We start from the raw sequence: 144,179 nt of genomic DNA on the forward strand, positions 1-144,179 counted from the left end.
ATGAGTTCGTAGGCTTTCTGGGGGTAGCATTGTTGTTGAATTCTAAATTTAATCCATAGTGATCCAATAAGACACAGGTGGTTACTAATACTTTTTTGTAACTGTGTAAGTTTGCTTTGTTACCGGTTATGTGGTCAATTTTTGAGAAGGTTCCATGAGCTGCAGAGAAGAAAGTATATTCTTTCCTATTTGGGTGGAATGATCTATAGATGTCTGTTAAGTCCATTTGATTCATTACCTCCCTTAATCCTCTTATTTCTCTGTTAGGTTTCTGTCTGATTGACTTGTCCATTGGTGAGAGAGGAGTGTTGAAGTCTCCTACTATTAGTGTGTGTGGTTTGATGTCTGCCTTGAATTTTAGCAATGTTTCTTTTACATACGTGGATGCTTTTATATTAGGGGCATATTCAGGACTGAGACTTTGTCCTGATGAATTGTTCCTGTTATGAGTAAAAAATGTCCCTCTCCATCTCTTCTGATTGATTTTAGTTTCAAGTCAACTTTGTTAGAAATTAGTATGGCCACACTTGTTTCTTAGGTCCATTTGCTTGATAAACCTTTTCCCATCCCTTTACTCTGAGTAGGTGCCTGTCTTTCTGGTTGAGGTGTGTTTCTTGTAAACAGCAGAATGTTGCATCCTGTTTTCGTATTTAATCTCTTAGCCTATGCCTCTTTATAGGTGAGTTGAGTACATTGATATTAAGTGATATTAATGACCAGTGGTTGTTAACTCCGGTCATTTTTTTCTTTTTGGTAGTAGAGTTTGTTTGTTTCCCTTATTCGAGTTGTGCTGGTAAATGGCCGATTGATGTCTGAGTTATTGTGGTCATTGTTGGACTCCTTGGGTTGTGATTTTCTTCTACTACTTTCTGTAAGGCTGGATTTGTGGCTACGTATTGTTTAAATTTGTTTTTATCCTGGAAAATTTTGTTTTCTCCATTTATAGTGAACAAATGCTTGGCTGGGTATAGTAGTCTGGACTTGCATCCATGGTCTCTTAGTTTCTGCAGTACATCTATCCAGGACCTTCTGGCTTTCATGGTTTCCAGAGAGAAGTCAGGTGTAAGTCTGATAGGTTTACCTTTATAAGTAACTTGGCCTTTTTCCTTGCAGCTCTTAATATTCTTTCTTTATTCTGTATGTTTTGTGTTTTGATTATTATATGGCGAGATTTTTTTTTTTGGTCCAGTCTATTCGCTTTTCTGTATGCTTCTTGAACCTTCAAAGGAATATCTTTCTTTAGGTTGGTAAAGTTTTCTTTTATAATTTTATTAAATATATTTTCTGGACCGTTGAGCTGTACTTCTTCTCTTTCTTCTACCCCTATAATTCTTAGGTTTGGTCTTTTTATTGTGTCCCAGATCTCCTGAATGTTTTGTGATGAGAATTTGTTTGTTTTGCTGTTTTCTTTGATCAGTTTGTTTATTTTCTCTATGGTATCTTCAGTATCTGACATTCTTTCTTCTATCTCTTTTAATCTGTTGGTAGTACTTGTCTCTGTAGTTCCTGTTCATTTACCCAGATTTTCCATCTCCATCCTTCCCTCGGTTTGTGTTTTCTTCATTACTTCCATTTCATTCTTCAAGTCTTGAACCGCTTCCCTTACCTGTTTGATTGCTTTTTCTTGTTTCTCTTGGTTTTCTTGGGTATCTTTGAGCGATTTATTCATTTCCTCTACCTTTTTATTTGTAATCTCTAATTGTTTATGGCAGTTTTTCACCTCCTGTTTAAGGTCCTTTATAATTTTCATATAATTCACTTTTGAGTTGATTCTTCTAATTCTTCTGGAGTAGGGTGTACAATTCTTATTTCGGGATCCCTGGATTCTGGTGATGTCATGTTGCCTTTCAGGTTGTTGGAGGAATTCTTGCATTGGCGCCTTCCCATTTCTTCCTTCAAATGGAGCCAGGAGAAGCCTGGTGTCTTGGTCCAGACTTTGCTGTGACTGACTCTCTGGGTGTATCTCCTCAGTGTAGAAGCAGGAACCGTCCAGATGAAACTCCTCAGCACCAAAACATGGACGCCCGTCCAGATGGAGCTCCTCAGCACCTACACAGGGATGCCTGGTAGCCCAATGAGCCGGGGACAAAAGGAAGAACGTGGCAGGCAGGGCGGGGTCCAGTAGAGCACAGGAGACCCTGCAGCACAGGCTGAAGGTGCCCGGGCTCCCTTGCTGGGGACCTAGAGGCCTGCCCAGTAGTCAGGTACTCACCGCTCTGTGTGGGTAGCCTTAGTGTAGGAGCTTGAAACTGTTCTTGAGCACAGGTCCTAGCAGACAGCAGGGCAGGCTTGGGGGAGGAGACAGGGTTTTTTTTGGTGTGTGTGTAGCCCTGGCTTGAACTTACTCTGTAGAATAGGCTGGCTTTGAGCTCACAGATATCTGCCTCCTAATTGCTGGGATTAAAGGAATATGCCACCACTGTCCAGCTTTAACTTTTTTTTTTTTTTAACATCCACAGAAAAAACACTGTATCATTGAATTACAATGCCAGATCCAACCTTTCCACTTTTTGAAGTCCAACAGGTATTTTGTAATGAAAAGAAGATTCAGACACACTTAATTACCCCTTTAAGGATCAGAAACACATTTAATTTTCACAAATTACTGATTCTTAATACTTAGAATACAAGTCTATATGAAATAAACAGGAGGGTGGTAGAGGGATGGGGGAGGGTAACTGACAGACACACAGAGACAGGCTGACTGGCTATAAAAGTCGTTCTGTAGGAACAAAGTCAAACATCTACTGTTTGGATACTTAAACTTGATGAGCTGACTTCTTATGATCCTTTAAAAGAATTATGGTCGTTGAACACTTCCAAGTACAACTGGATACATGCAGCCACAGAGGAAAGCGCAGGTAGTGCTCCAGGGTTGTACTGAATACCGCTTTAAAAACCAAAGCAGACCTGAGCAAGGAGTATGTTAATATGAAATTGAGAGCTTCACAAAACTAGTTACCCTAACCTACCAAAAGTCCAGAGCCAAGGGTCTTAGGGAGAAAGTTCTCTGACTCTTTCCCAAGGTAATCAGCAAAAGGAGGCTGGAACAATACATGAGCTGACCTCAACAAAAACAAAAACAAAACAAAACAAAACAAAAGATTCCCTGACCCACTCCCACAGCTCTAGATAAGAGTCTATGGGAACCTACATGGGAAGTTGCACTGCTTAGACTTCTATCCCTGAAAGAGGACCTGCAGACCCACAGAGGTGCCAAACAGGAGAATTCCAAACCTAGACACTCAGAGTAGGGTAAAGGCAATGTGGTAAAGAAGCCTGCAACAGGGATTCTCAGCATCCTGCATCCTGGAAGCAGGAAGACCAGCATGATGTGTGGGGAAAGTACTGTGTGCTGATGGGCAGATTAGGGTAAACACACAGGCAGGATCTCCCTAACCACAAAGAGAAACTGAGAACATAACGACCATTTCAGTCTACTGTTTGAATTTATATACTCGTAATCTTTAATTTATATACATACATATATACATACACACACACACATATATATATATCTTTAAAGTTAATTTTTTCCTTAAATTGTTTTTTCTCTTAAAAGAAACAATTTTGCATTTTTAAATGTTCAACTGATAGGTTGTGACTTGTGTCTTGGGAAAGAGTCTCTTCTGCCCATCTTTCTTCTCTCCAAACCTAACAAACAGCATTATCTTTGCTTTTTATACCTCTATCTTAAACACTTTCCCTTATTCATACTCTTATCTCCACTCATCCCACATGCTACACTGCATTGCATAAGCATTTTCCCCAATCCTAGTACTCCTATCTACAAACTTCAAGTCAAAAGTGTAGCACCTTCCCTGGTAGCTAACACTGGAACTGCTGTAAAGTCATCAGAGTTGAGTGTTTAGTCAGCTTTACCTAAGTGAAGGCAGCCCACAAAGATTCATCAAAAACAAAAAACAAAACAAAAAACAAACATTGTGTTGCTCCAAGGACACGAAAAGGCTTTGTTGGGCTTATACCTTTTCTGAGTCCTGACATTAAAAAGCATAAAACACTGCAGAGATCTGGAAACAACACCTCACTTTCACACTATATGCTTCCACCAAATAAAGAAGAAAGCTCAGAGCTAAAACATACCATAGAACAACTCTACTTAGCAAGCAGGGCTACAAAACCTTGTGCCCAACAGATAAAGAATATTGTCTTATCCGTGACACATAATATTTTCTGTAAAACTGAACACATTTTAAGCACACACTGGAGCGAAGTTGTTTTCTAGCCTGGAGACTTTGGTGCAAATTGTTTAGCTTGAGGGACCTTCTAAGACATTTTTATAAGTTTGTTTTTCTTAGTCAAACTACAGAACTTATCTTTACAGAAGATGTCATATACACTTTACAATTTTGTTGTAGTCATGACTAACCTGTATCAAAGAGATTTAGACAGATACAAACCCATATGCTTTGTTGTATGTGTGGGATTGAATTAATTAGTAGAATAGTTTTCACCAGATTTTGCTGTGTTTAAATATGCCTAAAATAAACCACTCAGGGTTAGACTCCCTAAGTTTGAACCACCAGCAGCTGCTAAGTCATGTTGCACTGAACTGTCTTCTTGCCTCGGATGGCTGATCTCTCTTCTGATCTCTCCTCTCAGTGAAGTTCATGGAGGCCCCAGCAATTAAACGTAAAAGAGAGATTAAAATTTCCCATGATAAAACACATTAATCAGTTCTATAGGTGATAACAGAAGGAATAAATACTTCAATCTGAAGAGAGCAATAAATATACCCAAGAGGTCAAAAGGAACAAACAAACTAGCAATACTAGGACAAATAATCTAAAGAGATAAAGACAAAATAAACAATAACAATAACAACACATACATCAACAAAATGACAAAAATTAATACGCATTTCAACTAAACACCAATGGTCTCGATTCCCAAATAAAAAGACAGAATACCAGACTGAATAAGAAAAGGAGCCTTAGTATTGCTGTCTTTAAAAAACACACCTCATCATCAATGATAGACATAACTTAGGATAAAAGAAAGAAAAATGGCATTCCATGAAAATGGAACTAAGAAAAAAGCAAGCAATACTATTATAATATCTGACCAAAACTGAACATGAAATAAGGAAGGGCACTGCATACTCATTAAAGGGAAAAAATCTGCCAACAGGATTACAATCATATATGTACCAAGCATAGTTGCATTTCATTAAAAACAAAAACAAAACCACCATTAGACTTAAAACTACAGGCTGATACCAACACAGTAATAGTAGGTGAACTGAAGGTCATCTAAACAAAAACTAAACAGAGAAACTGTGGAATTAAATACATCATAAATCAAATGGACCAAAAGACATCTATAGAGCATTCAACTCAAACATTATATAGAATTTATATTCTTCTCAGCTGCCCATGAAACTTTCTCCAAAGTCAACTATATATTATGACACAAAACAAGCCTAAAATTACAGCAAACTTCAAATAACATCCTACATCTTATCTTGTCACAACGGAATAAAGAGCTGGGTATCAACAATAGAAACTACGCAGTACACAAACAAATAAAGTCCTACTGAGTGATAACTGGGTCAAGGAAGAAACCAAGAAGAAATTTTAAGAATTCCAAAAACTGAATGACGTTGGGTGTGGTGGCACATGTCTTTAGTCCCAGCAATTGGGAGGCAGAGGCAAATAGATCTCTGTCAAAACAAATTCCAAGACAGCAAAGGCTATTGCAAAGAGAACAACAACAACAACAAAAAAAACCCAAACCAAAACAAAAAAACCCCACCAAAATAAAAAGAAAACCAAAAACCAAAAAAAAACCCCACCAAAATAAAAAGAAAACCAAAAACCAAAAAAAAAAAAACCCCAAAACAACAAATAAACAAAAACATGACTAAAACATAACATTCCAAAATTTATGGGACACAATACAGGCAGTTCTAAGAGGAAAAAGTCCATAGCACTAACTGCCTACATAAAAAAAAGAGGTCTCAAATTAGTAAGTTCTGATACACCTGAAGGCTATAGAGGTGGTTCTTTGAAAAGTTTGACAAGCCTTTAGCTAAATCAACAACAACAACAACAAATCCAGATTAACACCAAGTAGATATTACAACAGACATCAAGAAAATTCAGAGAATCATAAGGATATTTAAAAAAATCTATATTCCACCAAACTGGAAATTCTAAAAGAAACAGATGCATTTCTAGATACACACGGCCAATCAAAGCTAAACCAAAATGAAATAAATTATCTAAATGGAACCATAACATACAACCAGATAGAAGCAATTATTAAAACTTGCCCACCTGAAAATAGCATAACACCAGATGGATAAATTCAGCACAGAATTCTAACGGACCTTCAAAGAACTCATATAAATACTCCTCAAATTATTACACAAAATAAGGAACATTTTTAATTCATTTTTACAAAGCCAGTATCACTCTCATTAAAAAAAAAAGATTTCCCCACAAGGAGAATCATAATCCAAACTCTCTAATGACTAAGAATATGAAAATTCTCAGTAAACCACTTGCAAACTGAATGTGAGAACACATCACATCATCCACCACAATCAAGCGGGCTTCATCACAGGGATGGAGGGATGGTTCAATATACACACGTAAATAAATGCAATCTACCACATAAGACTGAAAAACAGGAATCTAATGATTATCTCTTCTCTTTAGATGGAGAAAAGGCCTTTGACAAAATCTAACACACTTTCACAAGAAAGTCCTAGAGAATCTAGAAATACAGGGGATCTATCACAACCTAAGAAAGGTCATATATATACCAAGACACAGCCAACATCATTCCAAATGGAGAGAGAGAGAAAAAAAAGGAGCATCTATGTCTATTCTCTTCCATCCTATTCAATATAATACTGGCAATCTTAGGGCAATAAAACAAGTGAAGGAGACAGAGGGACTATAAATGTGAAAGGAAAAAGACAAAGTATCCTTATTTATAGATGATGATTCTATACAGAAAGAATCCAAAAGCTTCTACCAGATAGTTCCTATATCTGTTCAAAATAGTAGGATACAGAATTAACACACAAAAACCAGCAGCCTTCCTAAGTAAAAATGACAAACAAACTAAGAAATCAAGCAAACAATTCCATTCACAAAAGCCTCAAAACAAACAAAAAATAACAAAAACAAAAAACCTTGGAATAAAACTAAGTGAAAGAGTTTAAAAAGTACTTTTTAAAAAAAATTAAGACACCGAAAAACAAAACTGAAGAAGATACCAGAAGATGGGAAGACCTACTCCTTCGTGTTCATGTGAAAATGACCATCCTACCAAAAGTAGTCTACCAATACAATATAGTTTCTATCAAAACCCAAACACAATTCTTCACAGAAATAGGAAAATAGTTTTAAATTCTATTTGGAAACTCAAAATACCCAGTATAACTCAAACAGTTTTGAACAATATAAGGAGGTATCAACATCCCAGATTTTGAGTACACTACAGAACTATCACAATAAAAAAACAATATGGCACTGGCATAAAATCAGACAGTAATCAATGGAATGATTACACTACATATACACTACACTACATATAAGCCCACAAATCCGACTGCTATCCAACTTTTGACAAGCCAGAAACATACTGGTGAAAAGACATCTTCAACAATTGCTGCTGCTCAAACTGGATAGTGCATGTAAAGGAAATTAGATCCTTATCTGTCACTCTGTACATGAATCAACTCCAAATGGATCAAGGACCTTGATTGATATAATACCTGATAGATACCCCAAATCTGACAGAGCAGAAAGTAGGGAAGGTGCTTGTGCAGGGATGGGCTTTCTGAATAGGATTCCTATAGCACAGTCATTAACACTAACAAATAAGTGGACATCATGAAGCCAAAAAACTTCTGAAAAACAAAGAACACTACCATTGAGGGAAGAGAGCCTACAGGGGGAAAAACACTTTAACAGCTGTGCTTCTGACAGAGGTTAGAATCTAGAATATAGTTAGAATTCAAAACAGTAAACATCAAGAAAACCAACAAGAGACCTAAACAGAATGCTATGAAAAGATGAGCTACGAATGGTTAAGAAACACTTTTTAAAAAAATGTTCAACATATTTTTAGCCAGAGAAATGCAAATTAAAACTACTTTTGAAATTTCACCTTAGAGTAAAGGCAGAATGGCTAAGACAAGAAAAGCAAGGAAGAAAGAAACAACAAATGCCGATGTAGATATGGGGAAAGAAAACGGTAATTTACTGTTGATGAGAGCACAAACTGGTTTAACCACTATGGAAATCAGTATGAATATTAAAAAAAAAAACTATAAAAGATTGTCTTAGTTTGGTTTTCTATTATTGCAAAGAGACACCATGACCACAACTCTTACAAAGAAAAACATTTAACTGGGGCTGGCTTACAGGTTCAGAGGTTTAGTCCACTATCATTATGAAAGGAATAATGGCAGTGTACAGACAGACATGGTGCTAACAGAGCAAGGAGTTCTGTATCTTGACCTGCAGGTAGCAAAAGTGAAAACTCTGTACCACACAGGGGGTACTTGAGCATATATTACCTCAAAGCCACCTCCACAGTGACACACTTCTTCCAAGGCCACACCTACTCCCACAAGGCCACAACTCCTAACGGTGCCATCCTCTATAGGTCAAGCATTCATACACGTGTCTACGGGGGACCATATTTATTCTAATTACCACATTCCACACTCCTTGGCTCTCATAGGCTTGTTACCATAATGCAGAATTGCATTCAGTTCAACTTCAAAAGTTGCCATAGTCTGTAATTTCTTTTAAGTGTCCATCTTTACTCTAACAGTCTCAACCCTGATTAAATGTTCGAAGTCTCTTCTGAGATTCATACAATCTTTTAATGGCAATCCCCTGTACAATCCAGAATAAAAAAGCACATCATATACTTCAAAAATATAATGGCACAGAGTATATATTACCATTCCAAAATGGAGGAAAGGGAGCACAGTGAGTAAATATTGGACCAAAGCAATGCAGAAAGCCAGCTGGGCAAACACCAAACTCTGCATCTCCATGTCTGATGTCAAAATGTTCTTCGGGTCTCCAAAACCCTTCAGCTTTGTTGACTGTAACACACTTCTTCTCTTGGGCTGGTTCCACTCCCTCTTAGCATCTCTCCTCAGCAGGTATCCCATGACTCTGGCGTCTCTAACATCTTGGGGTCTCCAAAGAAATCCAGGCTTCACACTCACAGCTTCACACAATGGCCTTCATGAAGGCTTCACATGCAGCTTTCTTTGGTCGAGGAGGGTGAACCCATATTTCCTTTCTTTTTGTATCCTTGACTCTAAAGACAGAACCAACTGTCCAAAACTGCTGCGTTCTGCTGCTTTCTGGGGCTGGAACATGGTCCCCCTTATTCAATTACCTCTTCACCAGATTTCTGGTTTTGATGGTTACCTTTACTGCCTGAGCTTGGCTGTCCTGGAACTTGCTGTGTAAACCAGGCTGGCCTTGAACTCAGATACCAGTGTGCCTCTGTCTCCTGGGTGCTGGGATTAAAGGTATGTACCACCATACCTGGGCCTAAATTGTTAATTCCTTTTCACTATTTGGAAGTTTAGCTGGGAAGGATCTTGCCCTGAGGAATCTACTCCCTTTATTCCATTTAACATCAGGCTTTCCTTTAATCTGCTTATTTCCTTGAACACAGGATTTAGCTTTATTCTACTTCTGATGTTTTCTCCTCAAATTGTACATTTTGCATTTTTCTTTGCTCAGCTTGCTTCTTTCCATTATAGATCTTCACAAGAGTGAATGTTAACAACCATACAACAGTCAATACTAGGCTGTTTTGAGATTTCCTCTGCCAGTAGAATATAAAACTCACTTTACCCTCAAGCAGATTTATCAGACAAGGGCAAAAACCATCCACATTCTTTACCAAAACATCACAAGAACAGCCTCTAGGGAACATGCTAACATTCTTCTCTTGAGCCAGGTGCTCTAAGTTCAAATCGTCCTCAGCACCACTGTCTACCATGTTCCTATTGGTATGGCCCATTAAGCCCATATAAAACACTCAGCTGTTTTTCTAATCCAAACTTCAAGTCCACATTCCTCCAAATGAAAGCATGGTTAGGCACTATCACAGCAATACCCCAGTCCCTGGTACCAACTTCTGTCTTAATTTGGGTTTGTATTTGGTAAAGAGATACCATGACCACAGTAAGTCTTATAAAGGAAAACTGGGGCTAGATTACAGTTTCAGAGTTTATTATGATCATGGCAGAAAGCATGACAGTGTACAGGCTGACATCCTAGAGAAGCTGAGAATTCTTCATCTTCATCTGCAGGCAGCAGATACAACTGTGTATTGGGCATAGCTTGAGTCCTCAAAGTGGCAAACTTCTTCCAACAAGGCCACACCTGCTCCAAAGAGGCCAGACCTCTTAATAGTGCCATTCCCTATAAGCCAAGCACTCATATATGAGTCTATGGCGCTATAGCTATTCAAACTACCACACAGGACAAAGCTATTCCATTTTTGAACATAGACCCAAAGGACTCTATATCCTACTACAGAGATGCCTGCTCACCAATGCCCATAGCTGCTCTCCTCACAATAACCAAAAAATGGAAACAAGCCTAGGCGCCCATCAACAGATAAATGGACACTGAAAAGGAAGTATATTTACACAATGGAATTTTAATCACCTGTTACAAAAAATGAAGTTAGGAAATTTACAGGTAAATGAAATGAAGTTGGAAGCAATCAGTGTGTGTGAGGTAACTCCAAATTGAGAAAGACAATCAGTTCATGTTTTGCCTTATTTGTAGATGCTAACTTTGAATCTTCAGATTGTGGATATTTTGTCTGGAATACCCATGGATATTATAAATTAGTAAAGGAGATGGTTTTAAGGAAGATTATATAGAACATGGTTGTATAAAGGGTTGAACTAGAATAATGAAAGATGAAGTAATGAATTCAAGTGGGGGATGGAAGTGCAGGGCAGAGGAGGAAAAAAACAGGATAAATAACACTAAAAGACTTTTGAAAGAGCCATATGGTAACCAAATGTAGGAGCTCCCGTACACGTGTACACACACACACACACGAGAGAGAGACAGAGACAGAGACAGAGACACAGGGGGTATTAATGTGGAGTTACACTATAATGGAGAAGACAATGGACTTATCTATGCTGCATTTGTGAGACAGGTGTCACTAGATCCTGCTGACATAGCAACTACGATCCGTAAGACCTCGAGCAGTAGGCACAACAATTTTTGTCATTCACATTATACAAGTGAGAAACAATGACCTGGACAGTTTTCCAAATTCCCACTTTCCATTCTCAGCTCCCACAGCCATATCTCTTTAGGCTGGACACACCACATTTGTTTCAGCTAATGGACTAGTAAATGGAAGGCATATAACAGATTCTATTCAGTAGCTTATTTCCCAGAACTTCCCATCCTTTCTTACTTGCAGGTGGAAGTGAATTTGTAAACCCACAGCAACACTGCTGTCCTGTGCCTGAGTCTAAGTTAGGAGAGAAACAAATCCCTGTGTTCTTTTACCACTATACGACTGGGTGTCTGGGTGGAAAGAGAAGAGAGGCACATACAATTACTTCACAATATAGGGAAGAGGGGAAGAAATCAGCTTTGGCCATTAGGGTTACTATCTGCTTAATGGAAAGCATTTAAAACTAAAAAAAAAAAAATCTGGGGGGAGGGTGGGTGAAAACTAATGTTTTAAAGATATAAAAATATCTTGATAAATGAAAAGCATAAAGAACTGCTAAATCACTGAATTGTAAGAAAACAAGGACATGGGAAATTCCTTAGCTACTGGTACTTACCAGACATTATTTTATAGCACATAGTAGTAAACAGCAGTATATAAAGCAGGAGTTGTGTAGCCTCTTCAAAAGAAAACATGTTGGTAACTTATTAAGAGCCCAGCATTACAGATATCACCTAATCAAATTGGTAAAAGCTTGTCTATAAAAATAAAGACAAAAGATTAATGACACACTGCAATGTCCAGAGCTGCAGGGACAGTCTTAATGAGATGAACTGGGCAAGGTTTGCTGGAGTAAGTAAATTAGCATAATAGATCACATAAGTACTAATGAGACATAACCAGCTGACTTTCCACCTCACTTTTCCAGGGACATGAACTCCACAGCTTTCCGAACAGCACACATCATAAAACAAAACATAAATCATCTATACATTTCTTGAAACAAAAGGGAAAGAATATGGGTAAGAAAAGATTGGGACTTCCTAAAAAAACAGATTCTGCCTCTCAGTGAGACACCAGGAAAAGGCAGAACTTTAATTTGTGACCTTGAAAAAAAGCTTACGTATTTGCTTTCATACACACAATCTAGAATTAACCATAAATATAACTCACACTTATGCAATATGAAAGCAGAAGGGGGTCTCTTTCGGGTGAGGAAAGAGAAGAAGACAGTAGGGATGAATGTGTGAAACAGGTTTGTTACGTTATCTAAACTTAAAAAAGGCCAGGAAAGGTGGCGCACACTTGTAATCCCAGCTGAGGCAAGAGGATTGCTACCAGTTCAAAATGAGCCTGTGATATGAAGTAAGACCCCACGCTAAAAACAAAATAAAAATCATGATAATAGTTTGTGAGTTTTAATCATAAGTCTCAAAGAATGAGTATCAAAGTAATTTCAATTTCTTCTATTAAAGCTGTCATTCACTGATAGTTCCAGTTCTGATCCTTAGTCTCTGGTGATCCACAAGGACTTGACAGGATCAGTCCCAACACCGCGGACGTCCATGTCAGATATGTGTGTGCAAAGACAGGAGCACGGAGAACTTACCTATGTGTGCATGGACTTTACTCTCAAAACCCAAATCCAAAGTGTTGATTAAAAACAACCAAGGAGGAAGACCACTTACTGGTACTAAAGGCTTTACTGTAATAAACCAAATATATTTACAATTTATACAAATGTTGAACCAACAAAAATACAAAAAAAAAAAATCACAAGATGCAAAATCAAGAAACAAGTTCGTTGGAGACACCACTGCTCTACAGAGGACTCAATGTGAAGTAAACTGCAAGGAACAGAAAAGTAAGCTCACAGTTGGGCAAGGTGTGATTGACAGGCAGCAGCTTGCTCCTCTAGCCCACATTTGTGGCCTCTGTATGGTTGTGGTGTCCAAAGGTAGACAGGTGACTGTCTATTCATAGACTTGTTGCCTTTTCTTTGTAGACTCAAAGCAGTTCTGTGTCAGCGTTTGGAAACAGATTTCTTCGAATGTTTTTGTTTGTTTGTTTGTTCTTTTTAATTATAACTTTTCTATTTCTACAAATTTCAAACATTTGGCCCAATTCAACTGTAAATATGAAGCCATAGTGTTTTCAGTAGATGACTTCATACACGGTAGCCTTTTTGTCCCCTGAGCCAGTGACTATGTATTTATCATCCACAGAGATGTCACAGCTAAGCACTGATGAGGATTCTTTGGACTGTAAGAAAAAACAACAGGCAGAGGATATTTAATGTGTTCCATTTTAAGGTAACCTCATTAGTTGTTTCAAAGGACACAAGGTAGCACACTTCTGTACCTGGAATATGCTGGCTCCGTACGGTGTCCGCCAGGCATTGAGGAGGTTGTCTTTTCCAGTACTCACAAACCACTTGCCTAGGATTAGCAAAGGAACATATAACTCAGGCAATATTAAAATTTCCCCTGTTGGAATTAATTGTAATAGAGCACTGTTTTTAGTGTGTGTGTGTGTGTGTGTGTGTGCACGCATGCACAAACAGGTCAGAAGGCATGTGTGAAGGTGAAGAGGACAGCTGTGGACTTGGCTCTCTTTCCCCCTTTCTGAGGCAGGGTCTCTATTACTGTTTCTATTGCTGCCTTATTAGCTTCTGGCTTCCATTCTCCTGTTTCAGCTCACTCTCAGCTCACTGTAGCAGTTTGGGATTATAGATGTTCCCTAGCTCATCTAGCTTTTTAACATGGATTTCAAAGACTGAACTCAGGTCACGAAGCTTGAATAATAAGTGTTTTTACCCATGGAATGATCTAGTTGGCCCAAAAGAGTTTTGTTTTGTTTTTTTGTTTTTGCTTTTTCTGAGACACAGTTTCTGTGTAACAGCCCTGGCTGCCCTAGACCTCTTTGTAAACCAGGCTGGTCTTGAACTCACAGAGATTCACCTGCCTCTGCCTCCTACGTGCTGGGATTAACGTTGTGGACTACCACGCCTGGCTCAAAAGAGAACATTTTTAACATGTGAAGTACAATGTCCAAAGGGTTGGTCTATAAAATCCAAGTAAGTTCCTTGGTGTGATCCTGTTTGTAACCAAAAAGTTGTCAAAGGGCTGAGGAGATGGCTAAATATCTGCAAGCTTGTCCACGAGTTCAGATTTCTGGCATGTAGCCTTGTGTACTTGAAATCCAACTCCCAGAGATAAGTTGGGGAAGGGCATAGAACAGGTAAGCCTTGCGCACTTGCTGGCCATCTAGCAAGCTCAAAGTTTAGTGAAAAGCCTTCCTCAAAATCAAGTGATGAGAGGCTTTAGGATAAATGATGAAGACCACAGGCTTCTACACCCACCTGAACTTGTTGTGTGTGTGAGCACATGTGTGTGTGAGCACGTGTGTGTGTGTGCTAGTACAATGAGTCATTTAATTCTTTATTCAGAATCACAGCCATTTTCAGTCTTATGGAAATATTAAGAGCAAAAAGAATTAAATACTGAACTTATGTGAAATGTTTGTCATATCAGATACCTATAGAATGTCCAATTTGGGTTAGTTACACATTCATCCATCTATCCTCACCGCTGATGAACAAATATATGACCATTTGAAGCACAAAGACAGTCTCCTCATAGACTTTCCTTTCTGTTCTCATTCAGAGGAAGAGTCTGGGTGCAGCTAACCATACATCTGCCCCTGTATCCTCAGTATAGTCAGCACAATTACCCTCACCCCTACCACAAAACAAGTTGTGCTCAAAGCTTATTTCAGTGCCTGCTGACTTTTCTCAAATTAACAAAGCAGGCTGAGACAGACATTGCTCGCCTCTGAGGGTCAACAGAATTATAAATTAGAATTACTGCATCCAGCTGCACGGAAAGGAACATTTTCCCCCTTAGATACCATCTCTAACCATGCTTTTAAGAAGTATTTTCCATTCAGGCCACTGACAGCCTTGCAGCTAAACTCACCACAATAAGCAAATTTTAGGGACAACACGCAGCTCTCATGGAGGTGCAGCTGGTACTTGTCAGGCTTGTTCACGTGCAGAACTTCCACGTTGCTGCTTTCCATCCCCACAGCAAGCCACTCCCCAGTTGGGCAGTATCCCAAGGAGAAGATCTGTTATAAGTAGGATGAGATCACTGAGGACTTTACTCAATAAATTAAGAAAGTGAAAAGGCAGCAAGGGATGGCAAAATCGAGGTTTAATTAGCCAGCTCCAGTCTGGAAGAGGCATGAGATGCAGCAAAACCTAGGACCCTCTACTGAACAAGCCGAAGACTGAATAGTTTCATCCATGCTGTGAAGTAAGAAATTATCCTGGAGAATGGCATTAAAAGTTATCATAAAGATACACTAACTGACACACTTGTGCAAGAAAAGGTGATGTCTAGAATCTGAAATCCAGTAACAGACTGGCCAGCTGCTGACAACTGCTTAGGAGAGGTAATGCACACACCTAACTCTGTACTTGTTACAGGCTTACATACATTTGACATTTATGGCCATTAAACATTTTCAAAAGTATAAAAATGGTGACCAAAAATAATATCCTGAGTATTCTACAGAAAAGTAGATCAGGAAATATAAAAATAAAATACTGGTAGTCACCAAAAATCAGTATTTAGTGAGCAACTGTTGAACTGGGTTGTCCTATAGGTATGCCTGTGAAGGATTTCTTAGTTTTTGCATTATTTAAGTAGAAAGACCCCAAACATAAGTCACCACTTCATAGGCTGAGCCTTGGACTGTATTTTGGACATAAAGATTGTGCTAGCGTGTGTGCAATACTTTCTTCCTCTCTGCTCCTTGACTATGGATGCCAGGTGACCAGCTATCTCAAGCTCCTGGCACTGGAACTTATGACGAAGGCTGCCTATAATCTGGAATAGTCATCTGACATAAACCCTTTTCCTTTAAGCTGCTTTTGTCATGGTATGTTATCAAAGCAACAGAAATGAGATTTTTACCCTATGTTTTATTTTATTACTAGTAAACAAGCAAGCAAATAAACACTGAGTAGTAACAAAAGAACAACTCTAACCATGATGAAGGCACCAGAAAAGCACAAGCACTGCCTTAGACCAGGAAGTCTAGATCCAGACACATGACATCTTATTACTTCCCAAAAGTTACTATGTCTTTATATTGCTTTAAAACTCCAGTTAGTAATAACAGACATCTTCAAGTCTAGTACTCCGTAGGACTGCCTTGCATTTGAAGCTAGTCTGAAGATAGTCTACAGAATCAGAACCTATCTTAAAACAAAACAAAATACCCCAAGCAAAGATCTAGTTGTTCATATTTTTTTCTATTTAAAACCATTTTTACACTATGTATTCTGATCATTTTCCCCTCCACCATCTCCACAAAGATGCTTTCCACCTCCTTACCCACCCAACCTCCCTACCCACTTTTACATTCTCTTAAACACACATACACAAACACGAAAACACCAATAAGACAAAAATGCCCAAACAAAACAAAAAGCATACCCCTACAAAACCCGGAGTCTGAGGTATGGGGTCTGCCCAGAGTTTGGGAGATCTACCCGGCGATGCTCCACTGGAGAACACTGATTTTCCTTTGCTAATGAATATCAAAATTACAAATAGCATTTTAGTTAGGGATGGGACCCAATGTCCATTTGCCCCCTTAATGCTGGGACTTTGCCGTGATTGTTTTCAAGGTTAAGAAATGAGATGGGTATCCATATGATCTTAAGATTCCTTGAAACAAATCAATATTCATTCCACACTCATTCTGCATTTGATAATGAGAATATAAACACAACAAACTATATCCTGCTGAAGGAAACATGTATATTCTCTACTGCATAAACTCCTTTTACCAAAACTATGTGTACATAAGGCATCTTAATGTTTTGTAACTGTTCCCTCCTTCGGCAGGGGCAGATGAAGGGGGTGCTGTATTCTATGGTTTTAAGCATGTCACTTTAACTTTAATGTAGATCTGTTTATCTGGCTGCCCTGATGCTGGAGCGGGAGAATGACCCATACAAGCCCTCTGACTTCACAGCAGGCTGGAGCCAAGCACTCACCTGTGATGTGAAGTCATGCTGCTGTAGCTGCCGCCCTTCTCTCAGGTCCCAAGACCTCACAGTGTTATCCAAACCGCCTGTCCAGAGCTTGGTGCCATCATTAGAAATGTCAATACAGCTGGCTCCGTCTGTGTGGCCCTGGAATTGCCTGATAAAACAAACCAGACTGAATAATGATTTCCTGCCAGAGCTCAAAGTAAACACTGTTGTGTTGTTGGTTTTGGACTCACTGTGTGTCATCTCAGTGTCTGCTGGTGTGCAATATCAAACTAACCTCCCCCCGAGGAGCACAGGAAACAGCCCCTGCAGGTTCTGTTTCTTTTTTCAAGATCCAAGGCCTAAAGAAATGGAATGGCACTGCAGGCTGCTGCCAGAAGGAAAGTATGCTACTAGGGCCACCTCTGATAAATAGGCCCAGTGAAACTCTTCCAAGGTCTGGAAAAGAGTTTAAGTACTAAAAGGCAATAAAGATAGACAAACAAAACCCAAATCATTTCCTTAAGGAATAAAAACCTGTCCGTCAGTGGCCGAGGTTTGAACCCACAGAAAGGAAAAGGCTTATTCCAAGAACACACGTTCAGAAGAGAACTGACCAGCAGTGCCCTTTCTGCTAGCACAGTGTGAGCTCTCCTGTGTACTCAACCTTGCCATTCTGAATCAGAAAGGGCCTTGCATTAGGAAATGTGGACTTCCAGAGACCAAGGGTCAAGCAGGCCTCTTGACCTCAGAGGTGCTAGGTAGAGACAAAGAAAAGGACTGAGGACAACAGACACTTGCCAGATCCCACCCCCAATGCAAAGCTTTCTTTATAGGGGACACTCATGCAACGTCCAAAGAGCATTCAAATCAACTGGATGGCAGGGATTTTTGACCCCTGAAAGGGCATGAGGCAATAAGACAGGCTGGCAGTGGAGAGAGCAACATGAGCACAGAAGGGTCTGGGGTGGGCAGATGGGGAGGGTACATGCAGTGACTCTCACAAACGTGACTCTACATGCTGAGCATGCACTGGCCAGGGCAGATCAGAGAGGTCAGGACCCACCTTCAGAACCAGGAAAGACCCAGCATAGAACTGCTTAGGAATTTCAATGCCAAGAAGGTCCTTTCTTTCTCTAGGCCCCCCATACCTTATTGCCACAGAGCGCCAAGCTTAGAATTTAAAAGTGTAAGGGAAGGAAGAAAATCACCACTGCTGCCCCGAATTCTCAGCCAAGATATGAGCCAGAAATCGTTCTCTCACAAATTCAATCTCTAGTTCAGGTCCTGTCCCAACTAGTCCCCTCGCCCCACACATGCCCAGTACTCCTGCGGTTGCCCAGAAAGTGAACCTCAACAGCACTAACAGGCCTCTCTATGATCACCACAGGCTGAAGGAGTCCTTGTGGTACCTTTCTTTTCTTCAAACAACTGTCACAACCTTTTTCCTTCATCCTGACTTCTTACCACCTCTTCAGCTGAGTTAATTATTAGTTCTTTACGCCAAACATCTCTCCCTAAGGACTACCAGCACTAGATGGGTGCTGCTCCAGCCTCCCCCTCCTTGCATACTCTACTGTGACTGCCAAATTGTTGACTGTTGAGAATATGCTGTGTCATAGAGCAGCCATCGGACACACATGGTCAGTCCAAATTAAAAGACATACAAAACACACCTGCCCCCACCCCATATATATATATATATATGATTGGTGCTTCTCCAGGCAGCCAGCATACAGAATGCCAGATCTGACTACAGGGCCAATGCAAAGCAACTTCTGTGCCTGGGTTCCTCATCTATAAAGTAGAGGTTAGCAATACAGACAGATGTGATTTAAAATCCTCCTGTTTCCATTTCCCGAAGGCTGGGGTAATTGGCCTTTACCACTACACTTGACTTAAGTGCTTACTCTTAAACATAGTTTTTTGGAACACCTCTGGTTTGAGCACTAAATGGAGCCAGATTAGCTGCTGAGGGAAGAGGGAGGCTCTAGAAGTCTAGCAGAAGCCCATGTGTTCCCAAGAGCAATGGCCCTCTTAGTTAGCTACAGAAATATAGATACTTTAAAGCCATTTTGTGCTTTCAATTCATGGAAGCTCATTTTTAATGTTCTTTTGTTGTCTTGTGTCAGTAGATTTCCGTTCGCACAAACAAGACTCTGGCAAAGTTCAAAACATCTACATTAGAGGCCCTTGTGTTGTCATTTATTCCACATAATATTGTTCCTTGACAAAGCAAGATCTTTCATCTCAATGTGGACCAAAGAATGGGAACGTGATGTGTTGATGACACTCTGGCATATGGAAAGACTGTATTCCTCACCCACAGCTGGCCACAGTTCACCTTTGTATCCACACTCAACAAAAGCAGCCTCTTATTTGAGGCTTCCCCTAGGAAGGACCCTGTACTCACCTCACCAGGGTCTGGTTGTGCAGGTCCCACACTGCGATGTTGCCATCACTGCAGCAAGAGAAGCAGACCTTGGAGTCAGGGCTGATGGCCAGGGCATAGCAGGCAGGGGCTGAGGATGTCAGCTCTGCCTTTATGCGAGGAGTTGGAGCTGCCAAGTCCCAGATGGACAAAGTACTGGCTTCCCCTCCTACTATGAGAGTACAGCCATCAGGTAGCAATTTACAGGAACGGATGTAGTTATCTCTATTCTGTGAAATAAAAGAATGTAATCACTGTAGAACATTGTCAACTGATAATACTGTATATTCCTAAATGCTATTCTGGTTTTTAAACTTCAAAAGAGACGTTTCATGGACATTCTATTTTACAGGAAAGATGAGGGTCCAACTGCCATGGTTTTCTTCCAAAGAGTAAACAAACTCACAGGGCAGCTCAACCGTGTTCGTTCCTGATTTCCAACTGCACAGACAGACCCAAAAGCATACCGATGTAACGTAGGTGTGAGTGTACTTCCTTGTGTGGAACAGGTCTTCTCGCCAACATTTACTGTTAGATAGTGCAGATGCACCAAATACGTTTTTGTTTTCATTTTTCCTGACATTGTCCAATGAGCACTGACTACTTATCTAAGAATTTAGTGTATTGACTGTCTCAATATTACCATGGCTAATACTGGGGTGGGAGAAAGAGATAGACAGACAGACACATGCAGATCTCTAAAAGAATCTGCCCTTCTCATTTGAGACTAACATCTTGTAGATATGCAGGCAGTACAGCCGAGTCCACAGTCTGCTGAAGACTGTACAGGTCTAACAATCTTAAGGAAAATGGATGTCTTTAAACTCTCAATGGAGTGGCTGGGTGCTTTGAGAGACAATAGTTTCTGTTCCTGTCTTACGGAAGCTATGGAAGGAAGGCAAAATCATCTCCCCCACCTCTTCAACAATACCAAACCTGTTTTGAAGGGTTTTCCTGCCATATTAGCAAATGTTGAAGGTTTGGTATTTATCTGGAATTTACAAAGAAATTTAAAGGTAAGCAGATTGCAGGGATCAAAGTCCAAAAGTACTGTCTTTTCTATTGTATGGGACACCATTTTAGAAAGCATGTCTCAAGAGTGAGCTCCAAACCACCACAAAACATCTCCAAAAACAAACTCATCAACACTAGGACTTAACCCACATAGTAGCAGTAATGGAAACCTGCCCAATTTGGGGGAGGGGGAGGGGCTTGAGCAGCCAACAGAAAACAGAGGGGATTCTATTCCCTCCTAATAGAAGTGAAGCTCAGGCCCCTCATGCTCGCTCACCAGACAATCCAGCTGAGAGACGGGGCTCTTGTTGCCAGGGTGGCTGATGTCCCAGACCTTAACGCAGCCCTTGCCACCTGTGTACACGTGCCTTGTGGGGTTGCTGATGGTCACTGCGCACACCACCTCCCCATGGTTGAGGGTATTGATCTGCCGAGCATGTCGGGGGATCCCAGGTCCAATGAGGGCATCAGGGGGAAATGGGACAGGCTGCATCTGGCCATCAGCAGTAACATGGAAGGAGTAAGCTCTGCATGAAAGAAAAAAAGACAGACTTATCACAAAGGGAGCCATAGCCTGGAGATGGGAAAAGGTGGGAACTTCCTTGTCAAGGCTTCTCCTTCTGAAATTAAAATATATTGAAGGATTTCCTACTGGAAAACATTTAAAGTCTATATTCAAGCTACTATTTCTATAATGTTCTAAAACAGAAAACTCTGTTTTAAATATTTTAATACATAAAAATAGTTCTTAAAAATTTTACAAAGCATTCTCTCAAATCTTGCTATAAAAATGTGTGTCTAAAGTGCTTTGGCCTTCCACATACCTTATATATGATTTCTTAGTATAATTTAAAATACTTAAGATAAAGTCTTTAAGAACTCTAATCACAAAGTAAATAATACCTTAACACTAAAGTAAAAATAAACAACAGCTTTTGGGGCTGGAAGAACACTCAGTGGTTAAGAGTACTGACTTCTCTTGCAGTTCTATTCCCAGCACCTACATGATGTCTCAGAAACATCAGTCACTCTAGTTCTAGGGGTTCCAACACCCTTTTAGCCTCTACGAATACCACATATGTGTGGTATAATTAATTATACATAAACATAATTTTCAAAAACCAAAAAGAGCTTTTTAAAACGAAAAAAAAAACATACTACTTTAAGTTTTTGACTCAAACTCCTTTTGTATAACCAAAGAAGGGGGAAAAAAAAAGTGATTCTTATATCAGATGACAGAGATTTCCTGCCAGCAATTTCTCATATTTACCCAAGAACCACCGGTCCCAGTTTTATCCTGAGGCAAGACACCCAGCTAAATGAGCATCTTCCAAGCCTCCCTTTAGTCAGGGCACCACATGCTGGACAATGAGAGGCAGACAGAACTTGTTGAGAGCATGGTCAACCCAATCCTTTACTTGAAAGAAGAGCAGGAAAGGGGAACATCTGAGAACTTTTTAAAATTTAAAAAACACTTCTAAAAATTAAAGTTTTCAAGATTTCAAAAGTGAAGCAAACTGGGGGCAGCTCAGGGCTGGGCCCTTGCTGGGATGTGCAAGGCCTTAGAAGAGATGCCTGTCTTCCCAGGGCCTAACTAAACAAGCTGGCTGAACTCAGGAAGCCCTTCAGACTACAAGGTGACTTTGAAGATGGGAAGTAACTGCGGAAGGAGGTAGAAGATGCTGCCCTCGGTTGCTGACTTTCATGAGAAGTCCATGCTATTTGTCTGCTGTTCACTTCCCAAGTAAGCACAGATGAGCCAGGTACTAGCCATGCAATTTTATCTCTGGCAACAAAATTCAACATGTTTTTATTTTCTTCCAATATATTATTACTTGACCCCCAAGAGGCAGCCCACAATGGGCATCACAAAACACACAGCAAAGGTACTTTAGAGAACGGCAGGCACACAATGTTTCCACTCCCTTCTCAGGCTGAAAAGTACTGTTTCCCTCCTATCTCGGACAGCACAAGATGTAGGAGTTTAAGTCACTGAGCATAAACAAAGCCTGCCAGATTGTTCTATTCCTGTAGCCTACATCTGTAAAAATGTGTCCTTTCTGGATCCTGTCCTTGACATTTTAACACATATAAACATCATTAATACTAACACAGTTCTCAGACTTTTATTTTTCTAATAACTCAATTTGTGCAAAACAAAACTGAAAACTTATACTCAACATCAAGTCTCTATGAGACTGCACTCAAAATGAACATTTATCAGCATGGAAATAAAAAAAAAAAACAGGCTACCATTCCCCTCCACAGAGGCAGAGTATCAAATAAATGAAGACTTTGAAAGTTTCCTCCCCCTTTCAGCCAAAGGAAAGATCTTACATGTCCACTATCTCCCAGAAAACTGGCTCCAGTGGTCAATGGAAAGCAGCTGTTCTCCCAAGCTGTTAACAATGCTGTTTTATAAGGACTCCCACCGTGATAGGCAAAGAATAATGGTTGCTCTGATATTTTAGTTTTTCTTCTTTCCCCTTGCATAATAGAGGATTGAATCCAAAGCCTTATACATGCTGGGCAAGCTCTCTACTGCTGAACTGTTTCTCTAGCTCCTTTTAAAAACGTTTATTTTGAGGCAGAGTCCTACTAAGTCATCCAGGATGGCCTTGAATTTGTCATCTTCCTGTCAAACCTTCCCAATTAGCTAGGGTAGCAGGTGTGTGCCACCAGATAGTTTAATTTAGTTTGAATTACAGAGCCACAGAATGGGAGCCATGCAGAACTTTCTGGGAGAATATATACATACATACATACATACATACACACACACATATATATTCACACCACATGCCTTAGCCCTTGTTTCTTCAATCCTCAAAATCCGTGTTTTTTTTCAACCCAGCAAAACCCTCTGTATTCTTAATACATAAATATATATGCATATTACAGTTATCTGAATAAAGAACCACACTACTTCTTATGGGATATCTGCAGCTTCAATCAAATAGTACTTTGCTGCTCTTGGAGTCAAACCTACCAAAACACAGAGGTTTGAGTATATAACTCCTGTCCTAGAAGATAACTGGCAGGGCAAAATCCAGTAGTAAGTGATGTAACAGTTCTATTTCATTTCTGTTGGATAAAGTATGCTGACAACAATCACCTAAGGGGAGAAGGTGCACCTGGCTTGCAATTCCATGTTACAGCCACTACTATGGGAAAGTCAAGGAGGATCTTAAAGCATCATGTCCAGGCAAGAGCATAGAGAATAAACACATGGGCTTTTGCCTCTTAATATTATTGAGGACATCCTTCCTAAGGAATAGAGCTGCTCATAATGGGATTCATATATCAATTAATAATCAAGATAATCTCCCACAGACATGCCTACAGGACAACTATATCTAGATAATTCCTTATTAAGACTCTCTTTCCAGGTGATTCAAAGTGCATCTAGATCTACTATATAGAGTTGCCTTATTAACACAGTGACCTCAAATACCACGTACCATGACCCATGGCCATGGTCCTAAAGAGACAAATGAGTATTCAATTGGTGCAGAAGAAACACTGCCATAAACGACATAATTAGATTTCACTATTTTTAAAGAATGGTGGTTGCGATGTAGGGAGAAGCTGCCCATCTGAATTTCTGACTAGAAGAGCAATGGCAGAGCACAGGCAGAGGCTGAATTCTCTTTATGCCGTCAATCAAGATGAAAACCTACAGGTGAGAAAAAATTTCATCAGGTGCTCTTTCAGCAATTTCAGATTTTCAGGGGGAGGCTATTTTATCTCCAATTAGATTCCTGCTAATTACAGACTTAAATGTTAAAGATTAATAAAGTATCTGTACCAAGTAAAGATAGGAAATGGTCTGCTAGTCTTTGGGTGACCCATTTCCCAGATGTGTTCTTACAGCACGGGAGCCAGTAAGCATCATACTGTGGCCATTTAAAATGGATTCACAGTGCAATGAGAGCTATGAGCACCCATCTGCCCCATGGGAAGCCCATACGGACGCTAATACATCAGTCCTAGGGACCTGAGAGTAAGCAGGGCAGCCCAATGAGCTAGAGCCTGGGCAAACGAACAACCAGAACACACAGGCAATGAGCTCTCCTAAAGGGATCCATATGGAAAAAAACAAGAAGGAAACAGAGATGGCTGGAATCATTCACCCACAAAAATAACAGAAACTTTCCACAACCCATATTCTGACAATGTTAGAGACCCCAAAGGAGACTTATCTTCTCTATGGGTGAGGAATGAGGCATAACAACACCAATTAGGGTGGAGAATTTGCAAACAGGGAACACAACTGTGGTTCCTTATCCCACGGGGATACATTTCTGGGCCCCAGATGAATGCCTTAAAAACAAACAAACAAACAAAACAAAACAAAACCCACCACACTATAGCTTCCCAAAACAAAATCTATGGTGAATTTTAACTTAAAAATCATTAAGAATAAGACAGTAATAATGAAATAACAAGTATCACACATTCTAATCAAATTATGAGCACCACCCTTACACTCTGAGCCCACTATTACTAAGGACACAAACAACACCACAATGCACAAACCACAACAGATGACCTTGAGTGGGATGGCACCACTCAGGGGGCAGACGTGAGGGAACCCTGAATTTGAGCTTAGGTTGGGTAGTGTAGCAAGATTGTGACCCACTGTGTATACATTCACTGTATATGGAACAGAACCAAGGGACAAGAGAGCAACTGATTTCCCATGTGAAATGAAGCAAATCTACTTACTACTCAGAATGCCAGAATCTAATTTCTAAGTGTCATACACCAAAACATACACACTTACACATATTCCCTCTCTAAATGCATGAATAAAACCTGTTTGTTTATACTGCTAATAATTTGAGACTGCACTTGACCTGAAACTGTAGATAAGTGATGACTATACTGTGAGTATATTTAGACCTCAACTCCAGATGAGGTCAGACAAAAGAATGACCTATGTTTATACAAACTTAGTGATAGGCAAAATGCATAGGTTAGGAATTGGTTCCCCTCATGACTGAAGTGACAAGCAGAGATTTGGAGAGAAGGATTCACATTGCTCCTCAGTCTGAGCAGTGTTCTAAGAGGTAGGTATCGGCAGTGAAAGGCAATTGAGGGGTACACACGACACATGCACTGCTCTGCACCTGCATTACACCTGCACAATTGATGCCTTTGATTTTTCAAGAAAAGGTAGATAGAAGGTCTCCTAACCAACTCACCCACCATATTAAGTCCATGACCAGGTTGAGATCCCAGACTTTTCTGTTAAATGGACCTGACTTGCACCAAGTGTGTATGGTCTAACTCACCAGTTAGTCTGCATCCTATGATGTATCTGTTTCCTGATCCACAGAGCAGATAAACAAACAAAACAATACAACGTAAGCATAGTCTAATTCTAAAAAATTGCTTGAAAGCACAGGGGTCTGTGTGTTATTTCAACGGCCCTTAGAACTTAGGGGCAGAAGAAAATGGGAACAAGAGAAAGTACCCAGCTACGAGACAGAGCCAGGTGTCTAATCCAGATAGGCTCAGTACAAACGTAGTCCTTAATTTTACTTTAGTAATCAAGCAGCGTCTTTCAGGAGAATGTGAGACCCATCAGGATGGTGGCACTACACTAGACATGGATCCCCAGGGCCAGTACAGTTCAAACACAGCAAGCTAGGTCCAAACACTGAAGGCTGGAGTAATTGGCTCCTAAAACAAATAAGAATTATGTAATTTATGATTTTTGGAAGAATACTCATGGCCTGAAACTAATACAGTTAATGAGGTTTGAGGTGGAGGCAGTAGCACAGGAGTGCAAAAAAACTTCAGTCTTACTAATCTAAGAATTTAAGGGGATAAACTAAGTCCTAAGTCTATAATGTATCTACTTATAGGACAGTCTCCTGCCAATGTAATTTATTTCCACAACTATTTAAAGTCTATAGTAGTTCCCTTTTTTGTCAACATGGCAAAATACTAGCAGACACAACTTACTAAGGAGAGATTTTATTGTTGCTCACAGAAACGGCTAAATGGGTAGAGCTGCCTGGTCCATGGGGACAGGAGCATGCTGTGAGAATTATCCATATGCTGGCAAATCAGGAAGCCAAAATGTTATTTAGGTGGAAACCAAAGGTGCCTATAATCTTTAAGGTTCACCCCCAAACCCACTTCTGCAAACCAGGCCCATTTCCCACTACAACCTCCTCACATAGCACCACCATCTTGGGAACAAATGCTTACTCAAGTCATGAGTCCATGCAGGCTAGCCCACATTCAAACCACAGTGGGATTTATATATACCTCTTTTTTAATGTTTATATAAATTAATTAGACTTTTAAAGACAGTTTTAATCTATAGAAAACTCAAGCAGGTGTTAAGGAACCCATGCACCTCTGTTTCCTTTTTTAATAGTTCATGCTATCATCATGACCGACAAGCCAGTATCAATATACTGCTATGACCAACTATGTTATTGTCAACCATTATTATAATTAACTAAAGTCCGTGGTTTATAATGTGGTTCACTGTTGGCACTGTGCATTAAATGATTCTTGAGAAATGTGTGGGGTCATACAGCTACCACATGGAATAATTTCACTGGTCTCAAACGCACCCATCCTTTCTTGACTTTCTTTCCCTATCTAAATCCCTGACAAGCACTGCTCTTTTTATTCTTTATCATTTTTGCCTTTCCAGAATGTTGTGTTATTGAAGTGATATGGTGTGTAGTCAGATTGACTTCTTTCACTTAAGAACACTGCATCTAAAGTTACACCATGTCTTTTTGTGGCTTAGTAGTTTCTTTCTTCTTCATTGATGAATAGCATTCCACTCTCCGAATGAACCACAGTTTATTTATACATTTCCATGTACAAGGGTATCTGGTTTGCTCTCTATATTTCGGCAATTATGAAAAAATTTGCTATAAACATTTGTATGCATGTTTTTGTGTGAATATAAGGTTTGAACTCATTTGGATAAATATGGAGAGAAAAATGTGAACAAGAAATACACAACATATATTTCTACCTCATAAATTCAAAGTCATTTCTGATAAGATAAAGAGGGAGGAATAATCTTAACTACAATCAAAAAGAAGCTCTGCTTCAAGATAACTGGAGAAAGCAAGACACAGGAACTAAAAACACGCTAAACTAAAACTCACACAGCAAAAGCAAAACACCGAACACACACTGATTTTAGCAGGCAACAGACTTCAGAAGCCAAATATCACTGTGATGGTCAAGGTTATGTGTCAATCTGCCCAAGCTAGGAAGTGCCCAGATGGTGTAATGTTCTAGCTGTGTCTGGGAGGTGCTTTTGAGATTAGTATCTCATTGGTAGACAGAATAAAACGAATTACCCTCACCAATGCAGCCAGGCAACACAGCGAGGGCATTATCCAGCCCACTGAGGGACCAAAATAGGACAAAAGAAGTTGAGAAAAGGTTAATTCACTCTCTGCTTAGGCTGTCACGTCATCCATCCCTAGTTCACAGGTCAACAAGCTTGGACTAAAACTGCTACCCCTCCTCATTCCTCCCGTTCCCTGGCTTCAAACTCACAATTGTTCAGTCAGCTTTCTTAGGCTTTCTGATAGGCTACCGGATCTCTCAGTTTTCATCGTCATTCTTCCTAATAAGTTCCCTTCCTCCCTCCATATCATATATTAGTTCTCTTTCTCTGAAGAACCCGAACACAATCATACTAAGTTTGAAAACTAGGTTTTCAAATCCACTAAAAAACAAAAACAAAACAAAACAAAAATAAAACTAGCCATCAAACAAGCTAAGTCATCAAAGAAGGTAGAGAGAGACGGAATGGAAGCTGCTGGCACTGAAACCCCTCCTGGCTAGAAGCTACTATAAAATACAGTTTCTTCCTGAGACGTATTTTCTCTCCAATGGCAAGATTTTCTTTTCCCTTTAGGCACTACATCCAAAAAGAAATTTAAAAGCCCAATTGGAATACTAACCGAGTGGGCAGAAGACTTCACAATTATGAGCCTGGCCTTCAAACAAATGGTGAAAGAACCTAACTACCCTATAATCTAAAGGCAAAATACCATTAGTATGAGCTATGATTACCTAAAGGTACTAGCATTGGGGTGGGGAGCATGGATTTACTCATAGGGAGAAGTGCTACAAGAAAAAACAAGCTGTACTTTTAAACTGATCCTCACAGATCTCCTAAAACTAGGAACAGATTCACATTAAACTGACTTACCAATTACATCCTGTTCTAAGCATTTAGAAATATTTAGGATCTTCTTTTACAAACCAACTAAACAAAGTTAGAATTTCCTCTTATAAACCAACTCTAACAGTGAAATGGAAAAACCATTCATCTCCCTTCAAAAAGGATGGATCAAGGGAATCTTACAACATCATAGGCTCACGTAGACTTATTAAATGCAGTATGTTTACTACATATTTCTGCTCAAGGGACAAGGAAATTTCAGGAACTTTAATTCTACTAGGAAGAGGACAATAGAAACAGGACTTACACACATGAGAATAATCCAACGTCAAGGTATATGTCACAGATCTAACAAAGGGTTATCGGAACAGGAATGCCTATGAGAACACATCTGCAAAGACTCTGAGCATGGCACCTGAGAGGGTATTTGATGGGAGAAAACACTTCAGCAGAGCTATGGTTTGGGTAAGCATCCCACCACTGCCCAGCCTAAGCAATGCCCAGTTTAAATGTGGTCCTGGGAGGTGTTAGGAAAGACAGCTGACCATGCACCTGAGGCGGTAATAGCAGCATCCCTCCATGATTTCTCTTTCCGTTCCCTCTCCAGGTTCCTACCCTGATTCTCCTCAGTGATATGCTGGTAGAGTAAGTCAAGTAATAAGCCATTTCCTCTTTCCTCCCAAGCTTTTTGTTGTTGTAGTCTTTACCACAGCAATGGAAAGCAAACTTGGATACCATCTAAATAATGCTTCTTTGCAATATTAGTGTGAGGGACTCTTTGTATCATCTCCCATAAAATCAAGTCCTAAATCTTCCCACCTTGCAAGTTATCACCGAAGTCTAGGAATCAATGCTGAAATCGATCAAAATAACCCCTTTTTCCATTCATTTCCCAATACCTCACAGCCCACTACAACTGCCTGCCTTGAATCTAAACTCTCTCTCTTACCAACATTCCCTTCTGTGTAAGGTATATGAGTTCTCTGCCTTGATACTTCTGTGTAACTTTCTTTTGAGGAATCTCAGGATTATATAAAACTTAATACAATTTATGTGGTATTCTGTTAGTTTAGCTCTTAAGACAGTTATAACAGTCAGTCACAAAATTACAGTTATGAAGTAGCAACAAAAATAAATTTATGGTTGGGGGTCACCACAACATGAAGAACTGTATTAAAGGGTCGCAGGATTAGGAAGGTTGAGAATCACTGCCCTAAGACCTCAGGGAGAGGACAAATGCCTCGGCCCCATCACACACTTCCTGGGTTGTAAGCTCCTATCTGGGTTCCTACTAACCAGGCAGTAGGTCCCAATGAAAACTGTTTGAGGTGCATAGTAATGAAGTGACAGTGTCTGGAAACTTGAGCAGACGTGGGGACCTCAAACTGCACCCTAACCGAAAAGACTAAAGTAGTGGGTAAAAGGCTGCATGTTACACTAGAGCCTGTGAACATCACGAAGATGACAGATCAGCAGCAGTCTGGCCTCTGGGGGTATGAATGACAAGGCTGAGAGTTAAACTGCAGCTCAAGGACCTGAAGAGGTTCACATTCCCAAGCTTCCTGTCCTTGACGTATCTCTTCAGAGGCGTGCTGATGTATGGAGAGGCTAGCATAATCAACTTGATACAGATCTGTACCACAGATGTGAATGTCTCTCCAGTCCGGTTAAACATGGAGGTCAGTCTCTGAACATCTATGTGCACGAGTCCCTTACCTCCTGTTCTACACATGATCCGACTGTCCTGATCCCTGGATGCTAGGTGACCTATTCCTTCTCACAAATGCCTTAGCTTCACGTCTGTGTCTCATCTCAGTTGTGCTCACATGCATTCATGCATACGTGCATGCCTGCCTGTCATCTACAGCTCTGCCTCTGTATAACTTACCACAGTGCAGTTGTGGTTGGTAGCTTTCTTTTAAGAGTCACATCCTCAGGCCCTCAAGATAGGTAACACAGGGAGAGACCACTTTCTGGAGTCCTTTGTCTGCGCACACAGCACATTGTCAGGCCATGGATCCCTCCTCTAGCAGACCTACGAACTACTCCCTCAGCTGCTCTTTCTCAGACTTATTTGCGTAACCTTTCTACTTTGTTCACCCTACCCAAGCCATGTTGATTTGTCTTTATTTCTTTTAAGTGCCTCAGATCAGCTCTACTCGTGTGGTCTGTAAACATTTGCCACTATCGCTCACAAATGAGCACAGTCACTAAAAGCTTTACACAGCTGACAGTCATTTCATGGACTCTTATAACAAATAGTACTTAGATTTTGTTGTCTTTTCCCCAGACTAATTTTATCCTGTTTTAGAAATACCATTCTTTGGCTAAATCTGTCACCATAAATCTCTAAGAAGCACTGAAGCAAGAATGGTTAAGTAATAACAGATAACACATTCTCTCATGTAAACTAATGGATTAAGATTAGCAATAAGACTATATAGCCAGAACCTAGCAATGGGGATCCTTTTATTAATCCTGTATTCCTTACATAATGACAGTCATGATAGCTCAGATCCAGATACAAATGGACACCTTAAGTCTTAAAAATCTGCTATTATGCCCTTTGTTTCTGTGCGCATTAAAATTATGAATTACAGTTTTGTTTTGTTTTTTATTATTGCGTTGTGGTAGCTGCGGAAGGACTGTATTAGATAGACCAGGCTTTCTTCAAAGTTAATCTGCCAGACTCTGCCTCCTGAGTGCTGGGGCTATAGCATGTACCACTATGCCTGGTATTAGCGCACCTTTGAACATAAAAAAAAATACAAGGTACTCACAAGGCAAGGAAGGATTTAGCAGTTCCAATTAGACTATAATATTTGGAACTGCTAAATCCTATCTTTTTGCTGCAATCCATGCATATATGCATGCTTAGGTGCACAGGCCACCTGTAATCATGTGCACACAAACATATGCATACATAATTTTAAGAAATTAAGTTCTACATTAGGCAGTCCCAGATCACTAGCCCTCTATACTAGTATTACAGATTGTAACTTTTCCTACCAGACAGCTACTTGTCCTCCTTATTACCCCATCATGCACAGATCAAAGGTAAAGGCAAGCTCTAAGGGCAAGAGGTGGGATAAAGACTAAGTGGAGGCCTGAGAGGCATAGCCCTCAGAACATCTTATTTGGAAAGTCAGCATTTCATAATGTCTCCAGCCCATACCCTACACACACACACACAGACACACACACACGCGTGCACACACACAGAGACAGAGAGAGAGACTGGCCTTCACATTTCAATTCTGCTTTGTATAAAATAAAAAAATTAGAGATTACTTGAAATTATGCTTCTAATAACTAACATTGAAAGGGAGCGAGTTTTGTTTGTTTGGTGAGTCAGAATAAACAACGGGGCGTTTCCACATTCTGGGTGCCTTTTAAGTCCCTTGTTTCTCCACAAGGAAATTTTGCTGTTGAGAAGTGTCACATGGCAAAGTAAAGCACCTATCCAAACTGGGACATGGGAGCCCCACCTATAGGACGGACCAAGTAGTAACTTATTTCTACCAAATTAAGGAAAAGGTTACACTATCCTAGGCAAAGAGACGACAGTACAACCCTCTAAGGCTTCGAGGATTCCTGATTGCTGTGCTGTGCAGAGCAGCTGTGAAAATGTGGCAACTGCCTTCCAAGCACACACCAGAGCAGCAGTTTCCTGCAGAAGGGTCAGGCAGGAGCGCCTAACACCTCCAGCTCTTTCTTCCTACCTGTCTTCATATTTGATAGTTTCTCCTCAAAAATAACTAAATGCATGAGCTCAGAGCTCACACACAGGGAGAAGCCAGAGGCATGACACCTACAAGTTGTCTATTTATAGAAAAGTGTTAACACTCCTCAGAAGTCTCCTTGGAAACGTCCAAGCCTATCTTCCCCTGTGAATATTCCAGATTACTGACACTACCACCTCTGAAACAAACCAAAACCAAGGAAAAAAATGTACTTACGGTTTACCCCCAGGTATTCCTGCCAGGTTTGGGGGAATGGAAGGTACTCTCATGTGGGGAGGAGGATCAAAACCAACCTAGAAATAAAAGCGTGGCAGACTCAGCTTATGCAAGGTAGATACTGTGTGGACATTGAGTTTATACAAGAAATTCATTTACCAAGCCAGTCGGTAGTACACGCCTTTAATCCTAGTACTCGAGAGGCAGAGGCAGGTGGATCTCTGTAATTCGAGGTCAACCTGGTCTATAAGAGCTAGTTCCAGGACAGGCCCCAAAGCTACAGAGGAAACCCTGTCTCAAAAAAAAAAAAAAAAAAAATCTTTTACCACGCAATATAAGCGGGCACTGTAACTATGGCTTAGTATTTCTGAAATGAAAAGGCGCAATGTGGCAACTTAACCACCTCTAAACACCACAAAACAGACTTCTCCTTTTTGTGATATGGAGGAGGATTTACACATTCTGGATACCAGTTTCCTAGGATAAACATTTTCCATAGATATTGGATGTCCTACCTCACCAATAAAGTGTGGTAGGATACTGGCCAGCCTAGCACTAACATCGTGGGCTATTTTGTTACTTTCTTCCTTGGAGCAGTTCAGAGCACCTTGGAATGTTGCACAGCAAACAGGCTACTATCCTCAAGTTCTAAGAGCACCACCCCAACTCCCTAGCCTTTGCTGTGTTAACCAAGACTGCTGCGGGCACTTACTCATCAAGGTCAGTATTTACAGATTCACATACCACCTCTGTGTGTACACCAGAAAAACAACCAGCTACTTATCACACTAGATTACAAGGAGCAATCTAGTTAAGGAGATGAAGAAAAAAAATGCTGTCCATGATATATTTCAAATGGCTTACAGGGAAGATTTTCTGTGAGATTTATTTCACTCCCTTTCCTGGTACAATTTTACCCTTCAAACATAGTTTTTTATCTTTTAGGTAAAACACTGAGCCATTTGAGTGACAGGGCAGCATGGAAAGCCTGTATCTATGGTTTTAAAATCTGTCCATGTCATACACAAATAACTTCTTGTACATAAACCAGTGTATTCACTTAAAAAGAACATATAGGCATGGAAAGAAAAAAGCAAGGCTTCTCCATTTTTTTTTAAGACATAGAAAAAGAAAAACACCTCAAAAAAAAAAAGCACTAAAATCATGTCAATACGTTCAGATTAAAATTTTTACTTTGGTGAGAGAAAGCCTTATCTATCCTGAAATCATCCAAGAACCTCTAAACACTGCCTTTTATATCCACAAACACAATGAAACAAAGGGCATTCGCCCTAAGTTAATGAGCCAGCACACAGACCAAGGCTGACAAGAGGAAGGCTTGAACAGCGGGAATCATCTTTACTGTTTGTTCCCAAGCATAGGGCTGGCTGTATCCTTCTCAGGGCAGTCAGGGCATGCATTCTAGACCCAAGTATGCCCATCATCGCAGTCTGCATACCCAGAAGCCTACTACCCCAGCCCCACACTTTGGGCCCTGCACCCTTTGAGCTGCCCATTCCCTGGGGCATGCCCAAGCATATGACGTACCATTGGGGAGCGCCCATAGGCAACCACTGCTGCAGCGGCTGCAGCAGCTGCAGCACTCATCTGTGGAGACATGCTGTGTAGACCTGCATAGGCAGCTCCAGGGCTGGTCAGCTCTCCATTCATGCCTGCATGGGGCACCATGCCAAAGGGGGCAGGGTATGGACCAGGCACTGCCAGGGGTGTCCTCAGGCCAGCTGCTGCAAGAAAACATGGCATGTGTGATATGACTGACCATCAGGTCAAACCTGATCAGTGAATCCAGTCTTAGTTATTGTGGTGAGGGGGATGGAGATCATCAGCCCCAATATATATACCAGGTCCATTCCTTCCCAGAGCTGAGTTCTTCTCCAAGGACAGAAAGCAAAACCCCCACATTTCCTCATTGGCAAAGCAGCTGCACCAGGAAGCCAGGAGGATTAATCAACATCTTTGCACCCAATTCATGAAGGGCAAGCCAAGGAACAGATACTCCATGTTTACCTGACTTAATCTCAGAAGAAGATTTTCTGGATAAAATCCAAGATTTCTCCTTCAGTCCGAACTTTCCACTCCCTGGTACCAATTCCAAATGAAAACCAAATCCTGGATTTATGCAAACCAGAGCAGGGCTTTAGGAGGGACATTCGAGTGCTATTTCTCCCTGGACTTGGGCTGTTACTTTTTAACTTGTCCAGTGAGGAAGAACAAATTCAAAGTTATGAGTGACCTCATGGGCTAGAGTCTCAGCAAAGCCCTCCCAACTTCCAGCAACGTACCACTGATCCCTTGAAGTGAAACAAACAAACAAATACTAGGCAACTATAAGCAGCAAAACGTATACTTACTTTGGCTATAAAATCAGCCGGCCATTTTTGTTAGTATTAGCAACATCAGACACGTAACGGCAGATTTTATAAGATTATGTTTGAAATAATTACCACAAACTTTACAGTAATCCCTAGGACTTGATTTACTTTGAATTAAAAGAAAAGCTGAATGTAAATAGTTGGAGACTAATTGGTGCAGCTGCTGAAACCCCGGACAAATGTGTTTATTACCAGGCCTTTTCAGAGACTGGAGGAGGACAGCTCTAAGTGCTTCACATTCAGGGGCAAACTGTCACAGGATCAGCAAACACCACACAAAGCTGGGGATGGAAGAAACAAAGCACAACAGGAGAAGGGGTGCTGACCTGCTTGGTTGACAAGGGGCTCCATAGCTGGAGGCTTGCCGAGACCTGGACGGAGGCCTGGAGTAGCACTGGTGCCCGGGGTTGGCATATCACTCCGAGGCGTTGGTGTGCTGGATTTTAGAACAGGCGTGTTGGCTTTTTCATGCTGGTATCATTAAACAAATTAAATGAGTATTATTTTTAATCCAAGCCATATTACACTATTTATCACAACAGCAGCTGGGACACTGGGCACCTTCTAGTTACTCCCCAGCCAATTTTCATAAATCCACACAATGTTGACAGCATTAACTTGTGAGAGAGAAATGTTGACCTTTCCTCTTCCTGCCAGATTAAAACTTGAGCAGGAGACACAGAGCATGATCACACTTCTTCCTCCACAAATTTTATTTTGAAAAGAATTTTCCATCAAGCTTGTGAACTTTGGCTCTATGCCATGTTAGAATGACGACCATGCAGATTCTTTCCAAGTAACTTGGAAGGGCATATCTGGCTTCCAAATCTGAAGTGGAGCCCTTTTCTTAACTTCATCTTTTGGGGATTCAGATTGATGGTGGTGGACAGTGAAACTGTCAATTATTTCAAAGTCAAAGCAGCATTTCCAAATTAAGTTCTAGAAGCACCTGTCCCACAAAGCCCTAGGAAGAATTCTCCTTTGGAGAGACATGTAGCCACCCATGAGTTAATGAGGCTTCACTAGTGCAGATAGGAGACATATCACCTGCCAGAGATCTTTATATCTTGAGACAGTAACAGGATATAAAAAGGATATCTTCTCTTATCTCTCAAGATTCCTTGGGTCCCTACAACACAACTCAAGAACTAGCAGGGTGTAGAAAAAGAGCGTGCACCAAATACCCCAGGTCTGGCCTAGGATATGATAGAATGTTTTCAACAAGTCGTTCAGGTTTGACTTTACTCTACTTGGATAAAGGGATAACGCTGAAGCCACCATGAGAATTAACTTCGAGGTAGTTTCATAATGTAGCACAGACTCGACTTCTACCTCAAGAGCTCGCCTTCCTGTTGTATTCTCTCAAGCACTAGTACTGCAGACATGTTCCACCATCCTCAGTTATATGAAGTTCTTCAGTTTAATAAAGGACCACATGAATGGGCTATGATGCATTCGCTACAATAGCATATCCCAAGCCTCCATACCAATTCTGATGTGACATTCCCTGGCACAATGGCTGTTTTCTAATAAACCGCTGCTTAACAAAATCAAGATAGCTTAAGCCCATGGTTCTCAATCCTTCTAATGCTGTGACTTTTTACTACAGTTACTCAAACGATGATGACCCTCCAACCGTAAAATTAAGTTTCATTGTTACTTCCTAACTATAACTTTGCTACCGTTAGGAACCGTAATATAAATATCTAATATGCAGGATATCTGGTAAGTGACCCCTGTGAAAGGGTCATTTGAACCCCCAAAGGGGTAAAGACCCACAGGTTGAGAACCACTGTCTTAAGACAGTTATTCTCTGCTAACTGTTAAGTTTCTAAGGAAGAAAATGACACAAAGAGAAGCCTGCACAGCACAGCCACTCTCGCCATGGCCCAATAGACAAATGACGATACCGACTAGGACAGAAAGGCTTCTTCTCAATACTTCAACTTTTAAGCAGAAAAATTAACAATTTACACACATCAGAGTTCCAAGTTCCACAAAGATGGCAGTGTCACCCAGGGGAAGACCAGCTCCTACCTACCAGGCTCACTTCTTTGGATTTCAGGGAAGAGGAACTTCCAGAGGAGGCTGTGGATGCCGGGCTGCCTGAAGCATCTTTCTTTAGCAGGCGGTTTTTGTCAATGCCGTTTTCTCGGGGTGAGTGTGTGGGACTGGCATGTGGAGAAGAAGGGTCCTCAACACACAATAAGAAGTTGACATATTCAGAATGGACATCCTTTTCCATATTCTCAATTAAAGGGTAATACTGAAAATCTTTTAGAATTGAGACGTATCATACTCACTAAATGAGCAACATGGTATTTATAAACATAGGACCATACCACAAGAAAAACAATCACATTTCTCCCAATATCCAGGTGCGGTGTCTAGCCAGATATCCAACACAGAAATTCAAAATGAATTGGGAAACAGTTTTTCTTTCTGGCAGTGCTGGGCATCACACCCAGGTAGGTCTGTCTGGGCCAATGGTAGACAAACACTCTTCAACTGAGCTATGTCTCCAAACCTCATGTTTTAAAAGGGAAATTATGGTTTCAGTTACCTTATGACTACCCCATTCCCAAATAGCCATTAAATTCTTGATATGTGAACACATAAGACAGAGACACTGTGACTCAGCTTCATTCACTTACAAATGGATTTTTCTCTTTACTATTTGAAAGAAACCTTGATGAAATGCATGGTTACCTCATTAGATACATCCACAACTAAATTGTCATCACTCTTGTCCCCATCACTGTCCTGGAAAAAAAAATTGCTTTTGTTTAGTAAAGGCAAAGAATAAATTTTGAACTGTGCAATTTCTTTCAACAGTTCTTGGTAGCAGACAAGCTAAACACTTAGGACATGCTTGCAGGCTTCCTTCCAGCCTGCAGGCATTTACCATCAGCCTCCCCACCTCTTCCTCTAACCTGGGGTACACAAAGCCCCAGCAGGAATATGCTGCTGCAGTGAAATCTGGTTACCAAAACCAAAATTGCTCATGGAAAGTACAGTCTAAGCGTTCGGTGTCTGCAATGTTAGTATCTTTCTTAGAATCTGAATTTTGTATACCATCATAATTTTTAGTATACTGGATTTCAAAGAGAAGAGCAACACATCATTTCTTTTATACATATCAGTTTGAAGATGCACGGCTAGCCAATATAGGGCTCACAGAAAATTCATGACTATAGAAATAAATTTACTTACATCATCTCCCCATGAGGCCACTAGTTATAACAGAAAACGAAAGATCTAATCTCTTTTGGGGACTGGTGATAAAGCTCAGTTCAGAGTGCCTAGTACTAACAAAGCCTTGGATTTGGTCCCCAGAACTGCACAATTATCAGGTGTGGTGCTGCACACCAGTACTCAAGTCATGTAGGTTTAGGTCAAGGCCATACTTGGCTTCAAAGTGAGTTGAAGCCATCCTGCCTACTATAAGAGATCCTGTCTCAGAGAGAGAGAGAGAGAGAGAGAGAGAGAGAGAGAGAGAGAGAGAGAGAGAGAGAGGAGAGATAGAATGGTGGGTGAAGAGATGTAAATTAGTGGCGAAAGTACTTGCTATGCAAAAGGACTGGCGATCAGATCCCCAGAAGTCACAGAAATGCCACAGGCTGAGGTCACCTGAAATCACATCACACAGCAGGAATAGACAGGTGATCTCTGGGCATTCTATGTAGATCGACTCTGAGAAATTGGTAAGACTCTGACTCAATAAAACAAACAAAAATACTGGAGAGCTTCAAAGATACACAATGGCAACTTCAAGCATGTACATTCAGGCATAGCACATACACATGGGAATTAAAAAAAAAAGATAAGGCTCTTTAGCATGAAATATGGAGAGATGGAACTACAAAGTTGGTTAATAACGGCAAATTCCTAGGTTACATTCAGTCTGGAAAGCATTAAGAAAAGTTGTTCAACTTAAGATGAGTTCACACCCATATCAAAGTTTGAAAATTTCTCTTTTCGTAGCATGGTGGTTCAAATAAGAATGTCCTCCATAGGCTCAGATGTCTGAATAATTGGCCCCAGTTGGTGGCTATGTTTGGTAAGTTTGGCTCTGCTAAATGAGGTATGTTACTAGAGAGGTAGGTCTTTGAGGTTTCAAAGTCAAGTACCACTTCTAGTATAATATAAAAGAGCCATGGAGTTTACCAACAACATAAATTGACAGCCAGTGCTGAAGTCAGAAGCAATTCAAATTAAAATTTTACGGAAATGCTTTCATTGGAAAAAAAAAGTGATAAAGAAAATCTATTTTCTCTTACTATCAGATAAAAGCACAAATGTTCTCAGCTGTCAAGAGTAGAAATGGTGAACAAATACAAACTAGAAAAGTTTTGCTTTTAGAAAAAGAAATATAAAGGTGATCATAGTAGAAACAGGGAATGGAAATCTACAGCAAACAACTTACTGCCACTCCATTCCTTTTTAATTCAGAAAAAAATAACCTTTCTCCTTTCAATGAAAAAGAAATATATAAGGTACACCTATTCAGTATCACAATGATAAAAGTAGAATAATTAGTATTCCCATCTTTTTATCACTTCTGTTTGAGACCTCAAACTCCTGTCTTACACTTCTTCATAAACATATAACAGGGTGTGATAAGCTGAATTTGTCTTACTCTGCAATATAGCACTGTCTTCCTCCTATCTAAGTGCTCATACTGTCTAAGTACTTTGCACCATTATCCAGATCCTCAGTTCCAGCACCCCCTTAGTCCACTAAAGGAGTATTGAGGTGAATCATTCATGTCTTCTGCAAGTGAAACGTAGCCTTGTAATAGACCGTTCTGCAAATATAAGCCAGTATTATACAGTAAACTTTTGTCAAAGAGTCTTAGGCTTTGCCTCCCACATGTTACAATATAATCTCCTTATCTCATTCCAAGCCCATTTTTCTAACCAGACAAGACCTAAGTACCATAAAACCATAAGGGTAAGATATTGATTCCCAGTCCTTCATTGTTGAATTAAATACACAAACCTCATGGAGAGCTAGTAACACAGAACTGGGTATCAGGATATTTTCTACCTTCTCAATATCACAGACTACTTGTTTGATTGTTAACATTTAATGTTAGAAATGAAAGCAAATACAAGCACCTCTAGGCAACAGATAGGGGCAGAAACATATTTAAAGGGCTTGGGTTAAAGTGGAGTGAGCCAATGATGAGTTCTTATAATGTATATTAAACCACAATACAAACTGTAGACTGATCTTGGACCTCTAGGGAAATGCCAATTCTAAGAAAAGGTTGAAAGTTTCAATACAGCATAGTTTTGGCATAAGGTGCTTCCCAAGTTCCACTAACCATGACCTCTGGTGAAACACAAGCTCTGGGTAAGTTTCTTTAGCTATGAAATGGAGAGGATACCCAACTTGGCAGGTTAGAAGAACTAAATAAAATAATCTGTGTCAGTGCACAGGGTTCCTGGCACTAATCCTGGCATGCAAAATGTTACTTGATATTAGCTGAAGCCTTGGGCGAGCCACAGGAAACAGAAGCCTGTGTTTAAACTTTCCCAAGTAGAGTTCTTCCTCCAAGGTCCACATTTTGTTTCGAGATTTTTTTGGTGTGTGTGTGTTACCATGCTGGAAATCAAACCCAAGGACTGATATATGTTAGAGAATTATTCTACCATATAGCTATCTCCATAAACACTGATTTTGACACACACATATACACACACGCATGCACGCGCGCCTCAGTGTGTAGACCAATTAGCTGTGACACTGCAATCCTTGTGCTTCAGCCTCCAGGTACTGGTGCTAAAGCCTTACACAACAGATACTGGCAAAGTGACTAAAGTAATTAAGTTAGAAAAAAACTAAACCCAAATGAAGTGTATAACACACAGCCCTGAAGGGAAACAATATTTCCAATGTAGAAACTTACCTGCTTTGCTATATGAAGTGGTACAGAATTACGAAGAAAGCAGTAAGTAAGCAATTATTATAGGAAGTCCTTTATTCACTTACATAGTTATCCTTATCATCCACCTTCCTTTTTTTGATGTCACTGGAAAACTCTGGACCATTTCTGCGTTTATCTGTGCCTCTTAGACTGTCTGGGACCAAGAGGGAATTACTCTGTAAGACAAAAAAGGACTAATAAAGGTTTCTTCCTAGGCTTCTTTGTATGTATGAAAATGCAACCTGGAAGAACTGCTTAAGAAAACAGCATCCCAACAATCTTGCACCCCTGTTAAATCACGTCTTAAGATTTCCGTGACAAGCATTTAGACAGAGCTTAAAAGGAATCTTATACCAAACTGTTTAAACCCTGGTGGATCCTTGAGGCTCTATTCTCTTCTGTTTAGCATAGGAAAATTAGACACTTGCTTATTACTGTGTGTAGATTTTTTTTCTTTTTCACTGCAGCTTCTTGGTAAGGAATATAAACAGCCTCTGAGCAACTCCTGAGATCGTTCCATTAGGCATACATTATGACCAGAAGTCACCCTGTGCCATTCTAAAAAGGCACCAAATAGGCAGGTGGGAGTAATAGGAGTTCCAAAGCAAGTCACCTTTTCCACACACCAATAAGAGACTTTTAAATTCTTTAATTTACTGTTGAAAGTAAGATCTGGCATTGTTAGCCAATACCACTGAAATTTAATATCCGAAGAGGAAATCTTAGTCAGTTGTGAACCTCTAACATCAAAAGCAGTTCTCACATAAGAGGACTAATCCTTGCCACAAACCACACAGGACACTTTCATCAGCATATGCTGAATATGAATTGTTGACCCAAAGAAAACAGGCATTTTAGATATTTTGGGGTCACATGACATGACCTGGCCAGCCCTTCAATTTCCATCTCCCTTCAGGCTAAAGCAGAATGTGTTACAAAGAGTTCTTTTAAGAACTGGATTAGCATATGCAAGGGGGCAATTTGTTCAGTGATGTGTTACTGCTTTGAACAATGCTGAATGAGCTATGCAAAAAACTGCCTTTCACAAGGCCCAGATAACCCCAATTTCTGCCAAGATGCCCTAGAAGTAAGCATAGGGGTGGGGCCAACGGTCAGCAATTATGCTACCTTTCCTGACACAAATAAGACCACAATACAACAGTATGTACCCAAAACAAATGTTTTATGGCACTCTTTTTAAGGCCCTGGGTTTCCATTCCTTACCAGCTAGCCATAATCAACCAGATGGCTTGCTTGCCAAGTTCCCGGGGATAAAACATGGATCCTACTTCAACAGTATTCCCAGCTTCACCACACACAGAAGAACAAAAAAAAAAAATTAAAAAAAAAGAAAAAAGAAACCTGGGGATCAGAAGGCAGTTTGAAGTCTCTTGTCTCACTTCAGAGCTTATTCTAAAAGCTGAGTTTTTTTATTCATGATTGTTCAAACAAAACAAATGGCCAGGAAGATTGGATAAAGGGAGAGGGACTCACACAATTCAATATGGAGAGGCTCAAAGGCCCTCAGTGGCTGAGGCTGAAAGGTGAGCAGACTGAATCCATGAACTAATTATAATCACCTCTTTACAACACTCAGACTCCAATCAGGGCCCAGGACTGGCTACAGATGCAGAGTTAATGCAGCTCCTGCAAAGCAGTTATCAGTATGTTCAAAAGATCTGAATCAGAGCAAATGGATCCAGAGCAGTGCTGTATCTTGCTGCACAAGTGCCAGGCAAAAGCATGACTGAATCCAGGTCTAGGGCAACTTCAAAATCTCTCCTGCAAAATCAGCGGTGATTGCTCAGAGACTGCACAGTCTAAACTCCAAAGAATGCTCCACTTCTACAGGAACACCATGGTTTCTTCTGGGACAGTAACACTGCAGTGGCAGACCTTTACGGATGCCACGCTTCCGTGAGTTAAGAACATACTACTTTAGTTTCCATTTCAGCAGCTTAAGTGAGGCCTGTAACCTGAAAAGGTTTCGAAAAGCTCTGCAATGTCCCCTAAATTGGTACTGGGATAGTAATTAATATCCCTGCTTACCTGAAAATGGGCCCCATTCAACTAGCAAGCTTGTTACGAAATAAAGCATCTCTATGCCTTTAAAGTTGTGAATTTAATTCAAAGCACAGAAGCAAAGGTGGGCCAGAGAGGCCTAGAGAATCACAGTCAGGGATCCCCGCCTCATGCTACTGACAGATACCTTAAGCTTTATGTTCACCCTCCAAGGAAGAGACCACACACTCTTGTAGCGTTGTCTCCTGAAGCACGATTAATAAAAGATAGGTTTGGGGTTCAACCTGAAGGTCAGAAAAGCAAAACAGCCAGCCATTGGCTCTTCCCATCTGATCCTGCCTCCAGGAATCTCAGAATAAGACTGTAATTGAGCACTGCCTCTTTCCATTTTATAATCCTCTCCAGGGTTAGAATCAAAGGCATGCACCACTGGGATTAAAGGTTTCTATGACAACTAGTGTGGCTACTGGGATTAAAGGTGTGTGTTACCACTGCCTGGCTGGCTGTAAGGCTGACTGGTAGTGCAGTTTTACTCTCTGACCTTCAGGCAAGCTTAATTTATTAAAATACCAATGAACTATCACTACAGCTTCCTTGAGCAGTTTTTCTGAGTGCAATGCTCCAGCCTACAGGTTGCACAGCAACAGAAAATGTCTTAGTTTCCAACTACTCCTAAAATCCAAAGTAACTGCCTGGGTACTGCTGAATTTCTTACGATAAGGAAAGTACTGCTCTAGTGACCCACCCGCTGCTAGCTCCTATGGCTAAAGATGAGACAGCTATTTTGATGGTCATTTATGAGTTACCAATACATGTATTAGAAACTAAAAGACTACTAAATACTGACTGAATGGCTCCTTTGGACCTTCACAATTTACAAGGTATCTAGAATCTACGTTATCTAAAAAGCATTTAAAAGAAGACTGAAAAAAATAAAATTGTTTCAAGTTCCTAAAGAGTTGGCCAAGCAAGCACTTGCCTAGCATGTAAGAAGCCTTTAGATGAATCTACAGCAACACAAGCGGGGAAAGAGCAATAATGCATCAAACATAAAAGACAGCCAGATTCATGCCTGGGAAGAGGCCAAGGCTACATTTAGGAGACATCTTTTCTATTTTATGTTTTACCTGGAACACCAAATGTCCAGACAGTAGAGATGACTGGCCCAAGACTAGAACCATTCTACCACTTACCGATTCAAATGTACAAGTACCTCCTCTCCCAGGAAGGTAAATTCTAAGCTTGGTTTCTAAACAGAAATATTTGTATCCAAATATATTACTTAAATAAAACCAATAATGGCTCTTTAAACTAGTGATGCACATTCTAATGTGACACACCCATGCCTGATACATGCTCTCTGATACTCCTTCCTTAATATCCATCTCTTGATTTGCTTTACAGACTTTCCACACCAAATGTGGATATATAATTTTAAAAGACGAATATAGTCTACTTCTAAGTGAGCAGACCTTACTGGATAATATTATGAGATTCCTTTCTCTTTTTTTTAAAAAAAAGGAGGGGGGAGGGAATGGGGGGGCAAGAGAGAATGCTCAGTGGTTAAGAGCATTTACTGTGCTTGAAAAGGACTGGGTTCAGTTTTCAGCACCCATATCAGGAGGATCACAACTCCCTGTAATGTTAGTACCAGGGAATTCAACGTCCTGGCCCTCCTTAGGTATCTGTACACACACTGTACATATAAACTCATGCAAGCAAGTAGGCACATATGGACAAACAGAATAAATATGGAAAATGTATAACAACAAATAATAAAAAAACAGCAATAAGGGGCTGAGGGGATGGCCCAGTAAATTAAGATGCTCACTATGTAAGCATGGGGACAGTGCATTTGGATCACTAGCAACCACACAAAAAAACAGGGTGTGTCCTGTCACCCCAGCCCTGACAGGCCGCAGAGACTAGTGGATCCAGTTGTAAGCAATGTTGACAAAACAAACTACAATTCTGAAACTACAGTGTTATGCTCACTGGCCCACCAGTCTCAATGAAATGGCCAGCATCAGGTTCAAAGAGGACCAGTCTCAAAAACTAAGGTGAGAAATGACCTAAGAAGATAACAAAAGTCAACCTAATGCCTCCCCATACTCTCGCACAGGTAAGCACACCTCCACACACACAGTACCAAAAAAGATAACACTTCCTGCCTTTCCACTCGTAAATCCTACCACCAACGAGCCAAGATGAGCACTGGCAAAGCCCTTGGTAGAGCCACAAGCAATGATTTACTCCTATCATATCCACGGGTGCTAGTCCCTACAGACATCCTGCATGTCTGTAAAAAAGTCCATGGCAGTGGACTTTTCCCAGAGCTCACATTGTCAAGATTTTAATTAACCACACAGAACAAATAGACAATATTTTAAAGTATTCACCTACCAGGTCAAGATTTAACATCAAGTCAGATTTTGACCAACATGGGAACCAAAACCAGTGTTGTCATGCTGACAGGGAGGCTTTTGCGTGGCCAAGAAACCAGGCTGTCAGTTCACCTTCTGACAGATAAACTTAAACAATCTAAAGGGCTTCTCCAACACTGTCACTTCTCAAACACTGTCAACACTGGGCAGAATTCTATTACAAATATCTCGAGGACTGAGATTTTCAGGCTGTATATTAAGTTTTGCTTTTAAATTTTTGATAAAGAAACAAAATCATCTTATTTGTCTTTATTTTTTTTAAAACAAAAAAAGTAACTCAAACTAGGATGTATGCTGCCCAAGGGAATATGAAAAACATGAGCAAATCGAAGTCTAAAAACAATGTTCACAAAACAAACTAAAATTCTGAAACTATAGCCTCATGTGCTGTACATGCTTATGCTCTGGAGCCAAGTACAGGCTAAGAGGAGAGACTTATCTGATGTATCTGAGAAAGAAAAGAGGTCAACCTTACTTGATGACTTCTTCCTCTTTGTATGCAGAAACCACACAGGAAATGGCAGGACAAGGTTAAGAGCAAAGGTGTGCTACCCAACACAAAGGGGCATGTACATCAGCCACAGAAAAAAAAAAAACGAGTATTGCAGATATTTGCTTCTTAGAGTGACATCTACCTATGCTACCCATAGAACAGCTGTGAAGTTCTGCAAGACAGGAGCTCCTAGAAACACAACCTGGGAGGGTGGCAGACTGGTACAGGCCTGGAATTGCAGCATTCAGGAGGTATAGGCAGGAAGTGCAAGGGCAGTCTGGGCCACATGAACACCCATCTCAAAAAAAGAAAAACCATTTTTTTCCCAAAAGAAACCCTGTGTGCACTCCCTTGAAGTGACTCTCTGTAATGACAGGGAGCATCCTTCAGAAAACACACCAGGGCATTTTCTACTGCAGTAAAATGTGAGCAAGACAGTCAGCAAAGTGTTCAACCTAAGCGTAAAGGAGGTCAACAGTTTCTTAAAATATCTAAACATCCAATGCAATTTTACAACCATACTTTCCTGTAGGAAAGTACAGTATAAGCATCACCTATCTTGATCTGTCATTGCATGCTGAGAAGCCACTAAATAAAGTAGCAAAGATCCAGGTGTTTTGATAAGGATAAAAATCAGTTTTTATGGTCATGTTCCAAGAACTTCATTCTTTAGCATCTTATCAGTAATCTGATAAGATTACTCAGCAGATCCTAGAAATTTAAGTTAATGGCATGCCTTGTGAATGCTACATTTCTCAAACACTACTCTCAAAAGCTTCACACACCTCAGTAACTTCTGCCAAGGAATTTAAACTTTGAAGCTACCAAGAGTGAACAGGAAAAGTACTGTGACAGAGGAAAAGTTAGACAGGCCTTTCCTAATATCAAAACAGCACAATTCCAATGGATTCTCCAGCTGCTATTCTGATTCCCTTGGGAACATTCTCTGCCCTGCAGGACAAGTGTTTGTGTGAGAGGCACAGATTGGAGACTCGCGACACCTCATTTATCCTCGGTTACACTAAGACAAGACGGTGGGAACCTAATTTTCTAGCATACTCCACACTGACAATTAACTTCTCGGGGAACATTAAAACAATTAGGTAAGGATGCACCCCATCACATCTGTCTGCTGTCTCCATCTACACATGACGGCAATTAAGCCATCACCCTACACTCTACTTCTGCAGCAGTGCAAATCAGCCATTCGCATTTTCTGATACCCACTTCAAAAATATATATATTTCATCTCATAACCATAGGGATTAACTACTTGTCAAAGGCATAGACAGTACAGATTGTGTCTACAGAGCACAAACATAACCTCTCTAACTCTGCAGCAGGCCTGTTGAGTCTGACTCATCTGTCTCTCAGTTACATGCAGAATGTGGTTAAGTTGTCCCTGGACCACAGAGATCTATGCTGTCAATGCAATTTGGCCTTGAGAAGATGACACTGAGCCTGTGATATTGTACCTGGGATATCACGCTCTAAACTACAAGACTCTGTCGCCACCTCTCAAGCTGCCATTTACCCTTCTTCTCCGGTTAAAGCAAAGCAAATTCACTCTGGAGGAGAACAAATATATAACACCCCCAACTCATAACTTAAGAGACAGCAAAGTCAGTGTGCCAAGCCTTTCTTGTTTGGTGCCTTTCAGTTTTCTACAACCCAGATACGGATGAGAATCTCTACTATAAATTCCAAAGCTCCTAAATCCAAATTTTTGATCACTTTGGACTTTTTGAGTGCCTTGGACTTCAGAGCCTATATGTATTTCCAAACAAAAACTCAGATCTGATACCCTTTCAGACCCCAGCACTTTAAATTAAGATGTTCAAACTGTGTTTTCTAATATAAGAACTGGTCCCACATTGACAAAACGTTAGGCCAGTACCTGAGTCATTTGGATTTCTGACAGCACTTTATGTCCACAGCTCTCCTCAAACAAGCAGAGGTTGTACTAGTTGCTGATCTGAATTTCCAGTGGTGAAACAGCAATCATCAGAATGACAAAAGAGTAAGGGAAAAGAACAACATGCCTGCTCACAAAGCTTTGAATTATAAGGCACAATATGAAGTCTAAAACTGGCTATGGAGACTGGACTGATGGCTCAGTGGTTAAGAGCTCTGGCTCTTATTCCAAAGGATTTGGGTTTATTTCCTAGCACTTATGTGGCACCTTACAACCATCTTCAAAGCAAGATTCAATGCCCTCTAGCCGGTGAGGCCACTAGGCACACTGGTGGTGCATAACATACACACAGGCAAGTCACCTATATATACACCTTAAACACACACACACACACACACACACACACACACACACACACACACACACACACACACACCACAACAAAACCCAAATGGCTGTGGGTAAAAGACACCAGTTTTTGTAATAATCACAGTGGCACAGACCTAAATATTTTTCTAGGTGGCACAGGCCTCAGCATTCATCTGATGAAAGAAATCCCACCCCCAACCTGTTGCAGGTACACACAGCAACCCCAGCCACATAAGATCACCAGGCCTGCCTCCTTCAGGTATTAACTCACAGCAGTGATTGTCAGTTCCAAGCAGTTTTAAATTCTGCCAAAACAGTTATGTGCAGAGTAGCAACTGCTTAAGAACACTTCACGTTTCCTACTGTGCCTGAAAGTTAATATTTTATAGGAGTCACCTCAATTTTAGCCTGTATTTCCAAGCTATCTCTTCACAAGTCCAGTCAAAATTTAATTAGTCGACGGTCAGGCAGAAGAGTCCTTGCAATCCTTGCTTACTTTCAACAAAGCTGAATGTACCATACTGAGCATGTCTGCTTGGTTCAGTCAGCTCCATGGATAATATACTGCCATCCAAGCAAATGGACCTTCACATATACAACTGCACTGTATAACTTGAAATTTTAACATAGTTTTGCTTTCTGAGTATGTGCATGTACCCTCAGGGGTAGAGATACCCAGCACGGAATTCACATATAAGTCAGAGGACAACTAGCAGAAGTCAATTCTCTCTTTCTACCATGTGGGTCCCAGAGATTGAGCTCAGGTCATGAAACACCTTTCCTTGTTCTTACTTGTATTTCAAAGGGGAGAAATACCCACACTTACTGGAATTTCAGATTTGCACTTACCACATCTACACTGTTATACCATTTCTTTTTAAAGATATATAATTATTTGTTGGTTCTCCAATGCCAAGTATTTCAAGTAATGTGTTTAAGTGATACTCCTTTTAGTCAAAATGTAACGCAAGTCACCTTTAAACCAACTGAAACATTTGTACATTTGTACAATAATTTCTTGGGGTTTTTTTGTTTGTTTGTTTTACTATTAATAGCTAAGTGGTAAAGAACACTTGCTGCTCTTGCCGAGGATCCAGGTTTGGTTCCTAGGGCCCACACAGTGCTTAACAACTGTCTATTCCAATGAATATATCAATGCCTTTTTCTGGTCTTGGCAGGTAAGAGGAACACATGAGATGAACAGGCATGTGGGCAAACACTCACACACTTTGGTATTATTTATTTGTTTAATAGCTGTACTTACAAATTAAAAAGCAAAATGACAACAAACAAGCATGTTAAAAAGGAAGAGGCTAGCGAGTTGGCTCTGAAAGTAGAACATAATGATAAGACGAATGAATCAATCAAGTGGATCGTCCCTGGATCCACTTGCTGGAAAGAATCCACTCCTATAAATTGTCCTCTGACCTGCCCATGTGCACCATGGCATACCTGTGCCCACACACATCTGCACACAAAATAAAAAAGGCAGGCAAAAAACTGATTTGGGGAATTATAGGTCAAAACATATGACAATCAGGACAAGTCCAGGTGATACAAGTCCTTCATGGTTATTTATTACCTTCCGGCTCATCCATGGGGACATTCTGTTCTTAGTATGTTATTTTTTTTGTTTTTACATTAAAACATACTGTCCATGTTAAGGTTCATTTATTTTCTAATCTAAAAGCAAAAACAAACAAACTGAGTAATATTATCATTGGAAGACAAATATGAAGCACCTACCAAACAGTGGTAAACCACATTGCATTTTCTCTGGGTCTGCACATTTTTGTACCTGACTTAAGAAATACTGATATCAAATAGCAGGAAAAATAGCAGTAAGGAGTCAGTCTATTCATGGTTTAAGTTGTCTAAGTTTGAAGAACCACGGGCAACAAGCACCTTACCCCAAAAAGGTACCAGAGACTTTCACTTTAGACAAATTTTCATGGAGAATGACAAATGGAGTTGGACCGTGGCAGCGCACGCTTTTAATCCCAGCACGTGGAAGGCAGAAGAGACTGATCTCTCAGTTCAAGGCCAGCCTGCTCTAGTTGCAGGACAGGCCTCCAAACTATGGAGAAACCCTGTCTCGAAAAGCAAAACCAAAAACCAAAACAAACAAACAAAAAACAAAAAAAGGAATGACAAATGGAAGCAACTGTACCACAGACTGAATACACAGGCTGATCAGAACCTAGCCAAGCTTCTTTTAAGCCAGCATTACAGATATTTGCAAAATGAAAAAAGCAAATTCATGAAAAGCCTTTTTAAAAGAAAACATTGCTTTTTCATTAATATTAAAAAGTAACTAACACAACTGAATAGCTCTGTACCTATTTTTCTTTTTAAGTTTTATTCTATTCTTGTAAATGTCAGAGCATCTTGCCAAGAAAAACAATTCCTTAAGGGTCCTCGGTAATTTTAATTAAAAAGGAGAAACATTGAGTCAGATCAATTGGAAACCATCAGCTTGTAGCAACCACCTTCTTCTCTCTGGTAAAGGAAAACACCAGCAAAGAGACAAATAAATTCAGATAAATTCGGACTCACAACTCCAAATGCTTTCTCAAGAATAATACTGCAATATTTTAGACACCAAGAGTACACATATCTCGTTACCCATTGCTTCTCATATTCAATTTTACTCCAAGTTGAGAAGCTACTTAGTTTTATATAACTGCATCAAAAAATAACTTAGATAATCATAACAATTTAACTCCTCTACAGATTATGCTAATGTTTGGCTCCAGTTAATATACTTTCCCCATTTTATCTCACCACCCAAGATCGTGCAGTTATGAGGCAGGAAAAGCAGTAGATATACATATATACACTTTTAAATATGTCAAAACTCTGACATGTTAAAGGACACAAGTCATCACTTCTTTTATATTATTCTGTGTGCCTGGAATCCTCCACCTATCTATGATGTAAACTGACTCTAATGCACACTTAGAAATAAGCCACAGCTTCCTAAAATTCGAGAACTGCTTTCTACTCCATCAAGGATACAACGAGAGGGAAGGGCTATTTCAAAGAAGGAAGAAGACACAAAGAGAAGTGAAGGACAAGGGGAAGGGACAAGTAAATATGAACAAAGAAATACACATTATGTCTGAAAAGGCAAAATGAAACCTATTATTCTATATGCTACCTAAAAAAAACTAATTTAAAAATAGAGTATGCAAACTTATCCCCTCCTTCCACATCCTTACCTCCTCCCACGATTAAGTACTTGTTTACATCTTTCAGCCAAAATTATGAGGAAGTGGCCACTGTAGAAACTATATACAGATAAGGCCTCAAGCAGCCTCAGCGTGAAACCCTGTTTGTGCAGAACCAATGGAAACACTTGTAGAGCTGTGACATCACAGATGTGTCTTTTAGCACTTCTGTTACTTGTCTTATCTTTGACAGATAAAAATGCCTTTGTTGCATAGCTACATACTTATAACTGTAAATGCCTCACATGTAGGGAGCACTCAATGAGTGCATTCACTTAAGGTGAAAGAGTAGAGAGGAGAGAAATATTAAATTAGAAAAGTCGCCTCTCAAATAAAATGAATTCACATAAAAATAACACTCTTTCACCACATCTGCTAATTTTATAGGTCCAAAGCTGGGTCTTAAAATGTTGTACTCCACTGAATAAACATGAAGGAAAAGACAACAGTGTTGTCTACAATGAAACCAAAATAACAAAAGATCAAGGTCACTTCATAACTCAAAGCCAATTTCCTCAATCTTAAACTCTTGTCTGTCAGGTACTTTAGTTCCCAGTTAAAGCTTTTGTCTATCTTCTTCCTTTCCTTCTAAAACCACCTAGAAAACCCTACACTACAATAATTTAAAACCTAACTACCTCTCCGCTTAATAATTACCCATATCCCTTGACAAATCCCTATATAAGAAGCACAGAAGTAGCTATCTCAAAGAGAAATTTTAAAGCAGTCCCTATTCTAAATTGAAAGGTGGTAGCAGATACTTAGCTTGTCAAAGTGCAATCTTCTTACTATACTCCAAAAAGTCCAAGACGTTGGATCACACCTATGACCCAGCACTCGGGGCTACAATGTGAGGCATAGCTCATAGGATTGTGTGTGTGTATGTATGTGTGTGTGTGTGAAGGTAAAGACACTTGCCAGCAAACCTGACAACCTGAATTCAATTCCCGGGATACACACACACACACACACACACACACACACACACACACACACACACACAAAAGCATGCGCGCACACCTGGGGAGTTGGGGCAGTACTGGGAGCAAGTTCCACAATATATAATTCTCCTTCCAAGCATGAGGCCCTGGGTTCAGTTCTCAGCACAAGAAGAAAAGGAAGAAAAAAGAGAGGGAATGATTTAAAACTCAGCATCCCATTTCATTTCTTTAGACCATGCTTTAAAAATAAGCAGGAAGAATCTGTAGGGCACCCTCATTTAAACAGAGCAGGTCTCACTCTGCATCCTTAAAATGTGTCTCTCTCCCATTAACCGGCATGTGCATGCCATCCAGCACATGAAAGGGTATGTATGTGAAAAGATGAGCTCTATAAACACACAGCCCTGTCTTTGAAGCTCCATGCTTTTAAGAAGTTATGGTTGCCAGACACAGTCTTAGCTCTAAAGGAAATTTAGATCAAGTTTAGACTTGAACAAAAAGTATACAAAAAAAAAAGGCAGAGGAAAAACAGACATGGAAAATTAGCAACTAAGATGCAGTCACAGAAGAAAACAAACTGTTTAGATAGAAATAACAGTAATTCATTCACAGATGGGCAATAACTGTAAAGGTGATGTTAAGAGAAAAATGAATATTCTCCTAACTACATGGAACCTAGACTGCACATATAATGCATACTTAAGCAGGTCTTGGCTATACATAGAGTAGTAAGAAATCACAGCAAACAATTTGAGCAGGCACCTCTCCTCAAAGGCCAAGATTATAAAAGAAACAAGAGGGCAAGCACTCAAAGAAATAAAATGATTTTTAAAAAGAAAAAAAAGAAACAGAAAAAAAAAAGAAGGAACCCAGGTCTCTACACACGGGGCGTCTGTGTGTCTGCTTGGTGCTTGTGTTCGAAGAAAGGCAGTTTGGGACGCAACTGGATCTGTGTTCATGTGCAACAGGCGCTGGGGTACTTACCGTGCCCGGTTCTCTGTCTGCTCCCGAGGTTACCAAGAAACGCACAGACACGCCCGTTCAGACACAGAGGCAAGAACAGAAATAAAAAAAGGGGGGAATAATTAGAACACAGGCCCCAGGCAGTTTTAAAAATGGCTTTATTTATATAAGTCATTGCACATTCCTAATACAGTGATTTCCTGAAAATTACAGTATTTTGTAAACATAAGATTTACAGTTTAACCATACACAAAGCCTATTTTTAATTTCTTGACAGAATAAATTACTTTTCTTCAAAAAATTAGTCAAGTGCAATTTGCCCAATATTTAACGCATACTAGGATTAAAGCCTACAAAACTAGTAACAGATGCAACTGTCAAGCCTTTCATTTGAACACATTCACTTTCAAATTTAACTTCTTATTTCGCCCCATTTAACAAACATCACTTTCTTTGAAAATTACCCAATTAAGCAGTTAACAGTTCTCCATAATATGGTACAGGCCACTGGCATTAAAAAGGCAGTTACCAAGATGTCAGGATGCCTGCAGGCTAGCAAGACAGAAAAACCCACAGCTGCCCACAGCAAACCTTGAAGAGTGGCAGGGTGAACTGAGTGTCAGTGGAAAGCTTTTCGACAGCTCCTGTTCTCTCACTGTTTGCTCTCTGTGTGGGGCTGGGGCTTTCCACAGCGAGGCACAGCTCTGCAGCACTGTCTGAGTATGAGAGCAAAGCCTAATCTGGCTTGCCCAGCCTCTCACCTCTGTGGCGTTCTGCATCGTGGTGTTTCTTGTCATCTTTTATTGCCAAGTGAGACTGCCCACTCAGAGCACTAGACAGCGCTAGAAGGCTGGCACTGCCCCCAAGGGGCGGGATGCCTGGAGGCTGAAGTCCTGAAGGGTGAGGCGTGAGAGGTACTGGGGGTCCATGGCCATGAGAGAGATGCTGAGCTTGCAACTGCTGCTGCTGTTGGCAGTGGATGGAGAAAAAGAAGAGGACGAAGGGCAGAAAAAGGAAGAACAAAAGAAGGAAAAGGAAGAAGAGGAGGAAGAGATGAGGTAGAAGAGCAGAAGAAGTAAAAGCAAGAAGAGGAAGAAGTGGAGGAGGAACAGGGGGAAGAAAAGGAAGAAGAGAAGAGGTGGAAGAGGAGAAGAAGGTGGTGGTGGTGGTGACAGAGAAACCATCCAGGAGAAAATAAGAAATAACAGAAGATGTAAGAAAGAACAGAAGTTGGACATAGAGAAGGGAATGGAGACAGAGGCAGGAAAGAGGAAATGAGGTTAGTGCTTTTAACTCATCAAAAGTTTTTGCCCATCAGTACTCATCTCCCAGCCAATCCCAAAATCTAAGCATAGAGTCTACACCTGCCACTTTATACTGTAGCCAACCTGGACAATAAAACTTTATTATTAGGCAAGTCTGGCTACTTTAAAAGATTGATGTGCGAATCTCTTCTACATTCTAAGTGCCATTATGTCACTGAATCTAAACTGTACACTGATTCTGAGTTTGCTGAAGTTCATCAGGGAACATCGGTATCCCACAAGGAAGTAACTACACTATTTAGAAAATGAGTACATTTTACCCAACATTAACTATCACAATGATGCCATGAGTAAAAGTCAGAACCCAGAAAGCAGGAAGTGCTGGCATTTGGAAGACACCCTGCACTTGTGTCCTTAACTCAGCAAGCCCTCTGAGAACTGTAAGGAAGCAATGGTATCCCCACTGCTCAGAGCAACCAAGCACCATGGGCTGGGAACTCGCTGAGGTTCAGTAGCGTGAAAAAGTGTCAGTGTGCGCTGCACTTGCACCCAAACTACTCTACATGGTACCTACTCTTCTGACTGCTACAAGAAACTCTGCAGCCATTTTTTTTTTTATAATCCTTCCACCCAAGCCTTCTTCCTGAAATCCAGCCCCACCATCCTCTTCTAAGTTAGAGAACCAAGTGCTGAGACTAAGAGGCTGAAACCCTGAGAAGTAGTTTTTGACTGCAGAGATCTAGAGAACCCCAGGCACCCCATGCTCAGGTTCTTTTTTCCCTTTTCTAAGGTCCACTTGGCCTCCACCTCACCCACTCCAGAAGTTATAAACTTGTCCATAAGAAACCATTCTCTTGTTTTCATGTATTATACTTAAACAAATATACAAGAAGTAGCCGTGAACCATCTATCTGGACGTGTCTCAGCTCTCCAATGTAGAATTTGTTTTTGACAATAAAAACAGTTAAATCTCAATGTCTACGGTTTAATGTTAGAAAATGCTTAAGATTCTAATCCGTATTGATTTCTCAAGACGGAACTGCTTGTTTATTTACTGCCTCCTCCTCACTGGAACACACAGGAACACTGAACTCACAGCTTCTACCCACACCAGAAATCCATTTAATTCCATTTCAGATGTGCTTCCTACCCTCAAGAATAAACAAAAAGCAACATCTTAAGCACTGAAAACCAGTGATTTTACAGTAAATCTTCAACCACTCTCAGCACCCTTAAAAATCTTCAGGAGCCCACCTTCTTTTCAAACTGCCACTCCTTACTAAGAGAATTAGTTTTAATTAGAGGGGTAAATGGAAAATGGGTGAGGTCTAAGTAGACACATTAATAGCATTCTTGGAAATTATTTATAAATTACTCATTCTCCCCTTGAGCTCACAATCACAGTTTCTTAACATGTAAAATCACCTTCCCGTTATCCAAAAACACTAATTCTTGCTCTGTCACCTTTTCAGAGCTCGGCAGCAGTGAGACATAAAACTGAAGAAGCTGGCAGTAGCATCGCGGTCCAGTAGGCATGCTCATTAGCACTTAATTAGAAACGAGACACCTGCCACAAGAAATGTGCTTGGAGGAGGATGAAGAGCAGGTCTGCCCTACTAGCAATTACTATCATTATGTGGTGAGCACGAGCCACGTCCAGCTTCGAAGAAGCAGTGAAGCAAACACAAGCCCACCACGGGTCATTAGGCACAGCATTGATTAGAGGGAAAGAGACTGCACGGAGCGGAACAGACAGCCACAGCATGACACCCCTTTCCATCTACAAACTTGCAGGATGAAACCAATGGCTAAGGACTCAGAGACAAGATTTTAGCTGGTAGCAAATCTGTGTAGGAAACAAGTACGACATACACAATGTAAAAACTTTCTCCCCCAAAATCCAAGCTAACTTTAAGAACAACAACAACAAAACCCTAAAAAGCAGATTATAATACACTATTAAAGAGGGCTCATCTACTTAACCATGAACTTTGTCATAGCTGTGAAGTAGTTCTGTGGTTAAACTGAAGAGTTGGGGTAATGACAATCAACGGGAGTATTCAACAGACTAACTGGCCCCAGAAACCTCCCACTTCTACCTTGTCCTATTTTCTCCAGGCCCTGCAAAACCAATTGTCTGTTACCTAGAAGTAACTGGACTCATCCATCCTTGGCTTAGGAAACCTGAAAGCCTTTTTGATTCAAACAAAATATTTCTTACAAATAAAATTACATAATTTATAAAAGCAAAATATTATAAAGTAGTAAACCTGAAGAACAAAGAAAGAGATGGGTCACAGCTATCAAGACACTCTAGGCTCCAAAACATTGAATGTATGCCTCTCATCTGCCTCTTGAGCCAGAGTAACATTGACGTTCATTATCCCATCTGAGTTCTCACCTATGGTAGGGTGTGTAGGCACTGGGCTCAAAGAGATATGACGCAGTGCTCAGAGTCACAAGCACTAAGACCTTTTCAGCTACCTAAAAACAAGGCCAAGTTCACGTTTGTAGCACAAGGAAAAAGAAGGCAACCTCCTCTAAAGACAACTGTGCTTCTCTCGCAGTGTAGCCAAGATGAATGCTCTTGAAATTACACAATTCCATGTACTCAGTCATAAATTCACTTTTACCATGGAGCCCAAGGTAGGGATAAAGACAATCTAGTTCTTTGGTTTCATGAGCACACCTCCTCTCAGATGCACTTCTTAATGCTTGTTCCTGTATCCCTGCTCTCTTCCAAGGAGACTTGTAAAAGGCAATCCAGTTCCCAGACACAGCATTGGCCTTTCTTTTAAAAGAAGATAATACTGGAAAAGTAAAGGCCTAAGATAAAATATTTATTAACATAAAGGGCTTATATCAGAATAAGTTAACTATAGAAAGGCAGCCCACACCTGACTCCATCTCTTATTAAAGGAACATTTTCTCTCAACAAAGTTTCCAGAGACAATCTGGTACATATCACCCTTACACAGAGCAAAAGCAGCAATACCATTTAAAAATATGTCTTAGGACAAATACAATATTGGCATTGCTAGACAGCCACATAATAGTTCTACCATTTAGAAAAATTTTATGCACCTGCCCTCCCCAGACTCAAATGTCATCTGTCACTTTTTCCAACACAGCAGCAAGGATAAGATAATTCAAACTCCTATCCAGACATTACTATTTAAAAAAAAAAATCAGACCTTTAAGTTGAGGTTTATACTATATAGAGGAACAAGACAAACAGTGTGGTTTACAGCTGTCGTTCTCAAGCAGAATTTTAAAGCCTGGAAGTCAGGCTTAATGATAGAGGGAAGCCTGGCAAGCTCATGCCTATTCATTCAATCTCCAACAGTGCAAACACATACAGGACGTTTTTGAAGAGGATGGTTTTTCTAAAATAGCACATTCCTCTTGCTATCACCCAAGACCAGTGGTTCTCAAACAGAGCAACTTGACAGGCACATCTGGAGACATGGGCAAACAGAAGGCGAGTGCTCGATGATGCTAAACATCCTCCAATGCACAGTGTGCTCGCAGAAGACAACCAGTGATGAAAGGAAGTGGTCACTGTTGTTTTCCACCTACTATTACCTCCAAAGCGATTCTGCAAATCACCATTTAAAACATTAATGCTTTTCAACACTCAAGCATTAACTATCACCACCATGCAAGTCTTTTGTCATACCTCAAAAACCAAAAGACCTGGGAGTTGTCAAGATAGCTCAGTGGGTAAAGGCACCTGTAAGCAAGCCTGGTGACCTAAATTTAATTCTAAGAACCAATGTAAGGGTAGAAGAAAAAAACCAACACTACAAAGTCATCTTCTGACCTCCCCTAGAGCTAATAATGCATGCACCCCACCACACATACTTCATCAACACAGTAGCCACCTGACAGACAGGGCACATTCACAGCAAGCTAGGGCCAGATAGATGCCAACCTGGGCTACATAGGAAGACTTTTCTCAAAAACAATAACCAATAAATAAACTAAGGGCCAGGAATGTAGCTGCATCCCTAGCACTAAATAAAATCTGCTTCTTCTTTACTAAATGCTAAGTTCTGTGCGAGCCTTGGTATCACACACACAAACACACACATACACACACACGCACAGAATAAACAGGTTTATAAAAAGAAAATCTGCTTTATAAAGCTCACCTTCCTAACAACTTGAAAATTCAAACAATAAAGAAGGGAAGATAAAAAAGACCATCATAAAAGGGAGCACCCAGAAAGCTTCCAGAGCGTTCTGACATCTAGAAAAAAGTCATGTGAAGTGTCAATCTCTGACTAAACGAATTGGGAAACAGGCTAAGTGAGAGACAAAAGCAAACCAAACCCTGCGTTAAGGATCCTGGAAACCCACAAGAAATAACATAACTTCATGTTCACGATGCTATTGGAATCTGGCTATATTAGCCATGCTATAAAGAACCTGGCTGTGCTGCTAACATGTGGAACTATATTGCAGTGGTGTGTGTAGCCACTGGCACTTTGGTTCTAAATCATAAGTGCAATGGAGTACATCACTACAGAGCTACCCAGAAAGGTCACAAACTATGGAAAGACTCAAAACTCCATGCTACCACTCACCAGATTCCAGAAATTTAATTCATTTTACAAACCCAGGAAAATTCATGTAACAAAATCATACTTAACCCAACTGGACTGACAGCTCCTCAGCTGGCATCTCCATGCCAAAATTATAGCAAACAGCACTGACAACAGTATGTAGGGGTAAACTGTTGTAAGGAAGACAAGATGTGTAAGTGGTATTGCTGAACTCTATAGAATATTCTTCCTTAGTTTTTAGTTCTCTGTTCTTTTAAACACTTAGTTCTTACCTTGGGGATGTAGAGGACAGAAGAAAACAATAAATTTGTTCAGTACATAATCAAGTGCCTGTCTGGCAGCAGTGGCATCAAGGCCACTAAAGGAACTGTCTAAAAACTTCCTATTACGTGAATGGCTTTTCTTTATAAGAGGAATAAGGATGACAAACAGAAAGAAGCTGCTTACTGGGGCCAAGAAATCTCCAGCCACTCCAGCCACTTGTAAACAATAAAGATAAAGTAGTAATGCACTAGGGGCCCAGAAAAAGACATGGGAGAAAATACCTACCATACATCTGAACTTAGCTTAATGAGAAACAACAATTTAACAAACACGAGGAACTCTCAAAAGATGAGTCATCAAGAAAATGTAAAAAGGCTTCCCATCGTTTCATCAGTGCCCAGTCTGATGAGTATGAGAGGCACTGAGATGCCTGTCAGGATGGATATAGCAAAAACAAAAACAAAAAAAAAAAAAAAACCAAACAAACAAACAAAAAAACCACCAGACCAGTTTTAATAAAAGGTATAGAAAAGTGAACCTATGCGTTGCTAGGAATCTACACTAGCAACTTTGTTATAGAAAACACTGGGCAGCTTCTAAAAAAGTAAAGTTAAAAACAGAACTTCCATATGATGTAGAAACTCTACTCAGAGATATACCTGAGGGAAACAAAATTTTCTCAGAGACAGCCGCACTTATATGCTCACTACAGTATCATTCCCAACAGCTAAGATACACAAACAACTAAATTCACCAACACGTGAACAGACAATGAAAATGTGATACACACATAGTCTTGGAAAAGTAGCAAATGCAGTGAGGTATGATGGCCCAGGCCCCTAATTCCAGCACCCAAGGTTAAGGCAGAACGATCACAAGTTCTAGACCAGCCTGGGTTACTGAAGCAAAATCCTGTGTCAACCAAAGCAAACCCAGGAAATCCAACCATTTATAACAACATGGATGACTCTAGAAGGCATCACACTATCTGAAATAAATCCAATTTAAAAAAAATCAGCCAAATATAAATGACTACATATGTATTTATTTATATACAGTGTCTTGAACAAGCCAATTGATGGCCACTAAGTGTGGGAAGTCAATGATAATAATACAAGGCTTTGTTCAGTGGTGATCAAAATATTTTAGAAAGAAATATTAGTGGCTGAATATACTAACTAATGATCTGTATAAACAAAAGTGGTCAATTTAATGTGAACTGTATCTCAATTAAATATATATATATATATATATATATATATATATATATATATACACACACACACACACACACCCATGTACATGTTTAGCCTCTAAATTGGGATGTTTTACTTTCTATGGAGCAGTTTCTCCCTTTTAAAAACATTTTTAATTATGAAATGCCTTTATTAAGGAATCAACTAAAATTCATATAGTAGCACCTATCAGGGTACTAATTAAAACAAACAAACACACCAGCAACTTGTTTACTAACTAAAATGCATATTAACTGTGGGAAAATCCAGACAGCAAGGCCAATTCCAGATCTATTTGAGATACTAGGTAGTATTCTGTTTAAAAATCTAACAAAAACATCAGACTAACTTAACCTGGTTGAATCGTATACAAAGAAAGAATGATTTTTCTAGATGGGCGTGGTGATATACACATCCTTATATGAGGGAAGCAGAAGCAGGTGGATCTGAGACGAAGGCCAGCCTGAGCTATATACACAGTGAGACCGTTTTATGAGGAAAGAAGGGACGGGGGCCAGAAAAGGGTAGGACTTCCATGTAATGTTGCCTTTGCAAATTTAATACAGAATTAGAATATTGTGATTTAAGAAGGTTTCAGTCTTTGGAACTAGAAGACATACATTTATTGTACCTTTTCGGTCTTCTCCGAGTAGCAGGACACCTACTCTTCTAGAAAGGCACTTAAGGCTGGATTTAAGATGGGCTTTCAAGGGATTAGCTGCATAGTCATAAGAATAAAAAGCTCATCCTCTTTAAACTTCACACACTACAATCTCATCAATAGCTGACAGCTATAGCTAAAGGAGAAGGATAATCCAAAGTGTGCTAATTCCTGAACCAAGCACCTCATGTAACAGTGGTGCACCTTTTAGGTCTGTAATTGATTATTTGAGGCATACAGTCTCCTCCCTCTGCAGACATACAGCCACGCCATACACAAACATACACATAGTACACAGCTACCTAGCACACAATACTCCAAATAAAGTTGTTTATACAAAGTTGTTTTCAAGTATAGAGAGGTACAAGCTTGCCTATAAAGCAGGAATGTAAAAGTTTAACCATAACTGAAGCCTCCTGATCTTCATAGAAATTGTATGCATTAAAAATAAGTCACACTGTATCCAAATCATTTACCAAGAAGAGTAAGTTTACCTAGGTTAGTCCCAATTTCTTGAGTTCCCAGAGTTCAGATACTGCAATGTAACTGTTCAGATTTTCTAATTCAATCAATAGTGAGGCCAAAATCCAAAAGAGCTAGTATTTTGTGGATAGCAACCTTCCTGTAACTCCCAAAATCACAATAGCAGAGTACTCCTCTGTTGAGTATGAAAAACAACACTGGACTGTCTTCATTCTGTCTCCAATTGTCCTCATTTTAAAGCTAAACAGAGGCTGGAGGGTTAGCTCAGCAGTAAAATGCTTATACAGCACATTCAAAGTCTAGGTTTGCAGAAACAAACGGGTAGGAAGAGAACAGCAGTGCCTTTTCACTGCTCAATCATACTGTAAGGCCATGCATTCCAGGAAACATATGAAACTCATGAAAAGGGCAAGGTGATAGATGACAACCTAGAGCAACCATACATACAAGGGTACACCCAAAAGCTTAGGCAACTACATTCAAAAATCTATCATAAACACTCAGAAACAAGACAGACAAAACTACAGTTCATGAAAGTGGGATTACATGCTGGGTGAAGGGTTTCCAGCCAAGGTCTAAGCTCCTCAAAAGGTATCAAGTGATGTGTTATCTAGCTACAGATTAGGAAACTAAAATGTTCCTATCTACAGTGTATGAACACCAGAAAATTAGGGAACAAGTGATTAGAAATAAAATATACAACCAAGAAATTGTTTTCTTTAAATTAAGAGATAAATGGCTCTCAGCTTTTATTATTACATTATTTTCACTCAAAAATCAACTATCTTCTCTCAGTATTCAGTAAAATATACTAAAAAGCAAAGAACATAATGGATGGCAGAAACCACATGTTCCTTGTGAAGTGTGGTTACTTGATATATGTGAAGGAGCCATAGTGATCAGATACATTTCAAACATATGTATTTCATGGCACAGAAAACATGTATTAAGTGGAGAAAAAAACATGCAGCTGTGTAGCTTATAGCATATGGAGATCCACAGTAAATTTTTGTGATAGAACCTGATTGAAAGAAAAATTTATTTCACTCTAAATTAAGTTTGAGCAGGGTAAAAGGAGCTTTTAGTTCCAATCTCAAACAGAACATGGCATCACCCTGAAGTTCTTTAAGTCTATGTTTCAGGTAGCTATTAGCCACCCCACTAATATGATATTAAAACATGAACAGCCGATTTTATTTTAAGATTAATAAATATTCAATTTTTATTGAAAAAAGTTTTAAGAATATTGCTGTAGGTTCTTCCTTCAAGAACAAGGTCTCAAATGAATGCACTCCCTTTCCCACAATGCAGTGTTTTCTAACAGTGTTTGTGTGTGAAACCAATCAGACCTGAGCCAACTTAAGATCTTTGCACTCTAAAGGGCCTCAAACTGCTACAAAAAAGCAGCTTCTTTGATGAGGGGTGAGAGCTATTCTGATAAGTGGCTATAAGGATAAATAAGTATTTGAATAAATTTGGGATACTATAAAGTGGCAGGAGTAGGTTCTCCTAAGGCCCATGACCTAACTAGCCACACGTAACTGGCTGGGTTTACAGTATAAGACATGAATTCCCTTCTATACAGTGGGTCTTACGTTCAATTAGATAGTTGTTGGTAATTGCCAAACTATAAGTGGCAGTATTGTACCCTTGGTGTTTCATTGCCATGCTAGAGATTGCTGTGGTTCGTAAGCTTTACAGCTGTACGAGATCAAGCTGCATCCATGAAATCTCAACGTGACAACCTAAAACAAGACCTGCACAATGATAACACTGGTTGACACCCCAATGTGGATAGGGAAATCTCACCAGGCCCCACCCCTTGATGAAGAGATTAAAATCAATTAATGGTTGCTAAAAGTGATAATCCACAAGCTCTTGATAATTATCTAGTCCAAGGTGGTCAGCCCTAAACACATAGGAACAACACAAAATAGGCATGTGCACGCGTGTGTGCATGAGCACATGTGAGGAAGGGAAGGGGGGAGATGGAGAATTAATTAATTAATTAAAGAGATAATAAATTTGAAAGAAGGTGAGGACAGATGAACTTGGAGGAAGAAGAGCAAGATGAAACAATGAAAGTTTAGTACATGGAAAGATTGGATTAAAAATCCTACTATGGACTGGGTGAGTGACTCAGCAGAAAAGTGCTTATCTGTCAGCCTAGTGACCCAGTTTGTCCCCTGAAATACATGTAACAGTCGAAGGAGAGAATCAACACACACACACACACACACACACACACACACACACACACACACACTACAAACAAAACCAAGCTTAAAAATAAACTTTCTGAAAATTGTTATAATAGAACACATTAGCAGCAAAAGATTTTGAGAAGTATGATTCAAAAAGCAGTGCTATCTGCTTGTAACAGGTCAACAAAAGGCAAGGTGTGGAGACCTTTAATCCTAGCACTCAGGAGGCAGAAGCACGTGGCTCTCTGTGAACTGACTCCTAGGATAGTCTACACAGCAATTTGCAAGTCAGCCAGAGCATGGTAAAATCATTTCGAAAGAAAGAAAGAAAGAGAGAGAGAGAGAGAGAGAAAGAGAGAGAGAGAGAGAGAGAGAGAGAGAGAGAGAGAGAGAGAGAAACAAAACTATTTCAGTAGTTAATCCAAAAATTAACTATGTGAAAACTGTTCCTTAAATATTAATATTCTAGATAAAGGTTGAAGGCAAGTAGAAAAAAATCTAAGTTTAGTATGTCTCCTAGATTGGAGAGGCCAGGAACAAAAGCTGAGCTCACCAAAAGTTTGGTGACCTTGACAAGACCAAGTTACTCTCCTAAAACAGTATCTTTAGCCTGGCCCAGCAAACCATAAGGGTCTTGATTGTACCTTAAACGAAGGTGATGGTTTCAGTCCATTTGCATTTTAAAGGGTTTTCTTTCATGATCTTTCACACTTGAAATAGACGTCTAAACCTTTTCTTTTCTTATTCTGAAAGTCAATGAAGATGAAGAGCTTGGCCTCCTCCATTGTTCTTCACCCTAACCCATCCCAAAACAATACTGACAGCTGCTATCAAACAGGCTGCATTTTCTCTGCACAGCTGCTGTATGAACAGTTTCCCAGTGCTTCCTCCCCTCTGGCCAGACAAGCTGGCACACTGCATGTGCAATGAAGGAGTGCAAAGGTCCACTGAATTGTCAGCCCAATTTTATGCTACTTCGATTTTCCGGGATGTATGCAATCCTTTTCAAGCGTATGCCAAAGTAAAAGACAGGCTATTTCTGATCACTGAAAGTATCCAAAGAGCCTGTCATAAATTAATATACTGATCCCAATACTGGACACACCACAATGCACTAATTCTTGCATTGGGCCCAATTCATCAACCTGGGTTATTACTGCTAAGCTATCAAAGCTAACTTGTCTTGCCATACATAAAATGTGCAAGGCATCCACCCTTCTAAAATAACCTATTCTTATATTCTTATTCTATTCAAAATGAGTATTAATTATAAGTATCTGGAGAATACATTTCCCCTTCTGCAAGACTCTCAGGGTTTGAGGTCTTTGAGAACTCAAAACTAGCATTTTATTATTGAAAAACTACACATTGCTAGCCATGTACTTCACTTGCAGAGTGCTGTACTAGTATGCGTGCGGCCCCAGGTTCAATCCCTAGTACTGTCAGAGAAAAAACAGAAAAATTACATGTAAAAAATTAGAGCCTATCAGAAAACAAACATGTCCCACAAAGTTGAACAGGGCCCTTGAGATCTGCTTTGCATATGTTTTGTTTTAATCAAAACAGGCTTTTCCATCCTCAGCCATTTGGGTTAAAAAATTCCTTGCTCTAGCTACAAGTACAATTGCTATTAGTCTCTTCTAATCAAACACAGTACATGCAAAAATGCCAGTGAATATTTGATTTGATCTCTGAAATAAAGCAATTCATTACACAAGAAAAGGGTAGAGAGGGCAGCAGACAAACGCAGGCATAATTGTGTTTTTTGTTGAATGTGATTAGAGAGCCCACTAAGTAACAGTCAAAAAATGTGATACAGAAGGGGAAGAAAGACAGAGCCAGACCTGGGGGAAGGAGGGAGAACTGTTTATGCAGAGCTAAGCTGTCAAGTGCAATAAAGCGGCTTGAATAAAATCTAAGCTGAAAATCCACTGAAGCTCCCTGGTTCACGGAGGAAAAAGCTATTAAAAGGAAATGAAGGTCACCCTCCCAGTTTATTTCACCTAATTGACTGCCAATAGCTTACCACAGGCACCCCAACTGCAGATCTGCAATTGAGAAACTGATGAAAGGAGGGTTTTCAAGCTGAGGCTCATTCTTTAATCCTCCTTGGCTCTTGTGTTTTTCCCATCTCCAGTGGGGATGTAATTTTAAACCTTGATAGATTAACTGGTTCCATTGTCTGTCACAGCACTGGACTATGGCACTCTTAATCCCTACAGCAGCATGTCTAATTATCATTACAAAGTGTCTGAGGGAACTATAAAGACCAGCAGGGCATCTTCTCACAAGCAATTAACATAAATTGATAAATGAGTGATTCTGAATCCATTCGAGGAACTCACATATGAATAAAATAAAGTCCTCCCCTCCCCAATTTCAGCCACTTCTTTCCTTTAGTCTAAAAGGGGCAGAGCACATGAGAACCACCTTAGGTCCTACCGTGGGTGGGGCCGAACTCCAACAAAGAAAGAGACAGAAGGCCTGGTTCACTAGATCCCTTAATGCAAAACAAATGACTTGTGATTGACAACAGAAACCAACTATACCAGCAAGAAGAGATGGCTAAACTTCAGAGGAGAGGTGAACCCTGAAAGGTCACAGAGCACTAGGGCAGACAATTAACACTCCTTCCCTGGCGAGGGAGCTTTTCATTGGTATGCCACTTTAAAATTCATAAAAGGGACACAGGAAAGAAGAACCAAACAACCGCAGAGGTTCCAGTGCCCTAGAAAGCAAAAGGCAAAGGCAACTCCAGGGATAATTCAGAGTCCTATACTGACCTCACTATGGTGGAACAGTACTAGATAGAAGCAAGGAAAGTGTTTAGAAACTGATCTGCATCCTCTGCCTCACTAACAGCAAGGTTGGTTTTAAGTATCACAAGATTTACAAGTTATTTTGATTCCTCTTCTAGTGTTACTCCTCGCACCCTCCTTGGGCTACTATATCTTCTTCCCTAAATATCTGCACACACATCCAAACCCCCTTTCACCCTCCCTTATTAATCAAATAAATCATCTCTAATTTACAAAAGCTTAGTTTTGTGTATGCATGTGTATTATGCCATCAAACCATAAGGAAAGGAAAGCTGATGATACACACTGTAGGAGGTAGACCTGGTAGGCCACGTACCCCGATGATGGCATTCAACTCTGCCATGGTCACCTGTTTGGCACGCTCGACAGCCTGGGCCACCTGTTGTTGATGCTTTGAAAACAAGGAGAAGAAAACGTGTTAGCAACAGCTAAGGACTTCCCTGTTCATTCTGATAGACAGATAAGCAGGTCCTCATGCATGTGTCACTTTACAGAACACAAAGGAGGGACAATGGGATGGTTTCTGAAGGTCACCACTGACCTAGTGGGGTAAGGACATCAGAAGGGATATCAAGAACGGTAACTAGAGGCTTTGGATAGATACTACAGAGACCAGGACAGGGAGGCCTGTCGTAGCTCACAGGAGTTTACAGTGGTGTTTGGGCACATGACGTTCGAAACAATTCAAACACCCATCTTGATACTAAAAACACAATCAGTCACTGTGGTTTCTCTGATTAAAAAAAAAATCTAGACGCATCAGAAAATTTTTAAAAAGCTACGGAAATTCTCCGTGTTATTTATTTTAGCCTTCTGGTGTTTTACCCTCCAAAGAGAAAGCACCGTTTTCAATTTAGAGAATGAAAACTCACTTTGCCCACTCCCCAACACTACACATATTCGAAATATAGCCACAGTCAATTTGAGAAGGCCAGTGGAAGCCAAGGGCACTGAAAGCTGGCAGCAAATCTATAGAGGGAGCACAGGGTGCTCTACAGCCAACTCCAAAACTCTACACCCCACCAGCAGTGCCTCCCCCATGGCATCATACACTCATATTCACATACGATTCCCCTGTGCCCAGAAAGAAGATAAAACTTTCAAAGCAAAACTGATATACAATGCTGAGTCAATCTCCAATGAATCAATGAAGGACTCCCTCTGAATATGTTAAGTCAACTCAAACCACATGGCTTATCTGTGTTACTGAGTCAAAACCATGTGAATACTCGTTTCATCTTTATGATGATTATCATCTGATATCTCTATGGAATGCATATGACAAATGAACTGCCTACTTCCATAGAGATCCACCTAATGCAGTCAACTTTCAAGTCAACTCAAGAAAACACAAAAGGGTATCTGAATCCTATCAAGCAATTATTACTTAAACACACACACACACACACACATCCAGCAGTGCTGGGACAGATCTTAAATCCAAGCACTGGGGAGGGAGGGGCAAGCACATCTCTTGTGAATTTGATTTGAGGTCACCTTGGTCTACCTAATGAGTTCATCATAACGAGATACAGACAGTCGCATGCATGCAAACACACACACCAAAGCTTTCTTTATGCTTGATAGTCGCTGTGCAATTTTCTAATAATAATAACATTAATAATTTGAGGTTAAGATGACACCCCTCCAGTAGCCTGCCCTTAGATGCCTTAGACAGAAGGACAAAGTTGACACACTTCAAATAACAGATGTTCATCACACTTGTTCCTTGTGATAAAATTCAAGTCTTAAAACTGACTAATTTGCAAACAGAGAAGCAACATAATTGCACTTTAACAGCTGAACATTTTACTTACTTCCTGAGACAGAAATGGGATGACTTGTGCACAAATGGTATTCAATCTCTTGGCGATTTCAGTCTACAAAGACAAAGCCACATATATGTTTAGAACACCTCCCAATTAGTTCAGAAAGTGAAACCTGAGTCTTCAACCCTCACTCCAGAGGACAGAAAAGTGTTTCCTTAAGCCACAGTACCAATAATTACCTGAAGATAAACAATAGATAGCAATGCTCCCTATAGACTAGTGAACATTTTACTGGTTACTTAAAAAATAATGAAGGAGCTGGAGAGATGAGTCAGGTTAAAAGCATTGGCTGCTCTCCCAGAGGACCCAGGTCCACTCCCAACACCCACATGATGGTCCATAGCTAGTTGTAATTTCAGTTCCAAGCCCTCTTCTAGCCTCTGTGATTACTAGGCACACACATGGTGAACATACATACATTTTTGCAAAATACCACATACATAATTTTTAACAAAATAAAAAATAAGAGTATGTGACTTGAAAGAAATCTACATGGTTTAGGTTATATGGCCAATTTAATCTGGAGTTGGTAAGCGCCTAAGACTTTCTCATTGAGAGTATACTATGGGGCATATTTACAGTTACAGCTAGTTTAGTCAAAGTAGTATAAAAAAAACATGATGACAAAGCGATCTGGCTTTCAAAGATGCAAAGCACAAAAGCAGAAGAAGGGGTACCTACACCTTCTCCATTGTTTCCATTTGCTATACACTGCTGGTACAAATGCAAAGTGCTGCAGTCACGACACAAGTGTGGAGATACCTTAGAAACTGAAAATACAACTACGGCAGGATCCAGCTACGTCACTCCTGGATAAGTCCATGCACCACGTGAAATCTCACTATTCACAACTGTCAACGGCAGGATCCAGCTACGTCACTCCTGGATAAGTCCATGCACCACGTGTAATCTCACTATTCACAACTGTCCACTGCAGGATCCAGCTACGTCACTCCTGGATAAGTCCATGCACCACGTGTAATCTCACTATTCACAACTGTCAATGGCAGGATCCAGCTACGTCACTCCTGGATAAGTCCATGCACCACGTGTAATCTCACTATTCACAACTGTCCACTGCAGGATCCAGCTACGTCCCTCCTGGATAAGTCCATCTGCAGGATCCAGCTACGTCACTCCTGAATAAGTCCATGCACCACGTGTAATCTCACTATTCACAACTGTCAACTGCAGGATCCAGCTACGTCCCTCCTGGATAAATCCATGCACCACGTGAAATCTAACTATTCACAACTGTCAACTGCAGGATCCAGCTACGTCCCTCCTGGATAAGTCCATGCACCACGTGAAATCTCACTATTCACAACTGTCAGGAAATGGAGCCAGCCTAAATGTCTATCAACACATGACCAGATAAAGGAAATGTCGTTCATATACACAACAGAATTCTGTGCAAGCATAATGATAAATCACAACATCTGCAGAAAAGTGCATGTGTATGCATGTTCATGTGTGTGCCGTATGTGTCTGTATGTATGTGTTTGAGAGAGATAGAGAGGGAGGGAGAGAGGAAAGGAAGGATGAGGGATGGAGGGAGGGAAAGTACAAAGGGAATCATAATCAATAAGGAAGAGACTTTGCAGTGGGTAGAGAGGTTAACAGAATATGTGACATTAAAGCAGAACTAGGAGGTTGTTTGAAAGGGGAAAAGAGACCAGCAAGAGGGTGCAGGGCAGGGATAATACGTGAGGGCAGCCAAGGGGGATGGATCCACAAAATATGACTCATAAGCATGAAAATGTCAAACTACAGCCTACTACTTACTCTGCTAACTTAAATTCCCCACTCATAAAAGGATTTTAATAAAATCCTACATTCCTTCATGATAAAAGGTCCTAGAGAAAAAGGAAATACCTTGGACATATCTCAACATAACAAAGGCAATTTATAGCAAGCCCACAGCCAACATCACTTTAAACACAGAGAAACTCAAAGCATTCCTACTAAAATCAGGAACCAGACAAGGAAGTCAATATAGTATGCAAAGTCTTAGCTATAGCAGTAAGACAACTGGAAGAGATCAAGGGAAAGAAGTCATCCTTATTTGTAGAGAAGAGGATTTTATACATAAAAGACCCTAATGAAACCACCAGGAAATTGCTACAGCTATAAGAAGTTTCAGCAAAGTAGCGGGATAAAAAATTAACACATACATCGCAAGGCAGAGGCAGGTGGATCTCTGTGAGTTCGAGGCCAGCCTGGTCTACAAAAGCTAGTTCCAGGACAGGAACCAAAAAGCTATGGAGAAACCCTGTCTCGAAAAATAAAAAAAAAAATTCAAAAAAAATAACACATACAAACAAGTAACCTTCTTATATACAAATGACAAACATTTTAATAAAAAGTCAAAGAAACAGCACTTTTCACAGTAGTCTCAAAAGAGATCTTGCAATACCTCTAACCAAGTAAGTGAAAGATTTGTATAACAAAAACTTTTAAAAACTGAAGAAAGAAATTGAAGTAGACACTTAAGGAGCAGTAGGATTAACATTGCTTTTCTATAGCTTCAATGCAATCCTCATCAAAATTCTTCACAGAAAGTAAAAACTAATCTTAAACTTCATATGGTAATTCACAAACATAGAAAACTAAGATAGCTAAAAGAATGAATAGAATGCTGAGTAACAAAACTGCTGGAGGTATCATTATCCAAGATTTAAATTATACTATAGAAAAATAACAATAGTAAGGGAAAGTGATACACTGATCAGTGGAATAGAACTAAAGATCTGGACATAACTCCAAAGAAATAAAAAATACATCCTGGAAGTAACAAGAGTTAACAAATGGTTCTGATGAAATTGGATAACTGTATATGGAAGAATGAAAACAGCCAATACCCTTTAAGATACCGGCCCACTTTGGGCATGGTCTCATGTACTATAAGTGAGAAGAAAAAGCCTGCATGGCCTTTTGGCTGCTGGATTCAGTTCCTGTTCCCAGCACAGGCAGAATACTGAAGATGACTACGCTTTCTATGAGTTTATCCCCCAGGTAAATAAACCTTTGTTATACTCCATTCGGGGCTACTGTGGAACTCTTTTGTATATGGCCAGAGTCTACACCATTGCCAGGTCCTGCCCAGACCCGTCCGCGGCTTTCTCCCCTGCCCTTCACGCACCTGTCTGGCATGCAGCTACGCACTGTATTGCTGGCCTGACTCAAGACAACTTGGCAATTTCCCACCTTCCGTGCCCCTGCGTGGTTTGGTCCCGCCTACTAAGCTGCTGACTTACTGCTGCCCTTGGCAATTTGCTGAAACTCCTCCATAGCTTCTCTGGCTTCTGCCAACTTGCTCCAGTTTGCATTCACAGTTCAGATCCACGATTGCCTGGCCCAAGCTCCGGCCAGTAACCTCACAGCTTGCGACTGCCCGCAAGCTCTGGGTTCCTTGATATTCTACCCAACTCAAACCTTCTCCATATATGGATGTGCTGATCTTAAATAATTAACTAAATTTGTTAGTAATTAAGTCTCAGGTAGTTCAGGCACTGATCTAGGACATGCCTTACTACCGCAACTGTGACACCTCCTGGCCAATCAAGGCTATTACACCCACAACAATTTTATATATTTTCTGAAAATTATAATGGAAGTTAATTTAATTTAAAAAATAAGTCAATAAATTTTTTTTTTTTTTGGTTTTTCGAGACAGGGTTTCTCTGTGGCTTTGGAGCCTGTCCTGGAACTAGCTCTTGTATACCAGGCTGGGCTCGAACTCACAGAGATCCGCCTGCCTCTGCCTCCTGAGTGCTGGGATTAAAGGCGTGCGCCACCATCTGTAAACCAAACCTAAGATAACTGCAGACAATATCACCATCCAGGAAATTAACAAGTTTTTTGTTTCTACAATGGACAGAATTCTGCAAGAGCTGTGTGCTACCTTGTACATATATTTTTGTAATCATGGCGGCTATTTACTCTGTTCTTCATATTACATCCTTAAAGAAATGGCTTGATAACAGAGTCAAGAATGAGAAACTTTTAGGAAGGATATAATCTTTAGCTGAAAGGATTCATACTATTGAAAATGGTAACCTTAATTTGACGGGCAAAATTTAATCCATATCAATGGGTTATGAATCCTTACAAAACGGTACAGAGAGATTATCTGAAAGAATTCATATTGTTGAAGTTGACAATCAAAACCTGTTATAGGGCTGGAGAGATGGCTCAGTGGTTAAGAGCATCACCTGCTCTTCCAAAGGTCCTGAGTTCAATTCCCAGCAACCACATGGTGGCTCACAACCATCCGTAATAGGGTCTGGTGCCCTCTTCTGGCCTGCAGGCATACACACAGACAGAACACTGTATACATAATAAATAAATAAATAAAATATAAAAAAAAAAAACCTGTTATAAAGTTATGATAAGCTCACAGATAGAACATCCCTTCAGGAAGGCAATCTGCATGCCATCCAAATAATATCTAAGGATGAGAAGATATCATTAATGGAAAAAAGTTAAAACCTTGGAATCACATTTGCAAAATGGGAACCAAAAATTAATTTGATGAATTAGAAACAGTCACAGGTCAAGAGATTCAGGCTTTACAAAAGACAGTGATAAAAAGATCTGAATCAACTGAGGAACTTATCAGAATCGATAGGCAAGAAGAGGAGGTACAGGCAAAGGGATTAGCATCACCAGTACTTCTCAGAGATAACTTACTAAGAGTTTTACCTACTTATCCTGTTATTACCTCTGAAAAGCTAGCAAATATTCAATATGAAAACAGATATAAAGAATGTAAATGGAAACCTACAGGTATTAAAGATCTAAAAGAAATTAAGCAAGCAGTAGTATAGAGTTTTACCTACTTATCCTGTTATTACCTCTAAAAAGCTAGCAAATATTCAATACGAAAACGGATATAAAGAATGTAAATGGAAACCTACAGGTATTAAAGATCTAAAAGAAATTAAGCAAGCAGTAGTATCTTATGGCATGCATTCACTATTTGTTAGGGAGATGGTAAGACATGGGCTTCAAGCAATAACATGATTGGCTTCAATTAGTCTCAGCAGTGCTAGAAGATGGACCACAGTTACAGTGGAAGGGCTATTGGAGAGAGGAGACTAAAGACCTGGAACAGCAAGGTAGAGTCAAAGGATTTGAGGCTTGCCAAGATTAAATTCTTGGTGAGGGTCCTTATGCTGGTTCACAGTAAATGAAACTTTGGGTGATTGCCCAGGTAGCTGGTTGTCTATGCCATTTTTTGTACCTTTCAGAAGTTGCTTGATTGTACTTCCTGTATACTCAAGTAATATTATTTCCTTCTCAGGTCTTTGATGGGGTTGAAGACCAGAAAGTCATAGTTACTTTCCTCTCATGACTTAACCACACCATGTTTAATATAAGACTTAGAATCCTAGGATAATATAACAATTGAAACATTCAGTATATGTTGTTTGCTTGATGTTGTTATGCTTGTTGTAATTCTAATTTTTATGTATTTTTTTGCCTCTTCTTTTTCCTGAACAATATCTGATATTTGTTCTTACTGTATATAGCTTTGTATTAGGCTAAGAACTCTCTTATTTGGACAAAAGGAGAGATGCTGTGGAAACTCTGTCAGCCAATAGTCTTTAAGATACCAGCCCACTTTGGGTGTGGTCCCATGTACTAAAATGCAACAAAAAGCCTGTGCGGGCCTCTTGGCTGCTGGATTCAGTTCCCATTCCCAGCACACACAGAGGACTGCAAATTGCTACTCTTTTTTTGTGAGTTTATTCTCAAATAAACCTCTGTTATACTCCATTTTTGGGCTATTGTGAGACTCTTTTGTATGCCAACAAAAAACAAAACTTCCGGAGGTATCATTATCCCAAACTTAAAATTATATTGTAGAAAAATAACAACAGTAAGGAAAAGTGATATACTGATCAATGGAATACAACTAGACATAACTCCAAAGAAACCAAAAAAATACCCTGGAAGTAACAATGGTTCTAACAAACAGTTGTGATCGAACTGGATAGCTGTATATGAAAGAATGAAAACAGAACTAAGTGTATAAAACCATAAAACTCAAACTCCAAGTAAATCAAGGACCTCATAACACCTGATAGAAGAGAAGGTAGGAAACAGGCTTGAAATTATTGACACAGGAAAAGACTTTCTGAGTAAGACCCTGGAAAGTTCAGGCATTAAAGCTAACAATTGGACTTCAGGAATTTGAAGCCTTCATATAGCAAAGAATATCATCAACTAAGCAAAGAGGTAAGTAGCTTCAAGAGTAAAATACTTTATGAATTAGATATATGGCAGACGTTTCATATCTAGAATATACAAAGAACTCAAAAAACTGAATTTAAAGATAGCATAGAGAACTAAACAGAGTTCTCAAAAGATGAAGCTCAAAAGGCTGAGATAAAACATTCAACTCCCTTAGCCATCAGGGAAATGCAAATTAAAACTATTCTGAGATTTCATCATACCCCATCCCAAATGGCCAAGATTAACAAAACAAATGCAAGCAAATAGTGGTAATGATCTGTGGAAAGAGGAATACTTATTGCTGGGAGTAGACCCTATACAGTCACTATGGAGATCAGTGTGAAGTCTCCTCAGGAAGCTGAGAATAGATCTACAAAGATCCACCTATACCACTTTTAGGCATATACCCAAAGGAACTACATCTTACTCAGAGATACTTGCTTAACCATGTTCATTGCTGCTATATTCATAACAGTCAGAAACTGGAAACAGCTCTAATGCCCATCAAATGATACACAATGGAACAATGAAATGTGTAGTTAAATGGACAGAGATAGAAACCATCATCGTGTGTGTGAATGGTAGATTTTAAGCTTTAGATGTGTATTTCATTCAGAATACACGGATGTTAGCTAGAAAAGCATCAGGGAGGAACAGGAAAGAACATCTTCAAAAAAGAAATAAAGGGGAGACTAGAATAAGATTAAATGGTGAAAAAAGAGAAGACAGAGTAGAAGATGTAATACAGGGGCAATAAATAACATTAAAGACCTATTAAAAAGTCATATGGAAACCTACTACTACAGAAGCTTCCTAAATAATGGGTGAACATTACCCAACTAGACACCATAGGCTACCAAATAAAACCCCAGTACCAAGAATGAGTTATACCTTTAACATTGGCTACAGGGGTCCCCTAGATGTCCCTATTACTCACTATTGCCAAGGCTACTGGTTACCATCCGGAACCTGATGTTAATACCTTATTGCTAAAGATACAACTTATGTATGCTTTCAAAGGAAAAGTGAAACTGGTGTCCAACAAGAAGATTCACTGCTACTGACTAGCATTCACAGTGTCTGAAGATACTATACACACTACTGGAGGGAAAAAGTAATCATCAACATCAATCAGCTACAAACCCAGGAACCTACAATAGCGACCTGCCTGAAAAAGACCCACAGGTACAATAACAGCACAAATTCAAACAAGCAACTGTGCTGGATATTTTTATGTCAACGTTACACATTTTGGAAGAGGGATTCTCAACTGAGAAAATGGCCCCAGCCAGACTGGCCTGTAGAAAAGCATGTTGTATACTTTGACTGATGAGTTGGAAGGGCTCAATTCACTGTGTGCGGTGTTACTCTTAGGGGCTTTGTTCCTGGGTGCTGCAAAAACCAGGCTGAACAAGTCACAGGAAAAGCTAGAGTAAGCAGCACTTTTCTATGGCCTCTGTCTCAGCGCCTGTCTATGGATTCCCACTCAGTTTGAGTTTCTAACTTGACTTCCCTCAGCACTAGACTGTTAATTGAAATAATCCCTTTCTTCCTCAGGTTGCTTTTGGTCATGATGTTTTATCACAGCGAGAGAAACCCTAGAATAGTAACCAACCACCCTTTCATTGTATTTAAGGCCAGTTTCTTGAGATGCAACCCAAGCCTGACACTGTTAATAATGCTGTACCTCATTACTCCACTAAACGAACATAGCAATAACATGACTCCTAATGACATGCTGCTATACCTAATTAGAAAAGCATCAGAAATTTTTTCTTACCCAGTGGAGGTTGTGCATGCCTTTAATCCCAGCACTTGGGAGACAGAGACAGACGGATGTCTGTGAGTTCAAGGTCAGTATGGTCTACAAGAGCTAGTTCCAGGAGAGACTCCAAAGCTATGGAGAAACCCTGTCTAGAAAAACCAAAAGAAGCTTTTCCTTGCAGCAGATATGAATTAACGCAGGGACCCAAAACAGAAGGCTGTGCAAAAAGTGAGAGACCTTGGAGCACTCTGCACAAAATAGGATGTTTTTGTAGTAATATTTCATTTGTATTTTAATAAATAAAGTTTGCCTGAAGATCAGAGAGTAAAACAACTGCCCAGGCCAGCCTTCAAGATCAGGCAGTGGTGACACACACCTTTAATCCCTTATTTATTTATTTAATCCTCATTGGATTAAAAAACCCAATGAGGATTAAATAAATGATCAAGAAAGCACATAAATCCTGAAAGAACAAAGAAAAAGAAGAGAGAGCAAAAAAATGAGAAGAGGAAGGCAGATGAAGAATGAGGGAGAGGATAAGGTTTCATAAAGAAGCCCAACAACAACCTTTATTATTTAATCAGTGTTCCTCTGTAAATACCAGGCATGAATCTGGTATACATACATACATGTCAGCAAAACAATCAAACACATAAATTCCTAAAATAAACCTTTTGGTTGATTTTCTGTTTTGTTTTGAGTGATATGTTTGGCTGGAAATGTAGTTCAGAGTCAAGGTACTTATTTACCTGACAAGCAGAAGTACCTGAGTAGGAGTCCCAAAAGGGTAAAATGTAGAAGGTAAAATGTATCACAACTCACTCTGAACATGTAACACATGCACACAGTAGTACATGGGTAGAGAAGCATGACAGAAAGCTTAAATAACACTAAACATGTCATCCAGAAACAATAACATATGTTAGGTGTCCTTGGGCCATCAGCACTGCAAGTTCTCTCTCAATTCACCTAAAGAAGCCCAAAGTAGGGAACATGTTTTATTATTACAGTTCTCATCCCATACATCTGCTTTCTGTAATTTGTTTTCCATCAAGAAAGAACTGCCTAGTCAATGAACAGTACTGAGTATATCAGCATATTCTACTTTGTGAGCTGACATCTAAGCAATGACACCAGAAGACACTGATGTTTTACCCAATTTTCCAGAATTCCAAACTCTTTTCCAATATGCTCAATATGGATGTCTAAAGGCAATCCATGAACACACTCTGAGCTTACGGGTCAGACTGTGCATGTCTGTTCGACTGTGAACCTTGCTGCCTAGGAGAAAAGCTCTATGAATGAAAGTGCCTGCTCTCCTGCCCGTGTCAATAATGGATTTTCTGGACATCTTTGAATTCTTATCCATTAAATAGATTTTTCTTTCTGAAGTCTAACATGTTTCCATGGATATGAATTGATCTATTATTTTTCTCCTTTTTCCTTTTTCCATTGATGTTTATACCCTGTCTGTGTAGATATTCATATAAAATAAATATAAATACTATCCTTCATTGGTTTACCTGATGTGGTTTATGTTGCTGGGATAAACACCATGACCAAAAGCAACTTGGAGAAAAAAAAGTTTATTTCTACACCACTCAGGGAAGTCAGGACAGGCACTCAATGAACCTCCAGGCAAGTAAGTATTATAGCAGAGATCATGAAGAAAAACTGCTTACTACTTTGTCCCCTATGGTGTGTTCAGCCTGATTTTTATACAATGTATAACCCAAGGGTAGAAGCCTCCACAGTGAGCTGGGCACTCCCACATCAATCACTAATAAAGCCTTGCTTGCCTACAGACCAATCTGATGGAGGCATTTTCTCAACAGAGACTCCCTCTTCCCCGATTAACTCTACTACGCATCAAGTTGATTAAAAAAAAAAAAACACCTAGCTTGCCACATATCTCCCAGCTATGCCTAATATGGATTTTTCTGCTGCTTTAATCTCCATCATCTTGTCTTAGTCTCAGTTGATCTAACCTGATATTACTTTTACATTAATCTTTTGCCTGTTTGCTTCTTGGTCACTTTAGCTATGAAAAGTTATACTTTTAAGTTCAGTCTGTTCAAAATGGGTCCTTTTCTATTTTGTGAGACAAGGCTTCACTATATAACCCAGATTGGCCTTGAGCTCAGTACTACTAGGTTTTAGCCTTCTATGTTATGGATTTATAGTCTGGTGCCATCACACATAGGTCTTAATGGTCTTTGGACCATCTTCAAGTTTACCTTGATGTCACTTTATATAATAACACATACTACTACTATTAAGGGTGAGGATTTTGGTTTTTGTAAACCAGAGTTAATTTCAACTAGTTAAATTAGTATAAGGAGAATAGCTGTGGCAACAGAGAAACAAACTACAAATAGTTTGTATAATCTCAGTTTGTTCTTTCTTTAACCTTAAAGCCAGAACAGCAGATTAAATCTCACCGGCTGGACCATGTACTGAAGACTGTAAGCCATCAGAAGGCATGCCATATGCTTTGCGAATTCTAAATAGATGCTGGAGAAAGGATGGACACAGAGCAGGAAGAGGAACTTACCTCAGCGGTTCCCTCCCATTGCCAGGTCTCTAAACAGACCTTAAACCATCTGACCAGAAAACCAGGAGGAATCAATCCAAGTCTTTGGAGCTGCGTAACTCTGTCTACCTGTAGGGTAACTATAAGAGCACCTTCCTTCTGGAAGTGAAGATACCACCTGCACCTAACCGTGCTTTGTGAGCTCTATCAGCAGCCTCTCAACTGTCCACATTCACGTTTTCCTTCCCTTCAAAATGTAGATGGCAGCATGTGGCTTGGGGCACATAAACAAACAAACAAATGAAGAATGAATAAATAAGTGGGCGAATGAATGAGTGAAAAATGGTGATAATGATTCCTGGTACTGTCTACTGTCTAGCTATCAAGGGGACTCTGATAAAATTCTTAATTTAGTATGAATTAATAATCAGCAATGTTTTACATCCATGCTAGGTCTCAATGCTGGCAAGCAGGTTTTATCAGGCCCTACCTCAGTTAGTATTAAGAGTTTCACAATCTAGGGGCTGAAGAAATTGTTTGGTGGTTAAGTATCATTTGGTGCTCTTGCAGATAATCTACGTTTGGACCCTAGAACGCACATGGTGGCTCATAACCTGTAACTCTCTTTCCAGGAGATTCAATACTTTCTTACGATCTTCTGACATCAGGCATGTGTCATGAAACTCTCATCAAATAAAAATAAATATTCAAAAAAATGTAAACCCTTTGATACCACCTTCCACCTCTCCTGAAAATTATACAATCCAATAAAACACATGTGACAATTGTATTTTCCACCGACAAAGGACTTTCCCTCAAAGCTGAAAATATATTTGGTACTGCTAGGTCACAGTTGACACTTTTAAAGCAGCCAACAATAAATCAGCATCTAGAGGCCATTGCCAACTCAACAAGCAGCTCTCCACACAGAATTGTGTTGTATTAGTATGTGTGTTATATGAACATAAGAGGTGAGGGCATCTATGTCCAATCTTAGAGACTAGTGGAGAGTGTGGGTGTGATTATCCTTGATGTTCCTCATCTGAAGCAAGCTTCATTAGCTAGGCAGGCAGCCAGGACTGCACCCAGCAACCATCCTGTATGTGATCTCACATGTGCATAAGAGACTGCATGAGTGCTGCGATCAAACTCTGTTCTTTGTGACTATTGTTGCAAGTACTCTTAGCCACTGAGTCACTGCTCCAGCTGTGACTACGCAGAAATGCCAAGCCAGGTTCTCAGAATAAGTCTTACTTTCTGGACTAACTGTACCCACCAAGGTAGGAGGAAGCAGTGGTATAATTTACCTATCTAGCACAAACTTTTATGCTCCTGATATATATTTGATCCCATATATATTGATTTATCCTCATGAAAGGTACCATAACTCAACAATTTAGATTCACACCTCACGTGTCCAAGTTAAGATTCAGCTGCCAGATCATAGTTGTGCTATCTGAGTAACAGGGATCTGACTACTCAATCTCAGAATTCCATTGAAGTCAAGTGAACTAATGTATAGGCTACAGGTATTCTACTCCATAGTGCTACACAAACCTATGAGGGCTTTCAATTCCTCAAGGCTTCCCTCAGGTCCACTCAGAAGGTGCTTTGCTCATAATACAGTAAGCATACTCTTCTCTGTGTTCTTCAAGATCCTCACACTCACTGTTATTTGATAAACAAAACTTAGATACTAAAAAGTCTCTGTTATAACTTTCCTAGCCATCCAACAAATCATGTCAGTATTACATGGATGGAGACAGGAAAACAGGACTTCACTAACCATTCTGACAGGCCTTCTCCCTCCATGACCCTACTCAAACTGATTATCAGTTCACACTCATTACACCATCAAAGTCAAACTTGACTGAAGTACAAACTTGATTGTCCCTATACCTCTAAACTCAATGGCTAAGATATACCAGATAAATCATCACAACAAAGCAGATAGTAACATCCTGTTTACAAAAAAGAGACCGTGAACAGGGTAACAGGCACAGATGTTAGCTGAGTGTGGTACCAGATGCCTCTAATCCCAGTACTTGGGAATGCTAGCTTCAAACTCAGAGAAATCCGACTGACTCTGCCTCCCAATGCATGAACAATTAAGTACACAGGAACTTAGAACTTAGATGAAAAGCAAAACACGCTTTCGGAATACACAAAGCCCTGGGTCTGATCCCTAAGACCACCCACACAACAACAATGCAGAAGTGTATGCATCATTCAAGGAGCTAAAACCATGAGATACCCCAAAGCCCAGCAATGGAAAAAACTGGAATGTTTTGTGTGGCTTTTAAACTGGTGTGTCCCTGGGGGAGCTACACGGGACAATTACAGGATTCTGATTCCTAAAAGCTCAGCAAACTCCTCACACCTTGTCCAATTACAAGGACTAAAGAGTCCACTCCCCGGGGCTCATACACTTCCCCACTACACCCAAAGTTAATGCATAATGAGTGCTGTTTGAAGCTCAAGGCAGGGTAAGGAGGTGAGAGAATAATTGCCCATAGGTTTCTAGGCAGTCCTGTGGCACTCTGCCCAAAGTCAGTTTAGGGAAGTGAAACTCCATAAGGATTAAATTACAAAGTGAAGGATTCTAAAAAGTAGTGCTTACACTAAAGGCTGCCAAAGTGATTTTTTCTCTCCCCCCTCCATCAATCTTGAGGTTTAGAGAAAAATCAGTAAATGAAGTGTTGGTAAGTTCTTCATAAGGTGAGATCACTTGGATCTTGTTATTATCACTTAACACTATATATAACATACATATACAATGTAACATATACACATACACACATGGACTAAGGATAGCAAATTGTTTGTCTAGAATGTACAAAGCACTGAATGTAAGCTGTAGTACCCCATAAAACTGGGTGTTATGGCACATGACTATAAATCTCAACACTTGGGAGAGGAGGCAGGAGGATGAGTTCAAAGTCATTATAATTACAGAGTGAAGCCAAGTTGAACCTGGGCTACATTAGCCTCTGTTTGAAAAAATAAACTTTTAATTACAATCTAATTTGAGTATTCAGGAAAGGTGGACTAAATACATGTCACTGAGGACAGCTAGAAAACACAGTAGTTATTTTTGGTTTTGTTTTTAGCAGCACTGGGAAGTGACACTAGGGCCTCTTGAATGGCAGACAAAAGCTCTAACACTGAGCTGTGCACCTGGTTCCCAATACAGTTGATCTTGGCAATAAGACAGTGTTTCAAAACCAGAAAATTATCTAAATCCTGAAATAAAGCTCCCCAGAACTAAAAATTAATAACAAATAAATAGTTCAAATTGAAAAGCATTCCATATGTGAAAAAAAAAATTCACTGCATACCTTGTTTTAAAAGCAAAGGGGGGGGGGAAGGAGATAGAGATTCAATAGTAGTTTAACACATTACAACTTTCCACAGTTGTTGAGAAACCTAACATTTGCCTCCTGATAAATCAGCTGTGTAATACTTAAGGAATGGTCAGATACATGCCAACCCACAGGCATGGCAAGTAACCATTAAAATCACACTGATGATGGTTCTAAAATAGCCAATACAAGTCACCAGATGAAATGAGAGGGAAGAGAAACCTTGTGGCAGTGTGGAGGCGTGTGCATGTCCTTTATCAAAGGCCACTTTTATAGCCAGGTGCTATAAATTGATACCCAAAACAAAAAGAGATTATGCTGCATGATAAGAAGTATGTGACTTGATTCCCTCAACATCGGAGTCTTTTGGAACACTGTTCTTAATTTATTGTTTCAATCTATTATTTATTATTTAAGGAAGGTGAATGCTGTCAGCTTCACAACCCAGACAGTGGCTACTTTGGTAATCCTTGGTATCATTTGTACACCTGTCTCTCTGTCCATCTTCAAATCCCATATATAGACATCAATATTTAAAGGAAACGATTTACTAACACAGTAAAGGAAGATTACAAGTCCCACATCCAAAACTGATAAACTCAAGTTTTATTCACAAAGCAATGCAATTGGACAGTGTGATGGTTTGAAAGAAAATGGACTCCCAAAGGAGTGGCACTACTAGGTGTGGCCTTGTTGGAGAAAGTACATCACTAAAGAGGCAGGCTTTGAGGTCTCATATATGCTCAAGCCACACCCAGTGTCTCAGTTCACTTTCCTGTTACCTTTGTATCAAGATGTAAGGACCCTCAGCTCCAGCACCATGTCTGCCAGCATGCTGTCTTGCTTCCCACCATGGCAATAATGGACTGACCCATCTGAACTGTAAGCAAGCCACAATTAAATACTTTCCTTTGTAAGAATTGTCGTGGTCATGGTGTCTCTTCACTTCAATCCAAATATGCCTTGCTACCCCTCAGCTAATAATGGCATCACAACCTGACCTGTAAAAGCAAAATTACTGTACTCTCGCTGCTATGGCAGAAAGGCTCTGCATGCCAGAACAGGCATGTTAGAAGCAACTCCAACTATGAACTACAAGCTGAAACCAATCAAGCTATAGCCAGTATCTTTACCACAAAGAATATTATATCAGTCACTCTTACCCACCTGTGGAGCACAAACCATAAAAACATTTCTAGTTCCTGGACGTTAACTCTGACATACCTAAAGTTAGTTCAGGCTACATGTATACAAACTTTCCCCAACAATGCTATCTATGTACATAGCACTGCAAATCACATCCAGTGTGCCCATCCCCTATGCAAGAGAAACCTTTAGGACATCTGCCATTCTGTGGCTTCACATTATAATCCCTGGTTGGTATTAACAAAATGCTTATGAAAAGGTAAGGTTACCCCAAATCCTAATAAACTATAGATAGACTTAATACACCTATTAAGACTTCTGCTTAAAATAAATTTAATGTCAATAAAATCACCAATGACATGTTAGAAAAAAAAACGAAAAAAACCTAAATTGAAAGGATATGGGATTGACTTTATTGTCTTGCTTCCAGAGATGGAATCCAGGGCCTGGTACATGTTAGACACATGCTACACCTCTAGACAACAGCCCTGGCCTGTGGGTTATCTTCAAAGTGAGGTGATCAGTGATTGCTGTGCAGCAATGGTCTTTTATCCTGTCACTTGTATTATTTTTTAATAAAACACTGATTGGCCAGTAGCCAGGCAGGAAGTAGAGGCAGAGCAACGAGAATTCTGGGAAAAAGGAAGTTTCAGTCTGCAGTTGTGATCCAGCCACAGAGGAAACAAGATGTGACTGCCTCACCGAAAAAGGTACCAAGCCTCGTGGCCAACACAGACAAGAACTATGGGCTAATATAAGTTATAAGAATTAGTTAATAAGAAGAGCCTGAGATATTGGGCCAATCAGTTTATAATTGATGTAGACCTCTGTGTGATTCTTTGGGACTGAATGACTGCAGGACCAGGTAGGAGAGAAACCTCAGTCAACAAGTGATGTCTGGTCTCCAGAGCATTTCCCTTAGCTCCAGAGCTTCTGCCAGAGATCTGGGACTGGAAACATGCAATTCTTTCTCATGGTTTACAGGTATTACTGCAGTTGTGGCAACTCGGGGTCACTTTGGGATCTAGCACACTCTACTAGCACATGTTGGCACAGCATCTTGTGCTTAACTTCAGCCTGGCCCTGTGGCATCTCTCTCAATTTCAAACTAAATCCTCTTGGAATGAACTCAAAGGTTAAAATAACCAGCCTAAGGTCAGAACAATCTGATGGCACATCTAGGATTCTCTCCAAAGCCTTTCTACGACAAAACAAATCCAACTGAAAAAACACAAGCCCAGGGCCCAGGATCACATTTTTCTCTTGTATAAAATCTCATGTACTATCCAGATTACCCTGTCCCGTGGCAAGGCAAATGTACTCCTTAAAAATTGTAACGAATATAAGACAAAGAGAACCAAATGAAAGAAAGCCTTTGGTGGGTCAGCTGTGCAGAATTTATCACAAGGACTGTAGATAATAACTTTTATGTTCCCCCTCCTGGCACCTGGTAGCCTCTACACTTGCTAAACCTGAGCCTTCCTCTTCCTTTCGATGCTCATCTTTATATTCAGCCTTTCTGAAAACAAGGAGAAGTTATGAGAAAAGAAAAAAAAGATAGAAAAAAGTGCAAAGGCTGCCTGGGTGGAGATAGCAACACTAATTGCTCCCATTCTCTGGCTCTGGAGGCAGAATGCAGAAACTCTGCCATCTCTTCTCTTCAGCAGCTCTCAGCAGACCAGCTCAAGTGCCCTTAATTGTTTATGTTCTTAATGCAGAGCCTCTTGAATGCATTCATTTTTAATAGCAGGCTTGAGTGTAGGGCTCATCAAAGAATGACAAAGCAACTCTATTCACTGGGTCTCCTTCCTGCAATGATGGTCTTTTGATTTATTTGCAAATGACAAGCTTGTCAGGCCCCACTTGAGGGCTGCCCTAATTTTTCCCCCAAAGAATTCAGTTGCATTTTTAAGATGAGGTCTGAGTTTGTAATGTATTTGTGTCAGTTGCCCCCCACCTTCAGTTCCTTTTAATTAATGATTTAAATGTTTTGACCCAACTGTTGCCAAGCAGAACATTTGGGCTTTAATTTGTCACTTTGGTAAAGCTGCATCTTTGACAAAAGCATCACAGCTGTTTAGGCTTGTAACTGGCTCATTTCTATTATTCAGAAACCCTTGTTACGGAGTTCACAAAGGGCCTGTTCACAGGAAATCATATTGACTTGTTACAGGACGGACAAACAAGACAGCTTTTGGTGCCCTTAAAGCAAAATACCTTCTGTGCCTCCACAGGCTTCCAAGACAAATTCTACTGCTCTGGGTTGGACAGAGCCAATCTCTCCATAGCTACTCCAAACTAGGCACACCTCCAACTCTTCTCACAGATCTTGCTCACTTGGCAGTACATGAAAAATCAGGTACTTCATAAAACAGCGAGATCAGTAAGAGAAAAAGCCAATGATATCATCATCATCCCCAGAAGATTAGAACTGCAAGTGCTAAACCGAAACAGGACCTGTGTGAGACCACCGAGGTCAGATACAAAGAGTCAAACTCTGAATGGAAAGCACAAGTAACTGTTTCAAAAGGCGGGGGACACAGCAATGATATAAACATCATTCCCTTTACTTCAGCTATTACTGAGGCACCTGTCACTTATTTCTGGTTGATACTGCCCTCCAGTCACCTGTGACCCACTATCTTGTACTGTCCATTGTGATATAACAAAGTTCTTTGCTCCTGAGGTTTACATCTTTGCAATAATGGAAGAAGCAATTTCGCATGTGTGTTTCCTTAACATATTGAAATCTTTGGCCAAAGTGGATGGTGGGTGAAACTGTGGGTTTCCTAACTTCATCAACACACTATATACAACTAAATTACCTGCACACACATGGTAGCAGTTGCTGTTCTTCCCAGGAGACATCTCAGGGAAAGCTGCTACTCTAACTACTACACAAGACCCAGATCAAGGATAGCCATGGTCTAGCAAAGTGGATGTGCGGGTGTCATGTATCTGTGTTACTTAATTTTAGCTGAAAAGATCCAGCCCCTGAGCTGCCTAACCATTTCCCCCAGGTTGAGCTATCAGTCAGGAATAGTACCACAGGAAGGAAAGCAATGATCCTGTTTTCCCAAGTGGGCATGCTTAATTCTCTCTATCATTTTTGTTGTTGGCTTTTTTGTTTGTTTGTTTTTGTTTTGTTTTTCTCTGTGTAGTCCTAGCTGTTCTGAAGTTTACTGTTGACCAGGCTGGCCTTGATCTTGGATCCCCTGCTTCTGCCTCACAAATGCTAGGAATAAAGGCGCGTACAACCACCACCTGGCTTAACTCTTTTCAATAAACATCAGGAACCGGAAAGCTCCAGAGTATCCAGAAGAGGGAACTGTGGGGAGGGAGCAGAGGAACTACCACAGGGTCTACGGACTAGTCCCAGTCATACTTAGTCAGTACAACAGCAGTGGAATGTACTACAAGTTGGAGACCAATATGAACAGATAACAAAGTAAATTCTCAAATCAATTTAGAACAAATCTACAAGGCATAACACCCAGAGAAGCTTCACTATGTAGAAGACGGTTTGTAGAACTACTTGGAGTATACAGAACTACTGGATAATGATGCAGCTTTGCTTGAGGCAGGCAATCAGGAATTATACTTTAACTACAAATTAAATTTATGTTTTATGGGGACGGGGAGAAAACATTGAAATATAGCCTACAGAGAAATCCAATCCAAATGAAAGCATCAGTCCTCTAAGATAACAACAGCCTACCTGCTTTCTGAACAGAGGAAACAAGATTCCTGGATATACAAATTAACCAAAATATGCATAAGAACAAGTGTGATAAAGAAAATCGACAGTTTCCAAATGCACAGTCATGTCCATTTGTAATTATGATATGTGGTTTTATGATTAGCGTCCTGAGGTTCAGAGAAGTACAATGTGAATGAAAACGCAACCCAGGACGACAGAAATGAGAGCCATTTACGTCAGGAATAGAACCAAGTAACAAGTTACTTTAAAAGCTGACAAATCAATGCATGTGGGTGTTTTTAGAAAACATCCCACATATTCCCCCACTAACTGTGTGGGTTCCAGGACGTGCCAGCTCTCGTTTCCCAGAGCATCAGAAACCAAATTTAACCCACATATTCTGTTACACTGGTCTGCACTTGTGTGGTTCCCACAGGGCTAGGCTGACTCAATAATGTTGCATTCATTCTGCAGAACAGAAGAGACTTCCTGCCATTTGGACAGTGAAACACAGTAATCCACCAGGGAATAAAGGTCAATATTGCACTTTTGGTCATTACTGAATCATTTGAGATGATCTGTGGTTAGGACGGGAAGAAAATCGAAGGCTGTGAGATTGCAGCAAATGGCTCGCCCTCAGACCAGTTTTCATCTCCATCTACCTAACAGACAGTTGGGTAAAAGGCCCTCCCGCTGAGCTTCTGGGCACTGGGCAGCTTTCAAATCCAAGGCACAAAACAGGAATCAGTTAAACAATGTAGCAGTAAGGGGAATAACCTCTAAATCTTAGACCAGAGCTCACTCAGGTGTTAGGTCATCACCTGAAATTTGGAACAGGTTTCCAGTCTTCAAGTCACACCACAAAGTAGAAAATTAAGTGAATACAAAGAAGTACCTTCAGCGCAGAAGTATATGTCAAAACTCTCCTCAGTTGTGCATGCAGACATATGCATGCCCACACCCCCACCCCCACTGACAGGCTGCCACAGGATTTCTACTGCATCTTCAAACACACAGTTGCAGAGCTGCTCGGAAAACTCATGTGGCTGCTAAATCAATCTTTTCTTTAAATGTTCAATTAAAGCCGCTTCATCTTTAAGGCATTTAAATCCTTAAATACAAAACATCATAGGAACCGAGGGCCAATTACCATTTAAGCCACAGAATAAATGTACATGCCCCTTGATTTTTATATCAATATTCTCCTTCACTGGTTTAGCAGGGATGCTTCTTAAAGATAATGTACTATATATATAAAGTTTAGGCCTCCACAGTATATCAATGTCAAACAACATCGTGTCAAGCTAAGATTCAATTCAGGTAAGTGCTACTGCCAAATTTTCTTGTTCCCAGACGGGCTTTAAGATTATTTTATTGCTTAAAATTTAATTTGTTCCAACTCATGTCTCCATGACAACGTTGGCTAACCCTGCAAATCATTTGAGTAATTGGATATCTTATCTTTCTATTGCTCTCAAATCGAATGATTCTGCTAGAATTGTAACAGCCAATCAAATTTACAGTCCTCCTGAGTAATAGACTTGGAAAAGGAGCCACATTCATCTCCCCTGTACAGCCATATTAGCCAGTATGGAACAAACAGCAGAACCTGGCCTTCCAACTGTACTCCAGATTATAAACAGTGTCAATACTAATATTCTCACCATGCAAAGGCTATTTAAAAAGCTCTTCCCTATCCTTGCTTTAATCTGAGAAACAACTGACACTTGCTCCATACATGTGTCAGTTGTTTCTCAGATTAAAGCAAGGATAGGGAAGAGCTTTTTAAATAGCCTTTGCATAGTGAGAATACTCAAGAACAATCGCAGAGGGTTTTTGATCCTACTGCACGTACTGGCTTTGGGGGAGCCTAGGCAGTTTGGATGCTCACCTTAGGAGACCTGGATAGAGGTGGGCGGTCCTTGGGCTTCCCACAGGTCAGGGAACCCTGATTGCTCTTCGAGCAGATTAGGGAGGGTGACTTGATCGGGGGAGGGGGAGGGAAATGGGAGGCGGTTGCGGGGAGGAGGCAGAAATCCTAAATAAATAAATAAATAAATAAAATAAAAAATAAAATACTCTGCCAGTGAATTCAAGTTCTTTGAAGGGAACTGAGTCAAGTTCCCTGTAAATCAGCCAAGAAATAGAAATGAATACAGATATATAAATGAACAACCAGCTGGAAAACTCTAGGGGCCATCTCAGAAATCATCAGTCAAAATATCCTTCATTTACTTCAACAGTACCCCTACACCCAAGGAAATCAGTAAGAAACAGATTCAAAAGTTGGCAGTTCCCATCTTGAATTTGGCAGTACGAGTTTGGCCTTTGGTCAGCTAAAAAGTATGGGTATTGGATGCACTTCAGTGGGCCAATTCCAGTCTTCTCTATTGCTATGCAGACACTGGCTCCAAGGGAGCTCATGGCCCAGGAGCATAAGAGAGAGTCAGCATGCTTACAAATGGAAAGGCTCTGGAACCCCAGCCAACTGGCAGGTCAAAGCAGCTGTCAACAACCAGTTTTTCTATATCGACAGACAGGACAACTGGACTACTTCACAGCTCCTTAGAACAGGCTTAACTGAACTATGCCTTTCTCCATCCTAAGTACTTACCACAGGTATAAAAAAAATGTCTCCTGAGTCCTAAAGCCTCAACTGCTAGCACGTCAGCCAGAAGCAGAGGCCCATGTCTGTACTTCCAGCTGCTTGGTAAACTGAGTCAGAAGGCTCATGGACCTTAGGAGTTCACGATAGTTCTGGGCAACAGCATAGCAAGACCAATCTCAAAATAAAGATAATAAATATCTACAACCACTCTCAAAGGTCATTCTTTATTCTGGCCTGAGGTTTTGCTGTTTTGTTTTTACTTCTCCAAATATTAGTATTTAGGCAAGAGCTGTAAATGTGACAAGTCAACAAACATCTCAAGACCAAATAGATACAGAAATATACAAGTCCTCTACACAGCATTTTGAAGATTATACCGCAAAAACATACCACACGCAGACAACGCCCCCCACACATACATGCAGTGTGTGCACACAGGCTTGAAACTTTCTCTAACCACACAACTTGATCTAGCTATCCTGCAAACAAATCCCTTTATCTTCAGGAAGCCAATTTCTTCAACTTCACTTAGTTTGTTACATCAAAAAAGAAAAAAATCTAAACCACACCTACAAATCTCTTCCATTTATACAGCTGAACTCACTTCTGTAAAAATGAACCAAGTCTTATTTAGTGTTTGTCCATCCTAATAAATGAAAAACACAAAACAAAACCCTCAGCCCACTATATTTTCCTTTTTAGTTATATTAATTACTTGAGCCACATTGCTGGTAGGCATGTGTTTATTATTTTAATTATTTTATATTTGTTAAACAGTGGCGATTATCAAAAGGGCTGTATTTTTGTTTTCTTTTTTCCCCTTTTGAATTTAAAGACGAATGCTTATGATCTAGAGAGGATATCAATAAGGAACATTTTAAAATTACAAAGAGAAAAATAAAAAGTGACTGAAGAGAGGGAAAAAAAATAAATATTGGGAATGAAAAGCAAAAAACAAGACGTAAGTACAAGAGGAGCAAGACTTGCAAGGCCAAGAGCATGAATGGAGTTTAAAGGGGCTAACAGATTTGATAATGGCTTTCAACCTCCCCTCAGAAATAAGAACAACCCTGATTTTACTTGTCTGTATTCTCACTTACTGAATGCATCACTGAAGGTGACGCAGCTCATATCCACACACAGAGAAGAGGAAACCGAGGGAGCTGACAGGAAGCTTTTGCAGAGCAATTCCCAAGAAGCTCCATGGCGAGAGGACTCTATAGTCACTGAAACGCCAATAAAGCCCACTCCACAATCAAACAAAAGAACCTTAGCAAACCAAAATACTAAGGACGACGACTATTTCAGCTGGGCTTGGTGGTTTATGCTGGCAAGCTCTGTCTGGGGAGACAAGGCAATCTCAAATTCAAGGCAAGCCCAGCTACAAAGGCAAAATTCATCCCAAAAAGTGATTAAAAAAAAAACAGATTTAAGTCTCCAGGTGGTGGCGCACATCTTTAATCCCAGCACTCGGGAGGCAGAGGCAGGTGGTTCTCTGTGAGTTCGAGGCCAGCCTGGTCTATAGGAGTTAGTTCCAAGACAGACTCCAAAGCTACAGAGAAACCTGTCTCGAAAAACCAAAAAAACAGAGGGGTAAAAAAAAACAGATTTAAAAGGGGGGAGGGAGAATAGTTGTGAATACCACATGCCTATAATCTCAATCCCTATAAATTGGAAATAGGGTGATCAGGAGTCCAACTCCAGCCTTCACAGTGAATTGGAGGCTAACATGGCTCCATGAGACCCTGTGCTAAACAAACAACAACAAAAAACTGAGTGGAGGAAGCACCTTAACTGCAAGCTACATGTGCACAGGATGCCTTTCCTCCATCCCTATGGTCCATCCTTTTCCATTTTGAACTAAGAAGATTAACATACCGTTCCTTAAACCCAAAACAACCTTTTTATTTTCATTCATGAATCCATAGAAGTCTATGAAATGGCATAAATAAAGGCAGCTATATTTTGTTTCCCAAATCAATTTCCTCCCCAGACATCAAGTAGATGTTCCTGCACAGAGAAAGAACAGCCCTTCCCTTCTAATTCAAAAATCTATACTGCCATTGCCCTTGCAAACTGCTAAACAAGCAGTATTGGCAAGTCACTTGTGTGCTGTAATATATTTACTGCAAATCCCAGTGGTTTACCTCCCTGATGCAGTTTCTTCAGTGTCTGAGCATGTCAATACACCACTGGTCACCACATTTCTAAGTGGCTCTGACTCATTATTTGCTCAAAGCATCAAAAGGGTGATGGCAAGGAACAAAAACTTGGCTCTTAAGCAAACCTGGGGCCTGGCTACCTAAGCCTTGGGAAGACCACTGTGTTTCTCATACAGGGAGCCTCAGAGTTTGCTCCCTGGCACCTCACATTCTTTTACCACCTACAAATAAAATACCCAACTAGGGCACTTTCTATATACACTCAAATTTCAAAATTAGCCTCCTTTTGCAAAAGCATTTCCTGTCCCTGCTTATTAATAATAAAAAAATTTCTCCCTAGCAAAAACAGTGGGCAGATTTCCAAGGTCCCTTAAAGTTAAAGAGCCTAAAACAAGGTAGTATGTATATATCGGGGCTGCCGGGTGGGTTGAAGAAAAGCACCTTAACACTATGTAAGTCAGCAATCTAAACATGCAAAAGCACAAGGATAAGTTTATTTGAAAGAAGGAAGAATCCATTAAGATAGAACTCTTAAGATACATAAAGACTCCCCCCTCACATCAAATTAGACTGAAGTTTGGTTGAAAAAGAAAAGTCCCTGTCCTCTACCAAGCCCACCCCCACTCTCCAGATCCTTCTTTCTTTAAAGAGGTAATCCAAGCTCCAAGGAGATGAAGCAAGTGGGTCACAGTTCAAAGACATCCTTGGCAAAATAGTAAAAGCCAGCCTTGGTTAGGTCAGCCATGCCTTCCCACCTGAACACACACCAAGACCAACAACCAACATGCAAGCAGTATAAAATGTTTTAATTTACAGACTTCAGACACCACATAGGTGAGTGAGTGTTAATGAGTTTTCACTGTGTTTTTCTTTCCTTTTTGTTCTTTTTGTGCTGTAAGCCCAGCCTTTTTTAACTGCTGAGACACCTTTCTGGTCCTCTCTCTCCTTTCCTGAATATTTAGTTTTGATATAATAAAATGTTTGAGTGGCAGACATAAAATTTGGAAGTTTAAATAAAAACTGTGTCTATAATCATTATAAATTGCAGTAATACAATTTAATCACCAATTCTATTAGCAGCTTGACTGTCCATAATTGACAAGCAATGGTTTATTCAGTTCACTTTAAAACACAGGCTTCAACAACAACATATTTTGTCCTTTTCTTTTAATCCAAATCTAAACAAATTAGTGTAATTAAACGCCTGATGAAGAAGCCTCAGTGGAAAACCAGGCATGGTAGCCTAAGTACCTATGAATAATCCAAGCACTTAAGGGAAAGGGAATTACATGGTGACTTTGCCACCAGTCTTTGATGCACAAGACCCTGTTTTAAAAGGCAAGGAGGAGAAATGGAGAGATGCTTGGCAGTTAAAAGTTCCTGCAAAGGACCGAGTTCAACCTCGTACCCACATAAGGTGGTACACAACCACTAAAAAAGCAGCAGCAGCTTCCATGAACTAGTTCAGGCAGCTGTATGCTCCTGAAGCCTGGAAGCACTGGGATATTTGAAGTATAAACTACTTGTGAGAAGAAAAAGAGCCAGGCAATAATAACATGTTTTTAATCCCAGCACTCAAGAGGCAGAGGCAGGAAGATCCGAGTTTGAAGCCAGCCTGATCTGCACGAGTTCCAGTCCAGACTGGGCTACATAATAAGACTGTCTCAAACAAGTTTAAAGAAATAAAAGTAAAAACCCAAGCAAGTTAGAAAAGATTATCAGTGCTCAACTAAACAGATTTCATTTTAAATTTCAGCATAAGGTCCATTATGAATACTCTTGACTCAGGATTTTCATCTGGATTCCATGGACTTACTGCTGAATCTCAATTTTTGCATAGGGTTACATTTTGTATCTGGACACAATGGGCACAAGTGGTTGGTTTTCTACCGCTGGTGTTGGCCAAGGATTGCTCTCAAAATTTCTGAGGATGAGGATCCAAAATGATTGCAACCATTATGGAACATGGAAGACTATCAAGTTTGTGATACACAATTCAACGCCTAAGAATGTGTGTAAACAAGCCTCCAGCGGACTGTAGATGAGCCAGAGTAATAAACAAGGCATGAGACAAGACACTGATTTGAAATAGGTGGTGTGACAGCTACTGTGGGTTTATAAACTCTCAGGAGAGCCTTGACATAAAAACACCCTGAAGGAGGCCGAGGGAGGCCGCGTAACGTTCAAAAAACGTCTAAAATTTTTAACATAAAGAGACCAATTTGTCTGGATTAAAAGAACTGCAGAATAGAAAATAAAGGCAATACAGCAAACAAAGAACATTAACAGGGAAAATACTCAGAAGTGGACATCGAAGGTGATGGATGAGTGAACAGCAGAACAAGAGAGAGAAATTAAAGAAGACCCCAACGCCCAAGCTCCTGAAGCACCCACTATGTAAGAAGTCCTAAGTTCTAAATGTGGCAACATGCTGAAAAGCAGTTCTCTGACAGAGATAGTGTGTATTTTACCAGGGGACAAACTGGGTAAGCCAGTGAAATATACTGATACATTAGCATGTTTAGTCTGTGAGCAAGATGCACAAGGCATCAAGGGTCAATACCCCGACCGGATCGCTATGCTGCTAAAACAAATTCAGTCAATACTGCAAGCACTGCAGAGGGTTACCTGTACAGCGCAACTGTGCTCCACATTAGCATGTGATAATCTCATCGCCTCTAAAGGATGATGAGCACCTAGCAGCATCTCTTGTTACACTGCTCCTTGGTGGGGCTGTTTCCACAGTTCTTCTATTTAGCAGATGAAGGAAGTTTCATTGATTGAAAATTTTAGAAATTTCCCTTGTTCTCCATTTTTTCCTACCAAAAATGGCAAAGAAGTACCATAGAGTACCTTAAACTTAAGAAAATCATTATTATACCTAATATGAAAGTTTTAAGGGGAAGGAAGTCAACGCTATGTTCGTATAATAATTCTGTGGTTGCTTCAAAGATGGTTAACAGTATGAAATAGTAATTCAAATTTAAATTTTTAAAAACTGAAATGATTATGATAAATCATAGGTTACTTCATTACTGTATTAACATTTATAAAATATTGTAAATGGATAGTAAGGTGAGAAAGTTTGAAAATAAATTTTTTTTAGTTTTTTATGATACCACATACAAAGGTCCAGTAAAAAGCTTTGTAAACAATACACAAATGAACATCCTATCAAACCAAAATAAACAAACAAAAAACCTATCTTTTCCCTACCCACACCTATCGCCAGCCTCCCGACGCATATACCCCAGCACTCTTTAAAATAGCAAGTTAGGTTGGGTATCTGCCATGTGCGGTCCTGAGTTCCATCCCAATAAAGCACTACAACACTTCAAAGCATGACTATATATGTTTTATTCTGTTTTCTATGGAAAGTATTGTATTACACACTATTGCTGAATTCTCTAACGCTATTATGAGGGCTACTTTGACGGTATAAACATTCAACTTTGTCAAAAAGACAAAAGTGGTCATTTAAAATTGGATTTAAAAAGCACTCTAGCTGGAAACAAGAGCTTGAAATCCCAACACTGGGCAGACTGGAGCAGAATATCCTGAGTTCAAGGCCAGTCTCTCAAACAAAATCAGTAAGCAGTGGAGATGGACAGACTGACTGAGTAAAGTCTCCTGAAATGCCTCGTCTGTTTCCTCCTTTAATCCACTTCCAGAAACCATAAGGAGGAAAAGAACAAAGACCCAACTGTACAGAAATGTAAAATGGTCCATGAACCAGTAACTAAATCTATATTTAAACACCACTCAATGGGGATTTATTTACTGAAGAAACGTTTTTCTGTTTGTGGTCTTAACAAACACTATTTGGTGGAACATCTCAAGTGCTCTGGTGAAGGACTCCCCTCAATCTGTACACAGAGTGCTGGCTCCTGTACTGAGTAACAGACTTTAATTCAATCTCACCTTCAATTTACAAAGACATAACTGGAGGGCCTGAAAACTCTTTCAGGAGATGCCCAGTTCCTAATTATGTGACCTCTAACTATCCAAAGCAAACTCATACATCTCAGGAACTCTCCCAGGCTGTACAGTAATGTGGGAGAGGCAACTCTGGCCTGGGAGCGACCCAGGTTCAATTCTACTCACCTTTGTCTGAGGCCACTGTCCTTGCAGAAACCACTCTCAGTTTCTGACACAGGCTGGATCATAAACACCTGTAACTCCAGCTCCAGAGAACCCAACTCCTCCTGACCTCCTTCTGCACTACTTACATACACACCTGCTCCCACTGTGGAAACCCCTAACATAAACGCAACTGAATATAAATCTTTTTTCTTAAGCCTATGGGAACTTTTTTCATTATGCGTCCTTAAATTCCTAGCCAGATTCCACACTTTTCTTGCCACAGTACAGGCCAAGGACAGAAACTAGACAAAGGGCTGGAAAAGAAACTGTTAGGTAGTACAAAATCAGCCCAGTTTGATTTAAGAAAAAAAAAATTCTGCAAGCTAATCTTGCACTTCAAACACCAGGCTTTAAACGCAGCTTTATCTCATTGAACTTATGCTTGTAAAGGACAAGCCTAGCTCATGAAAATGAAGTTAGGGGCCACTCCAATCTTGATGACAGCTACTCTCTTTGTACATGCTGATTAAAACCGGGTAAAGCTTAAATCTAAGTGCTGCCCTCTGGCTAGTCAATCATTCATCGTCTGTGATGGGGGGCGGGGGGCGCACTCTCAAGGCTGTGAGGTGTTAGCAACTCAGTAGCAGATCAGATGTCTGACATGTATGGGATCTTGTGCTCCTTCCAAAAAAGAATCTTGGGGCCAGTGAGATGTTTAATAGGTAAAGGTGCCTGCCACACATGATGACACACACACACACACACACACACAAAATAATGTTTAAAAATTCTCAAAGCAACAAATTATAGACAAACAACATACACTTTTCAAAAAAAATAATAAAAATAATAAAGAATAAAAAACAGAACGTGGCAACATATATCTGCAATCCCAGCACTTGGGAAGCAAAAGCAGAAAGGTCAGGAATCAAAGCCATCCCTCAGCAAGAGAATGAAAGCAGAAACAATGGTGAATTTTACAGGAAAAGCCATCCCTCAGCAATAGAATGAAAGCAAAACAATGGTAAATTTTACAGAAAAATAGGAAATGTTTCGCTGCTAAGGGATGAATCCCTACCAGTTCCACCTGAATAATTCACAGGCATGCACACAAAGAATACTCTCTTTTCTAGGAAAAATTAAAAGCACGCATCCAAACGGTAAACGATAGTTTCACTCCAAAATTCATTTGATGGGAGACACTGGGCTTGTGCTGAAATACCACATGATCACACCCAAAATCAGACCTGAAAAAACGGTTGTCTTTCCTTCCAGTGTCAGGCTGAAGTCCCAGAGCTCATCTTGCCCACTCTAACAGAAAGCAGTTCCAGACCCTGTCTGCTTGACTGCCATTCTCCCACAAGATTCCTGCCATGTTTCTTTTGTTCTTGAACACAATTTAGGATGAGAACAGTATTGCTCAATGGTATACAACTTTCTACCTTCCCATGGCTAGATCCCCCACAGATCTCAAAACACAGAAAACCAGTGCTGCTGACTTCCCTAGCTTACAGAATAATTCATCTAGCTACCTGTTTTAAATAGTAAGTTGTAAAGTTAATCAACACAGAAACAGTGAACTGGAGAGATACACAGCAGAAGAGATGCAGGTCAGGACACAGGTCCAAAATTGATTCTGCAACTGGCTTCTTGTTTCCCAAAGCAACCTGGAGGGTACAGGAAGCAGCTCTGCTAACTCTCTGGAACAAGCAACTACAGCTAAAGCTTCCATGATGCTGAGCCCTGATCTCCAAGTGCTGAGCATGTGTCAAGATAGAGCAAGCCACTTACCCAGCTCAACAGGAGGCAGACTGCCATTGAAAAATGGTACAAAGGCGAGGAACACCACTTGCAGACACACACACTCTTTCTTTGAGGAGTGGTCTCATTATGCAACCCACACTGACCTCAGTCTCAACCCCTGCCTTACCACCAGACTGGTATTACAGGTATTTGCCACCACATCAGGCTTGTAGCATTGGCCCTATCACCATGCAGAAAAGATAATACCAGCACATCTTGTTTCCCAAAATATTAAGGGACACACAGAACACAACAACAACAAATTATAGCTCATACACTGGGGACCTGCTCCTGAATGAAGACTCACTCCAGTTTGTTATTTTCAATGTAATTTTCAACACTTTGGTGTTCTCAGAATTGCCTTGCTTTCTCACAAACAGGTCCCACCTCTCTGTGATCAGAAATAGAATTTACCACCTACACGGGCAAAGACAGACAGCAGCCTATTAAAAAGCACTAGGGAAAAAAAAAACTGTCTCAGTAAGCTGCCTTTTCTGTAACCAGCCGAGAATGGAGGAGAGCAAGTCATGGGAAGGTTTTATCAGGAAGTGTTGACACAACATAAACACGAATTGTGGGCACCATACCAAGTTAGGAAACCACAATTAGACCACTCTTGATTTGGACGTACTTCCACTTTAAACCTTCCAGACAGAGAAGTCGGCAGTGAGATCCTGACAAAGCTGCTGAAAGCTGGGCCGGGAAGGCAGGAGCCACACTAGAGACAAATCTTACCGGCATTAAAGTGCTCTCCGTGCAAAATTCCCCCATTGCTACCCTTTTTTTATGGCTACCCTCTTTTCAGTAACAAAGATGTTGTCAGAAATGACAATGTTTTGTGTCCCCTGATGATGCCTTGCTAGCATTTGGTTATAAGCCATAAAGCAGGAATAATTTCAGCCTGTCAGGAGTCTCGCTAATGCCCAGTTTCCCCCCAGAGAGAATTCCTGTCAAATCTAATGAGAGCTCCAAAGGCCCTCTCTACAATATAATGAGCACTTAGGCCATGCTGGTGATCAGGCGGCAAAAAGCATCAATTTGAGCCTGGCTACACCCTAGGGGCCAGACGTCACTAGTTTTAATAAGAATTATGATCACTAACAGCACCAAATGACTCCTCAAAACTTACTATTAACATGTGACACTCAGAAGGATGTTTTTCAAATGTAAGACCACTTTAAACTGAATTACAGCACAGATTTGCGCACCACTCTAGTGAAGGGTCTGTCAGTATTTACAATATAAACTAAATTTCAGGGGGCTTAACACTCTACTATGAAGAACATGATGTCTCTTAGCCTCCCACTTGTTTCAAATTACCAGCGAAATTACACACAGTGTATTATTAATGCATATTGTCATACAAAGAGACAGTATATGCCCAAGACAGAACAGTACAGAACCCAAGGGAAAACTCTGTTCACACCAGAAGTGTCTGACCCTCCTGGCCCCTTGCTTCTTCTCTCATAAATAAAAAGTCACCAGAACCCAGAATTAACACATCTTTTTCTGCTTCTCCAATAAGACCAACACCAGTACATCACAAGAACTAGAGGTACTTGTTCCCTTGTACAAGAGTGTGTGGGTATTAAATCCTTCCAGTTTATGTGTAAGAAAAAGCTCAGTGCCCAGAATACATAATAGAAAAGAAAAAAATGCCATACAGAGTAGATTAGAAGATGCTAATCAAAATTCCTACAGCAAGTTTACTTACATACTTAAATGGCCATTAACCAAAGCTGTTCCAGCTCACTATCATTGACTTAAAAACCTTAGCAAAGCAAGCTAGCCACAGAAACACCAAAAAGGAAAAAAAAAAAAAAAGCAGCACCACATAAAGAATTGCAAATGAGTAAAACAAACATTTTGTGAAAGGCTCATTACAATGCTGAAAGGCTCTGACTTAGTGCTCTGACAACATGTATCAGAGAACAGATCTAATGTACATAATTATGAAATGTTTGATGAATTAAAAATCAAAGAGTGCAGAGTTACAAAAGCAGAATTCAACTCTGAAATGGATTTGCTTAATGAAAATCTTTGAATATAAGGAAGATCTGAAGGCTGAACTAATCAATTTCTCCACCATGCCCCAGCCGGTCAGCCATGCTCTTTAATTTAATGAAACAAGGGTCTAAGATGAAATAGCACATATACATCAAGTAAGAATTGTATTGTTGTACTTTGAAACGTGTCCAACTGTGCAACTTCATCTGATGATAATTTTTTAAGAGGCAATCGATTTCTAAAAGACTTATTGTACCAGCATTTTGATAAAGTGAATGTCAGCATATCTCCAGAACACTTGCACCCTGCCATTAATGCTTTCTTTGGCAGACAATGACTACTCAATTGAGGGCCCTTTGGGCTGAGCAATCATTTAGCTTTTCTTCTCTTATGAGGTCCTTAGTGTCTTGTTCCAGCTCAATACTCTTTTTATACACCATTATAGTAGCCATAAGTGTGAATTTTATGGGAACTTGCAAACTCAAGTCATTGCTAAAGCTTTCCAGTCACTAATCTTTCATGCTTTTAAAACCACTACGACTGAAGTACCTTCCGACATGTTCGTCAGCCGTAAAAGGAGATTTTTTTCGCCTTCAAATCTGCATCAACTGAGAAAATTTTCAAAAACATGTTTGCTAATAAGCCACTAATCCTGAGTGTCACTTTACGGAACACCAAAGTGTAAGAGCACTCTACAGACATATGCTTTATTAAATCTGATTAGACAAACTCCCAAGTACCCCTCACTTTCCACATTTTATACCCAAACATATAAAAACATTAACTATCCTAAACTCCAGCAACCACAATATATCTGAGATCTTTAAAGGATAAATCTACCTATGTGGAAAAGTAAACTGAGCTCCGTTCCTGTCTGCATGTAAACGTTTCCAGAGCACCTCAGCTAGTCTTGTAACCACCGTGAAGGAGCAATCCTTGCTGCACAGTATTAACACCAACCTGAAGAAGGGTAGAAAACAGCCCAGAAACACCCACCCCTACCGTACAGTGACTGAGGACAAAACCAGCAAGGTAAAATCCTATAAACTGCTTTCTCAGCTTAACATTTAGCTAAAGCTTACCTGTTTGTGCATTTCAATGTTTAATCCATAGGACATTTCATAATACTGTAAAGAGAAGAACCAAGCATGTCGTTAACTCACATTTTTGTAGAAAGAGCACACACGATTACGTGAAAAGAAAAAGGTCCCATCTTGGATACCTACCATCACGTAGTGCCTCTGCATTTCTGTCTTCTCACTTGCCAATTTCTCACACTCCAATTTAAGACTACGAAAACAAAACAGGCAGCTTAGGGTAAACATTATGTCACTTGTTTAACATCTGCCTCACATATTTGCACTTCAAGCAAAAACAATTTGGAAAAGTAATAAGCTAGGAAAACATCCCAAAAGCTGTCTTTGTATTCCATGCTGAAAAAGAGGGTGAACAACAGGGAATATCCACCAACTACTGTTCTTTTTGTTCATGGGGGCATGCATCATGTTGAGAGAGCAAGATGGATAAACCCATCAAAACAGACTGACTCCTCATGTGTCCCCATCCCACTTGAACACACCAAAGACTGTCCTTTGTACAACCATGCTCCAGCCCAGGCAGTCTTCAGGTATGAAAACCTTCACTGGGAAAGTCACTCCTATAATAACCAGTGCCTTTCAGAACCTTTGGTTTTGAAGCCCTGCGGAAAATATGACAGACAGACAGCTACAGCAACGAGTGGGTTGAAGTTCTGCCCCTGTTCAGTAAACTGTGTGTGCAAGTACACCTCAAGTTCTGGAGATATCGTCTGAAAGCAGATAAAAGATCAAAAATCAAAAAGCCACTGACAAAATAAAAAAAAAAAAAACTCACACCCAAGCCACCAAACCTTAAAAAGTTTGTCCTTTTCCTTAAGCATGACAAAATTAAAAATCTCCTTCAAAGTCACTGCTTAGTTCCAATGAGTCAAAACCCCACAGAAGCAAAATAAGTAACCTTTCTGCATATTCACTATAGATGGGGGCATTAATAAGAGTTTTCACTAGCAAACCCGTTGAAGAAGGTATCATTACATAAAGAACCCAGAGCCGAGGTCAATGTGAATTTGAGTCTATACCCCTGGCTTATCCAAACACCCCAGAGTGTGGGCCACGCACGTTATCTACATTCTACCGCCTAATCACCCATGATGGGAAGCTAAACGCATCTAGTCTTCCCTAATGGACTTTGTCTCATACAACCCAATTTTCTAGTATGGCAAAGTGCAATTTCAACATGGCTTTGCTTTCCTGAACGCACACTCCAGGGCTGAGCCATTGATTGAACCCATGTTTTAGTTCAGCCTGTTGCAAAATAAATAAACGAAGTGCAAATATTGACGGTTCTCATGCAACTCCAAAATACACGAAAAGGGACTCCCTGGAACAGCCACAAATGCGCAAAGGCGAAACAATGGGAGGAGGAGGAGACAACAGAAGGGGCGGCCCAGAACGAGCTAAGAAAGGGGGGTAACATGAATGACAGGGCTTAACTGTGACTCCACACGCCACCGCCTGGACACAAGCACTAAGCACACAGCCCAAGCAGCCTGGTCGGGTGAGAAAGGACCCCCCCTCCCCCACAGGTGACCACCACCCCAAGCAGATCGACACGCACCTGTGATACTGCGCCTGCAGGAACTGAAATTCCTCTTTAATCCGGTCCAGGGACTCCGGGATAGTGAACTTAAAGGGCTGGCCTGCAGCCTGGTGCGGCGTCTGCAGGTGACCAGCAAGGGGGACCAAGGAAGGAGATACGAAGATGAGGACGTAAAGCAGAAAAGTCAAGAGGAGAGAGAAGCGGATGGGACATAAACAAAAAAAATAAAGTTAGAAATGGTGGAAAACGAAGCCCCAAACTCGAGCCCTCGGCTCACTTTAGAGAGGGAAAAAGCGGATCTTCCCGGGGCCCTAATTTCTCAAGAGGCTCAGAAGCAAGTCTACCTCCAACGAGGACCGTGCGTGCCCAACACCCCTGGGGTCACTCGCCCGGAGAGGCTGAGAAGGCCCAGGCCAGAGCTTCGCCATTCAGGCCGCCCCTCCCCAAACCGTGCGATAAAGACCCCGGGGACCGGAGAAATGCCAACTCCCTCTCAGCCCCGAATCCTGGAAGTGACCCGGGCTGCACTGACTGCATGTAAACAGGCGAGAGGAGGGGGCCACGCCAGAATCACTCCGGTCTTGGGACAGGCGCCAGGGTACTGCGAGACCCCCCGTCCGCGCGTCTAGACTTCCAGCAGGAGGGGCGGGGCACAGGGAAGTGGGCTTCGTGGGCTCCCCAGCGGGACGGGGGTCCCAGCCGCGCCGGCGACTCACTGGGTGCCGGCTCTGCGGGAACATCGCTCTGGCGGCAGCAGAGGCTCTGTTCCGGGACAGCTCTATCCTCCGCGCCACTTCCAACTTGAATCCCGCCGGGGAACGCGAAGCAGCGCAGCAGGCCGGCGCGCGGGGCGCACGGGATACAAGGCCAGGGCGCGACGGCTGCGGCCCCCGCCCTCAGGACCACATCGCGGGCCGAGCCAGCTAGTCTGCGCTGCGGGGGCGCCGGGTCCCACGGCGGTCCTCCACCCGGTGCCCCCGGCCGGGCTCCCTCCGGCGGCTCACGAACGCAGGCGGGCTGAGAGTCTCCTCCCTGCGGCGGCGGCCGCACAGGTGGCGCCTTGGCTACAACCCACGTAGACAGCCAGCAGCAAGCGCCGCGTCTCAGGTCGGGAGGTCACCCGCTCCAACGACGGTGAGCTCCGGCTCACCGGAGGCTCGGCGACCGGCGTTGCAGAGTCTCCGGAACGACGCGGAGCTGCGGAGACCAAGTGCGGGCTGCGCAGGGTCGCGGCAGTACGCGCCCTCCCTCCGGTCCGCGACTAGCGCTCGCGGTGCAGCCCCTCGGCCGCCCGCCGCTCCTCCAGCCCAGGCATCCGGCTGCCGGGCGCGCTCCGGGCTCCAGCGCTCCCTGCGCCTGCCTTCCCCTCCCCGATCTCGGCGAAGGGTGGACGAGCTCCAGCCGCAGCAAAGTTCTCTCACAACCCCAAGGCAAACGTCCACGCGACGGAGAGCGTGCTGCCGCTCTGCCTCCCTCTGCTGCGGGCCACGTCGAAGGCGAGTCCCGGCTCCTGCCCCGGGACGCGGGGTCCCCGCCGCTGCTCCTGCCGCCGCCCGCGCCTCTCGCGCCGCTTACATTAACACGCGGTTTCACACTCGCTAGCAAACCAGCGCCCCGCCCGAGTCGAGCGGCGGGGGCTGCGAGCGCCAGGGCCGCCGCGGACGTGGGCGGAGCCGCGGCCTCTCAGCCAACCGTGTGCACCGTACCAACGTGGGACGCTGACGCGAGCCGGCCACAGCCAGTGCTGGGCTTCGCCCCGCCCACCTCCCCGCGGCCTCTGAGTGCCCGTTTCTCCGCCCACCAGCCTGCGCCCCACCTCCGCCAGCGCGTCCTGTGCGCTCTGAGGGCCGCGGTGCCCGAGGAGCTGCGGGGCGCACACGGCAGCCAATGGGGAGCGGTCAGACGCTGAGATTGGCAAGCCGCCGCCGAAGGTCGGTGGGAAGGAGAGCGGCGAGCCGGGCTGTCAATCAAAGTAACGTGGGCAAGTGGGGGGGGGGGAGCACGCGGGTGCGCGCGAGCTCGAGCGGCCTGCGCGCGGGAGGCGAGGAAAGCAGGGGGCTGAAGTTTGCCGAAGCCTGCGGCTCGCTCCGCTTTTCCGTGAAGGGAACCTCTGTGAAAGTACCTGAGACAAACCATGGAGTTTCTTGTTGGGGGAGGGTATGCATCTTGGTAAGAAGAACAGAATGCATTTTTCTGTATTGGTTCCCTTGGTTCGGTGTTACTCCGAAAGTGAGGTTCCATTCACAACTTTGTCGGGAGCTTATTTTTTGCGCGAGCTGCCTTTCTAAGGACGCACGAGAAGTGAACTCTGCCTTTGATGGGGAGTGAGCATCGCAGCTGGCATGCGCACAGCATCGCGGGAAGAGTGGACCGCTGTCTGCTGAGGCTTGGAAAGATTTCGCACCACTTCGTGAAAGGTCGACCTGGCTTCGTTTGGCGGGGAAGATCCCTAAGGTGCCGACAGTATTAGCCATTCGGGTCCCACGCGCAGAGGAGATGCTTTTGCGCCCCGAGAGAAGTCTGGGTTCTGGTCTTCAAATGATTTCACTGTTTCCATGTGAGGGAAGTGGCCGAGAGTTTTAGGAGACTGCCGGGAGAGCACTAGTCAGTATCAAATTTCTGGGAAATGAAAGACAATGGAATAAACCAGCGTTGAGACCTGAAACCTGCCCTTCCCCCTCCCCCCGTTGCTTTGGTTATACTCCTGGCAGAGGCGTGTGAACCACTGAGTTGGTAAATAAAGCAGCTTGAGGGTCTTGTTTAATGAGGATTGACATAAGAGGAATTTCCAAATTTTAAATAAAGGAGACATGCTATGGAACTAATGCTGAGAGCCTCCGGTTTTTGTCTGGTTCTGTAGCAGAAAACCTGCAGTATCGCCACACGTGTGCTTTTTTTTAAGAGCAGTTCTTGGAGCTGTTTTTTTTATTTGTTTTGTTTTCTTAATGTAAGCCACGAGTGAATGATGCTGTTTTAGCCTCCTGGTGGTTACTTCTCTGGTAAGAAAGGCACCGCTTGGGCAAACATTTATCTTTTGTTAAAATCTAGTTAACAAATTTGGGGCATTAATACCTCCATCCCCATTATTTTACTTTATGGAGAGTTACCGGAAGGAGCATACTGAAATAGATGTGAATTTGCTTTTTGCTTTTAGCAGATTCTTTTCTTTGAAATATAAAAATTGGTCATACATTACAGTATTTGGAATGTTCTTTTTAAACACGTATGCTACTGATATGTCTGTACGTGCATCCGTCTTACTATCAGTTATAAATGAACAGCGAAAGAACACTATCAGCCAATCTGCAGACCACGGTTGACTGTTAAACTGACTTGGTGTCATTTGAGGTTGTTTTTTTTTCTAGTCGAATTGGGAACAGGTTTGTGTTACTCGTTTTCATGGCATGCAGAATGGAAAGAAGGAAAGACAGGCCTCATTCCTTGGTTAGATTTGGTGATGCCTGGGTTGACCAAACGGGATTGTTTGAACTCCCTGTGATTCCAGGTAACTAACATGTTCCTTGAAATCATCCTTCAGTGATTTATCACCTTCCCCAAGCAGTAGCCTGTCCTTTTGGTCAGCTCCCAAGCTGGGTAAAAAGTGCTTGGGACTCCACAAGTCTATGCAAGGCACAGCTTGTGCCTGCTGTGAAACTTTCTCCATCGGGTCCCAGCCCCAAGCTTTACCTCTCAGGTGTCCCTCCACTTCCTGGAGCACACTGATAACTAAGTTTTAAAGTATTAGATTTGGGGTCAGAAGCAAAAGCGGTGCCACAAGCCCCGCTCTCCAAATCAGTTCTAACTCCCTAGCTTTCCTCTCAACTGCTCACAGAAAGTGTGTCCACTCTCTGGAGTTTCCGGTTTGTGACTAAAAACTAGAATTATAACTAGTGCTTTTTAGTACTAGCCTTTGACCCCAGCCCAGCCCTTCTGATTGCTTGAAAATGCAGTACGGGGTTGTGGGTACATATGGTTTTAAAATTGGGAACCCTTTGAGTACGCATATAAAGACGATGGAGTTTTAAAGGTGTCTTTCCATTCAGATCAACTTTCTTGGGACAAGAAGACGTCTGTGTCCCTTTTCATTTTCAAGGTCATATTTACTCTGTGATTGGTATGCTGTAATAATTATATTACACAACGCTCATCAAACTGCATTACAGATGATAGTGTTTAAGACCATCAAGTTGCTTTAACTGTATGTTTGAAATGAATAATATATGTGCAGTTACCTGTAGTTTATTTAAAAGAATTTGGTTTTGCTCATTAAATCTATAATTTTGATATTTCACATTTTGAGTGTGTGTGTGGTTTTGAGACAAGGTCTCTTTCTGTAGCCCAACTAACTTAGAGCTCAACCATGTAGACCATGCTTGAATGTGTAGCTCTCCTCTTCCCGCTGGCTCCCAAATGCTGGGATTGGCTGAAGACACGTATCTCCATACCTGCGTTCATCTTTTAATTTGAAATCTGTTAACAATGTTAAATATACCAGCTCCATAGGAAATAGTCTTTGGAAAAAATAATACCCATTTTACCTCTGTGGAGGAGAACCTCGTTAGTGTAACTTTATCTTGATGCATATATAGGTGTTCAAGAAATGCATTCATTTCTTGCTATTTACAGTTTCTCAATTCAGCATATATAATGATTTGAAACAAATGATTGTGGCTATTTTGTCTTCTTTTGTTTTGGAGGCAGGGTTTCAAGTGGTTCTAGCTGGCCTCAAACTTGCCTTGTAGGTGAGGATGACCTTGAACCTCTGATTCTCTGGGTTCTAGGATTAAGAGTGTACTACCACCGCACAGGGTTTGTGCAGGCAAGGCAAGTATTCTACCAATTTAGGGACGTCACTAGCCTTTCTTTTGTTTTGAGCTATTTATTTGTTTGGGGTTTTTTTGTGGATGTTGTTGTTAATTTTAGATGGGGGTGGGGGTGGCTTGCTTATAAACCTGCCTAGCCTGGAGCTGACTTTGTAAATGCAACTGGCCTTAAATTTGTAACAGTCCTCCTGCCTCTGCCTCCAAAATAATGGGATTATAGGCATGAGTCAACATGCTTGGGCTGGGTTGGGTTGAGTTGGTTTTGTTTGGTGAAGTGAGTGTTTTGTTAAACCTAGGAATGGAGTCCAGAAGAAATTTTCTCAGCAATGCTTGTAGCATTTCATTCCGACCCCATTCCTACAGAGTGGAGGTAGAGGAGAGAAGGCAGAGAAGGAAAAGAAATCAGTAGCAGATCCATGCAGCAGTAAAACCGCAAATAAAATCCCATCCAAAGGATCTCTTGTGGTTTCACACAATATGGTAAAATTAGAGATTGCAGGAAACCAACCCAATTAAACTGGGAGCATTTGAAGAGAAACCAGCAGACGTTATGAAAATTACACACTGACTGACCAGTATGGTTTTTATCAACAATTTCTTTGTTAAGAAGAAGATCAAAGGGACCTGCATATGTTTTCATTTTGTTCTAACTAGAAAATTACATCCAGATGTTTAATAGTCATTTGGTTGGTTTTCAGCATTGATTAGATACGTTGGTTCTGTTTGCTTACAAGTGTGGCCGGATCATTAGCTAATGCAAAGAAATGTTTGCTGTGAGTTGCTAATTAGGGCTTTTGGAAACTCTCCATGCTGAAGAACGATTTGTACAGTGGCCAGAAGAACTTGAGGGACTTGGGGAAGTTGTTTTTTCTCCTCTGGCATGGTGGGCAAAGGCAGACAGCCCCATTCCCTAATCTCCCTGCCTAGGGGGATTGTGATGGATCCCCTAGGACAGGAGAACAAATAAATTAGAAAGAGACCACACAGGCACTCCTAAATACACAGATGAATGTGCTGTTTCTGGAACCACCACTAAGTTGTAAGAAGAAGAGGAATAGCAACAACATCTGAAACGCTAAACATTAACATGTGGAAGATGCTTGGTGCTAATGTTATCAAATACACAGCATTTCTAAGTATGCTTTAGAGACAGATGGGAAAGCCCTTTATGATAAATGAGTGTACTTGAATTCATTACTGTAGTACTTATAATTAAAAAGGTCTCTTTTGCAATTTCAATACTTTCACAGGATAAGACACCAAAGTTGAGAAAACAGGAGCTAGTGAAAGGAGTGGAGAGGAGTTCTGGAAAGTGGGACGAGCCTGGGAGGTATTGCAGTGTTTAATTTTGCAGTACCGCCATTTGTTTAGCTCATTAAAGCCCCCAGACTTGTAAGAGATTAGCTATTCAGTCAGTTTTCAAGTAAACTGAGAACGAGAGGTGCTATGCTGGAAACCAGTCAATCAGGCTGTTAAAGAGGCTTGTGTCCAGAGCCTTAGAATACTACGTCAACCATGGACAAACTTGTTTAGTTAAGTCTATGTTTCAAGAGAAGTGTCAACCCAAAGAGCATGTGTTTATAAGTAGACAGGGCTGTGCTCAGATAGAAATGTCATTGGACTGTGCATTCTTTTGCATATTGCTTCCTTCTAATCCTGTTCACTTCTAATGTACTGGGGTAATACATTCCTTCAAGTTAGCATGGTCGAATTCATTTGGAACTTTTTTTTTTTTTGACAAGGAAGCCACATAGCTCAGTTGGTAAAACAGTTGCCTGGCTTGCAAGAGGCTCTGGGTTCAGTGCCTAGCACTATATTAACTGGGCATGGTAACATAGACCTATAATCCTAGCACTTGGGAAGCAAGAGGATCTAAAAGTTCAGGGTCATCCTCCTGAAGTCCAGTCTAGCCAGAGACTGTCTTAAAAAAAGAAGTGAAGGATTTTCACACCAATTAAACATTCAAGATTAGATTCTTGGAAGTACTTCAAGATGAAGAGGTTCCTGTTAATGATTTCCTGTCTGCTCGCCAGGTTCCTTGGAAAAGCAGAGCTAGTATTTGGGAACCTGATCAAATGCAGCCTGGAGCTCCAGTTTAGTAAAAGATCTCAGTGATCACACCTCTCCTGTTATTTTAATCCACGGTATTGTGGATCAAAGTTCAGTATTGCCTTGGGCTGCACTGTAGCTGAAGGACTTTTAGTAGACAATACAAAAGTGGTTAGAGCTACACTTTAATGCTGCTTCCTAAAATTTACATAACAAGAGGTAGACCTGTAGCTCCTTTAATGAGTAAAAGGCAAGGAGTTGCTAGAAAATCAGCAGACAGGTTGAAACAGATACTTTCCAGATCTTGAAAGCTTTTGTTCAGACAATATTATTTGAATAAAGTTACTTTCTGGAACTAACCAGGCCTTTGAAGAGTTTAAGACTTAGCTCAATTAATAGGAGATATCTGGGGTTCTTAAGGACAGACAACTTCTGGGGACCAGAGCCCACAATCAACGACAGGGTATGTTCAAGGTACCTTCATGTTTCTGAAATGGAAAATCTAGGTCTAGAAGAAATCAAGTGCCATAAACTCAGTGTTGGGACATTCTACAAAACAACTATCCTTGCGCTCTTTTTAAAAATTCGAACCAATCATTAAGAAGGGAAGGCAAAATGATTCAGGGCCAGCCTAGCCTACATTCTGATTCCAAAGCCAGCCAGGATTCTATACCCTGTCTTAAACAAATCAAAATCTGCTATGGGATGTATACCAAGTGCTTTTCTGTGAGTTTAATTCTCAGTATAAAAAAGTATAAAGTCAATGTCAAGAGCCAGATAGAAAAGAAGTGAGAGAATTATTTCCTAAAAGCAAAGACATCTCAGGAAAATGGACAGGTAGGATTGCTCAGTGGTATTGTTCTTGTTGAACAAGCCTTGCAGCTTGAGTTCAGTTACTAGAACCCTTGTAATGACAGAAGGAGAAAACTGACTCCAGAAAAGTGTCCTCTGCCTTCTACATCTCTTCCCACATACACTTCATATGCATACACACAGTAATAAATACAGAGATAAAGTTATTTAAAATTTTATTTTATGTGTACAAGTGTTTGGTCTTTGTAGAATATTCCTTTACACAGTATAAATTATGCTGTGATTGGTTAAATAAAGAAGCTGACTGGCTAATAGCTGGAAAGGATAAGGTTAGGCAGGAAAATCAGACTAAGGACACTGAGAAGAATGGTAAAGTTAGAGGAGTTTCCAGGAAGACACAAAGAGGAAACAGGATGTGCAAGATGGAAGAAAAGCAACACCACATGGCAGTATGCAGATTAATATAAATGGCTTAATTAATAAGAGGTAGTTAGTAATAAGCCCGAGCTATCTGCCAAGCATTTATAATTAATATTGAGACTCTGTGTAGATTATTTGGGAACTGGCAGCTGGGAAAGAAAAGTCTGCCTATAGGCCTTTAAGAGTGTATATACATACATACTACATATACTACATGTGTGCTGGGTGCCTGTGGAGGTCAGAAGAGGTGGTAGGATACCCTGGAAATGAAGATACAACTTATGAGCCACCATATAGGTAATGAGAATAGAACTCAGCTTCTCTGAAAGAATAGTAAATGGTATTAACCTCTGAGCTATTACTCCAGCTCTCAAGTTTATTTTTAAAGTCAATTAAGAGAAAAAAAAGAAAAAGAAATACAGCTTGTTATGTAGAGTCTTGTCTAGTATGTTCAAGGCCCTGGATTGGATCACCAGCACCCAAAGCAAAACAACAAAAATCTTTGATATCTGCCAAGTGGATGATATTTTGTGATTTTGCCCAATGCAGCCTCACAGGCCTGTGATACCAGTGGCTCAGGAGGCTCAAACAAGAGAATGATAAGTATGAGAATGTCACAAGATCTCTGGGACTGGCGGGGGTGGAATAAAATGCAATGTGTAAATTGTATTAGCTCCTGGATTGAAAGCCTGGAACAGGTTACAAGAAGTTTTGATGTGGGTTGGATATTAGGTAATAGAGAACAGTTTCTTTTGTCAATGAAAGTGTTGTGATTATATCAATAGGTTGTTATTATGTGCAGTTAAATGATAAAGCATACAAAGGCAATGTCTATAGCTGCAAATAAGTAATGTGACTAGAGAGAAAAGAAATCAAACTTGGCAACAGGTTTACTGTTATTGAATTTATAGGATGAATCTCCAGCTATTCATTTCATTATCCCTTTATCTTTTTTGTGTCTAAAATTTTTCATGACGAAAAGTTCAGAAAGAGGCTTTCTAGATGGTCTAGCAAATAAAGACACTTAGATCCAAGCCTACCACCTTAGTTTAATCTCAGGAATCCAACTGAGGAGAGAACCCCCTCCTGCACCATATTTTCTGACCTCTAAAGGACCACTATGCCATGCACAAGTGACACATATACACAAGAAAAATAAATTTATAAGCTATTTTTGTAAGTCGGAGAAAATATATTCATTGCCCACACCAATTTGTCTTTTTAAAGCTTATTCATTCATTTTAAGTTTGTGTTTCTCCTGCATGTATTTATGTGGAACAAGTATGGGTAGTGCCCAAAGGGCCAGAAGAGAGCTTGAGATCCCCTGGAGTTACAAGTGGTTATGAGCTGTCTGTAGATACTGGGAATGGAACCCAGGCACTCGGGAAAAACAGCTGGTATGCTTAACAGCTGAGCCAACTCTCCAGCGCCCACAGCTATTTTTCTTATGGTAAGTGCCATTTGCTTCACTTCAAAAATTGATTTAATATCTCTATGGAAAAAAAAGTATAAGTTTTTTTTCTAATCATGGAAAAACTATTGTAAGTAATAAAGTATTGCCCAGTGGTTTCTGTAGCATAAATAATAAAAATCCAGAGACATATTGGGGTTCAACCTGAAGATTAGAAAAGCAAAGCAGCCAGCTACTGGCTCTTACCTCTAACTCAGACTGAAAAAGGGCAACCCTGCCTTGATGAATCCTCAGACTGAGACTAGGCATGAGGCCTGTCTCCTCCCAGTTTATACTCTCTAGCATTGGGATTGAAGGCGTGCACCCCCAGTGCCTGGCCTCTATGGGTAACAAGTGTGACTGCTGGGATCAAATGTGTGTGCAACCACTGCCTGGCCCATATGTCTGACTAGTGTGGCTGCTCTGCCCTAATCTTCAGGCAAGCTTTATTTATTAAAACACAATAGCATACCACTATATTTCCCCCTTTTTGTCTAAAAAAAGAAAGCTGTAACCAATATAAGAAAACTATATAAAATAAGAATAATAACTGTACACTATATACAGGCAATAAATACATCAACAATGTTTAGTCCATTTACATTTAACAAATTCAGAAAAATACTCCATTATCTATCCTATCTTGATGAGTCCAATGTCCATGTGGAGTTTCTTTGATGCCTATTGACATCTCTGAAGTAGATTGGTGCTGCCAGGAAGAGACATGGCTCATTGTCATAAAAAAAAGAACCTATGTTATTAAAAGTTTGAAGATGACCTGTCTATCTAATGTATATCTTTGTTTGACCTTGAAAACATACATAATTCCGGGTGGGCAGCAGACCTCATTACAGATGGTTGTTTCCCATTACGTGGTTGCTAGGATTTGAACTCAGGACCTTTGGAAGAGCAGGCAGTCAGTGCTTTTAACCACTGAGCTATCTCTCCAGCCCCTAGGAGAAACCCTGTCTCGAAAAATCAAAAAAAAATACATAATGTGATTACAATTTCAATTATAATAGGTGGTTAACACTAACCTATATTTCCTTATTATCCTAAACAATTGGTAATAATAATTTTCAAAGACCAGAAATTTGCATTACATCATTAAATGTATATGTACAATACCTTGACCAAGAATAGAAATATAATATGTTTGAACAAAATTAATTTTAATTTTGCATCAGTATACAAAATTTGTATGCAATATACAAAAATACAACTCATTGTAAAACATTTAAAACTAGTAGTTGCTTTTAAAAAGTAGATTCAAAAATCTAGCTTTTTATCTAATCAAATCTATATCCTCCATTTTTTCTTTTTAGAGTAAATTCAATCTACTTTTTTTATACTATCATATCTAAATCCCCCTTTTTTCTTTTCAAAACAAGAACCTTGAATCTAATTTCCTTTGTTTAGCTTTTTCTTGATCATTACCAATAACAACTTGTAAGCAATTGCCCTAAACAGTGATAAATATCCATAACCCAATGAAAGACCAAAACCCAGCCACTCCACCTCTTAGAAATGTGGATATCATGTTCTTAAATTTACTTTCTGCTGTCTGGGGGCAACAGTATCTTTAAGGGATCCTGAAAAGAAATATTTGGATTAATTGTCAAGTCCTAGGAGAAGTAGCTGTATCAATTGTTGTCCATTTTCTGCATAATGGAAAAGTTTAGGGCTTGTCTCAAGTCCTGGCCAGAATAGTCTGTTAGGCTGGAATTGTTTCAGTTAGCCAACTCGAAATTGTTTGGATCAGTTTGTAGTCAAAAGCCAATCTTTAGATTGTATTTTTCAGTTTAGTGGTGTTATCATAGTCCTGGAGGAATCATCATTGCAGGCTCCATCCTCATTTTGGAGACTTCAAGGTTGCTGTTAGGCATGCTCATGGTTCACTGCAGAAAACTGATAGACACTCAAACACGAAATCATGTACAGAAAAGTAGATGAAACTTTTTTCTAAAATCAGTACTCCATATGACTATTAATATTATGACAAAAGTTTAATTATATATGTATATATATACTCATATATATTATAAATCTTATACCTTAAAGAAGGCTATTAAAGAGTCAATATAAACCAATGAAATATGAGATTAGTGGCAATAAAATAGTCCTTAAATATCTGTTTTTCTTCTGTTCCATATCAGGTGGCTCTCCTGACATGAGACAGAGATTTTGGATTTCACTTTAAGAAGTATGCTTGGGTTTAGAGGAGGAGAGAGTCACAATTCAACTCCATATCTAGTTTTAATCTTTAAGTGGACTGGCACCACAAAAAGACCATTTGCATTACATGTCTGTAGAGAACAGCAGAAACAAACATTTGGTTAGTTTTATGAAATTTTATACTGTTGGAAATATAATATACCAATATGTCAATTTACTCTTTTTTCTTGAGACATTTTTTTCTTGGATGATTTGTACCTTTTTCTTCAGTCCGCAGATTCCTTAGCTGCATACCTTTAATTCTCCTAAAAAGACAGAAATGCAACCTTTCCCTAACCCTAATTTTGGGGAGATTCTCTTTTGGCAAGTTTTATCTGATCAAAGGAAAAGCATTTGTTAGTTTTATAGGTTAGTTTAGGTTGAACAGCAATGGTGCTTAATGAACTCTCTTCTAATTAAAAAGTGATTCTTGTTCAAATCAAATCTTTATCAACTTTGATGGCATCCATAGCTCTTCTTCCCCAACAAAAAACAAAGCTCCTTCCCCAACCTAATACATGTGCTTGTTTCAATTCTTAGTTCAGTACATCTTTAAAGTATGTTGATTGATTTAATGCTGTAGTCTTTTCTACTATCCAATGTCTCTCCATAGTTGTTCCTTTCTCATTAGCGTTTGAAAACTCAAAGCTAATAAAGCATTCTGCGATCTATTCCAGGAGATATTTATCATCCCTTGCTGTTTATTTAACAGATCCTGTAGAGTTCAATTTGATCTCTCTTTAACTGCCTGTCCTGTAGGATTGTGTGGTATACCTGTAAGGTGCTTTATATTCTAAAAGCAAAAACCTGTTTTATTTTCTTAGAGACATTTTTCTGGAGCACTGTCTGTCTTTATTTGTATATGTATACCCATGATGGTCATAATTTCTAGCAAATATGATTACCTAATCAGGCTTTTCTGAACTCAAAGCAGTTGCCCATTGAAAGCCTGAATAGGTATCTGTGGTGTGGTATACATATTTTAGTTTTCCAAATTCTAAAAAATGGAACAAATCCATCTGTCAGATTTCATTCGTTTTAGTACCTCCTGGGTTACTTCCTACAGGTAACGGTATTTGATTTTATAAAGAATAAGTAGGACATTTCCTTATAAATTCCTCAGCTTATTGCCACACGATGGAAAAGTCTTTTCTTAAACCTTTGCTATTGACATGATTTTTTTAATGAGATTCTGAGGCCTTCAGCACATTTCCAATTAATAATTAACCAATTTCTACATACCGTGTACTATAGAACCTGAGAGACCTGTATCTGATGTGTGTTATATATATATGAGATTATTCCTATTCCTGATTGTATCTTGTAATTGAATAAATAATAAAGTTAATTCTGTATCATCTGGTATAAATTCCATGATTTCAGTATATGCAAAACAACTCTTTTGGCATATTGCAAATTGGTAACTAAGTTAAGAGGTTCTTTAAAATCCTTTAGTACCATAAGAATAGCATATAATTCTGACTTTTGGACATAATCATAAGGCCTTTGATCCACTTTACTTAAATTTTCTGATTTGTAATCTGTATTTCCTGATTTATTTGCATGAGGATAGAATAAAAGGGCTCCAGTTATTGATGTGCCATGGATAGTGTGAGGAAAGTTCCAATTAGTTTTCTTTATAAGTTGAATTATCTTGCTTTTGTGATAGTTGTTGTTAAAAAAATTACTACAAGTTTTTGCCAGGGTTCACTTTCTTCCCATAATTTTTCAATTTCTCCATTATTAAAAGGTACTATAATTTCTTCTAGGTCTATTCCTATTAATTGATAAAGTCAATTTTTCTTTCTATAATTGACTCAGATGCTGTAGGAAAATCTTCAGCCAATAGCCTTTAAGTTACCTGCCCACTTGGGTGTGGCCTCTTATACTATAAATGCCATTGTAAAGCAAACGCTCCCTCTCTCTTCTGCCTGCTGGATTTTTTTATTTGAGCAGAGGACTGTGATCTGTGAGTCTACCCCTAAATTAAAAAACTTTTATATACAATTCTGAACTAGTGTGGGATTTCCTTTTAGCATCCCTTTTCATCTGGTACCTCACGTTGGGTGCCATTTGTTGACTGCAGTTTCTGTCCGCCCCATCCCACAGCCATACTGTCCCAAAGAAATTCACAGAGTTCTACATTAATTATAAACTGGTTGACCTAGTAACTCAGGCTTCTTATTAACTCTTTCTTACATCTTAAATTATTGTCTTGTGTTAGCCATGTGACTTGGTATCTTTATCAGTGAGGCATTCTCATCTTGTGTCCTCTGCATCTGGGTAATGACTGCCAACTGAGTCTTTCCTCTTCTCAGAATTCTCCTGTTTTCATTGCCCCACCTCTACTTCCTGCCTGATTTCCCTGCCTAGCTGTTGGCCAATCATTATTTTATTAAAATACAAGTGACAAATTTTTACAAAGTACAAAATCATTGTCCCATAGCACTCAGAAACCTTCTCACATAAGTTTTTAATTTTTTACTCAGTTTATGTGGTAAAAAGATCCATTCTAAGATAATATCTTCCCTCTGCATTAAAATTCCTATAGGAGACTATATGGAGAATAATATCACCAGAATGCAGGTAAGATTTGAATCCACATGTTCCTTCTGCAATTTCTGTTCAATCAAAGCGAGTTCTCTCTCAGCTTCAGCTGGGACTCTTTAAGTCCTTGTGACCATCTAAGGTTTTGTTTAAATTAATTAGGTCATCAAGGCCTATCCCCATAGTGTGCTGTAGATGAGAAATGTCTCCTAGCAATCTTTGGAAGTCGTTAAGAGTCTGAAATCAGTCTTTCCTAATTTGCACCTGTTGGGGGTCTAATTTTTTTGTAAACTTATTTTATAACCTAAATAATTAATAGAAACTCTTCTTTGTATTTTTTTTTTTTTTTTGGTTTTTCGAGACAGGGTTTCTCTGTGGTTTTGGAGCCTGTCCTGGAACTAGCTCTTGTAGACCAGCTGGTCTCGAACTCACAGAGATCTGCCTGCCTCTGCCTCCCAAGTGCTGGGATTAAAGGAGTGTGCCACCACCGCCCGACCCCTTCTTTGTATTTTTTCAGGAGCAATTTGTAATCCCTAACAAGGCAAATTTTTCTACTCCTTCAAATATTCTTTCTAAAGTATTTACATTTGAATCAGACAATAAAAAGTCATCCATGTAATGGTAAACTGTTGATTGAGGAAATTGCTTACATGTCATTTCCAGTGGATGACTTACAAAATATTGGCACATGGCAGGAATATTTTAACATTTCCAGTGGGAGAATCTTCCATTGATATATCTTGGCAGGCTGAGAATTATTATAAGTAGGAACTGTGAAGGCAAACTTTTCTCTTTTTCTTGTAAAGGTATAGTGAATAATCTTTTAAATCAATAACTATATGAGGCCATCCTTTAGGCAATATAAAATGCAAAGGACTTTAGACTCCAGACTGTAGAGAGCCCATTGGCTGAATCACCTTATTACCAGCTCTTAGATCTGTTACCATTCTCCATTTTCCATATTTATTTTAACAACAAATATAGGAGAATTTGAAGGGCTGGTTTATTCTTCCATATGGTAAACATCTAGTTGCTCCTGTGCCAGATGTTCTAAAGCCTGAAATTTCTCTATTGTTAAAGGCCATTGCTTAACCCATATTAATATATATAATATATTAACACATATTAATTTATGGTTTGTTTCTAAGATTGGGGGATATTAATCTGAGTATTCCTTTGCTGTAACAAATTGAGTACCCACAAAGTCATTGCTATGTTAGATACATATGGTTTTAATATTCTTCTCTATCATTCTGGCCCTAAACATTTGAATCATCTCATGCTTTTTTTTTTACCTGAGATAAAGTTCTGACCCCTAAAAACTGAACATTTATGTTGCCAAGATTCTGATGAAATTATTGTTACATCTAAACCTCTTTCTACCAGACCTTCAATGACAACATCATTTATTTGTGTGTGTGTGTGTGTGTGTGTGTGTGTGTGTGAGAGAGAGAGAGAGAGAGAGAGAGAGAGAGAGAGAGAGAGAGAGAGAGAGAGAGAAAGCACGGAGGCCTAGAATAATCCTCTAATGAAACTAAAAACAGACAGTGGGTCTCTGTGATTCTGCATAAGGGTAATGTTAACCGATTAATAGATTAAGTGATTTTTTAAATTTCCATATTAAATAGTACATAGTAAGATGTTGGATATCAGCATCATACTCCAAAACACTGATAAAATTGTGCTACTGACAGCTTAGTGGTACAGTGCATTGCAAGCCTCCGTGAAAAATCCATGGATACTCAGGTTCCTTTTATATGGTACATGTCCTTCTATGTACTTAAGTCATCTCTAGATTATTCGCATTACCTAATGAAACATAAATATTGTGAAGTAATTCTGTCATTATTTAACAGATGACAAGGTAGAGTCTTCAACATTTAGTACAAACCTAGTTTTCTCCCTTCATTATTTTCAATTCGTAGTTGGTTGAATCTGCTACAGCAGAGCCCAAGAAGATTAAAGGGCCCACTGTGTTTATAATGTATTAATAAACAGTGTGAAATACCTAAAAAAGTGATAAGGTGTAACCTGAGAAGAGATAGCTAATATGCCCCATGCATGTGTTTCTTTCTTTATGATAGAAACATGGCTCAATTGCCAAAAGTTCTGTCTGACATGCACAAAGCCCAGGATCTGATTTACAGTAGTGAACAAAATGAACATGGTCATGCACTTATAATCCCAGCACTGAATATGGAGGCTGGGATCAGACTTCAAGGTAGTGGAATTCATCCTTAGCTACAGAGGAAGGTGAGGCTACCTTTGCTACATAAGACCTTTTCTCAACAACTGTCCTTAGTTTGTGGGAGCTCATGGACTCTGGACCAAAAGTCCAACAGGGAACCTGCACGGCATGGACCTAAGCCCTTGGCATAGGTGTGACAATTGTGTGGCTTGGGTTTTTGTAAGGCTCCTAGAAGTGAGATCAGGACCTGTCCCTTGCATTTGGCTGGCTTTTGGGAACCTTTTTTCCATGCTAGCTTACCTCTCTCAGCCTTGATGCAAGGGTAGGAGCTTGGTCCTACCTCAACTTAATGAGCCATGGTTTGTTCAAGCCCATGGGAAGTTTGCCCTTTTCTGAATGGAGATGGAGGAAAAGTCGATGTGGGGGGAGGGAATTGGAGGAAAGGAGGGAGAGAAAACTGCAGTTAGTATGTAAAATAAACGAAAAAATGCTATTTAAATTTTTAAAAGACCCTGTTTCAAAAAAATAGATCTTTCTTTACTTTCATATTTTTGGTTTGTATTACGTTTATTAAAGGGAAAATTTTGTCTGACATTAATATGTTGTAGTTTGTGTGTAAATATATTTGATTCAGTCCACATTTTGTTTTTTATCTTATATTTATCTCTTTATGCATGTGGGTTTTGCCTGTATTTTTGTCTGTATCCACAGAGGTCAGACGAGGATGCCCTGTAACTTGATTTACAGACAGTTTTGACACACGGGTGCTAGAAAATGAACCCAAGTGTTCGACAAAAGCAGTAAATGCCCTTAAGTCATTGAGCCATTTCTTCAGTCAATTAATTTGCAATTTGTAATAAATCTCAATGGCTCTAAAGTACAATAAACATGAAAATACATGGTAACCACCCCTTTCCATACACAATGACTGATCAGTTCATTCAGTATTTCTAGCTACCATCTATATACCATTAGCTAAACAAAATGAGAATGATAAAAGAGGCTGTGTTTCACTATGGCAGTCTCTAACCCCAGGGGAATGCTTTTCCATTCCCGTTTCCTCCTTCTGCAGTCTCCACACTTGAGGAGAACTGGCAAGCTACAATTGGCACTTGAAAATGTGTTATAAAACACTGACAAGTATTAGAGAAATGTTGGTTAATGTAAACAGCCTGTCTCAAGGAATAATGCCTATCTTAAGAAAGTGCCTTCCAATTAGCAGTTGTATGGAAGGCACTATCTTCATACTCCACGGAGTGTTTCAGTAACAGTTATTTCCCTCTGCTGGAGAAAAGCTAAGTGTCCTCTTACTTAATCTTAAATTCCTGAAGGAAAAAATAGAAATAAATTAATTAAAAGGTAAAGATGAGTATGGCAATTCACTTGTGCAGTTCCTGCACTGAAAGGTGGAGGCAGGAGAATCCCAAGTATATCTATATGAGTTCTAGGCCAGCCTGGACTACAGGTTATGATCCTGTCTCAGAAAAACAAATAGAAAAGAAAAGTCAGCAGGTTTTAAAAAGGAAAGAAATTCTGAAAAGGGCACCATGTAGAAAGTTTGACGAGTTCCAACAGAGTGGCCATGTTACCATGGAAATAAGCTACACATTTCAGGCTTATGGTCTGGTAGATAAAAGAATTTAAGAATGGATCAATGATACTAGAGAGATGGCTTAGCAGTTAAGAGCACTTGCTGATCTTCCGGAAGACCTGGGTTCAATACCCAATACCAACATGACCGCTCACAAACTTTTATCATTCCATTTCCATAAAATTCTGGCTTCTGAGGGAAATACATGCATCTGGTGCACAGACATACAGCTGTGGCAGAAGCAATACTTGCTACTTAAGCGTGTGTTCAAGGCAAAGGAGGTCCCATTCATGAAGAAACCTGCAGTGATGAAGACCCAACTGTGAGATATGATCATCCTTCCTGAGATGGTAGGCAGCATAGTAGGCAGGTACAACAGTAAGACCTTCAATCAGATGGAGATAATTGGTCAGTACCTGGGCGAGTTTTCCATCAGCAAGTCCATGATACCTGGCTTGCTTGGCATTAGTGCCACATACTTTGACCACTTTACATGATGCTGCCCACCTCCAAGTAGCCATAGCTAGGAAAGGCACATGTGTTATCCTTGGAAAAAAATAATAAATAAATAAACTTCCTTAGATTAAGGAAGTTTTTTTCTATGATTTTCTTGAGCATATTTTCTGTGCCTTTGACCTGGGTTTCTTATTCTTCTATAAGTATTATCTATAGGTTTGGTCTTTTATAGTGCCTCAGAGTGCCTACATATTCCATTCTTGGATTCTTTTGGATCTGACTTTTTTTTTTCATTGAGCAATCCAATTCTTCTACTTTTTTTTTTCAAGATATAATATTCTCCCAGTCTGTTAGTGAGGATCCAGTCTGCTAGTGAGGCTTTCCTCTGAATTTTTGTTTGAACGCCTGAATTTTTCATTTCAAGTTTAATTTTTTTCAGAGATTTTATCTCTTTATTAAATTCTGCTTTCATTATTTGATTCAATGGTTTTCATGGTCTCCATTCCAGAATTTATTTATTTTATCTTTGAGTTCTTTGCTCATGTGTATCTTGAAATCAATGTCTTTTATGTCATTTAAGTCACTTTTGTTTTGCTTTGTTTTTTGAGACAGGGCTTCTCTGTAGCTTTGGAGCCTGTCTTGGAACAAACCAGCTTGGTCTCGAATTCACAGAGATCCACCTGCCTCTGCCTCCCAAGTGTTAGGATTAAAGGCATGTCCACTGCTGCCTGGCCTAAGACACTTTTATTGGAAGATATTACTATGGAAGTACTAACTTTTGGTGGAGACTTGTTGTTTTGTGGTTCATGTTTGTATAATTGTGATGGGACCTCTAGGCTTCTGGAGTTCGGTCTCTGGTATTTTTTCTTATTGAAATCTTGTCTCTAATTTGTTGAATGGCTGTCTGAAGTTTTGTTTCTGTTAGCCCTACCTGTTTAGTGATTGCACAACAGCTATATTAGACTTAAGCTTCAGTCTTTGGACCATAAAGTTTTGATGTTCAAATGGGGTTTCTGCTTCAGCTTGAACTAAATTCCTTTTCTAAGCCCACGAACAGAACTTCTATAGGGTTAGAGGTGTCTCATTATCAATTTTCAGAAGACCAGGGAAACATCTCAGAACTTTTCCTTGGGTAACAGGTACTAATAGAATTGGCAATGATAGTCTGGATCCCTATGTGAAGGAAATGAGGCAGATGTAGGCATTAAACACATGGTCTTCAGGCCAGCCATGAAGGTAGGAGGAGTTGCCAGAGTGGGTCTAGTGTACCTCTCTGGAAAGTGAAAATCCTCAGGATGGTTAGAGTTGGCAACAAAAGTCTTGTGTCTTCTTAAAGAGGATGTGTGGGGTAAGTGGAGTTGGTAGCCGAACTCTAGTAGTGTGAGCTGGGCCTCCTTACCTCAGAAGGGTGTGAGGAAGGGAGTGCAAAAAGACAAGTGCTAATGTATGTTTCTTAGGCAGGTTGGAGGGTTAAATAGAGTTTGAATAGTTTATGTCCTGATTTGAATAAAATGCCCCATACAGACTCATATATTTGAATACTTGGTCCCAAGTTTGTAGAACTGTTTGGAAAGGATTAGGAGATATGACCTTGTTCGAGGAGATGTGTCCCTGGAGGATGGCCTTTATGGTTTCAAAGCCCATGCCATTCTAAGTTAGCTACCTCTCTACTGTGTGGCTTTTGTCTCAATATGTAACTTCTCAGCTACTGCTCCAGCACCATGCCTACCTGTCCACTATCATATTCCCTACCATGATGTTCAGGTACTCTAACCTTCTGTAACTGTGAGCCCCCAAACGTAATGTTTTCTTCAGTAAGTTGCCTTGGTCAATGTGTTTTTTTATGGCAATAGAAAGTAGCTATGACACTGTGTTTGTCTAGTTTTCTTCCTGGAGAGGCACACAACTTCAGTCATGAGGATAGATATAGTTGCTAGGAATCTGGCCTTCCTAGAGAATGACAAGCATGCATAGCCTGAAGTAACTTGTTTTGTTTTTGTTTTTACCATAGTAATACTAAGAGAAATAAGTTACAAAGACGCAAAGACAAGCTGTGTATGGCTAGAGTTGTATGAGGTACTTGGAGTCAAAGTCACAGAAAGTACAATGGTGATTGTCTGAAGATGGAAGGGTAAAGAATGGAAAGCTTGTGTTTAATAAATATGAAGTTTTGCAAGACAAAGCAGTTTGGCAAGTGAATGGTGGTGATGGATGCAGGGTAGATGTACTCTGTGGCGCTGACCACTTCCAAATGGTTAAGATGGTATCTGTTTTGGTGATGTGTGCCTCTAATTCCAGCATTCAGGAAGTGAAGGCAAGGGATCAAGAGTTCAAGGTCAGTCTTGCCTAGACATGAAAGTCGAGGCTACTCTAGACTATAGGATATTCTATCTCAAAAGAAAAAGAGAGGAAAGGAGAGAAGGAGAGGGGCTGGGGAGGAGGGATAAAAAAGGGGGAAAGTGGTTATTAATATGTAAGTTATGTGAATTTTATCATTTTTTTTAACTTCTTGGGATTGAACCTAAAGTCTTATATATGCTAGGTAGGCACCCGGGCAGTGAACAATACAGTCAGCATACCACTAATACTCTGTTTGCTATGTCTGTATTACTTCCATCTATCCTTACATAGGATTACATTGAGTACTATTGAAATGGAAGTTGTTAATCCAAACTGGTAGAGAATAAAACCACCATCACAGTCTAAAGCCAAATTTGAAGAAATCTTATATCAAATACTAGCCAGGTAGATAGGCTCTAGCCAGGTCCATACCCAGGTTCCCAGGAAATGGCTCTGAATCACGGTTTGCAGGGGCTTAAAGTATTTCCCCTTAGGTCCAATCAGGGGCAAGCTTACATCCTGATGTATTTCCTGCCTGTGAAACTCCTGCCCACATGTGATCAACCACTTCTGGTGTAGTTGGGTCAAACAAATTTATTTAAGGGAGTGAAAATGTGTGGCTTCCTATCTTACATAGAAAATAGTCTCTAGCAACTCAGGAACTTTTTGTCCCTAGGCAAGGGGCTTGCAGATCGGAGGCATTTTTATTGTCATGGATATTTTGGAGGTAGCAATTAAAACTTAAAATGTAACTTTGGCTCCCATATTCCCCCCTTGAGTTGTATCTTGTGTCAAATCCTTGAGTCTATGATGGGTACCTCTTTATATTGGGATCTTATAACCAACAGCTTAATGGTACCCAGACAGAAATTATCATTAAGTTAAGGCTAAAGCTAACAGCAGTAGTTAGCAGAAGCAGAAGGGCCAAAGGTCTTATGATGGCTGACATCTGAGTTTCTATCTAGAAGGAACCTACCTGGAAATGAGAATGGAGACCAGTTATTTACTTCATCTCATGTCTCCTTTTCTTTTTGCAATGATTTTTTTTTAGTACAGCCAGATTATTTCTAATGATTCCTGAGTGGTTTATAAAAATTCTCTTAAAGCTATACAATACCCTATCTGTTTTACAAAAAACTGGTTGAGTGCCCTGTCATACTGTAGAACTATCTCAGCTACTGAATCTACCTGTTCATAGATCTGGGTCTATCTGGTTGTAACAGGTATCTTTTTGGGTATGCCAATGGGCACCATGGGTAGCTATTTTGTTCCTCCATCAGAGGGTTTCCTTTTGATTTAACCTTCAGGCTGGAATACAAGGGTGAATATACAGTCGTCTGTAACCATATCGTGCTAAAACTAGGACATTATCAGTTCCCAGGAAGGTTGGATTGGTAGTCAAAGGCAAAAAGGGAATTCAGACAATAGGCATTCATCAGAAGCATCTGGCTTGCTGACACAGTTGAAGAAATAGGGAGAAATTACATTGGCTGGATGGGTTCACAACAGTTTTCAGCAAGTCCAGGGCTTACAGTCATTTGGAGCAGGTTTTAGTCAGCTGCTGATGCTTGGATATTGTCTATCAGCCAAGTAGAAATATGCTGAGATGGATATAGACTAGAATCATAAGTTAAAATTTAGGAACTTGAAGAAAAATATTATATTTGGAACTTTCAAGCCCATAGTCCTAATAATTGGGGAAGGCAAGGAATCCAAAGACCAGGAGAAAGAAAGATACCATCCTCAGGAATAGACAAGCAGGGAAACTTAGGCTGTACTTCTTTGGAGTCCTTTGTTTGACCTGTGAGACAACGATCCAAGTCTTATGACTCACTAGATTCTCTAATGCGTAAATGATTTTTAGTTTACAAAAGGGCAGAAGAGTTTTAGATATATTGGCATTACCAATCTGTTCAGAAATTCATATTGTAGAAAAAGCAGGTAACAGGTGTCTATAAAATAGCTGTAGTAGATTCATACTTTTGAATCCTAGCAAAAGCTATAGATTTAGATTAGAAAGCATCATCACTTTTCCTCTGTCTAGAGAGCCAGATATACATCAGACAGATGTCTTTGGCCTAATGAGAAGTACCTTTAAGTCTAAACTTAGAAGAAATCCAAAGGAAGTTTAAAATCGTGAGCTTGTGATTGAACAGTAAGTAGTGAAAAGTGTTCTACCAGCTTATCAGAATTCTATTCATCAGTGTTAAAATGCTGAACTTTTGAAATCTTAGTATAACAATAGCATAGAAAGGTTTAGAAAGAAGTTTACTCAAGGATCATATGTAGGAGCTTTTAAAAAGCAAGCAAGCAGAAGCAGAGTGCCTGTGTAGGAGTAGTTTCTCCTAGAAATGGAGTCATTCGGATGCTGATTTAAGGATGTTTCATAGTATATATATATATATATATCTCCAAGGCTTGGTTGTGATAAGTAGAGGGAATCAGTCGGGTTGGCTCACCTACTAATATAGATATGAATAATTTTCATTGGTATCGATTTTAAGGTCAATTTTGTTATATCTATATGCATATTTCTAATCTTGATTAAGGTATTGTGATTGTGTAGTTCATTTAAAAATGCAATATATATATAGGTTGTTAATGGATAATCGTCAATAATAGTCAAGCTTGTAGTCATGTTAGTTAGATTTTCTAGATGTGCATAGATATATTTCAGATAGGCATTCTTCATATCTTTCAAAGATATGAAGAATATGGCATTTTAAATGTTTTAATAACTTAGGGCTTTTCATGACAATGAGACACGTCTGCTCCTGGCAGCACCAATCTACTTCAAGAGGAAGATGGGCATTGAAGAGGCTCCTCATGGAATTTGATAGACATTTGGGCAAGAAACTGCTCTTGCCTGGACTATTGCATAAACCGGGCACAAAGAACCCACAGAGAGAGGACTGCTGAACTTGTCTAAAGGGGAGATGGTCTTTTGGGGTTCCTGATTCATGAAAGAGTCTGTGAGACATTCTGCAGGACACACCAGAAAGTGACTGAACAAACTTTGGGTGACTGTCCAGACAGCGAGATGGCTCTGTCATTTCTAGACTTATTTTTTGTTTACTTAGGTAATATTATATCCTTCTTGAGTCTTTGATGGAATTGAAGAATGGTTAGTTATAGTTATAGTTTTCCTTTGTTATGTTAGAAGATAAAATAGATATAAATATTGTAACTGTAATTCTTGCTTGATAACTGTTTTATTATATGTAATTTTACTATGTTAAGGTGAAAGCCTTTCTTTTTTTAAACAGAAAAAGGGGAAATGATGTAGGTGGGTCTTCTTTCTATGTGTTGCTTTCATTGGTTAATTAATAAAGAAACTGCTTGGCCTGATAGGTCAGAACATAGGTGGGTGGAGTAGACAGAACAGAATGCTGGGAAGAACGCAATGAGGCAGACGCCATGCCTCTCCTGAGACGGTCACCTGTTAGACACATCCCAGTAAGCCACAGTCAAGTGGCGATAGAGATTATTAGAAATGGGTTGAATCAATTATATAAGAAGTAGCCAATAAGAGGTTAAAACTAATGGGCCAGGCAGTGGTTAAATGAATACAATTTGTGTGTAGTTATTTCTGGGGCTAAGCTAACCATGCGGAATCTGGGTGGGATGAAAAGCAGGCCTGCTCACCTCATCACTACAAATTGACGCCCAACATGGGGCACGAACCCACGACCCTGGGATTAAGAGTCCCATGCTCTACTGACTGAGCTAGCCATCACTAAAACCTACCATGTATCTGTGCCTCTCCTTCCAAACTGTATACTTAAGCTTCACTCACACCCTCACAGAAGGCCTCCAAGCTGCCATGCCAAATGAAAATCAAGACCAGATTGTGAACCAGAGCCCTTAAACACTTACAGGATGAACTAAGGACAATTCTAGCTTCTGGCTACAGATAAGTAATTTGGTTCCTGTTCCTCAAATTTCCTGACTTTGTTCTATCTCTACCTTCCAAGGAATCTGAAGCTAAGAATCTTATGTGAAAGAGCTGTCGTGTCTCTAATCCTAGTATTCTACAAAACTCATGAACAGACTCTGGCCATGGCTAGTACAGTAGTTGCTCTTCCAGTGATTCCCCCATAGAACATACACACACTTGCTGTCAACTCCCAACTGGGGAGTCTCCACTTCTCAGCAGTTCTTACTATTCACATGACCTGGAAGGGGGGTAAATTATATAAATTTCAAAAACTCCCTGAGATCTGTGAGCTGATTGCTTCTACAGAATGAAATTTTTCACTTTATAGGAAATTGCTATGTAATAAAGAATAATATTGAGTTCAGAGAGTTCAGAGCTTGGGACATATGTAGGGGGGAGAATATATGATAAATTTAAAATTTTAGGTTGGGATAGTGATATACACATGTAATTCTAGCACTCTGAGATTGAGACATGAAGATAGAGTGTTCAAATCCAGCTTTGACTACCTAAGGAGACTAAAGCTGTCCTTTAGTGTGTAAAGAGTCTTCTCAAAAAATCCAAAAATAATCAAATACAATTCTATTACTTTCATTTGGTATACAATTAGTGGAAGACAGGGGTAATGAAGGCAGTGAGTGTTTAGTTTGGGTTTTAAATCAATTCGGCTCATTTAATTTGGAAGAAATTTTCAAATAAGAAAAGTCAGATATACTCATAGGTGTCTGGGTATCTACTGGAATATGGTTGACCTACCTTAATGAAAATAACTACCCCCAGAAGCCATTAACTATTCATAGTTCCTCAGGGGTGAAGATTCGTGATCCCCTTTCCACAACATGTTTGTGATGCTTAATTTTGTGCTAGTCTTATGCAAGTAACCACATCTGCTGTGAGTGTGTGAGTCCAACGGTCCAGTCATGTGCAGAAGACACTGGTTTGTCCCTGATAATCTTTCCACCCCTTCTTCTTCTCACATTGTCCCTGAGTCTTGGGGAAAAAGAGATGTACTGTAACTATCCCATTGGCTACTGAGAACTGCAAGAAACTTATTCTCTGTATTTTGACCAGTTATGAGTTTTAGTGTTAACTACTGTTCATTGCACAAAACAACAAATTTGATGAGGTATGAGAGCTGTACAGATATAATCTATAGAGATATGAATTTCCAGGGCAGGTTGAAATTGTGTTCAATTAGCAAAATAATCCTAGTCCATTCAGCCCTGGAACCTATAAGGTCCCTAGCCATGGGTGTTTGGCCAGATTTATAGTACCAGGTATGTGTTTCCTCCTGTTCCCTGTGCCTTACAGAAGGAATCAAATCCAATCAGAAGGCAATTATTTACCCAAAGAACTTTTGTGCCACAATTGCATCTAATGGACATATCTTGGTAAGATAGTAATTATTTTAGCTTGAAGGGCCTGATGATGTATAAGACAGTTAATCACTCCCACCCCCAAGCAGCCTGCACTTTTTTTGTTGGTATAAAAGAAAGGTAGCAGGGGGAAGCTTCCCAGACAGTACCAACTTGACTTTTTATGTCTTGTGACTCTGGTAAGCAGGCAAAAGCGGTGGTGATATTCTGAAATGTTTATGGGTTTCTGGGATACCACTGACTAGCAACACAAGGAGAAGTATGCTATATCTGATGCTGTGTTTTAGATTTGGCAACCTATAGCTTCTGGGAGGAGCACCACCCTCTATGTAGGATAACTCTAATTAAACTCCTTTAGATGAATATATATTTATCAATTTATACATTCGTAGATATATATAAGATTTTTCAAATAGTATATTTCTATATGGATTTTCCAAACAATCTTTATGCTATTTCTCCTTCCAGATTCTTCTCCACCATACTTTCCCAGCCTTCTGTCTGATTAACCTCTCTCTTTATTATTCTCCCTCCCCCTTCATAACAACTGTGCTTTACTCTCTCCCCTCATTTAAAAACCTTCATCCCTCTGCCTAGAAATGCCTCTTTTTTTTTAGTTTACTGGATTTTGCATGTATTTCCAAGTTAAACTCATGAAGTTGAAAATTCAACTCTAAAATCCACATATTAGTAAAAACATGTGGCATTTCTTTCTGAATCTGGGTTACCTCATCAGTATAATGTTCTCTAGTTCTATTCATTTACCCATAACTTTCATTTTTTTTACAGGAGAATACATTTTCATTGTATATGGGTCCGACAGGTTCATTATCCAGTCATCAGATACTGGGCATCTAGAAAATATTTTCATGTTATAGATATTGTGAATAGACTACCTATAAACATGAATGAGCATGTGTCTTTGCCGCAGGAAACAGTTCCTCAGATGGAAGCTCAGGAATACTATAGCTGGTTCATATGGTAGGTCTATTTCTAGGTTTTTGAGAACTGCCATGCTGATTTTCGTGGTGTCTGCACCAGTTTAAATTCTCGCCAACAGCCTATTAGGGCTCTCTGTTACCCCCATTCTCACCCACATTTGTTGTCTTTTATTTTCTTAATCTTAGTTATTCACACTGGGGTAACATGAAACTCAAAGGAGTTTTAATTTGTATCTCCCTGATGGCTAAGGATGGTGAATACTTTTAAATATATTTCTTATCCATTTGTATTTCTTCTTTTGAGTACTTTGATTTCCATTCACAGCCAATTTTTTAATTGGTTTGCTTATTTTCTTGGTATTGACTATCTTCAGTCCTTGGTATGTTCTAGGCATTAATTCTCTGTCAGATCTATAGCTAGCAACTTTTTTTCCTTTTTTCCACTTTTTAAATTTTATTTTTGGAAAAAAGAAAACAAACTATCCTTTTTTTTTTCATTTTACATACCAATCCCAGCTTCCACTCCCTCTACTCTTTCCATTTCATCCACTTTCTCCCCCACCGCACTGCCCATTTAATCCCCAGAGAGGGCAAGGCACATTGCTCCAAGGAAGGACCAAGGCCCTCCCTACTGTATCCAGGCTGAGCCAGGTATCTTTCCAAAGATAATGGGTTCTAAAAAGCCAGTACAAACAGCAGGGACAAATCCTGGTGCCACCCCGCAGTCTGTCCCAGCCATCCAACTGTCACCCACATTTCAAAGGGTCTAACTTGGTCCTATGCTGGTTCCTTTCCTGCCTAGCCAGAGTTAGTGAGCTCCCATTAGTTCAGGTAAGTTTTTTCAGTGGGTGTCACCATCATGGTCTTCATCTCTAGCAAAGGTTTTTCTTTCTCATTCTGTAGTCTGTCTTTTCAGTTGATTAAGGGTTTCTTTTGCAGTACACCATGAACTCCTACTTCTTGATCATTGGTTCTATTTCTTGTGTTCTGGAAAGTCCTTATCAAAGCCTATATTCCGACGTGTACTCCCTACTCATTTTTCTAGAATCTTCAGAGTTCTAGGTGTAAAATTGAGATCTTTGAACCAATTGGAATTGATTTTTATACAAGGTAAGAGAGAAAGATCAAGTTTCAGTCTCTCAACATTTATTAAAATGCTATATTATTTTCCACTGCATATTTTGGACACGTTTATAAAGAGTAAGGTGGTTCAAGGCACATGCACCTGTATCTGCTCCCTTAATTCTATTCTATTAATCTGTTATTTTTTTATGTGCTATGATGCTGTTTTTACTACTATCTACTATACCTCTATAGTATAACAGAAAATCAGAAATGATGATACCTTCAGAATTCTTTTCCTCTTTTTAAAAATATTTTGTATATTTATATATGCATAAGTGTTTTTCATGAAAGTGTTCCATGTGCATACAATGTCCACAAATGATGAACGAGGGCATTAGATCCCCTGAAATTGGAATTAAAGACAATTGTGAACAGCCATGGGGTGTTAGGTACCAAACTTGGGTGCTCTGCAAGAGTAGCAAATATCAAAATACTGAACCACCTCTCCAGTCCCTCCTACAGTGACTTTGTTGTTTAGTATTGCTTTGAGCATCCATAACTTTTGTGCTTCCATGTGGATTATTAAGATTAATTTTTTTAATTTCTGTGAAAAATTATTTTGATGGAATGTCCATTTTCACAAAATTAAATCTACCAATCTAGATTGTTTGTTTATTTCCCAAAATAATCACACAGAAACTGTAGTAATTACAACAATGCTTGGACATTCACTTAAGCATATTGCTAGTTAGCTCTTATATCTTAAATTAACCCATTTCCAGTATTTTATATTTTACCACAAGGCGCATGGTTCACCAGTACCAGCGCACAGGCATTTTTCTCCTCGGGCAGCTACATGGCATCTCTCTGACTCTTTCTTCTTTCCTCCTCTATCTGCGTGGATATCCTTGCCTTGCTCTACTCTGCTAAGCCACTGACAGAAACCAGCTTTATTCATTAACTAATAAAAAGAACACATATATAGAAGGAATTCTCACATCACCAACTCATTGCATGGGAGGTCTCTATCTTCTGGGATCTTCTTCATTTTATTTCTTTAGTGTCTTAAAATTTTAATGAGGTAAATCTTTCACTTTTTTCACCATTTTGTAGGCAGAGACTACTTGTTCATTTTCTGGCTGCCCAGATGAAATAATCACACAGAATCTATATTAAGTACAACACTGCTTGGTAAATAGCTTAGGCTTCTTGTTGGCTAGCATATCTTATATCTTAAAATAACCCATTTTTTATTCTGTGGCTTACCTGGCAAGGTTCTGGTGACTGTCTCCTTTGGAAGCTACATGGCATCTCTTTGACTCCACCTACTCTCTCTCTCTTTGTCTCTCTGTTCAGATTTCCCACCTGACTTTACTCTGTTAAGCCATTGGCTGAAACAGTTTTATTTATCAACCAATAAAAGCAATACATTTATAGAAAGACATCCCACATTAGTTACCTCCTTTTCCCCTGGGGCTATTGTGAATTAGATTATTTTCCTGACTTCCTTCTCAGTCTGTCTTTGGTATATAAGAAAGCTGTTGATCTGGGCTTGTCAATTTTTAACATGCCTTTTCTATTTGTATCCCTTTTATTTTCTTCACTTTTCTTATTGCTTTGGCTAGAACCTCAAACACTGTGTTGAACAGGGATGGTAAAAGTGGAAAATGTTGGCTGATTCACAATTTTTTTTGGAATGACTGGAGTTTTTCTCCAATAGCCACATAACATAATTGTGGCTATCAGCTTGTCATATATAGCCTTTATTATGTTGAAATATATTCCCTTTATCCCTCCTCTCTCCAGAATTTTTAGTATGAACAGCTGTTGGCTTTTGTCAAAGCCTTTTTCTGCATTAATTGAAATGATTGTGTATGTTTATTCTCTGAATATATGTGATGAGTTACTTTTACTAATTTACATATTGGGTCATCCCTAAATCACAGCAATGAAATCAAGTAGGTCATGGATAATAAACCTTTGAATGCATTCTTGAATAAGTTTGCAAATATTTTATTAAGTTTCATTTTTGTGTACATGTTCATCAGGGAGATTGGATTATAATTGCCTTTTTTGTCTTCTTTTGTTTTTCTTTCTTTCTTCTTTTTAAAATTGGGTCTTTTATTATTTATTTTACATTTTTTTCTTTTTTATTGCCTTTATTGAGCTATATATTCTTCTCTGTTCTCCTCCCTTCACCTCCCCTCCCTTTCTACCTCTTCCCATGATCCCCATTATTCCAATTTTCTCAGAAAATTTTGTCTTTTTTACTTCTTGTGTAGATTAGATCCATATATGTCTCTCTTAGTGTCCTCTTTGTTTTCTGTATTCTCTGGGGTTATGAACTGCAGGCTGGCTTTTCTTTGCTTTATCTCTAACAGCCACTTATGAGTGAGTGCATATTATATTTGTCTTTCTGGTTCTGGGCTATCTTGCTCAGTATAATGTTTTCTAGATCTATCCATTTGCCTGCAAATTTCAAGATGTCATCATTTTTTTTCCTGCTGTGTAGTACTCTGTTGTGTAAATGTACCAAAATTGGGTCTTTATTTGGTTTTGGTGTCAGGGTGATACTGGCTGTGTAAACAGTTTGGAAAGGTTCATTTTTTTTCCACATAATTTCGAAAATGCTGCTGTTAGTTCTTTGAAGGTCTATTAGAATTGTGTGTTGAATCCAGCTAATGCTGAGCTTTTCATTAGTTGGGAGATTTTTCTTTTTTTAAGATTTTTATTATTTTGAATTGTACGTAAGTATGTATATATGTGTGTGTGTGTGTGTGTGTGTGTGTGTGTGTGTGTGTGTGTATGGTGCAGGTGATACAGGGAACCATGGTGGACAGAGGCATTGGATCTGCTGGAAGCTAGAATTACAGGTGATTACCAGCTGCCTGACATGGTTGTTAGGAATCAAACTTGGATCCTCTGGAAGAACAATATACTCCTTTTAACTGTTGATCCATCTCTTCAGCCCAAATAGGTAGAGTCTTAATTACTGCTTCTAACTCATTAGTTGTTAAAGATTTGCTTAAATTACCTACTTCATTTTGTTTCTACTTTGATATATTATATGCATGTAGAAATCCATATTTTCTTTTAAATTTTCCAATTCAATGGAAGATAAATTTGTTTTTTTTTATAGATCAGGATGTTCCAGAATTCACTGAGATCTACCTGTCTCTGTCTCCCTACAGCCAAGACTAAAGGCATTCACTACCATGTATGGCAGAAGACAATTTTTTAAAGTATGTTTTCTTGATTATCTGAATTTCCTCAGTGTCTGTTGCAATGTTTCCCTTCAACATTATTGAATTGGATTTTATTTCCTTCAGTTAACTTACTTAAGGGCTTATGAATTTTTATATTTAAAACATTTATTTATTTTATTTTAATATGTGTGTGTGAGTGTATGTAGCTTAGTATAGCTATGTCTTCCATGTGTGTGCAGAGGCCTGTGGCGGTTTTCAGTTTTCTGAAAATGAACCACTAAGCAGGTCCTGGGAACTGAATCCAGTTTCTCTGCAAGAGTAGTAGGGACTCTAAACCAATGAGTGATCCCACCAGTCCTTGTGTCTTAATTTGGGTTACCATTGCTATGATGAAACACTATGACCAAAAGCAAGTTGGGGAAGAAAAGTTTGGCTTATGATTTAAATCCGTAGTCCATTAATGAAGGAAGTTAGGATAGGAAGTCACACAACAAGGGAACTGGGAGGCAGAAGCTGATGCAGAGGCCATGAAGAAGTGCTGCTTACTGACTTTCTCTCCTTGGTGTGCCCAGTCTGCTTTCTTATAAAAACCTAAGACCACCACCCAGGGATGGCCCCACTCACAATGGAATAGACCCTTGTACATTAATCACTACTTAAGAAAGTGCCGTACAGGTTTTCCACCAGCTCAATCTAATGGATTAGTTTTATTCATTTGAGGTTCCTTTTTCTCAGATGATTCTAGCCTGTATCAAGTTGATATAAAATTATCTAGCATACTTTGTTTATCTTTTCATGGAAGCAACTTGCTCTTTCATTGATAATTCTAGTGTGGGAAGGCCGTCTGTATATGTGTTGCTTTTATTGGTTAATGAATAAAACTGTTTCAGCCAGTGGCTTTGCAGAGTAGAACAAGGTGGGAATTTCAAACAGATAGAGGGGGAAAGAAGGCAGAGTCAGAGAGACACCATGTAGCTGTTGCAGGAGACAGATGGTGGAGGATTCCGGATGGAAACTTACTGGTAGACCACAACCATGTGGCGACACAAAGATTAATAGAAATGGGTTAATTTAATATATAAGAGCTAGTCAATAAGAAGTATGAGTGAATAGGCCAATCAGTGTTGTAATAATATAGTTTCAGTGCGTTTATTCTGGGTCTGGGCAGCCAGGAAATGAACAAGCAGTCTCTGTCTACAATTATCTTTTATTGTTTTTTTTTCCATTTTTATTTCATTAATTTTTCCTAATCTTTGTTATTTGTCTCCAAATTCTGCTTTTATGATTGTTTTTTCTTGTTTTTCCAATGCTTCTAAGGTTCTATCATAAGGCTGTTTATTTGAGTTATATCTATCCTTCTAGTGTAGGTACATAGAGCTATATGCTTCCCTTTTAGGAATGCCTGTATTGTAGCTCATAAATGTGGGTATGTTGTTTTTATTCTTATTAAATTCCAGAATGTTCTGAAAATTTTTTCCTACTTCCTTCACTGACCTATTCACCATTCAGTAGTGTTTGGTTTAATCTTTGTGAGTTTGTATATTTTTTGTTATCTTATCGTTGTTCTTTAGTTTATCCCTTTGTCAACATATACAACCCATCACATACAATACTATTTGAATTTTCCTATGTTTATTGAGACTTGCTTTGTGATCTAATATGTAATCTATTTCAGAGAAGGTTCTGCAGGCTTCTGACAAAAATGTTTACTATTTGGGTGGTATACTTTGTATATGTCTGTTAGGTCTATTGGTTTATTATGTAATTGTGTTTGTTTATTTGAGACAAAATCTCACTGTAGTCTTGGCTAGTCTGGAATTTGTTATGCAGGTCAGGCTGGACTTAAACTCACAGAGATCCACTTGTCCTTCCTATCCTGGGTATTGGAATTAACAGTGGTTATGCGCTATGACATCCAGCTTTGTAAGATGTGTCACAAATAAAAATGATGCTTGGATGATGAATAGTTCAGTAGACAGATGTAGACTCTGCTCTGGATAGATTAAGTAGTGGTTGGAGTAGTTTACAGTTCTATGAAAGTGGAGATGTAGATGTAGATATTGATACAGTGTATATGAATAATAGTGTCAAATTAATTTTGCCAAGTGTTTTCTGTTATTTTCTAGATTCTATTCTAATAATACAATAAATATTTTTTTAAAAGATAGTCCTAATAGCCAGTTCCTCTATTTTGTGTGCTTCTATCGCCAGGGCCTAGCGAGGTGAGTCAATCTGATATCCCCCTCCATGCTCCAATCTCTGGATCTGACCTTGGTTCTACATCCAGTACCCAGGCCTAGTCTTGATACTCTTCTCTGCACTACCCACAATCACTAGGCATTTGCTAAGACTCTACCTGCATGCCCACAATTTAAAGTTTCTTCCTACATCATATCAAACCCTTGTGTCAGCCAGATACTGCACATGAGTTTCCACCTCCTGTCCAAGTCAATATACTGGATTCTGCCTTCTTCTCACTCTCTCAAACATCTAGTTCTATCCTGAAACTCCAGGTTTCAGACCAGGAAGCATGTCCTATACACTAGCGCAGCCCCAAGTGATTCCACCTAAGTAATACTCAACATATAGGCCCAACCTGACCAGCACATCGCATATTCTGCCCCAACCCATTTGATCTATATTAGACACAGAAATAATAATAGAAGTTCATATGCTCAGCTCTTATAGCAAAAATACAATATTTTATATCAAGGCAGTATCTACAACCCCATAACATGCACACACAGAATCTTATCGGTTCTGTAGAGATGTTCACTAATGATAACTACCTAGATAAAGCCTGGGACAGAGAACTTAAAAGAGCAATTATAAACATCAAAGACTTAATGAATACACACACACACACACACACACACACACACACACACACACACACACACCCCAGCTTAATGAGTTTAAAGAGAATAAACGCCTAAGTCATAACTAAGAAAACACAAGCACGACTGATGAAAATGACAAAGTAAATGCGTGATTTGGGAACAGAATCCAATAAATATATACAAACATTGAAGAGGACTCAAGCTAAAGTGAAGATGAAATTGAAAAATCTAAAACACAACTAGAAACTTTAAAGAAAAGCCTTACAAGTAAAATGAATCGGTCAGAAGTTAAAATATCAAGACTCAAAGATAAAGTAATGGCTATAAGGAAAGTAAGAAAAAAAGGAAAAAAATAAAAACACAGAAAAGTAGCATATAGTAAATCTGGTCCAGAACAGGAAGACCAATCTTTCAAACTATAGGAATAGATGAAGGAGAAGAATCGCAAGTCAATGGCATAGACTAGGTAAAGAAATATACAGCACAACAAAAGATCACTACACGCCAATATCTTGATTAGTATTTATTGAAGATGGTTTAATGAAACACTTTTAAATTAAATGTAGACATACACAAAAGATTATCCACCATGACCTAATTGCCTTTAATAAAATGCATAAATGGTGTTAACGACAAAAAAAATCACACAATTTCATTAACAGATGCAGAAAAAAAATCTTTTGACAAATTCAACATGCCTCCATAATAAAAATCCTAATGAATGTAGAAATATACATAACATAGGTCTACACACACAAAACTGTATATGAGAAACTTACAGTCAATATTATCCTAAATGGACAGAAATTCAAAATAAAGAGACAGGTCTATCAACTATTCCACTCCTGTTCAACATTGTATTTGAAGCACTAGCTGGATTAATAAGACAAAAGAAGGAAATTGAAGAGTTCAACATAAGAAAAGTAGAAATCAAACTATTTCTATTTTCAGATGACATGATATTATACATGAGAAATCCCCAATATTACCTGTTCTTATATACATAATCAATACATTCAGCAATGCAGGAGGAAACAGAATCAACATGAAAAAAATCAATAACTCTGTGATGTATCAACAACAAACATATAAATAGAGAAATCATGAACACACTCCTATTTACAATAGCATGAAAGAAAATAAAATAATTAGGAATAAATCTAAATAAAAATGTGAAAGGCCTATACAATGAAAATGTTAAATTACTGAGAAAGATAAAGATACTAAAAAGTTGAAAATATCCCACATGCCTGAATTGGTAGTACTAAAATTTTTTAAATGACCATCCTATCAAAAGTCATTAAGGATTCAGTGCAATCCCAATCAAAATCTCCATCTCATCCTTCACAGAAATATATATAATCCTAAACTTCATATGGAACCAGAAAAGACTCTGAGTAGTCAAAGGAATCCTGAGCAAAAAGAGCAACATAGGAGGGATACCATTCAAGATCTCAAGATATAGAGCTATAGTAATAAAAACAATATAGTATTGACACAAAACAGACACATAGACCAATGGCACAAACATAAATACCAAAGCATTAGTACATATAATTACATACATCTAATATTTGTAAAAGATGCTAAAAATATAAACTGGAGAGAGGAAGTCATCTTCAGCAAAATGACACTGAGGAAACCGAATGTCCACATGTACAAGAATGAAAGTAGAGAGATTTATCACCTTGCATAAAAACTAACTACAAATGCATCAGAGATACAAACGTGGAATCACAAAGACTGAAGCTTCTAGAAGAAAATAGGTAGTACCCTGCAAGATATAGGTGTAGGAAAGGACTTTCTGAAGAGAAGTCCTTTTGCTCAGGAATTGAAGCCTAAAACTGACAGGTCGGACCTCATAAAGCTAAAAAGCTTCTGCACAGTAGAAGAAACAATCACGAGTTCAGTCATAAGAAAGCCTACAGATAGGAAGAGAATCTGCCAGCTGTACCTCTGACATAGAATTAATACCTGAAAAATAGAGAGAACTCAAAGAATCAAAAAACCAATGATGGATTCAAAAAAATGGGCCTGGGACCTGAGCAGAGAGCTCTCAAAACAAAAAGTAAAAATCACTAAAACTTATTGCAAAAAATGTTCATCATCCCCAGGAATTAGGGAAATACAAATCAAAACAACTTTAAGATTTCATCTTACCCCAATCAACATGACAAAGACCAACGATGACAACAACAACAACAAGCATGACAACAAATGCTTGAGATCTGAGGAAAAGGAAATTGTCATTCACTGTTGGTGTGATTACAAACTACTGGAAATCAGTGTGGGCATACCTCAAAGAGCAAAAAATAATTGCACCATATGACCTAGCTTACACCACTCCTTGTCATAGGCCCAACAGGATACAACATCTTATTTCACAGATTCTGGCTCAGTCATGTTTTTTGTTGCTTTATTCACAATAACTATGAAATGGAAACAACCTAAATGTTCTTCAACTGATAGATAATGAAAATATGGTATATATATATGCTATGTACTAATATTCAAATACAAAGAAAAATTAAATTGTCAGCTTTGTAGGTAAATAGATATAACTAGAAATGATCATATTGAATGAAGTAATTAAGACCCAGAAATACAAAAATTGCCTGTTCTTTTTCATCTGAGATTCCTAGCACCAAATGTTCAGATGTGAATATGTAACCTGGAATAACTGCAGAAACCAGGAAAATAGAGAGACCGTTGCAAAGGGGTGAAGGACGGGGATAGTAGTAATAGGTGGATAGCAAGGTGTGTGTGATCTCAAGGGAAAACTGGGAAGAAGGGGGTCTGTAGTTAGGGATGGGGAGAGAAATAAATACAGCAGGAAGGAGGAATGAGGAATCATATTATCTATCTACCTAAAATTATGTATATGTATGTATATGACACACATATATTATATAATTATATATGTTATATTTATTCTGAAGAAGTGTAATCTTCAGCATATATAATGAACAAGTAAAAAATATTTGTTAAGAAAAAGGTAAAGGCCATTTTTTTCTTTCAAATTGTCCCAGTGACCTTCTACCAAAATGTATATTGCTACACAATGCTAGAGGAGTGAGTACATTGCTTGAAAAGTATCTTTGGTACAAACTCTGAGCACTCTTACTTTTCTGAAGCCATTCTGCTCCTAGGAACCTATTTAACCTTCAGTGCTGGGTATATCAACCCACCAGCTTCTCATGTGCTTAGAGTTATACGCAGAAACACCTTCAGCTTTCTACTCACTTAAAATGCTTGGTGTCAACTGTTTGCTTATCCCCAATGCCACGAAACTTGTGGAAGCATTGGCTTAGTGAGAGTTTCCTCATTCCTAGGTTTATAATAAAATTGTTTCATCATTATAAATGTGTCTTAAACATAGTAGCTGTGTCAGCATATGGCACCGATTTCAGACCCAGCAGCGCTATTGTTGAGATAGTTCCAGTCTATCAGTTTCATCTCAGTTGCTGAAAGGTCCTCATAAAGATAGTATGAGAAAGTAGCTGCTCACACAAGCATACCAGCGGTATTAAATGTTAAGTCTACCATTTCCCCATCGCTTATTAACCAGCAGTGACTAAGTAACATTGTGAAAGTTAGACAAACAATTCTCAGGGTGCAAACACAATTAGAAACCTGCATTCACAGGCTCATGGGCAGAAAGCAGAATGAACCCAAATTCACAGACTCACAAAAGCAAATAGGCGAGAAAACAATGTGTTGATTTGGACAGCAGAGATTTGAACAAAAGATACTTTTTGTAATGAAATGTGGGGTTATGATGATGATGATCACGATGCAGGGTCTTACTGTAAAGCCTTGGCTGGCCTGGAACTTGCTATGTAGATCAGTTTGGCCTTTAATTCAGAGAGACAGGCTTACCTATGACTCCTGAATGCTGGACTTAAAGGCAAGTACCTATCACAGTCTGCTGGAAATAAAAGGGGGGTTAGATTTTTTTTTAAAAATGCATATAAAGAAGTAGCAGATTTTCTTTATGGCATTTTCATATATGCTTAGATTTTGTTGATCCATCCCTGCCCATTTTCTTGTAACCTGTCTCTCCTGTACACTTCATCCCACAGAATTCCTCTTCCATTGACACATCACATGGGTTCTAGTTCATTTTCCATCCATCTCCCTTAAAACCTTTTTTCTCTTCTCATTGACCCATTTCTAGGTTCCTGGCCTCTACACATACATTTTCTTATACAAATAAATAATATAACAATTAGAATCTAGATTCTACATATAAGAGAGAATGTGACTAGCATTTGTTGTAGTTAAAAAATTTATCACATCACGCAGATAGTAGTCATAGAAAACCTTTCTGTAGCCAGTTTTCTTCTTTCATCTGTGGGTCCTAGGAACTGAACTCATCTATTCAGGCTTGGTGACAAATGCCTTTACTAGCTGAGACATCTTAGTGGCCTCTATAAAACATATGTTTTGCTTTCATGGTGATAGCCATTCTGACTGAGGTAAGATGGTATCTCAAAGTCATTTTGACTTGCATTTCTCTGATGGTAAAAGATGTTGAACAGAAGCACAGTATCTTAATGAGAGCTCACAATTGGCTTAGGCAGCAGCTGACAGCTATCCTTTTTACATAGCACTCTAGATAGAAAGGGCCATTGTTTTCTGAATCTGAAGTTAACACTCTTCCCTTTATCCTCTATTCTAGGCCTTTTGGTGTTTGCTTAATCGGAATATTTTAATCCGTAATGTGGTGATTAGATGTAATTTATCACATTAAGCCTCTCCTATTTTCCTCTGCTTACATGACTAATGTTATTGTCTTTTATTGAGCTTACACAAACAAGCCTTTCCTTTGTTCCATTGTCTCAGCACTAGGCCAAAACCCAACAAATAAAGTTTAATCTTTCCAATCCCAGACTCACCCCCTTGTCATTCAGTTTGTGTAGGCTGTGTGAAGAGCAGGTTTCTTTGAAAACAATGCCAGGATTCATTTGTATGGCCTAAAAACCAACAGTCACCTATCTGGAAAGGTCTTGGCTGCTCATTTGTTAGAGACGACTGGCAAAGACTCATCTTGTAAAGGAAAGAAGAAAGTACTTGCCTCCTTGTCTGCTGAAAGACCAACTATGTGCTTGCCACCTAAACTATACTTCTTTAAATGCATCTGGCACATCTGATACCATAATTACTGGAAAGTCAGCTTTTGCACTGAAAAACAGACAATAAAGCAGATTGTTTCTTCTTCTTCTTCTTCTTCTTCTTCTTCTTCTTCTTCTTCTTCTTCTTCTTCTTCTTCTTCTTCTTCTTCTTCCTCTTCCTCTTCCTCTTCCTCCTCCTCCTCCTCCTCCTCCTCCTCCTCCTCCTCCTCCTCCTCTTCCTCCTCCTCCTCCTCCTCCTCCTCCTCCTCTTCTTCTTCTTCTTCTTCTTCTTCTTCTTCTTCTTCTTCTTCTTCTTCTTCTTTTCTTCTTCTTCTCCTTTTTCTGCTTTTTGAGATAGGGTCTCTCTGTGTAACAACTCTGGCTGTCCTTGAACTTGTTCTGTAGACCAGGATAGCCTCAAACTCACAGAAATTCACCTGTCTGTGCCTTTGAAGTGCTGGGATTAAAGGTGTGTGCCTCCACACCAGCTCAGATTGTTTTTTTAAAGTGTTACTTATTTGAAATTATCTTGTCAGAAAATTTCTTTTCTAAATTTCCAATGTAATATATGCTTTACTTTTCATTCTGTTACCTTCTTTCTCTCTTTTCCTTCCATTCTCCTTTATTTTCTCTTTTTTGTGTTGTATCATGCTAGGCAAATACTGCATTACTGAAATAAAGGCCCAGTCTTGCTACCTTTGAAATTAATCTACTACCATTCTCAAGAGTTTGTCATTCGTTGTTTATAGAGATAGTCTCTCAATATGTGTCCAGGTTGACGGCCTCCAATACACTCTCTTTCTTCTTCATCTTCCTCAGTGCTGGAATTACAGGAAGGTACCATCATCCAAAACCATCAAGAGCCATTAAGTGAAAAATACCTTTCTATAAGGCACTATTATTCAAATATTATTAATGATCATCAGAATTTGTTATTAAAATTGTTATTTTAATAATAAGCGTATTAAAATGGAAAGTGCTAGACTCTACTTTGAGTTTCAGATTCTTGTGGTCAAGAAGAAGTGCTGGAGAATTTGAAGGCCTTGAAAGCTCCCATATGATACCGATACTAGTAGACCAGGAGAGACCCACTGTGAGAATTGCTGAGGTAAAAACCCAGCACAAGGGACTCCAAAGGCCAGAAATATTGAGGTGGTTAAGAGATAGAACCAAGTTGTAAAATTAAATAAGTTAACCCCTAAAACAAAATCAGAGCTCATCAAGTTAACATCAATATAAAATATGCTCATCATTTGCAGCAGGCTGACCACTAACAGTGGGATGTTAGTCATTAACCAAGGGTGTTGCTGGGCATAGATGAGGAATAGGACGGAGATGGCCAGAAGTTCAGGAATTATAACCTAGAATTAGAATGATGTGAAGATCTCATCCTGAATCAGCCAGTCTTTTTGAAGGAGAAGTGAAGTACTAACTACAGCTTGAGAGACGTTGGATTGTTTTCTGTCAGTGTGATGCAAACTAGAGTCATCTAAGAAGAGGAAACTAACTGATGAAAATGTCACCATCAGAGTGGTCTGTAGGCAATTATGTGTGGCATTTTTTTGATTGATAATTGATGTGAGAGGGCTCAGCCTATGATAAGTGGTGCTATCCATGGACAGGTGACCTGGGCTCTGTAAGAAAACAAACAGAGAAAGCCATGAAGAGGAAGCCAGTAACAGCATTCCCCCTGGTTCATGCTTTGGCTTCCCCTGGTAATGCAACCTTTAAGTCAAATAAATCCTTTCTCCCTAAGTTTCTTTTGGTCATGGTGTTTTATAACAGCAATAGAAAGCAAACCAGAAATCAGTGCCACATTCTCAGGAGATTACTATAACTTTGACATTTTAAGGAGGACAGAGGAAGGAGTTTGGA

The 144,179-nt window shown here is 39.9% G+C and overlaps 1 protein-coding gene across 14 annotated transcripts; it reads right to left on the reverse strand.

Annotated features, from left to right (window-relative positions):
• Nucleotides 1–12,910: 12,910 nt before the first annotated feature.
• LOC142833372 (transducin-like enhancer protein 1) lies at nucleotides 12,911–104,518 on the reverse strand. Of its 14 annotated transcripts, none has more exons than XM_075944660.1 (21): nucleotides 103,651–104,518; nucleotides 102,953–103,053; nucleotides 101,524–101,587; nucleotides 101,380–101,424; nucleotides 68,877–68,939; nucleotides 67,376–67,450; nucleotides 54,322–54,523; nucleotides 53,582–53,598; nucleotides 41,249–41,359; nucleotides 37,961–38,014; nucleotides 37,293–37,445; nucleotides 35,578–35,722; nucleotides 34,887–34,988; nucleotides 34,407–34,603; nucleotides 32,859–32,935; nucleotides 20,995–21,244; nucleotides 19,686–19,933; nucleotides 17,297–17,444; nucleotides 15,204–15,354; nucleotides 13,588–13,664; nucleotides 12,911–13,488 (listed from the first exon to the last, which is right to left on the reverse strand). In XM_075944660.1, the coding sequence occupies exons 1-21, from the start codon at nucleotides 103,672–103,674 to the stop codon at nucleotides 13,381–13,383; spliced, it is 2,412 nt and encodes an 803-aa protein (XP_075800775.1). In that variant the 5' UTR covers nucleotides 103,675–104,518; the 3' UTR covers nucleotides 12,911–13,380. The 14 variants fall into 14 exon arrangements, with proteins under 14 accessions (XP_075800775.1, XP_075800773.1, XP_075800774.1 ...); XM_075944658.1 differs by having other exon boundaries at nucleotides 54,322–54,526; nucleotides 67,346–67,450; XM_075944659.1 differs by having other exon boundaries at nucleotides 54,322–54,526; nucleotides 103,651–104,517.
• Between the last annotated feature and the right edge of the window lie 39,661 nt (nucleotides 104,519–144,179).

The sequence above is a fragment of the Microtus pennsylvanicus genome, chromosome 13 (genome assembly GCF_037038515.1).
Source record: "Microtus pennsylvanicus isolate mMicPen1 chromosome 13, mMicPen1.hap1, whole genome shotgun sequence".
Taxonomy (NCBI): Eukaryota; Metazoa; Chordata; class Mammalia; order Rodentia; family Cricetidae; genus Microtus; species Microtus pennsylvanicus.

Coding starts and splice junctions, on each gene's coding strand:
- LOC142833372 (XM_075944658.1), bottom strand. CDS start 103,674: ATGTTCCCGCAGAGCCGGCACCCA. Junction 67,451..68,876: donor TCCCATTTCTGTCTCAGGAA/GTAAGTAAAATG, acceptor TTGTTTTCAAAG/CATCAACAACAGGTGGCCCA. Junction 34,989..35,577: donor GCCCCTTGTCAACCAAGCAG/GTCAGCACCCCT, acceptor GCATAAATCCAG/GATTTGGTTTTCATTTGGAA.